This window comes from Patagioenas fasciata, chromosome 2, assembly GCF_037038585.1.
Source record: "Patagioenas fasciata isolate bPatFas1 chromosome 2, bPatFas1.hap1, whole genome shotgun sequence".
In the NCBI taxonomy this organism is placed as follows: domain Eukaryota; kingdom Metazoa; phylum Chordata; class Aves; order Columbiformes; family Columbidae; genus Patagioenas; species Patagioenas fasciata.
The window spans coordinates 137,662,638-137,806,816 of NC_092521.1; the positions used below are offsets into that span (position 1 = coordinate 137,662,638).

General features: G+C 38.1%; 1 protein-coding gene across 2 annotated transcripts; it reads right to left on the reverse strand.

The window, feature by feature from the left end:
• Positions 1–34,069: 34,069 nt before the first annotated feature.
• AHR (aryl hydrocarbon receptor) lies at positions 34,070–98,538 on the reverse strand. 2 transcript variants are annotated; one of them, XM_065830778.2, is made up of 11 exons: positions 98,051–98,538; positions 90,193–90,380; positions 58,056–58,171; positions 56,360–56,449; positions 52,771–52,894; positions 47,555–47,685; positions 46,464–46,666; positions 44,663–44,772; positions 43,028–43,169; positions 40,949–42,218; positions 34,070–36,950 (listed from the first exon to the last, which is right to left on the reverse strand). In XM_065830778.2, the coding sequence occupies exons 1-11, from the start codon at positions 98,104–98,106 to the stop codon at positions 36,795–36,797; spliced, it is 2,586 nt and encodes an 861-aa protein (XP_065686850.1). In that variant the 5' UTR covers positions 98,107–98,538; the 3' UTR covers positions 34,070–36,794. The 2 variants fall into 2 exon arrangements, with proteins under 2 accessions (XP_065686850.1, XP_071661180.1); XM_071805079.1 differs by lacking the exons at positions 58,056–58,171; positions 98,051–98,538 and having other exon boundaries at positions 90,193–90,327.
• Positions 98,539–144,179: the final 45,641 nt, after the last annotated feature.

Sequence of the window (144,179 nt, forward strand, 5' to 3'; positions counted from 1 at the left end):
AAACCCAGGTCCTCTAACCACCGCAAAGGTAGAGATGCTCAGTTCTGATATCCTCTCAGTCTCTCTTGTCCCACTGTGTAAAAAATGTTTAAATATTCATTCAGCTTTGACAGAGTGTGAATATGACTATATTTAGATCCCAGCCTCTGCTCATACCACTACTTATGTGTGTAAAGTGGATAATCTTCAGACTAAGGCTGCTCGGCTGATTCTATGGTCTAAGTGTAAGGGAGCTCTCTTGGGAGGAAAGCAATTTTATTTCAAAGCTTTGCTCTAAGTCAGATGTAAGGAGGACTTGAACATAAGGATTTGATGCTTTTATTTCAGCTATAATGACAGTCTTCCTCTCATGTGTTTTTTTAACAACACTTTTGCATCTACTCCTGAAAATTTTTCGTTGCTGTGAAGCATATGTTAAAGAAACTCTCTGTGCCTCTACTCAATTTTGCAGATGAACCACTTTTTAGAAAAGAGCTAAATCCTGCCAATGCCAGGGCATTTCCTGGTGGATGGCTTAACTTGCCACACCTGCATCTGGCTGTCTTTTCTGAGCCTCTCAGGCTTCAGATATTTAAATCCACTCAATCAGTTGCCTGGCAGTAATTTGGCTGTTGAAGATTGCTCATTTGTGTAACTGTGACTCAGTTCCCCCACACATACTCAGGCCAGGCAGGAGGCAGGGTGATGGCTCTAGTGGCTCTTTGGAGGCTGCAGGGACAACAAGGGTGACACTGTCTCCTTGGTGAGGCAGAGCAACCAGGGAGGGGAAGTGCTGGGAGCCCCAGGGTCAGAGAGGCACCAAGTCTAAGAGCACCTGGGGCAGAACACAGCCTCACATCAGGCGATTATGCAAAAGCCAAGTAGAAAACATATGGAAAGAATGAAATCATAGGGCCTTATAAAAAGACTGCATTTAGAAAAATGGAAAACATGGAAAACAACCTGAGAGGCTTAGCCTGAAGCAAAAGCTATGGGTACTGTCAACCTTTTTCTGTGCAAGTATAAACCCTTGGCCATGATTTGAGGTATGAGGTGATTGTTAGCAATACTATGGCTAACCCATATCGGATTCGTACATTTGCAATATTTCCATTTTAGAATGCCTGACTTTAAGAGATGGAGTGAAGTTAGACTTCCAGAACTTCTTGCGTTTGACAAATAAGAAAACAGTTTGCATTCCTCAAAATTGTTATCTACATTTTTCTCTCCTGTTCCCATCCCTTCACATTCCGATGAGAAAGTGTGTTGTCCTAGGTCATGTACTAAGGTGGAAGCTTCAGATCACCCCAGGTAAACTTTGCCAGGGCATTACTATCCTGCTCCATTTGCTGTATTTACTGTACTCATGCCCTGTACTTGAAGGGAGAGGAATATGTCTTGCCCAGTGAATCTGCTCATAACCGTGCAGCAGAGAGCCACCAGTACACTTGTTGAACCAGCTAAGTTATTCTCAAAATACTTTGCTGACCCATCAGTTATGGCAGCATGTCTTACATGTTTTAGGGTGATCACAAGCAAAACAAGACTTGGCAAAGGTAGTGCACTTGAAGTTCATGGTGCAGCTGCAAGCACAGTCACCATTTGTGTCCATGAATATTTTGCTTTGCGTGCATACTGCAAATATGAGTGAAGATGTTTCTTTCTTTGAATACAATTGTCAGTCATCCTTCAAAGCATAAAGATATTTTGGGATGGAGTAAATTGTAGGCATGCAATTATTTGAATTATTTTTTTGCAGCTGAGCTGTTTATTTGATTACATCTGTGCTTATGTTGCACAGGCTTTTTTATTTCGCTTTCTGTTCTATGTTTGCTTTATGATGCATAAGTATATTACAGGAAGGCTATTTTCAAGGGATAGATGAAATTAATGTTTTCTAATAAATTAAGGCTTAATAGTGTCTTACACCTAATCTTTCTGATAATCCAACTTGGAACTTAAAACGTTGATAACTGTACATCATCAGTGAATAAACCTAACCATGATTAATTCTCCTTAAATAAATTGTGTTTCTCTTCTATAGACAAATTTAACAATTTTGTTCATATAATAAAAAAACTAAGAGGGATTATTTTTGCAAAAAAAAAAAGTAGCATTTCATAAATTACCATACACATATTAAACTAATGAACGTATAGAACATGTGAAGAAAAAAAACCCCACCACAACACAAAAAAAACCAAACCAAAATACAATAAACAAAACAAAGTAAACCCCACACAAACCAAACAACTAAAAAAAACAACCAAACAAAAAAAAACAGATAGAACCTCAAAATCTATTAAAATTTAAATACCTTGTTCAAGCCAAAATATATTTCCCACCCTATTCTGTAACAGGCTTGGAAAGGTATTGTCAACATTAAGCTTTCAGCTAGTGCACCTGAAACACAGTAAATACATAGTGCTATTATCTGTACCTGTCTAAACTTGCTGTACTACTCCAGGGCTGCTCTGCACAGTAGCATGCCTGATGTCTTTGCTTTGAAACAACTGGCCTGTATTGTGGGAAATAAACAGGTCTCTGGCACACCTATTTAATATTTTTAGTTATGCTTGTGTTATCGGAGAAGGAATGTACACATTGCAATCTCTCCTGTTTTCTGTTAATGTAGGGTGACTATACAATTCTTACTGGATTACTCTGCAATCTGCAAGAGCAAGTGACTACAGTAGGTACAAGGTATTACCTATCAAACTCAGTGTACTTACCATGTAAGCAGTGAGTGCTTACATGATAGCCATGCTCTGCAACTTAGTTATCTAAAACCCTGCTAAATGTTTTAAAGAGTCTCACAGTGTTCCCCACCAGTATAAAACAAAACAAAAGAAAACAAAACAAAAACAAAAACACAAACAGAAGCAAACAAATAAACAAAACCAAAACCAAACTACTAAAAACCAAACTAAATCAAACCAAAAGAAGATCAGCAGATGATATGTAGCAGCTGTGTTCTTAGGTTCTTAGCAGGTCTGGGCACTGAAAAGCAACAAACACAAAGGTTTATGAGACCAAACCTAATTCTTTACTTAAAAGCAGAGTGGGCATTCTATTACACAGTGCAATTAAAATGAAAAATCTTGCTTCAATAACATAATCGAAAACATCAGAAAAAATGAACAAGTTAGTCATCTAAAATCAGTGTAAGTAATTTTTCATCCTCAGTTTGACAGTTCCAGGAGCACGTTTCATTCTGGTCTAAATTACACTGAGCCATTTACTCTTTAACACTGTAGTGTTTTCTTCATCTCATTAAAAATGGACATTAATAACCACTTCCCATGTTGAAAGCTGAAGCTATTTCTCCTTGCTTTCTAGCCAAATACTTACCCAGGGTAGAACATTACCATATATGTTGTTGCTCCTTTGTTGAATTATTATTACCTCATCACCTCAATAATAGGTATGTTTCTTAAAGGGCATTTAATTCATTGTAGGCTGTTCAAGGATTTCTATCAGCCACTTATTCAGCCATTACATTTTTGCACATACACTGAGATAATTCTGATAAATTTAGCTTAATTTTCCATGTGTGAAGATAGAAAAGAGTGGTTTAACCACAGTGGACAGATACCAGGTGTGCATGAGGGTTTGAGCTCTTGTAAAATTACTTTTCAGGTCTCCTAGGAGTTGTCAGAGCCTCTTCCACTCACATTTGTAACCCTTTAGAGCCAGGACTAAATTCCTTTAGTCATACTCAATTTCTCTACATAAGCCAGCCTACAATTCCCCTGGTAATGGTGTGCAATGAGTGCCCCACAGGCCACCCTTTGCCCACAGAGTGCCCTGAAACATCGTTTCTTACCCCCTGTCAACCAGATAAAAAGACTTTCTCTTCTCTCTCGTAACTCCTACAGATGTGCTCTGGGACTGGCAGAAGGTTGTGTACAGGGAGCTGAAAGAAGTTCAGAGAGAGAAAAAAAGAGAAAGGTCAGTTTATCATGTTGCCAGAAGCTGAAGGAGAGCTTGCTCTTTCCCAAGAAATTCTTTTTTCCCTGTAAAGTACAGGCATATTGCTGAAATAACAAAAACATACATGTGTATCTTTGCAATGGCATATGATGCATAAAACACCTACTATTGAGCCTCCATTGCAAAGAATCTTAAGCTCAGCATCTTCCCTGAGATAACATTTGTCCTTCATTATCTTTACATTCAGGCTTCTTTCTGATGTGTTTGTGGATAGTTCTTTTTTTCTGCGATAAACCTAACATTACAGGACTCTCACTTACATTAGAAAACAAGGGTTCTTTTTGTTGAAGTACTAGGACTGAGTCTTTCAGAGTTATGTTTTTAATGAAAGTTTCCATAGATGGTGGAATTTATTTGGATGGAATTATACTTCCATAAAAAACAGTGGGTCTTTATTGTTTCCATAAATACTTCTTACAGTTGTTTTTTGAGCTGGTCACAGGAAAGCTGATGTCATGTAAAACTTCTATGAAGGGACCATTCCAGATTTTTTTGGATCATTATCACAGAAACAGAAGAAAGAAAAGTGTCTGAAAGACCAGAGAAATTTTTACTAACACACTTTTCTCATAGTGAGGTACAAGGCCTAGATTAGCTGTTCCTGGCCATGCTTAGACTCAAATGAGCCATGAGAAAAAAAGTGAGCGTGGAGCTGTCTCTAACCATGCTTAATTTTAGTGCTAGATATTAATTTCACCTGTAATCTCTGTAGATGCCTACACTTAAAACTTCCAGACACCTACACACAGTGAGTTCTAGGTCAGTGTATAGCACTAGCAAAACAGTTACAAGTCCTATCAGCTTCCTACTCCCTTGATTAAACCAAGGATGAATTGTACCTGTAGTTACAGTTTAGCAGTGTCAGGTACGTAGGAACATAAACTCCATGTATCTGGAGAAGATGTGAAGCTGTTAGTGTTTCCTAATTTTCTGATGATACGAAAATAGCCACATGAAATAATTTTGATACTATTAAGCAAGAGTAAGAATTATCCATAGTAACTTAGGGAGAGGGGCTGGATTAATCTCATATGACTTTAGGCATGTAATAGTTGCTGTGCATAAGCTGGTTGCCTAGGCTTCTACGTAAGTGCCACACTTCTGGGAATATTGTCACAGGCACTCTTAAAAATGTACCCATACCAACTATGTTGTCACAAAGTAAGGGAGTCTGTGCTTAGGTATATTTGAAAATCCATCCTTCTTATTGGCATCAGCGGATAGATAGCATGATTCAGAACATGATGGAATAAGTGACATGAATAAGGCAAGAAGTGGAAGAAATTTTAAGCATCTCTTCCTCCCTATCCTTGAAACTATGTTACATATACTTCAGCAGGAGTGTGCATGGTACTTTAAAGGTGTAAGAGAGCTCCCAGGGAATTTACCATCTAAGGTTATTTGTCAGTGCTGTACATGAAACCACTAAACTTGGCAGGATCCATATTCTTTTCTAATATCACGAGGGATAAAATAAGCAGCCAGGGATCCCACAGAGTGAGTAATGCTAAAGGAAGGTGTTTTATACTGTAAATCTGGCACCCTCCACTTCTGTATCTTGAAAGTCGAGATGCATCTGGGCTCAAGATGGCCTGGAGTGGAAGTGGACATCATGGTCATGTATAAAATTCCTCTATCTCAGCTTGAGAACTTGGCTGCTCCTGAGCCACAGGTGGTCCTCTGCTGGGGACACCCCCTCTTGCCAGGAGCCCTCAGCCGAGATGGGAGAAAGGAAAGCTCCAGAGTTTCCTGCTTTTTGAACCGAAGTGTCTATGACCATTATTTATTAACTGACAAGGGGGCCTTTGTTCCCTCCTCTCTTTTAATTAGAAACTACAACAACTTGCTTTTCAAAGCTGAAAATACTTGAAATGATCCCAAGTAATATTCCAAAACCACTAGCCTAAAGCTGGCAGTTAGAAACCTAATGAAATCTGATCGACTGGTTTAGCCCTCCTTTCCCAACACACATACTCACATGCACACACACTCTCCCTTTGCCCCAGCACCACAAAAGAAAAGACCCAGGCAAGGCGACCACATTCCTTTTGAACAGCCATCTACATTTGTTATGCAGCAGACAACCTGGGATCCATCCATGAGAGATTACACATACTGCTTTGAGAAGCAAAACCTTCTTCATGAAACCTCCCAAAACAGACTAAGAAGAGCACATTCATTTCCCTGGCTATTTTTAGTTTCATTCCAGGCTCATCACAGGGCTTTATAATCCTCTTCTGTGGGGAATATCTTTATGGTTTGAACTCCTCTTTAGCAGGGTAGATTTGCTGTGGGAGGGGGGAAAAGCTAAATGAAGCTGTGCTGAGTTGCAGCAGCTGCTCCATCACAGGCTCCCTCCTTCCCCATTTAGCATGATTGCTATTCTAGCACAGGCCTCTGCAGCACACACACACCAGCTCACAAGATGTGAGGGCTTTTTTTATAATGGTAGAGTTTGACAGACAGCTTGCTCCTGAGGTTCAGCCAGATACAGCTGGTCAAAGCAAAGCTGTTCATTTACATCTGCCTCCCATGCACTGAATTCTGTCAGGTTTTATTTGTCATGGACAGAGTTAATTGTGAAATGCTTGATACTGAGAGAATATGGAAGATACAACATAAAACAAGCATCTGTTCTATGAGAAAAATGAAATGCTGACACAAAGCTGGCCTAAAGTTCAAGCAGTTTAAATGGCTGCACGAGCCCCATGTGTTTGAGCGCTCCAGGATTATTTAGTCTATCTGATCCAGTTGTCCTCCTAGCAAGTTCCTCTGCCATAGTCTGCCTATAGAAACAGCTTCTGAGCCTGTTCTTGCACTGTGGTTTTGCAAGAGATGCTTGAAGATTGTGGTAGGACACAGATAAGTAAGACTATGCCAGAAGGGCATAAACAGTGACAAGGTTAGAGCTCATGTATGGCTGAAAGGGTTTGAGGAATAGGGACTGCTGTGTCTGGGGAGTGGGCAAAAGCTGGGGATGCTGGAAATTAATCAGTCACAAGACAACATAGAAAAATACTTTCTAAATGTGAAGCAGAGATTTCCTGAATCTTGCTTAAGGCACACCCCGATCATCTCAAGCCTATCTGGTATGGATGGCTTATGCTCATTTTGCACAGGGATGTCTGTCTGCAACGTGCTTCCTTAAACCAGGATCTGTATGTTTTCCAGTTGTTCTTCTTCAGCAGCAGCAGAATCACTGTCAGCTGGTCACAGAGCCTTCATGATATATTTGCCACCAAGTGGAATATATATATTTTAAGAGACTTTTCTGAAAGCCTTTAAGGTGCTCAGAAGCCTCCACAAGGAAAATATTTCATCTCCGAAAGCATGGAAAAAAATCTCTATAGACCTTCAGCCAATGACTGCCCACAGGAAATGATGATTTGTAGGAATATATAAAACTGGCACATGGCACTTCTCACACAGTATAAAGGCCTTTTCCAAAAGTACAGTATTTATTAGAAATCATGTTTCATTTCCATTTGCACAGTGTTGTTATACATACGCTTTATTATATTATGTTTGATGTCTCTGTCCATGGAAGAGAATCTCAAATGAGAAAGTTTCAAGGATACCCGTACTCTGTACAGTTGAAGTATAGTTTTTCCCATACTAGCCTTTCTATAGGCACAGAACCTTCAACATTTGCAAAATATTCACAAGATACCACACAAGACCTATGCCAAAACATACATACACTCAAATTCTGTTGATTCAAGTAAGACTTCAGCACTGCAAGTTAAACACACCCTTAAACTCTTTGCAAAATGATGCCTCGAATACTTGTTAAAGCCTACCTCTTTTGTACTGAAGGGCCATAGCAATTTGGAGTTAGTGACGACACATCTGAGTACTTTGATATATGTAGCAAACTCCTCCTTGTTGTCTGTTGCACATCTGTTTATCTCCTCACCCCAGTTGCACACCACGAGAGGCTGTGGGCTCTCTGAAGTCCTACTCATGTAGGTGGGATGCAGCAGAAAAGCAGTTCTGACACATCAGAAAGGCTAAAATCGTTGACGTTCTTGAGTTGGGAATTAGAAACTGTACCAGATGTGAAGAGGAAAAAAATCACAGCTAATTGCAGAAAACTGCCAGCAATCCACAGCAAGATGCAGAACCATTACAGGAAATCCCACAAATGTCAGGAACAGACAAAATTCCTCTAGCCCATGGTGTCTTTACAGTATTTCTCTAAACTCAGCCTCTAGTCCTTTTAATGTCAAGTTAGCTACCCCTTAGCTTCTTTTCTGTATAACCTTCTTTGCTACTTTTTTCTTTTTTTCCACAATCCTTTTCCCATCATCCCCCTTACCACCAAAAATATACAAGTAAATAAATAAGCAGTGACTGTGACCTCTCTCTGACTTTATTCTGCTTTCAATAGAAACACGGTGCAGGTTGGTGCTCGACGAGAATTCATAATAATTTTAATCCTCTTGAAAAAATAGTTTCCCTGGCTTTGTCACCTGGAGCCTTAGGATAAATTTAGGAACAAGAATATGCTGTCTATATTTGTTTATACCGTTTTCAAGATCTTTATGTCTCTCTGGTATTGTCTGTATATAGTATACTGTCCACTTCTAAAAAGAGTAGATGGAGTATCTATGGAGTTGTAGCTATCTCTGGTAAGTCATTAATTGTTTTGCACTTCAGAAATTTGGAATTCTCTTCCACGTTCACGGAGCAAAAGTTCTTCAGCAGATCAGCTTCACTATCTTCTCAAAGTCTCCTTCCCTGGAGACATTCAAAGCCCGCCTGGACACATTCCTGTGCGACCTCACCTAGGCGTTCCTGCTCCAGCAGGGGGATTGGACTAGATGATCTTTTGAGGTCCCTTCCAATCCCAAACATACTGTGATACTGTGATACTGTGAACAGAAAAGACAATATTAAACCTGACCAAAACACTAACTGGTTTTGCCTTTGTGTTTGAAGTGTCATCATATGGAAGCCTGTACAAACAATAAATTTCCCCATCTTTTAATGTCAGCAATTCTCCGTCCTTTCTGTTCATATCAGTTCTCTCACATCAGCAGTTCCAGAATAAGAAAATCTGCTTACTCTGCCAAAAGTATGTGAAACTCTGTCACATCCACAGAAGGGCAGCTTTTTCACATCAGTAAAGCACTTGACACATAGGAGGTAGACCATGTGAAAGGTGTCACACACCAAAGTTGTGTGACTGAGAACAGGGCTATGAATATTTCTATTCCATGGCATTCAGAACTCCATTCTAAATGCAGCAGGTAACTAGTTTTCAACGTTTTGTCAGCTGTGTTCGCAAAGAACTTATGGATTTGTCTGGAAGAAGTGAACTGGATTGCCAGACTACATCAATTAGCACTTTTTGGAATCCTGTGTTGGGCTCCACTTTGTGAGTATATGCTTGTGAGTTCCTCTGAAAGATAATGGAAAGCTGGGTCTCCACTTGTCCATCCGGAAAATGTCAATATTTACACTTCCTTGTCTACACTAGAAAATCATAGCACATTAATTTAGAGCACGTTAATGTAGGTATGCAATGTATACTGATTTCTTTGGACCCATAAATACAATTTCTTTTCTTTTTTTTTTTTTGAAGAAATCAGAAGAAGAATTAAATAAATAAAAACAAATTAGTGTACTTTGAATTTTACCATGCTTTAATAGTGGAAGAAAGAGCTTTAAATATGTAGTTATTTATAGGACTCGAAATACCAAGTCTGAGATAGCAATTTAAAAGAACATAAAATTTATTGGAACCATGTTTAGCTTGTTCTTAAAACCCAAGATTTTGGCTTACAAGCTCAGATCATTTTCATGGGAAATTAATGCCTACTGCTAATAGCTGGATCCAATTTCTAAGAAATTACTCCAGAAGCAATCTTCTGATAAACAGTTAAAGATCACTCGTGAATTTGGCACATGGTTAAGATTTAAATTTGATGGGGTTCCCTAGCGTCTTCATTTGCATTAGTGAGAGCTAATTCCGGAATTAAGGGGCTTTGTTAGTTGCAAATTTTTGTAGGACACAGATGAAGATGATTGCTGCATGAACAAAGCCTAGGCTTTTTGAAGAACTTAGGGGAATTAAAGACCCAGCTTGAGGTGGAATATAGACAGTTAAATCTCACAAAGCTTCTTTTTGTTATAGCTAAAAGATTTCTTGTTACAGAGTTATGTCCTTCCAAAAATGTCATGCTATTACTCAAGTTTTGACCAGAGACCTCTGCTGTAGGCAGAAACATGAGAAGTGTATGACCCATAAGTAGCACTGTCCTTCCGGGATGTCCAGCTTCAAACCTTTAAGAAAAATGCCAGAGTGGCAATATGAAGCATTAACCTTCACCGGGGAAAAGCTCCTTGTTTCACAATATGCTGTCTTCGTAGATCATGGATATGAGCAAAACAGGGACAGCTGAGAAGATGCAAACTCAAGGTAATGGTCAGTGGGTGCACATGTCAGCTTCTGTCACCCTAGTAACGGTGTAATTGTCTCAAACCTCGAAACATGTTACTGATGTTCCCATCCACCAAGAAGTGCCTCAACAAAACATTAGAAAGAGAAAAATAGTAGTTTAGACATGAGGGGGAGTATAATAGCATGACCTTCAATTTTCCTTTTTCATTTGACATGGCCTTGCTGAATCCTCAAACTTTCAGTTAAAAGCATGGCACTGTGCAATCCTATATTTTGGGTATAGAGAAAAAAAAACACAGGTGTTCCTCAGTGCTAATTTTAGCCAGTTTTTAAAAATCAAGCTGTGGTGTTTCTATCTTACATGTTACTCTCTGCAACAGAGTTCTGCAGGCTACTTTGTGATAGCGTTCACAGCTCTAAAACACCATTCTCCAGCTGTGCTGCCGAGGGCTCTGGGACCTGTAAAGTCAATTAGGTATCAGCAGCCGGACTTGGTGATGGCTAGCAGTGCTCATGGATGAACAAGATTAAAAGTACACCCTGGGTACCCAAGAAGAGCAACTGCCTGAAGTTCAAGGTCAGGCAACATTTCAATCAAACATGGTGATCTAAAGTAAAGAGGAAAAATGTCTGCAGTGGGAGAGTAAGTTTGGGGATGGGAGGCAAGAGTGTGAGATGAGTCTTCCTACTGCTGTATAGTAAACCAATAATTTTTGAGGTGGACAAGCTGTGTAATGCATTGCTTATTGCATTAATTTTATTAATGAGGTTTAATAGGATGTTATATGCAACCTTAGCGGATTATTCAGCACACACTCCCACACGAAAAGGGAACTTTTTTAGCTGTAGCTGACAATTACAGAGCATTAACTAGGTGTTCTGGTCCAGGTCACAAAGAAATTATTAATATGACATCCACCAGATGAGGGCAAGCTGAGTGCCCATCTCCACTCAGCCACAGGAGATGGTCAGAAATCCTCTGACACATCAGTGTCATTATGTCCAAGGTGCAAATGTAGAACTGGGAATAAATGTCACTATCAAGTTGATTCTGGTTACTTTATGTTGGCTCAGCCCAGGTTGCTGTACCAACCATCACAGTGTATTTTCTCTCTATGGGGATTGCTAGCAGCAGCATCTTACAAACTGGTCTGTTCTGTGTTACTGATTGAAAGAACTAATAGGCACCACTAATGTTTTAGACACATTCTTAGATCATGCCTGGCAAATATGAAAATGCTTAACATACACAGTCTCACTTCAGATTATGTTTCAAATTGAATTGACACCATTCTCTTTCCATTTATTTTAAAAACGAGTAATAAATCATTGACATGCCTCAAATGAGCAGCTGGCTAGTCCTGTTATTTTTCTTGAGATGAAAAAAACCCACAAAACAAAACCTAAGAGCCAAAACAGAACTAGTTTAGTTGCAATACAATAGACTAAGACTTTGGCTGTAAACCCTAATTGTGGTGTACTATAGTGTTAGTAATTCTTCTACCCTGTGGATAACAAAAATGAATATGGTTGTTATAAAGCATATACACACACACACAAAAAAAAAAAGCCCCAAACTTTATTCATTTTGGAAATGTTTGTGCTTATCTAACCATAATGGTTAAAACTATTTTGGCAGTGTAACAATGCATTATATAGTTTATTGCTTTTTGTTTTGGAAAATGAAAGCTGCTAAGATATTGTGGTTTGGAAGCCGTCTGCAGAGTGTGTACAGTGTTTCTCACGGGCATACACTTTCACTGTATTTTTGTTTTGTCAATGCATAACAGATATCTCATGTAGTTAGACTCTTAAGTACCTTTTTAAAGCCCCTTAAAAAGTGTAGATAGACTCTCGGCTGGTTTAATTGACTCACTCCTATGATAACAGGAGAGTTTGTATTATGCCATAGTAAACTATAAGAATGCTTTACGCTGCCCCAGGAGCTGCTGTTTTTTATGCGTTATTATTATTATTGCAGTTTTTGATTCCATACTTAATAGCTAAATCTGTATTCCTCTTTCCTTAAAGAGGGTTTCCTTATCTATAAAAGGATATCCCTTTCTGAGATTTACTGAATAAATAATAATGAAATTCCACAATCTTTCATTAGTGTGTGTGGTCTTTGTTGCAAAGACATATACAAAAGCAGTACATGTGGAGAGGTGAATAAAGCAAAGGAATTCATGGGGAAATGATGCAGGGGGTGTGGGGTGGGGAGTGATTCGATGGGACTGCAACAACAACAAAACAAGATTTTATAGTAATGAAGGATCACAACATCCATGATGCATGGGCTAGATTATTTTTTCGGAACACTGAATACACAGAGAGATATGATGAGGGATAGTGTCAGGATGGAGCTGGACCTTAACATTTACTTGGGTTGGGAAGGCTTTTGAGTAATTTTACACATATGGACACTGAGGCCTTCAGAGTTGTACCACAGTCCTGCTCTTCCTGGAGACCTGGAAGGCAGCCTGGGATTACCAACGGGGTGTTGACAGATCATATATATTGTTCTCACTGCTACTTTCAGCTTACAGTTTACTTACAGCTGTGTTCTAATTAGCTCTCATGTCTTTAAATCAAGACTTGCACTCAGTGTGCTGGGTGGTGATAGGGAGACTCTTTGCCTATTTTGCTCAAAATGAATTCAAGTGTGGTAAGATTTCAGGGATTACTAGGAGGAAAATAGGGTGTTTCAATCCAAAGGTTATAGCGGAGGTGTGCACACTGTCAGGTCTTCATGACCCAGACCTCTTAATTTCCCAGCTTAGTCCCAGTGATAATCCCTAACTTGGGATACATGAACTTAGCTTGAGGAAAGTTTCACAGATTCCTGTGTTCTCCCCTTTACAAATACAATGGTGAGCTGTCATTTAAGCCCATCTCAGTGGTTTTTTTCATTTTATCTTCTTCCAGCTTGTTTATCACTATCAGCGGAAAACTAGCTTGAGCAATAAATAACTGACAACTTTTAAATGGGATAAAAGAGGTCTTTGTTCACTTTTATCTCAGAAAAGAGACTGGTGAAAGTACAAGGAAATAAATTGCTAACTTATTAAAACACTTGTCAAAGAGAATGGGCTCCCATTCTGCATAGTCCTATGTGTGAGTTGTGAGGAAGTGAGGAAATATTGTTCTAGTGGAAAAATACTATCTCTAAGATAGTAATGAGACTGAGCAGAGGCTGAGCGGTGCCCAGGTGCCAGTCTCCTCCCGCCACAGCCCTGTCTCGCAGGCAGCTTGCCTGGCAGAGTCTGGCAGCGCGCTTACTCCCAAACATGCATGGGCAGGCACCCCAGATTATGTGCTGCAGGTATGTCTGGGTCATGTCTACAAGCACACAGTGCGTGGTGAAGAGACCGGTCATGAAGAAAGCCTGGTCCAAGTGCAGCAGAGACACGGCCAGAAATTCAGAGCTGGAGGTATTGACATTTTGAGTGAGGATACAGGTTTTAAAGACTATGACACATGGGGAATGCAGACAGAATTCAATATGTGGTTAAGCATGTACTTAACATAATCAAGCAGCTACCACAATGACTGTACACACAGTGGTTGTTATAACACTATTCCTTTGTTATTGTCTTCTGTTACTGTAGCCATGCACTGACGTATGATAAAGATATGTGGGTGTAATAAATATTAGGGTGTTTTCATCTATGGTATGCCTCTGAGGGGAGTAAAACAAATAAAGAAGAGATAAAAAAGGAAATGAGTCTTAGAGGGTGAAGCTATAAATCATCATCGTGTAAAATGCCAGTCAGGTTTATTTGGCGCTTTTACTGCAAAAATAAATAGCAATAGGAATTCGCTTGCATGGAACACGATAGCAGGTAGGGATTACAATCGCACCTTTGCCTTCACTGCCACGTCTGCTCTTACCAACACAGCTGTGCTTTGACACTTACTATGGGTCTCCTTTTTTATGTTAATATAACTCCCAGCACCCCAGCATCTGCACTGGGACTCCCTGGCAGCGCAAGAGTGCCAGCAGATACTTGGTGATGGGACCCAGCATGGCCAGCAGCCTGGAGAGATGCTGACCTTGAAGCTGCACTTTCAGGCTGGTTCAGCCCCTCTTTCACAAGAATGTCCTCCTCCCTGTCTTCATCATGGTGCAGCCATGTGATTCCCCCAGATTTATACCAGATGCTAGTCTGGTATGGGGCCCACATACTCCTATGAATGGGGGACCACAGCCTGCCATTCTGACTAGGAATGGGGGACCACAGCCTGCCCTTCTGACTAGGAAAGATAAGTGTAGGTCTAGGCTTGGTTCCCAGATCCCAGAGATAGCCCTGGGGAAACAAAGGTGCTGCTCTTCTGCAACCCAGGCAAGCACTTTAGCCCTGTGAGTCTTGCAAGGGGCCCCCCTGCTCATGGTAGTGTTCTAGAAGAAAGTGGAAGCCATGAGTGTGTTCAGCATGCTTTGCAAATGCCTCTCTGATCATTCTCCTTCAGGGATTTAGGAAAGGAATGCCTGGTTCCCCAGCTCCCAGCTGCTCAGCCCTGTGGACTGTTCTGGGAACATGTTTGAGATGTGAACCCCACCACTGGGGAAACATTGCAGCGAAAGAGGAAAGCCTCTCTGGTGTTTAGGTGCCCTGCAGGCTTATGTGGAAACTGTGTGGTGGTATTTGGTGTTCCAGTTTTGCATTCACCACCCAAATTCTGCTCAAGACCCCTATCTTGGCTCCAGGGTTTGGTTGCATCTGACTCAGAGTGCATCAACTGTTGGACAGAATCATCGCTTCCCTTTCCAAAATGGTCTTCACCTCTCCATTGGCTTATATTCCTTTATTTCACCTGCTGCTGACTCCATTTCTTTATCTAACCCCTAAACCTCTTCTGACTTGCAGGCCTGGTCCCACCATGGCAGGTACCAGTGCTCCCCAGCAGAACCTTGTCCAAATCTCCCTTTCCTCCCCATCTCTCTCCCCAGGGCCTTTCCTAGCTCAAGCCACACATCACACCTGTGGTTGATTTGCTTCAAATTATTGCCCAAATATTTCCCAATTTTCTCTAAGGTTGCAATCAAGATCCCTCTGTGATCTCCCATTCCTGGTGACAATTGCTGCTCTTTCTCAGAGCTGTGGGGCAAGCACTAGTTTCCTGAGGAAAGGGTTGTTTTTATGTGGCAACTGCAATTTTTTTTTTAATTTTTTTTCTTTTAATTTATTTATCAAGTGGTTCTTGCCTGAAAGTCTTCTCTGTGAAGGGACCGCAGGTAATGTGCAACAGTGTATTGCTTAACCTGGTGCAATTACATGTTTGCTCTGGTAAACAAACAGTGTGCAGAACCCAGCCAGTTCCCAGATTTCATGTTTTCTCCAAATGTTTTTACAGGAAAGAATTCACATTTCACTTCCTCTGTTGTTGCAAAGGTTCAAAGCATTCATACTTGGGATATGGTTTTATTTTATTTTGAGTTTTATTTATTCTTGTTTTTCCTGAATATAGAAGCCACCATAACTAAGCTGTACCATAGTCTGAATACATGTTTAACTACACAGTAAAACAATGAAAAGCAAATTTAAAGAAAAAGTAAATGAACTCAGCACTAAACCGCAGCATATTTCCAAATGAAACCATTATTTCTCCACAGAATTATTACATTGCCTGCTTGGTGGGATAAAATGAAAATTACCTCTGTGAATATTTTCCAGTAAAATGACAATGAAGACTATATAAATATATTCATATACGTATATATGCATAACATAACATTGGCTAATATAACTTGAACTTTATTCCTCTCAATAATGTCCTTGATTATACAGCTGTTACCTTTGATTTATGTCAGTAAAAGTGAGAGAAGGACCATGCCCTAGCACTTACAGGCAATCGTTATTGAACGTAATCTCTGTAACAAGCATGTTTACCGTTACTTCTTTTTCTTGTAATATTGAGAGCTGTTCTTCACATTTATCTCTGCTGTGATTTTTTTTCTTCTTAAAAAATGATCTCGTTGTGGGAAAGCAGATTGAACTGATTTAAACAGCTGTTGAAATTGTCAAAAGTAGAAAAAAACATTTATTTTCTATCATTTGTAATATATGCTTATACTAAACAGATAATTTTGTCCAAAAGTCATATTTCCAAATTGTTTGGAAAAAAATTGTAAGTGGCACAAAAAAAAAACCAAACACAATTGGAATACATTTTTGGAATGCATTTTATTGCATCTGAGATTCTAAGAAAAAGGGCTATTTTCCTTCTGCGAAGAAGGGAATTCCATATATTAGTAAGACAATACTTTTCTGGCTAGAATAGCTTTAGACATGGGATTTATTAGTGCAGACAGATGTCAGTCATTCATCCTATCTGTTATTACTATTTTGAAACCAAATGCTCAATATAGGTTAATAGAATTCCCACAAGTCACCAAAACAAACAAACAAACAAACAAAAAACAAACCAAACCAAACCAACAAAAAAAAAAAATTGTTCCAACCGGAAAATAAAATGTTGGCAAAATATGGGAGAGCTGTAGTTAACCTCACGAAGAACAATGAGTTCTTCAATAAAAAAGGGAGTTTCAGCACTGCAGTAATTTGATATCCTCATTTAAAATGAAATAATGATCAAATAATTTGCTGTGCAGATGCATTCTCATCACACTAATTGTGGCAGAGTGAACAAGTTCTAACAATAGAAAGATTAAAAATGATCATATTTCAAGCCACAGCTAAAAAAGACTGGAAGGTTTCAGTAGATAAGTGCTACAAGACAGTGTCTTTCATCTTTTCTATAGCTGGCTCGAAGAAGGCAGGTCAGTAGTAACCAAAAGTTTTTATTGTCCTCGATAAAGATCTTCTGAAGTCTGTTTTTTATGTGAAAAGAAGAAGCAATTTCAGTTCCACAAAGCAGTAAATCTCTCACTGTCATCATGAGCTTTGCAGGCTGTTTCAGCACACTGAGAGGGAGTTTAGCATTTGGGACTGTGCATTTACTTCTCACCCATAGAAATATTCCTCTGGAGGACAGGTTTGGGAAAGCTTCCTCTGGGAACATCTGAAGGACAGACACGAATGTCACCCATGATAAAGTAACACGTAAAATGGACAAATCGTTTCTCATAATAATTATTTTTTATTTGACCTGTTGAGACCTGCTACAGAACTGTTGAACATCTTTAGAGGCTGCAAGAAAACTACTGTAAGTCACGTGCTGAATGATCTTAACATGAAACTAGATAGTGTAGGAAGACTCTGCTTTATCTTTACCGTCTGCACTATTTCGGTTGGTTGGCCTTCAATAACACTTGGTGAGAACATTATAATACTTCTTTCTGAATTTGAACCAGTCAGGAAAAAGTTTGCATTAAATTTAGAAAGAAAGCTTTGCCTTCTTTCTTTTTTAGTGTAAATTATTTTACTCTGAGTCAATATAAACCTCAGAACTGCAGGACTTATGGGAAATAATAGTTATGTTTCTGCTTCGCTTGTAGGAAAAAAAGGCAGAAGGGAAACCCCCTCTGAGTTATTTGTATGAATGATAGTATTTCTATCTTACCACATTGTGCAATGCTTGAGGCAGTCATGTTGAGGAGCTGATGTTCTAGTTGTAGAAGTGACACCCTGTACAGAATCTAAGCAGACCTACAGAAATGGTGAGAAAGAGAGGAGTGGCTGGTGGCACTGCACATCCCCATGTGCATAACCACAGGACTCTTGCCTGAGTAAAATGTAGCCTTCAACATGGTAGACTGGCTGTCTCAAACAATTTTTTTAACCTTTCCTTGAATCACTCAGCCCTTTCAAGATATTGTTCCTCCTACTGAGAGCTTCTCTGTGAGACCAGTCAGACAATAACTGAGTTATGAGCTAAGTTTGTAAAACTGGAGCATATCGCTAATGTTGCAGAGATATCTCAGGTCAGGCTCCTCCTGCCTCTTTGAGTAGTCTAGACAAATATGTAAAAGAACTTGGGGTAAGAGAGCATTATTTTCTAATTGTCATGGAACTAATCAGTTAAATTTTTGGATGGCAGAATGGACTCAATGTCTGATATTCATTTATTCACTTCTAGGTTCAGATTTTGTAAATATCTTCCCAGTCAAAACCAGCTCATATTCCCTGAGATGTCAGGATGCTTTCGAAGAACCACTGAAAACCCCACTGGTGGCAAGGATTGTTTATGACCCTCTGCCCTCCAATTACAGTTTGAATACGATCCTGCAGGAATCTTCCATGTACTGAGAAAATCAAAATGTTCTAGAGCAGACTGGCAACTTGCATTCTTGCTTTTACGTCCCTGTCACATCCTGTGCATTGAGGATCAAAACGAGGTAAGCAAATGAAGCGAACTCTGTAACTGATACATCTCTTGCAGGAGCCTTAGAGACAGATTTTTCCTTCTGCTCATGAACAGGAGGAAAAGAGTATATCAGGCAAGAGAATATGCTTGGTTATTTTCAAAGTACGTAAGATATTTTTGGAGAGTTGGAAAAAGAATACTACTACTAATAATAATAATTTCAGATTCAGGAAATTTAATTTTTTAGAGTATAAGCAAAGCCCTAAAAGTCTTGAAAAACAAAGAGTTTTAAGAAAATAGGCCAAATGGATATATAAACATTTTTTGAAAGTTGCTGCTCGTGCTACCAACAAAGACGAGAAAATCAGAGTCACTTCGCACACATGACAATGTTACTTTCTAGTGAGAAACTGCAACTCTATGAAGACTTTTCACTCTCAGGACAGGAGCCTGAAGATGTGTCTCTATAGTGCCCAAAACAAGCTTAAGCTTGAGCAAGAATGAATAGATTATAACAAAGCTGACTAGAAGGTAATCAGAGAAATTAAAAGGACACACATTAGAAGCGTTCATTCTGCAAATGAGCATTTTGAACTTTAATGGATTCTATTTTGGCTATAGTGTTGTGTGCAAGCTTGATTTGTAATGTTTTATGTACATGTAATGGTAGGTTAAAGTTACATGTTTATTAAAAGAAAAGCTACAGGGCTTAGCCAATATATGATCATCCTAGATAAAAGCTGATTCATTTTGGCCCAAGGGCAGAATCACTGGAATAAATCCTACTAAGCACTAAAATCAGAGAGAATCAAAGCTACAAATCTGGCATGCAAGAGCTTTAATCTAGAAGCATTATATACATTGTATTATAGTTTGGATTTTAATGTACTCATTGCTTGAGGAAAAACCATCTGCTTTATATTATGCCTGCAGTGCAGAGTACATTGATTTCATCGCATCTCTGTAAAGAATAACAAAAAATCGACTGTGAACCATTCTTCAAATAACTTGTTAAGAATATAACAACTAGTGTAATGTTTCAAGGTACGAAAACTTAAAGAAAATGAAATAGAATAACTCTAAAAATGCCTTTTTAGAGCATGTTTCAGAACTGTCTCAGTCATCTTCCATTTATTTTATTCTCCCTCTTGACAGCTGGCTATCTTTGGCAGTCACCAAATAAATTGATTCAAAACTTTCAATTTGTTCCTATTTTAGAGATATTGTATTATATTCAGAAGAGATATTTATCTTCTGCAACATGAAAGTTGCAAGCCATGTCCTGCATGTTTGGTTTTTTGGTTTGGTTTGGGTTTTTTTTGGTGTGTGCGTGGTTTTTTTGTTTGTTTGTTGGGTTTTTGTTGTTGGTATTTTTAAAATTATTATTTTGTTGCTGTTGTTGTGTTTGTTTTTTGTTGTAGTTTGTTTTTTTTTTTTTTTACAATAAAGTTATTACTTAGAACATAAAGTAAAAATGTAGCAGAACTTTGGATTTTCGAGAGTAGATTAAGCCACAAAATATTTACTAGGCTTTACAAACAGCTGGATACATAAAATGTGGATGTTAGGTTCCTTTCTGGAACTTCCAGAGCAAAATAAAAAACCAAAAGCACAGTACTTGCACGTGTTTTGCAAAAAAAAAAAAAAAAAAAAGAAGATAACATGTCTTGACACAGAAGCAAATCTATTTATCTAGAACTTTCAGAAAAGACAGACTAGATGTGATGATGGGCACAATGCTACAAAAGTTACATCACTGGGCAAACATGATCTACAGCATAGAGTGACATATGTGGTTATTATGGTCACTGGCCAGCATAAAGAAATCTCAAAGGATGAGGTAAAGCAGCGAAAGTAAATACAGTCAACTGCACAATTTTCCACTACTTCGATGAAGAATGTGTGGTTGCCCCATGCAGTGCAAGGCAATGATGGTATTACAGCAGGCAACTCATCCAGAAAAAAGCCTGAACTCATTCAGATTAAAGCCTGAAACTACTCTAGTAGTCAAAACAGTACTGAGCTGGGCCTAAGTGACCAGATTGCTGCATGACATGAAGGAAAAGCCTTGAAATCCTGTTGTCCTGTCACTGGGTGGTCTGGATGATAAATACACATTGACTGATCACAATTTGGCCAGTAATTAGAAAATTTTCCCTAGCCATCAGACAAATTTGATGGTGCTTGATAACTCTGTGTGTGAGATGATATGATCCCTTTAACACTGAAGGACAAACTCGGGTAATCCAGAAGTCCTCCTTGAGTGATATTGGAAAGCCATTCTGTTTACAGTAGACCAGACTGCAACATCTGGATCACTCTCCAGACTTCACTGACTGTAGATCAAGACCTTTGCTGATTATAACAATTGCAGTACTGACACCAAGTTCACTTATAGATTTCTAAACTAGGCATCTTCAACTGCTGCTGACTCCTTACCCTTTCACTCTGCTGTTGTTTCTGTTGCACCTTTTCAGTTGTATGAGTCAAGACAGCACTATGTTATGACCATGCAGACTAGTTGTCACGGATCATACTGATTCATTCATGAATCTGTAAATTAAAAGAAGTTTCAAACGGTCAGGAAAATGGTCTCAGATGCTGAGGTCAGCATACAAGGAATATGAAAACGTGTTTTTTTTTACTCAACCTTAATTAAAAAAAAGGGCCTCATATTTCAGTGGGGAACTAGAGAGTAGTTACATTTTATCATAGTTTAATCTCCTGTGCTTAAATGACTCAGTGTTTCACAGGAGAGCAACCAGGACTGCAGGTTCCTCATTTCCATCAAGATTTAGGCATCATTATGGGGAGAGGTCAATGGCTCACTTCAGAATGAAACCTTCTCCTGCAACAGCAGTAAAACAAGCAACCGTTTCTGTGGGAGCCTGCTCATTGCCCCTGCTCTCACCAGAAAGATCCACATCTAGCAGTTGTGTGGGGTTGTTCAGCGCTCAGTTCAGGGGCCATTTTTAGGTTGGTAATACCTGTCCCTTCATTTGCTAGATTTCATGAGGTGGCAGCAATAACATCTGCTTATACAGACTTGAAACCCAGAAATTTTAGATATAAACTTGAGTGGTTATGACTTCAGAGCTGCTCTATGCTTACTTCTCTGCAAGAGGAAAAAGAAGACAGGGGTAAACAGCAATGAGATGACACCAGCAAACCTGAACACAGATAGGGTTTTGTTTTTTTTTCCTTATTTCCTAGTCCCTCTCACCACAACTGCTCAAAATCTCTTCTTGCTCAAGTACCACCACACTCCTGACCCAGTCCTGCTGTGCAAGTCTTCACAACCACCATCTCAGCTGCCTGGTAACTCTATTTGCACCTGGTTTTGGAAGTCCTGCTGCTGCTCTCTGTGCCCTGACATTATATGTGCTGGCCCATGACTGACTGACTCTGGCTGAGCCTGGTTCTGTCAGAGCCTCCTTTGTCAGGAGGACCAGAGTACTTCTTGTGATACAACAGAATGAGCTGCATTTCTCTGAATCTTACTTTGGCATATTTGCAAAGAGATAAAAAGCAGGAACTATAGGGAACAGAACCCCAAACTAGTCTACATGTACTTTTGCTACTTTACAATTCATTTTTAGCCTGTGACTGAAAATGAGGTTGATGCAGGAGATGTTACACCCTAGTCCTTCATTTTTTCATTTTGTGGCCAATGCACGCTTCTTCCCCTGCAGTAGGCAGAGGAAACGACCATACATTTCCAGTTCCCTTTTTGGTACCTAGAAGAAGACTGTGAAACTAATTGAAACTATGCTAACACTTTGCCTCGTGTGACATTCTATAGATCATTTTCTTCCTCTGCATAAGTCAGCGGCACTCAGCAGACAGAAGAATAAAAAAAAAATAAATAAATCAATAAATCATAATGAACATAGATCTAAATAGGACAGGGGGCTTTTGCAGAACTAATACCTGTGATGAGGAAAGGCTGCTATGGTGAGTTGAGGGAATGAAAGCAAAATATTCTGCTATCATTACGCTAAATACAAAGGAGGAGTCTGAAGACCTGAACCTATCTGGCATGTGTTGGGACCCAGAGGTCAGAACACATTTGCGATGCTGAGAGTCTGGCCATGTGGTCAATGGCTGCATGTCTTCAAAGGACAATCGTTCTGTGTGTAGGACCCCAAAGGATAATTATTGTACAAAAAACCCCTAAGTAAATGACTTTTCTGGAAAAAATTATGTTGGTATTTCAGGTAAATCAGACTGTTTAAAAACAAAACAAAACAAAACAGTAAAACCTTAATGAATGCCTCTGCATCTGGCATAAATCCAAAGAATAATGTTAAACCACTGCTTTTCAGAGAAAGTCAAGGTATTATTGATGGGTGTGGAATAATTATTATGTACTTCTTTCAGGCAAAATTTTTCAAAGGCAATTTAAAGCATCAGGTAAATTGCATGTATTTTAAAAATAAAATACCTCTTTTATTGACAATACACACTTTTGGCCAGGAGGAAATCTTTAAAAGGACCAGGTTTATTGGAAGATGTGACAGGAAGTTTTCTAAAAATCAGGACTCTATAATACAACCTTTTTTCTTACTGACTTTTACTGCATCTATTCCAGCAAGCTGATTTCAGTGGGTATTTGGTTTCTGTGTTTGTGTGTGTATTTATTTGTCTACCTAAATATATAGAGAGATGTAAGTCCAGATGTTGGCAAGGGGTGGATCTTCTAATCCTCATTCACTTCATGGGGGACATGCAGATTCTTGGTCCACCTTCTGGAACCTCTCTGTTCATATTTTAATTTTATTTAGAGTAAAGTCTTCTCTTGGATAGATAGTCTGAATGATTTAATCATTTACAACAGCTAATATGGGGCTTATATTGTGCATGTGTCCCAGGCGAGCCTTTCTACATGGTTCTCTGAGTCTTTGAGTCAGATCAGCCAGTTTGTAAAACAGTGCAGAACTGTCCACAGAATTTTTGGCCTGATCAGCAAGCTTGTCTTTAGCTCATTACCTCATCTGCAAGCAGAAAGACTCTTCAGAATGAGAAACAGGAGATAAGAGGGGAGCAGTTGTGGCAGAGCTTCTATTGGAGAATTGGATGCATCATCTATGAAAAATATCTAGCACTGTTCCAACTAGCTGATGCTACCCAGATACATGCAAAGCACATGCTTGAGGGATCACAATCAGCTTTTAAAGTCTCTGCTTCAAAAATATCTCTCCAGAAATGTTCTTCCTCCCTCACCAGGCCAGAGACCTGGAGGAAGAAGAATTAGCAGAGAAAACTGAGCTGAGTGCCAGCAGTTCCAGCAGGGGTGAAGTGCTGTGCTCACTGTAGCTGGCTTTCGTGTCTGCCTACAGCAGCCTGGACTGATCACTGCAATGCCCAGTGGTACTGGCAAACAGCCTGCACCATGTCCCTGTAAAAGCTTTGTGGTCAAATTTCTTATCCCCTGTCACAGAGAGGGGAACAGGCAAGACGCCACCAGCAAATAATTCCAGAGGTCTTTTGCTCACAGAACACTAACAAGCAGAATGAAGCCTAGCTGAGTGTGTTGGATAATTTTATGTTGAAGTCGAGACACCAGAGGCCAGAATTGGTGTGCCATCATGCAGCCACATTCAGACAGAAGCACTGAATTTTCTTTAGTGAGGTAAGATTGGCAGGTTTTTGCACACAAAAATGTAAGTTGCTTCTGCATTCCAGATGCTTTGGTGATATAATTAACTTTTTGAAATTACAATGTTAACCATCTATGAGCACAAAAGGACTATGACCTGGTGATGGATTAGAAAAACAAGATGTTAATATATTCAGTTTTGCCCTCCTAATTTCCAGGTCTGTGAGATGGTAGGTAATTCAAACTGTTATTGATATGCTAAACAAATTCACATGTTGATCATGTCAAAATGTAAAAGGGATGTAATTATTAATTATTTTTCCTCCTAGGTGTTCCTCAACAATGTGAGGATTCCCCAGTGTGGCAGTGATTCATATGTCTGGCGTAGGCACCAATCTGTTCTGGTCTACCAGCTGCTGCTCTGAAAGAATGTGGGATTGTATATGTAGATGCTTAGGATAGCCTATAGCTAAAATGGCATTAGATGCCTGTGTTTAGGTCCCTGGATATCTTCCAGTGTGTCAATCATTGATGTAGGTAGGAAATTGAATTTATGAGTTCAGAATTTCGAGATTTATTTGCATAACCAATAACTATGAATACCATGAATAATTAAATGGCTGATCTTGATCTTATACCTTAGTCATGTTTTTGATATTCTGTAAAATACAGAAGAAAGCTACATCTAGCATTACATCTGGTAACAGATCCTTTCCCTTTGCAACAGGGAAGTATTTAAAATAGTCACTCTTCATTCCTCAGAGTTAAGAGTAAAATGGATGATGACATTATCGCTGAGCGAGAAGGAAAAGATGCATACCAGTAAGACTGTGTCAGATTGCTAATACAGCAAAGGTTTCAATTTCTCAGTGAAGGGCAGGGATTCCATTCTTCGAAACTACACAGATGCTGAGGAGAGGCTGAGTGGCTGAGGAAAAGAAAATAGAAGAAAGGAAAATCACAAAGGCTGATTTCTCCTCTTGTAGAAAAGCTAATCTTCCAAAGGTTTTCAGAAGATAAAGTACAAAATTCTTTCTTGTACTTCAACCTCTTCATATAGTATTTCATCATTTACAAAAATATATGCCTAATGGGTCAAGTAGTGGCAGGAATGAAATGTGGAAAGAGCCCTGATTACATTCTGATGTCATATTTTCTGTCTTCTCTGCTTTGGTGCCAAAAGGGTTGTAGTACAGATCAGAAAAGTATGGTTAAAAAAACCTTAACAGTCAGTGTTTTCCAAGCTTGATCCATATTCATTTTTAAAATGAACATAAGAGCTTTTTTGTGTTTTATATGAACAACAATTGTCTCCAGCTTCAGAGGCAGTAACCGTTACTGCCAGAATAGGAGAAAAATTAGGAGACCCAGCAGCAAAATGCAGCATCAGAGACAGGCAGAGCTGATTTAGGTGTATGAAGAAAATACAGTTATTTTCACAAATATGGTCTGTGTTTTTCTGCATGGATAGGCAGAAGTTATCTCTTTCCTGAGGCATATAGTTACTAAGTATGGTAGGACACTTCTAAACTCAACTGTCAGCTTTAAACAAGCTAGTTTTCTTACTATGTGGACTGAACTAAATCCACTGTGACTGGGCCTCCAGGTGAGGAAGAACAGTCAGGGCAAGGACACAGGCAGGAATGGAGGGGAAGACAGAAATTCAGTGGGTAAATCTATACTGCATGTTGGTTTGTTTTTCCCACGGGCCAAAAGGATTCCACAAAAAATTGCAGAAATATTTAGCAGCAACAAAAGTAAGATTTACATGCATTTTTTTAAAGAATCTCAGGTAACTTATACTGCAGTTTGTCAAGTTCCATGAGATAAAACAATACCATGAGCAAAGGAAGAGGTATGTTCAGTTGCTATGAGAACATCTTGATGACGGCTGTGAACACCCACTGCACGTGGAGATATGACACAAAGAGTCTGTCAGCTAGGGAGCAAACACCTTCCCTTTCCAATTCTTCTGGATGGAGTCACTTCCAAAGGTTTTGTATGATTTTCAAAAATACATGAAACCAAAACCAAAAAGCAATTAGGCAGGCAAGTTTAAAAACACACAGGCAAGCATGCACTCTTCGGCTGTGCACATATGTTTTTCCCATAGAATGAAAGGCCCCAGTCATGGACTAGGCAGAGTCATGAATAAAAGATGGAAGAAATCCATTAATTCATATAGATTGTTCCCAGAGTATAAGCTAGCTCAGTGTAGGTCTGACTGCCCTACACAATGGCACTTTTAACTAACCCCCAAGGGACCATCACTGCATCTCCTATTATTACCCCAACCTTCCTTAATATGTTGGTCTATCTTTCTTTTACTATTTTATCTAACAGCTCCCTGCTGCATTCTCTTCTGTCAGAACAGTCCTCCCTTTTGTTTTTGTCTTTATTGTTTGGGAAATGCAGACTGTCACCTCTTTCAAAGTATGAAGAAAACAAATAATTCTTAGTGATGGAGAAAGAGACATTGGATAGGACATTTGACATGAGTTTGCAACATAATGTTCAGCAAAAAGCAAACCAATTTAAATCTGGCATGCGTAAGGAATTTCCTCATATAAAGAAGGAGGCAAGAGATTTTCCCATGTATGTATGTATGTCTCTAATACAATGAACAATTAATTCAACTAATGTATCTTTGTCCAGCACCAACATAATGGACTCTATTCAGTTTCAGAAAAAAAAAAAAAATAAAAAACAAACCCCCAAAAAGACCCCAGCTTGCTAAAAGGAAAGGATTTTGGAAACACAATAATACAAATGGGCTTGTGTTACCAGAGAAAAGATAGAGGATTTTTATTGAAGAACTTGCTTTCTTTTGAAGAAAAACTAGTAGCTGCTCACCTGTGACTTTTGCTGGATCGGTCTATTTCTTTTAACTTGTTTCTTCACACCAATTGTTTCATTGCATGTTGTGTGGAAATACCAGTCCCTGAATACATAGTGTTCAACTACAAAATTATTAACAGTAACAGTCAAGAAATATTTTGTTGTCTGTCTGGGTGGCCGTATCTTGAGATAACTACATAAAGAGACTCGTAGGAAGAAATGAAGAGCAGGAAAAGGTTGGATGAATGAAAGGAAATCTTTCTTCCCGGGAGAGCTTGTACAGTCTGACCGCCTTCTTGAGTGAACAGGATTCACCACAGTTCCCCTAGTCAGGCAAACAAAGCTTTTATATAACAAGGAATCTTGTTCTGTCAGTGAGAGGAAAGAGATGATGTAAGAAGTCTTTGCATCATTCTGTGATCCACTAGTAATACTTCTGTTTACTGATGCAGCTGATTAAAGTTAATCAGGTGATGCACTTCCACTAAAGGCTTCGCTGTGAAATAGCAATTTTGAAGGTTCCTGACTGATAAGCAGAGATTAAACAATCTGATCACAAGCTACAGAAAGCCACAGATCACAGCTTGTTTATGCAGCTCCTCAGAACGCTCCAGCAGAATGATGACAAGAGCTTACATGAGCAGGATAATGAGCACAATATAGCTGCAATTCACAGCGCTTGACTATTTTTAGTTTCTACTGTGCCTAAAAAGCAAGCTTTGAGACATGAAAAATCAGAAAAATCAGAACAGGATGCAAGGCTAAAAATGTTAGCCTAAAGATCTCTTTAATGTGATCTTAACAGCACTATACTGACATTCATCTGATATGAATGATTTTATTTAGGTAGACTAACAAAAAAAACCATGAAAGCCACAGAGCCTGCACTGTGGTTACAAATGAGCATGATCCAAAAAGCAGATAAGTAGCTGATTTGCTCCCAAACGTGCAGGATCTCAAAATACCTTCATGGTGTGTGAGACTTTTTTAATCTCCAGCCAAGAGTTACTATTTTTTCTCCTTCTGCTACTAGGCAAAATGTGCTTGGATATTTTACCGTGAGTCGTAAATTAAATAACACCAAAGGGACCTTTTCTCTTTATTATAACAATCTACACCAAACCCACAGTCTGATTTTATATTGTAAATAAAACAACATATCTGGTTTCTAATTCCAGCAAGCTGAGCAGCTAGTTGTTAATGTGGCTCTGAAAAAGCATTTCATGCATGATTTAAGAAGCTGAGTGTAGGTAATTGTAGCTGAAATTATACTACTAAAAATATAGTATGGTAAATGAAAGGTCAAATACTGGTTCTTGAGGGATGGAAGGAGGTCCTTCACCATTTGTTGCATGCTATTTTTAAAGTTGTGTTTCTCAAATTTTGGGTTACATCTAGAAAGTTATAAAAGGCTTCAAAGAGGTAATGGGTGGAAGAAGTATGTAGAACTTCTCTTCCTTTAACGTGGGGAGTGATGAGGGAACATGAGTGGGCTGTAATACCTGGCTGCGTATGTTTATCTTAGCCACGGAATTGCTACCTACGTCTCGCTGCTGTCAGCAGCTGTGTTCCTCCCAGGCAGAAGAACTGACTCGGGGCTCCACGAAGACTGACAGGCCAAAAAGTTGAGAAATACTGCTTTGAGGATAGGCATGAGTCAGAAGCGACCAGCAATGAGAGCACTGAACTATCGCTTTGAGTCTGGCACTGGGGCGAAGTCCCTGTTCCCAGCACACAGGGGGCAGAGAAGCAACGGTGGTGACAAGTGGTGGCAGGGTGAGGCATGGAGAACAGAGATAATTTGCAAAGAACAGTAGCAAAGAAGTGCGGCAAAGCTACTAAGAGGGGGTAACACAAGCAGCTTAGCAGACTTTCAAACTGGGTTGTGTTTCTCAACAGGTTTTATCAACTGAGGGCTGCTACTTAAGCGATACTGGAAAGTGGACAAGTCTTGACCCAACAGTTGCCACATCAGAGAAGAACAAACTCTAAAATAGTTTGGTATTTGCTTTAGGCATTAGGTGTCATAAATCATCTTGTTTACCCAACTTCTTGGAGTTTTCTCCCCTCCCCCGCCAAATAACAACTGTTAAGCCATCTGTGTTTGCAAGCAGAGGAGTCAGCTCATTTTGAGAATCAAGTAATTCAGATTAGTCGTTCCAAGTTCCTGGGTGGGAGCTCGACTGGTATGCTTGTTGCGATGCTCAACATTTGAATGCAGTCCTTCCTGCTGCCAGTCAAGCCCTGGCAGAAGGGTTGTACTAGAACCATGGGGTTCTAGTGGCAAACAAGGGAGTCAGCCATTTCTCCACAATTGTTTCAGACAAGTTTGGTCTGATAGCTCACAGTCAGCTCTGGGCCCCGCAGCGTGAGCAGCACACAGCAATACAGCTTTCCCCGCAGTACTTATGAAGAGGTTAAGAGTCTTGGCAGTAATTTTTCCTCTGCATGTCCTTATAGCAACTTCAGCTGCTCTTCACTGTTGCAGCAGGAGTCTGGCTACTTGGTTTCCTGAAGAAACAAGTAACTTGTCCAGTCATGGAGTGACCATTCTTGCTATGTAGACTCCCACAGGCTATCTGAACTTGTCTGCCTTTGCTGTGTGGGAGCAACCTGCCCAAGTGATCCGAACAGACATTCACACTATACTTTGGCCCTTTCTGGAGAAGATACGCAGCTGTCATTTTTGGAAAGCAGCAGAGGCTACAAACAACATTGATAGCATCTAAATGAGAAGCTTAAATTGGCCTTATTCTGTTAGTATCTATTGGAGCAGATTCTATACAAGGTTTACATGACTCCTGAGAGTAGGTATGGAAGTATGCCCAATAATATACAAATACCCTACTTTTAAGAGTAAAAGCACTGAAAAATGTTCCAGTGGCTCATTCACTCAGATTTGAATCTTTTTGCCACATATTTCACTTTTGTTCAAATTGTATCATTAGAGAGCAACTGTCCTGCTGACTTAAAAGCACTTTGAACTTCCACAAGTTTGAGGTCACAGCTGAACACAAATACCTGTCTCATTCTCATCTTATAGCAAGAAACATTTTAAATGCTCATTTCAGATGTTTGCAAAACAAAGAGGGAATGAAACCAACCTGATGAATGTGACTTCACACAGCTATATATGAGGCAAAAAGCATGACTTTAGAAGCACGATAGTGAGGTTTATCTACAATCTTCTAACTGATCATTTCCAAAATTCTGCCAATTAACAATAATATTCTTCTTCTGAAGTTCCTGTAATTGTTGTTTTACCTAGCAATATTAAAATTGCATTATTAAGTTAGCAGAACTTTTATTTGCCTGAGAATTTCCTTTTATTTATTTTATTAAGTCCTATTGACAGACTGAAAATAGACTTAGGCCATAAAACTAAATATACAGAAGTTTCTGTGCTCATTGTAAGACTAGGCCTGAAGTTTAACGCAGATTCTTCTTTATATTGAATGAGGTGTCACAGGCTCTTATTAGCTTTCAAAGGTTTGATTAGATGCCAGTGTAATTAAACCATCATTTGGCACACGATCATGTGCTTTCATGGTCACAGGCTGCTCTGCGTGCATGCATGTGCATGTTACATAGCAACGCTACCACCACCCACCATGGGCTCACAAATGCTACACCGCTTTGTGCAGTGACTTTAGGGACTTCTGCAAGCAAAAGCCGGTTCTATTTTTCATAATGATTGGCACTACTATGAAGACCTGACCAGCTCTTAGAGTTGTATTTAAAACTCTACTGGTAGAAAGTAATTCTCCTCTTCACTACAGTTCCATTTATAACTTGAGAAAACAACTTGCAGCTTTTGTAAAGATGGGTCTCAGAGAAGCTGATGATCGTAATGATTATGAAAACTTGGAAAACATGTGCTTTAAAAACCATATATGGTAGCATGGACAGCTAAAATCAAAGGGAATAACCTCTCTGATAAGACCATCTGTAGCATATTTCAGAGATCCTCCATCTACTGCAGATGTAAAATCCAGTAGGAAGGTCAGACCAGATTTGACTTTTGATTTTCACCTTTAAACCTCATCCAGAACTGATGACTCTTCTCCCCTCAGGAGAATGAAACAGATGCTGGTGAAGAACAGTGTAAGTGCCCTAACTGGTGGGTCACAGACTACCCTGTGCACCCAGTACCTCCTACTGAAGAGTCCAGTTGTCTTAAGTGTGTGTCCTAGCTCTCAGACTAAAGGATACATCCCTTGCAGCCTCTGTTATTCATGAACTGTTTGTTCCAAGTGGAACAGTTTAAGAGGAGAGTTTGTTTAATCTCAGGATATCCAGTGAACGGCTTGAGACACTTGATTTTATTCACATCCCAACTCCAAAGAAGGTAGAACATGGAGCTAACTTGCTTAGTTTTGCTTGCCCATTAGTTCATTTGGACAGAAGACTTTGTCTGTTCTCTGTTGGACAAATTTGTTCTGTGTGTTCTGAAACCACTTACTGGTTTGGGTCTCACAGCAACACAGGAAACACCTGGTGTGCAACTTCTGGAGAGCTTGGTAGTCAAGTAGCTCAGCATTTCCAGGATCTGAGTGGTTATGGGAGAATGAAGATGCTTGGTAGTTGAGTAGAGACGCTGAAGATTTAAATTTAGTTTAAAAAACTATGGATGATGATTCAGAACTATAAAAGAACACAAATACCCTCAGACATCTTCTAAGTTTATTAATGATGAGACCATCCTTTCTGCAGTTCCCTCTCAAAACTTCACTGATTAGTGTCACAAAGTTTACTCAATAGTTTCTAATTCAGTTCTTACTTTTATTAGGAAGGAGTAAAGCTCCTCTGGCTCATACCACCTACCAACAGATACCCCCTATTCCATGCTGAGGAAAGTCTTCATATCCAGTCAGTAAAATGCAGAAAATTTGATCAAAATTTTTTCTCTTTTCCGTTGTCATTTTGTAAATAGAGGAGGAAGTGTTACATTGAATATTATTATGTAGTATGGAGGATCAGAATCTCCTGAAGTGATTAATTTCTGAATACTGCTTATACTATTATATGCAGCCAGGCTGGATTCAAGAGAAGAGCCTGTTGGCTTCAGCATAAATTATAAAAACCACTGTAACTTTAGTGTTGAGGAACCTCTCCCTTTTCCAAAGCCTGGCTACTTCGGAAGCAAAACTGTATATAGCTTTGTCTAATGCTGGACCTTGACTAGAAAGGTTGGGTTTTAAAGAAGAAGCCTCATTATCCCATGGACTGAACACATCTTCAATTTCACATCTTTGGTTGAATCTTTTAAAATTATGCACGTAGCTGCTGATGCCTTACTGTTATGGTCCTTTTTGTCAGGAAGATCAGCTTCAAGAGGTAAGAGGATTTATGAAATGTAGGTTCACCACAAAAATCAATGCACCAGCACTTGTTTGAGAGGAATAATGGATGTTTTTCTGGACACCTGGGTCAGATCCCCTGGTAAGCAAAGAATATTGTTCACTGAAGGTAACAGAAATGAAAGGGGGAAAACTGAACAGTGGCCCAACGCTGGAAATCATTAAATGTTCAGATCATGCAGAGCATACAATAGATGGAATTTAATTCTTAGTTTTAAATGTCAGCTTGTATTCTAGACGTCTAAAGCTGTTTGGGTCTAGTGTTGACTTATTTAGCACTAGAAGTGTCAGCTGGCAGGGAAAGATGCATAGGCAGAGGGGGAATGCAGGAAGCTAATTTTTCGACTTAATCAATGGAAAGAATAAAAATATTCAAAGTGGAATCAGGCTCTTATTCTCAATAGTAACTTTACTCTAACTTAATAAACCAGTTCTCAGGTGAACAAAATCACCTGAAAATAAAACAGTTCTCAGTTTCAGTGCATGAGTGGGAAATGTGGTTCCTCACTAGCAAAATGCATCTCCAAAAGAGCTATTTGGGAAAGCCCCCTTCTGACAGTGTTAGGTACCACCATGGCTGTTAACTGTTATGTTGAATTAGAAGTGGAATTCCATAAATCAAAGAAAATGGCTTAGTCTAAAAGAAAGTATCTCCCTCCTTCAAACAAAACTGGACAGTGAGGTCTTACTTTTCTGGGTACAGGTCGATACATGGCTTGAAGGTATTCTTTTAACAAATGCAACAGACCATAAATAGGATGCCCTATGTTGTTTGTATTATTGCCTGAATATTTCCAGATGTTACTTAATAGATTTGCAGCCTGTTGAATTACTCTTGTACCTTAGCTTGTCTTTTTCTGCTATGCAAGAAAAGTAAACAAGAGGATCTATTATACATACAGAGTTCACAACCTAGTGCTGAGTCTGGATAAGACGTGTGTCTTAATACATTACAAGACAATAGTGTAGTTGAAACCAATTAATTTCTTGTCCATCAATGTCACTAAACCAAAAAACTACTGTAAATTTGGTAAACTGCACAGGGGATTACAGTGAAACATTTGATGTAGCAGTACAACTGATTTTAAAAGATTATCATGCAAAACCAATACAGCACACAGGAACCAGTAATTAGAAATAAACTAACTGTTTTCTTAACATAAAATCACTACTTATGAAATAGCAACAAACAGTAAATAGGTTACCAATGGCCAGCTACAAATCTCAAAACAGAAAATGCTTATTTTTAGCAGCATCTATGCAGAAATCTATTCCTGCCTCAGTATTGTTGAACTGTGAATTTACTGTCACTAAGCAATGAATACAGAAGCCTTCCAACTGCTAATTGGGGCTTACTATTTACAAGGTTTATAAATAAACGTGGTTTCATGCCAGTATAAAATACTAATTCTGCGGACCAACACAAACAATTCTTCACCGTTCTACATTATATACATTGTATTTGCATCTAATATTTAGATAAGTGCAAAGTCCACAGTGACGTAAATAACAATAGTTTTGTAAACTATCAGATGACGAGCTCTCAAAAGATATTAATAACTATATGATAATGTATCTTTTTGTATACTGCTGAAATCAAACATTTTTGCAGTAAAAGAATATACATTTTAGCTACATTCAAGTGATTATTTTATTACCATATATTATGTCTTACAAACTTTACTGGAGATGAGCAAGAGCGCTACAAAACCATACCTGAACACAAGAGGTGTATTGCATGGTATGTACAGGCATAGCAAAGGAGACATAAGAACTGGAAAGAAAAACAAGCTAAGAAAACTTGTACAAAAATGGATAGTAATACTGACTAACACTGGATTATAATCTTACTTATAACAGACCTGAAGGGCTAAGAGCGATCCAATTTAGAAACATCTGTGCACTGTAGGTACAGTTTGGTGCAGATCAAGAATGCACTAATACAGTCAATGTTGTACACGTAAGATAATGCACAAAATACGCTGATATGCATATAAACAACTAACTTGTTTACAGTAAGTAGGGCAGTACAACTGTAGTACTGCATCCTTGGCACTTAGTGATAGGACAACACGTATTTGGTTTAACTAAATTCATAAACAGGATATATACTGGATTGTAAGATGTAAAACATACATTATCCCTTTGAACCTTCTAGTTTTACAGCATTTTTCTGTTTTTTCAAGTTCAAATGCAAATATGATACACTAGTTGGATATGGAAGACGTTTCAGATATTGGCTTAAAACAAGACTTCAATTAAAAAAACAAAACAGAATCACAAATTAATTCAAATGAAACTAATTAAACCTGTTACTGATGCCTTGTGGTGAAAACAAAATCTGAAACGTTAACAAAAAAAAAAAAAAAAGGGTAACATTTTAATACAACCCACAATGTCTTTATGGGCTTTTCCTGAATTGTAATTTATTCCTTAATGTCCCTTTCATAACTGGTGATTTCACTTAAAACAACTGTCGAAGTTATTAATCTGAAAAGCTGTAACTGAATTAGAAGTTTGGCCTAGCATATCATATCACACAGGATAGAAGAAAATACTATCTTCTTGAAAGAAAGGATGTTTCAGCAATGAAAGGATTTCAGTTTTAAGTGATTGTCCTTGTTTTAAACAATATTAACAACCATCTGGAGGGAGCCAATTTACTTTTGCCTGTTTTAAACAAACTGGCTAAATTGCCATTTTATATTATGTATAACAAATGTAATAAAATTGTTCTGAACATATAACGATGTAACACTTTAAAATTAACTTGTTTAAAATATTTTACAAAGACATTTTATTATATATGAACTATACAACACACAAGAGTATGAAATATTTTGAACATATACACATTTCTGTATTTTTCACGTAGATTATTATTTTGCACCAAACATTGGTGTCTGCAATTCTAACAATTCTCTCAGATAAAAACAAAACCAAACCGCAGACCGTTTTTGTGGATGTGGTGGGTTTTTTGTTTGTTTGTTTCTTTGCTTTTGTTTCATTTCCTCTTCCTGAAAATAAAACCTATTACAAGGAGAATTCCTCTAATGACTGTTTTCTTTCCCCAATTTCATATTTTGCACAAGGCTTTTCAAATGGATCAACATACATAAAAAGAATAACCTCTCTGTATTTTGCAGTGCAATTTGCTAGGGATAAAGTTTAAACCACAACTGACCCTTTCCCCACTACGAACATTGAAAACTGCAGTCAAAGTAAATGCTAATACCAACTGCTATTGAGACTCCTTTCCCCCTTATTTAAAATGTAATCCTTTTCAATATTCATTTTAATGAAAGTACTTGCATAGAGCAGCCTTGTATTATTTCTAAAGAACATTATGACCATTTTAACACAAGATAAGGCACAGGTTTTTTAACATTAATAATCAAAAACAAATCCTGAGGATCTGCTCCTTTCCCTCAGCAAAATCTGCTTTTTTAAGATACCCTGTATTACCTGAAGAAAGCAGAAAACCAGCGTAGCATAAACCAAAACTCTAAAACTGAACTAGATTCAGAACATTAATAACTCCTGATAATAGTGTAACAAATCCACAGATATACTTTAAACAAATTATCTTCAGGGGAACAAAAAAGATACAGCCAGTAGCACTGTAGATGTTACATAAAAGTTCGCATAATATGGATGACATTTATATAGTGAGTTTTGCTAAAACAAGCTCCCGTCAGAAACAAGGTAGCTAAATTGTGAGGCACTTAAGGCTGACAAGAAAAGGAGGAATGCAAAGGGTCTGTTTCATAGAAAACCTGAAGTTGCATATCATATCCTTGTATTAAGCTTTCTATTAAAGTGCTAGAAATGGAGACTTAAAACAAAAGGATTTAAATATAAAATAAGTGATTAAAGAGCTTAGTATGCATTAAAATTAAGTGCTTTTGATTCTCATGAATTCAGAGCTTTTTACTAGATTTTTAAAAAATAAAGCCTGGAAATAATCCACGTGTGAAATCATCTTCCTTGTGCCATTGATGCTATTTGTAAAGTGCCCAATTATTTTCTAAATAACAAAACCATTTGCCTTATCTTATGTTGTATAGCATGACATAGTCTGTAGTACATATGTAATCCATACTGCAATGACAGAGTCAATCTGATGGAAAACAGCACATGCACACAAGTTTAGTCAGAAGTTTCAGTTCCACCTGTCACTCTAAAAAGCCAGGTCTTGGATTACATATCCACCAGTATATAGTGCAACCAACCTCATTCTCAAAACGTAATTTAGCTGTTAAAGTCTGATGCTCAAAGATAGTCTTAGCAAGCTTTTCCTCAGAGCAGCCTGACGCCCAGACAAAATCACAGATGGAGCTCTAGATCTGAATCACATAAATCCACTAGATGCCAAATCTGAGAAGGATCTGGGTTCTGTCGGATGATGAAGAGGCTGAAGATGTGTAGCAGTCTGTGCATTACTGATCACATCTAACTGAGAGGGATATGTTTCACTTACGTTTCCTCCATTGAAACCATTTTGGAACTGGGAGGAAAAAAGATAATATAAATGGTTAGTATGTGAAAACAATTTATTTATAAGTTTAAAAAAATCCTCCTAAAGACACAGATTGGAAGAAATTGTCTTAAAATATAATTAATAGCTTTAAAACTTTTTTTTTTTTTAAATGATGAATGATGAGAAGTTAATTTGCATTAAAGCAGGGTCTGAATCAATGTTGAAACTTCCCCATGTTGAAGCCAGTGGGAGTGCTAGTTCTGGCTAAGTAAAGAAACATTGCTATTATCTGAGGCGTAATATAGTTTCCATTTGTAGAAAGCACAGTCTGACTGAGCACTCCTGATTTCCACATCCAGATGTTAGATTTTAAAATCAACCTATTTACATATTTTCATGTCTGCAATGCAATCCAGAATCTACAGCTCTTCCAGGAATGCACGTGCAGTTCTACTCGTAAGCTGAAGAATCCTGCAATCAGTCCATAGGCCAAGCTGTCGCAGGGTGGGCTTTTTTAACAAACGGTCTTCATATTGACAATGCCAAGTAAGAGCAATGAATGGCTTTCATCAGTCTCGACATAACTGTTCATAGGATTATTTTAACCATCTGATGTAATGCTTCCTGTCATGCTATGGAAAAGTCACTTTATCTACAAAATACTCCATTCGGTCATGCAAAGAAAATAAAACAAAATAATTTTAAACATTTCCATCATCTCTTTGGGAGTAGCTTATGTCATAAATACTCACTCATTCAAAGTTTGTCCTAGAAAATATGTATTATACATTCATTCATCTATCAAAATACACTGGGTTTTGGAAAGTTTTTTTTCCTTCTATGCAAACATTGAAACTTGACTAATTGTGCACGGTTCTTCTAAGTTTTTAGCAAGACTTCAGCCATGTGAGTCATGCTTTTAATCAAAGTTGCCATACTTTCAAAGACAGCTATAACATAAGCTAGGATTACTTCTGACAGAAGCAGATAATTTCAGTATTCTCCCTGAACATGAAGAGCAAGCTCATTAAAATTTCTAAGAAAGTTTCCAACACAGAATCCAGTAAGTAACAAGGTGTCTCCTTATTGACTTTAAACAAGCAATCAAATTACTTGAGGCCTTTCTGCCCTTCTCCATCACTGAAAGTGTTTTTAGACTGCATTGGTTATGGTCCTACCGCAATTACAAGTTAGGCAGAAGATCAAGGCAGATGACCACAACAGACCCTTCTGGCTTTCTAATCCCCATGTCTATTCACACAAAAATCAATGGGAGTTAGAAGGCCGAGGAAAGGATAGCAATCACGGCTTGTGTAGTAACATCTGCCCTCTCTCCAGCCTCCAGCCCCAGACAGGGATGTCCTTGTGCTAAATCCAGCCACAAAGACTGCCCTGCTTTGGTTTGGCTGCATGAACATAGGCTCAGACAGTAGTATCCTATCTAATTAGTTACATCCTTACTAAAGTTAGCAATTAGCAATAAAATCCAACCTTGAGTTTATTATCATAAGCAGTGATACATTCTCTCTATTTATAATAAGGAAATGCCTATTATTGCCATCATGGCTTTGGTACAGGTAATATGTTACAAGATTACTTCAAGTGCAGCAGATATATTGCTGACTTACTAGTTCCAATGGGTTCACATATTTTAAAATTCTTATTTCCTCTGATACAAGACCAAATATAATCTCTGTAATACAAACATATATAAATATTGGGTTATCTTTCTCTGGAGCAATGACATTTCTAGGTAAAAAAGTTTCTACATCAAAACATTTCTCAACATAACAACTTTGGTTTATAAAGCCTCACTTTGCCGTCAATCTATGAAAATGTTAATTGGTAGATGTGACCAGAGGTCAAAACTGAGTACAGTCTGACAAAAGAGATGTTGGTTTGTCTCATGTGAACACTATATAGCAATATGGGCTGCAAAAGTCAATGCTATTTGGCTCACAGACAAGCAGTCTCTTCCCACCCCCACTGCAGCCAGTTGGCATACATAGTTCTGGATCTGCAAGGACTTGGAAACAGCTACTGGCTATCTATGATCACTCTTTTACAAAAGGCGTTGGGGGGAATTATCCTTCCTTATCTCATCAAGAAGCGTGCTCCTCTTTTAAGCTCATTTGGACAAATGTTCAGCAGATCTCTCCAGAGGTAAGCAGGAGCCAACATGCATAAGGGTAACATCAGTTTCAGACCAAGCTTCCGTTTAACCAAATGCAGTCCAGATCCACACAGCATCAGTACACCACGGCAAGAAGGGCTGAATTTGTCTCTCGATGACTTAAGTAAGGATAACTTTTCACAAAGTGGCCTTTGTTCATTTCTTATGACAAACCAGCTAAAGGCAATATTTTTATTGCAGCACAGTGTTCTAGTAAATATCAAGCAACAGACTTATTAATTTATTGCATTCAGAGATGCTTAGTCATTAGAATTTCACAAGTAGATAAGAAGTGACCAAGAAAATAACAGAAAAGGGGCATAACAAAAATCACTAACGCAGCATAACAACAAAATCTACAAAATAAATGTATTTTAAACCAATAAGTAAAAAGAAAGCAGAGAACTGCTTATGTGCTAGCTTTTCAAAACTGATGTACCGCACCAGTATAGCTTTTGTGAGAAGAACAATTTTATACTGCTATAGGGACAAACTCGGATGACCCAGGAACTGTTTTGCAAACCTGTTATCAAGTACTACAAAGGACCCGTAACATTGACCATAGCCAGGCAACTTGCAGCCAAGCACTGTGCAAACTTCCACACTGCAGTTTGCCAAAGTCACTTCGTGCTACTTCAGCCTGTGGGCACTCAGGCAGAAGCTATTTATCTTGCTGAACTGGGCTATATATATTTTAGCTAAGTTTCTGTAATTCTGCAATTATATTTTTTCCATTAGTGAAATAGTTTTTAAAATTATATGTTTTGTGCTTGTATTAAGCATACTGCAAAATGGGGTATGTTCTACTTGCATTCCTCACCTCTGTCTTGTGTAGTTTAAATGCCAATTAATACTTTAATTCTGCAAATGCTTATGCATGTGCATAAGCATTTGTAGGATCAGTACTTTAGAGCACTGAGGTAAAAGAAAAATAAAAAAGAATTGCGGCTCTGTACTCCATCAGCATTAGCAGAAATAAATGTTACAATTTAAAGTATTTCAACAGAGGTTATTCAGAATCAGTAACTGCTGTAGCACTTGAATTGTTTTATTTCTAAGTTAATTCCACCTATGAGGAACTGCGCTTAAAACTGTTGTCTGTGCTAGAGCCAGGCTCCTCTCTCTTCTATGGTTTTTGTTGTGCCTTTTCCTTAGCACAATGTGAGAAAGGTTCACCTTATCTACTATTAATAATTTTTCCTGCTCTTTTGTCTTCAGCAGACAATTTAGACACCAGCTTGAAGAGTAAGCTGTCTTTCTCTTATGGTAATATATAAAAATGCTTTTGAAAGTATCATCATGTGTAAAAATACAATAGTTCATAAGATTTCATGCTATTTATGTGATATTATAATGTGACACTTTAAGTAATCCTAAAATCATTGACAAATCTGAGTAGCCAGAGAACACTAACATTTTAAAAAGAAAATATTTTTCTGGATCCTTAGAACATATTCCATGAAAGTGAACATGCTAGATGATACTACTGACATCATTCCACACCTCTAAAAAAGGTATATAAGCAAATTTCAAGCTTCTGACCGATCTCCTCCTCCTTTGCTCCTATCGGGAAAATTACCGTTAGGTACAGCAGACCAGTTTCAGTCACTCATTCTTGCTTTATTCCTACCAAAGAGAGCTATGAGGATGTGGATACGTTTACATAAAAACTCAACCAAATGCAACTCTCTTTATTCTAACGAACAAAGAAAACAAGGACATGCACACACTGCCAACGCATCAGTTCCAAACTTAGTGATTCAATTATGATAAACTCTGCATCCCCGTAGCCATGCAAAACAATAAAAACATGGTTTAAAATGCAACAATACAACAATGGTGTTTACCTTACCTTGTTCAACAACGTTTGTTGACTTGCCATCATAGGATCATACTGCATTTGATCCACACAGCTGGGCTGTGCTTCTTGCATGCACTGATACATAGAAACAGCACCCGCGTAGCATGTTTGAGGAGTTAACATAACCGACTCGGAGTTCATCTCACAGTCATGATTTTCAGGGACTTGGTGCAAAGAACTGAGAAAATCCTCCAGGTTGGAAGGAGCAGAATAGGTTGATCTGTCAAAACCTGCTACAGGGAAATCCATTTGAGCAAAATTAGAAAGCTGGGGCACCATCGCTGTGGGTTGCTTGTAAGGAAGAAACTCTTGCCTACATGCATAAGGGGAAGTGTTTACTTCTGATTTGTAGGAGAAGTCGGAGGTAGTGCCATGCACGACAGGGAATACATATTGCTGGGGTTGCTGCTGCGAGCAGCTAAGAGGCATGCTGGTGCCAGAGCTCCAGTTTGTGAACATCCCATTGACTTGCATGTGTTTCATCTTTTGACAGAGCTGCTGCTGCTGCTGCTGCTGTTGCTGCTCCATGAGGTGTTTCTGGTGCTGCTGAAGTTGATGTGGATCCAACTCCTGCTGTACCAAGCAACCTTCATTCTGGACCAGGGGCGGCTGCTGGTTACAGCCTGAATATAAGAAGTCAGATTTATTTAAGGAATCCTGAACATAAGTCAGGATTTCATCAGTTATGTCAATGTCTCCAATATCATCCATACCAGACAATTCAGTTTTAAAAAACTCCTCATCCTGTTGAATACACTTTAGATCTTCAAAGTCAATGCCCAGATTTTTCATGATGCTGTACAAATCACTGGTTTTGTTATCTTGAAAGAGTGCTGCACTGTCTTCAGGAAGTGGAATAGTACTGTCCTGAGAACACTGCACCAGCTCCTGTTTGAGAATGCTGTGATTTCCAGCAGGCAGGAGATTACCCGTCCAGCCGCTGCTACCACCACCACCCAGTTCATCCCTGCTGTCTGCAAAGAAATTCCGCTCAAAGGAAAGTTTCTGTGATGCCGGAGGGCAGAGGTATACAGACTCATCTTGCCTTAACATGACACCCAGGAGGGAGTTTGGATCCACAGAATCATTGTGTAGCGCTGCTTTGGTTCCTTTACCCGTCGTGCTTTTATTCTTCATCTGAGAGGGATCCATAAGGCTCGACACAGGAAAAGACACCTCATACAACACAGCCTCGCCAGTGGCAAACATGAAGGGCAACTTCATGTTACGCTTCCGTAGATGTTCTGCCCCTTCTTCATCTCTGAAAATAAACCAGATACATAGCATAATACTAAAGGATGAAACAGTTTCTATAATATTTTGTTTCCCTGGAATTAATATGAAAAAAACGCACAACTATTCCATTTGTAGGCATTTTTCAAATTCCTAGCTATTCCAGCTCAACTTGGCTGAGTTAAACCAAGAGGCAGATTATGAAATAAGGAGCTTATGACCATAATACCACCTTACATATTATATTTGTAATTAAATCTAGATAGCATACACCATTTTCTGTGCATTAAGAGCTAAAATGAGAATAAGTGGGCTTTGTTCCATGCATTATGTTTTTCTTGCCACAGCAAATGAATGACTACTTCAATAATGAAGTATCTCTTTTTCCCCATTTTACAGACTCTTTAGCAGAAATTATTTAATCTGTATAATAATGCTGAATTCCATATTATGTAGCATTTGGTTCAGCACAATAAAGGACTTAATTTCTTTATGTTATCTGTTGTTTCTTCTGCACAACTGCAGTTGGGTTTCTTATTTTTTGCTAACACGAATAATGAATTAAAAAGAGGTTGAGTGGAATAACTTGGTGCTTATACCACTGCTCTTAATTTTATAGGAAATCAAAATGTCTACAGTTTTACACACAAAAGACTATGCCACATAAATACTGAAATATCAAAATTCTTTTCAATGTTTGTTAGCAAATTGAAATAGGTTTTCTTTTTGGAGTTCAGGATTTAAAGGGGATTTATTTAAAGAATACCTTTCTGACTACAGACAAGGTCAAAAGTTTTTGGTTTTTGAAGTATACTGCTTTATGCAATGATGACTTACGTAAGAGGTCTTTGTGTGGCAATGATGTAATCTGGTCTTCCATTTTTGTAGACAAGACGTGCATTTGCCTGCACCCAGGCCCATCGATTTTCTTTGGTTAGAAGCCTAAATACAGTCATTCCACTCTCACCTGTCTTCATCACTAGAGTAAAAGAATAACCATCCCGTTTACTTTCCAGTGAGTAAAAAATAGGAAAAATCTTGCATGTCATAAAAATAATCCCATTTGTAAAGCAATTTTATAAATCTCACGTCCTCAGCCACTCATTTCCTTGTGGCACTAATGTATTCCTAGTGAAACAGGATGATCAATCACTTTAAGATGTCTGCTTTCATTTACTGGCAAAATAAAAGCCAAAGCTCCAAGCAATTGTAAGAGATCCACTACAGATTTGTAACATTCTATATGGATCTTCAACCATTATTTCTGCAACAATGGAAATTAATAAATACTAGAACATGCAAATGACAAAAGCCTAAGTCTCTTTTACATCTGAAAAGTGACTGTTACTTGAAAAATTAGAAAGCACATTAGCTCTGAATCGAATTCTTTCACAGTTTGACTGGCTAATGCAGAGGTACTCCAAAATCAACTAGTTTTCTCCCCCACTATCACTTCACTAGCAATGCTTGTCAAACAAAATGCATTTTTGTTGTACATTACTGAAAATACTGCATTACTAGACAGAAAAATTAAATTAAAAAAAATTAGGAAAGCTTAAGAAATCTAACAAAAAATAATCGTTGCTAAAAGACTTGGTTTTTTATCTTGACATCAGAAATGGGACAAAACCAGTTTTAAAACTAAGTTCCAACCCAAATTTCATCCATTCTATTCTGGAAGTATTTTCTTTTTTATTCCTTACCAAAACAAACAAAACCACTGATAAGCAACAGTGATTGAGCTATACCTGAAACAGAATATTTCTTTAGTATAGGTTGAGAACTAACCTACCACCTGGGGTTATTTAACTGTATATAAGGGGACAAAAGAAAACACAGTTTTTCAAAAGAAGTCAGCAGAAAATAAGTGCCAAAATATCATGAAGATGTTCTTCTAACTTCCAAAGACAAACACTACAGCTAACAAAAAAATTAAAATCGTCCACTAAGTAGTTACATATCAGATAGCTGATACTTATTTCTGTAGCTTTAAGTGTTACGCTTCTCTCCTGAAGTTGTTACTTAAACCAAATCAAGCTGCCAAGAGTTAAAACCAGAAATATGTAGGATACTAACATGCTATATCAGAGCTTAATTTCTGTTAAATATCTTACACTGATATCAAAAGAAATTGTTTTATTTCATTTCCTATCTTTGAAATAGTCCCTTCACTCAAAGGAAGTTGTTGAAATAGCAGAAGTTGGCTTGAGTAGAGAAGGAACTGAGAAGAGTAAGATTTGACAGAAATTGGAATATATAACCTAGAAGGGTCTAGATAGGAATATTAAATTTTCTTCATCCAGTATAAGTTCCTCTATGGAGGGAAAGATCACATGAAATGGTGTTCTTTATGTTAATGACGACCTTTTTTTATTTAAAAATAAAAACCAAGTACTTCACAGTATTTTTTTTTTCAGTGTTCTTATAATCCATGCTTTCATTTTACAGCCTTTCTCAGGGAAAAAAGCTTACTTCGGACATGATTTTCAGCACAATAAAGCATATCAGCTGCATGAATGAACTGGTATCCTGTTCCTCTCATACACAGCTCTGCTTCAGTGTATCCCAGGACAATCTTTCCTCTGGAAGGTAAAAACAAAGAATTGCAACACTGCTGATGAATCAACTCACAGAACAAATGCCAAGCAAGTTAATTATGGCTAGAACATTTCAGACGTCAATGCTAACTATATTTTGTTGCAATATCAATTGTATGCGATAGCCTGACACATGGTTAAGAAATCAAAGTTTTTACTAGTCCCCCAAGTTGCCTTCAGTGACTAGGAACAGGTTCACAAAATTATTAGATGGTTAAAACAAGAGTATGTCTACAGTTCAGCTGGACTCTTAATTCCATACTTTTGAACATACCCACTTATAGCAGGCAGCTCCCATTTGTTGCAATGAAAGACACTGTTTGCTTAGCCCTGTTTCACAGCATTTACCTATAGCAGCTCACATGTAAAATTCAGTAGGGTTGTAACTTTAGTTATCTAGAACTTCTTCCCCAAAATAGTATTTTCAGTAGCTTAAACTTGAAAGCAGTGCATATCTCAGAACTATATCACTTTTGCTGTTGAGTCGTTTGGGACGCCTGTGTTTACATTTAAGCTTTCTAAGAAACACCTCAGAGGAGTACAGGCAATAGAGTCATGTTTGATCCTGGAAGCTAACATTAGAGTACTTTACTAGAGGTCAGGTAGATTAAGAACTTAATGCATTTGTGTAAGCACTATGAGATACATGGCAGAATAAAGCAGTCAAAAAAGAGACTGAAAAAATATCTGGACCAAATAAATGGAGATCCAAAGATGAGGGTTGGAGGGTGGAGGAAAAAGTAGAGATGGCGAACAATATACACAAAAGTGTAAAATGTGACAAACACTGAAGGCTTCAAGTGAAGCACAATGAAAAAAATCACAGTGAGGAAAAAAAGCCTGCATTAACATTCTGTTAACTTTTACTCCCATCAGTTCATAGCAAAATATTTTGATTTATCAGTAGGTAGAGCACTAAGTAATTTGACTCTACATTATTCTGTAATCAGACATGGAAATCCATATGAGAGATCCTACTGAAAATTAGTCTGAAAGCACTATCAGTCAAAAATAGGATAGGGTAGAGAAGGAAACAAGTAGGCCAAAAGCTTTTAATTTAATAAAGAAGCATCTTTATGGGCTTCTTGCCATGTTGATCCATAGTTATGTTATGTTGATATAGGAATGCAAGAGTGTTTCCAGTTTATATAGGAAAAATAATAGTTTGGAAATGGGTAAAAGTTATACTATAAAAAAGGACCTCATTTGTTTATTTTCAAGCAAAAAACATTTCGATTACATTTTATATCTACTTGAACTGAAGAAGAAAATAAGCACGTAGAACAAAATGAAACACTTGTTCTATCAGTTCAGAAACCAAACTCCAAGCAGATTTAAACACTAAACTTTTCTTCTTCCCTAATTCATTAGTATTCCGTCTTCTGGAACTTCTGTTTTCTGTGATTCTGGTGGTTTTTGGTTGGTTGGTTTTGTTTCTAATGACTGAGAGTCAGAAAGCAATATGCTCTGTCAAGGAAGTATTAATAATAAATACATTAATAATTATGACAATTCCATTTCTCTTTCCTTACTAGCAGGGCTGAAGAGAAAAATCCTAACAGTTTCTACATGATCATCAGTATTGATTGAAACAGTAACCAGTTTTATATTTCAAAGTCATACTTGAAACCTATCTCAACAGTAAATGAGTATTATGTGAAAGAATTTACACCTACTTTGCATCACAGCCAGTAGGTGTGAAATCCAGTTTGTGTTTAGTTCTGAAGATGAAGTTTTTGGTTCGTATCTCAAGGATAGATGGTGGCTGCAAGGGAGTTGCTACGGCAAACAGAGCGAGCTGAGGAGACAAAGTAGCACCATCCTTCCCTTTCTTGTTTTGTCCATGGAGAAACTTTAATCGTCCTTGAAAATTCATAGCCTTAGGATGCAGAAAAAAGTAACTGGTTTATGTTGGAAGTATTTAAGAGTCAGATACTTCTGTTAGGATGTAAAACATTTTTTAAACTTTAAGACCCATCAGACTCAAGTTTTGTACCATGGCATACACAAAAGTTAGCTAATAAGTACAAAACACTGTTGTTGTACCCCTGAGCACAACACTTAGAGCTCTACTAATAAACTCCCTAGAAAAAGAACTGGAAAGCTGTTTTGTCAAAAAAACCCCAAACATACAATAGCAAATGCCAACTGGATGTTCTAGTATTCCAATGAATACAGTATTCTACATACAAGTAAAATAACATTATTTCTCTCGCATTTCTGTCAGTTATTTGTATAAAGTATGTAACTGTGTACAACTGCAAAATCTCCTATAAACAATTATATTTGTAAGAAGTCACCTAGACAGCGATACACCCATATTATTTCTTTTAAAATTACAGTGTTGACAAACAAAACGTTTATTAAAAAGAACAAGCACAGACTTTCCTAAGTAAGGGAAAACCATAGTTCTGTTAGTTATTATAACTTATTGCATTTCAAGATATCCAAGAGAAAATAATATTCGTATAGCTTTTTTATCTACAAATCACACAGTACTTTGCAAAAGCAGATGCTTATTCATATTTCACAGAGGAAACTGAGCCATGCAAAATGAGGGAACTTGCACCTGGATGTAACACCATGTTGAAGGGGAACTCAGCAATACAATCTTTACTTGTCATTTAGCATCACTAACTGAAACACGCTGGTTAAAGCAGCTCAAGTATCTACAGAGACTTGACAAATAAAATAAACTGCTGTACGGATAATACAGATTTCCAGCTTGCAAGCATGTGCGGAAGTTTTCACACGACTCCATACTCACCAGGAACCCAGAGGAATTATCCAGGAGGCATCGCAACCTGCAGATGAAATTCCTTTCCATAAAGGAAGAATTCTCTGGAGGAAGTTGGTCTGGGTTATAATAGGTATCTGGCTGTGAAAAGCCATTATCTCCTACAGGAAAAGATTATTTATAAGGATTATTTTTAGAAGAACACCTATTTGAAGGCTATCTATAACAAATCACCTTCCGTCTCAAAAACAAAGCATTGGGTCATGACCTGAGCAAGATCCATGTAAACTGGAAACATCCTCAGAACCTATACTGATTACAATGTGAGGTTAAGTATCAGTTCTTCTCATAGAATTTTGTCTTACAGGCTCTGGCACTTGAAAACTGCATGCATCTTTTTTTTTTTTTCTAAATTCATTAATTATGTTTGTCACCAACCTAAATTTTGAATCAGTTGCAGAGAACAGAGCTCTCAGCAGAGAGCACATCCACGTTTCAGCAAAGGCAGGATCTGCAAAAGTCAAGTAGGCACCCAGGCACAGTAACTATATACACAGTAACTATAGGAGCTGAATATACAGAAGATCAGTTGATGGTCTTAATCTGTGAAATTTTTACTTTCCAGACAGCCAGGTGAAAGGTGTTGGTAACAATAAAGAAAAATAAGCATCTTTAGAGAACCACCACAATGTGAGCACTTTCTCTAACATACAAAAAAAAAGCTACTCAACAGCAAAAATACGCCTGTGCTGATCAAGAAAACACTATAGTTACCTCTTCAAAGAACACAAAGCACTTACTTAAAATTTTAAAAAGACTCAAAAACATGGCTGACAACTAAGATAACAACATGATACTCTTCTGCCACTTCAGGACAAGCATTTGCTGCTAAGTGGCATTTAGAAAATAGACTTAGTAGACTTAAACATTTGGAATATAAAGTAAAAAAAGAAGACAAATCAATAAACTTCAAATAGAATACATATGTTTTGCATGAGGCCACATATACAGACATACCAGAGCATGTCTACTCACAACAAATTTAGCAAAGTGATCTTGTTTGTAGTACATATAAAAAAAACCACAAACTGGTCATTCCCTAGGAATTCATCCATGCAGAAAATTAAGGAAAACAGTGAAAAATGCTATTTTGGAGTGCTAAATACTCTGTAATTTAAAAAACAGTCCGTGTACTCCAAGAGAACCAATTGCCATGTATGGACAAAAGAAGAATACAGATTTTAAGAAAGAACCCATATTGACCTTCCAGGTTTGGAGATGAAGTCAGGGAGAGCGTGTCACTTAATCACATACCACATTACATTCTCTGGAACACAATTCTGCCTCTTGGACAGCTGGAAAATCTTACAGATAGGCTAGGTGGTTTGTACAATGGCAAATCAAACCAAAGGAAAACAAATCATGACCAAACACCAGCTCTGTTAATTCAAGGGACTGAACTGGAATCAAATAAGATTGCTGATGGCTCACCAAGAGACCTTGCGACCTAAGGCCATACAAATGCAACAAGAATGCAGAATTATCCAGCTTTTCAGTTTTTTTCTTAAAACAACTACTATGCAAGGTTAAATTTTGCTGAACAAACTTAAAGGTATAGAGAAAAAGCTGACAGTATGTAATAAAAGGGATAATCTGAAATTACAGCTCTCTGCAGAACTGTGTATCGGCCAAACTCATCATTACAAGCTGATCTCACAGGTACAGACACTCAGACGCTTGTAGTCTGAGACAGCTACCACCTAACACCGATATTAGAAAATAACAAATTCCCACACTTGTCATGTGGATGGTTTTCAGACAAAAGCAGATTTACTCCCTTACTTCCTACTGCTGCAGATTATTGGTTTTCAATTGCCTAGTTGCTGGTGAGAATTTTCAGTACTTCTGAGGCAGTGCTTCTCCAAGAGGTGCTGAAACAGATTAGACGCTCTCTGAAGAAGCAAAGACTATGAAGAAAGAGCATCAAAGAAACAGCTTACAAATCCCAACTCATCTTTCAAAAATGCCAACTCTGACACCCTTGAGAATCCCTGCAAATTACTCAAGGGCTCCTCAAAATGGTTAATACACTGCATATATCAATATTCAGGTTTCACAAGCATCAGCACCAAGGAAGCCACTAAAACACTGGGGTTTTTTTTCTCTCCAAGCAATTGCAATATTTATGTTCCTCTTCTATTGCCACAACTTCATTCCTGCAAGATCAACTACTACTGAGAAAGGTGCCAGCTAGTGAGGCTGAAAGAAAGTTGGTATCAACAGTCAGCTACTGTTACAAAAGCTGACTGGAAGAGCTGCTGGCCAGGCAGGAGTGTACTGAGAGCACTGAGTAGTTTAGGGTATCTCGAAGGCCCTGTGTATGTTCAGCTAATTCTTTCATGGAGATAAATGAGATTATGGGCAACCTTCTTGGATGGGATGTAGGGAAAGACTTTAGTCATCAGTAGCAGGCTCCTCGAAGGGCTCTGATTAAGTCCTCCAATTCAGATAAATAATCTGGCCGAGGAGTGTCTACAGAGTGTATCTCTAGTATCCACTGAGCCAGGGGTGTCAAACTCATTTTCATCGGGAGGCCACATCAGCCTCGTGGTTGCCTTCAAAGGGCCAAAAGTAATTTTAGGCCTGTCTAAAAGTAGTAGTTACATTTATACAGTCCTAAAACTACATTTGATGGCAACCACGAGGCTGACGTGGTCCCCAGTGAAAATGAGTTTGAGACCCTTGCACTAAGCAGTGCAAGACTTTCTGCTGGTATCCTTGTCACTGGCGGGCGCATCCTTCAAAATTTCACCACAGGAGCAGCTCAGTGTTATTCCTTTGGTAAATACAGAGCTGTAATCTGAACACAGGTATCTTACCTGGGTTCTCTCAAGTGTCTGACAACTCCCCTAGCAAAATGAGCAGTTCTCAAGAGTGAACAAGGCTGTGATGGAAGAAGCAACCCAGTCTGTAGCTCATGAGAGGGGCAGAACAGAACTCAAAACAAGAGGGAATAGGCTTCAAGCCCAAGCCTTCTACATTTAGAAAAGGAATACTGTTGTACTTTCCCAGGCAGACAGGAGGCAGAGAGGTTTTAGCACCAGGATCTTGGAGAAGTGACTCACTGTGAGAAGGCAGAGTCTTACAGAGCATCTGCAATCCCTGGAGTAAAATCACCAGTTAACACCACAGGGGGTATAACCCAAATCCCTGATGAAGTTCACACTGGAGCTCATCGACATCACGCAGTAACGTGCAGAACATGCTGTGCATTAAGTGCTTTTTTTCCTCTTTAAGCTCAAGACCATATATGGCTGCGTAGCAAGCAAACTTTAAAAGACAACCCAAAGCTGAGGGTGCAAAACAGACTGAAAAATCAGAATTTTGCAGACTTCTCTGGGAACATGACAGGGTTGGGAGGAGTGTTGGGGATGCACAGGAAACAGCTGAGGAGACCACTGGTCCAGAGGCATACCAGAGTATTGAGTTAGAAACAACTAGTCCAGGCAGAGGCAGAATTAGTTCTCAGATCAGGTTGGAATCTGTGCTTAAGCCTGAGAACAATTATATTATATCTATAAATATCTACATAATGCTAGCCAAATGTATTAAAAAGGAAATGGATTAAATTAGCAAAAATGTGGAGAATCCTTATGATCATATCATTATCCTTTGTTACAAAGCTGAATTCAGTTTAAAAAGCCTCAACATCCAAACATTTTATACTACTTGAGGCCCTCAAATAATTAGCAGTTTCTAGTAAGCTAGGAACACAAGGTACAAAAAACCCCAAGCACTTCCATTATTTGGTTAAACCTGATGGCAAGTCAACCTGGCATCATACTTTTCAAACACAACCTTTTGTAAATTCAGGTGCACTTCCTTGAGCGCTATGGAATGCCATTTCACTCTGAAGCAAACACTAAGCCATCACATAAAAACCTTCTTTCTGAGTGCCAGCAGCTGTTTGCTATAGCAAATTGTAATATTAACTAGTTCTGTAGCATGTTTTCAACTGGATTGTGTGGATCAGAGGTGTCAAATTCATTTTCACTGGGGGCCACATCAGCCTCACAGTTGCTTTCAAAGGGCTGAATGTAATTTTAGGACTGCATAAATGTCAGAGTAGTTACAATTTGAGTTTTAAACCAAATTGCTTTAGGAATGATAATTAAACATAATATGGACTTTTTCTGGATTAAAAAAATTATCTATAATCAAGTAACTTAGAGTAACATAGAGCTTCACCTACATATTTAAATTACTGTTGTGCAAAACAGAGCACTACAGTTGTCTCAACAGGTTTGTCATTATTATCAGGCAAGCATTCACTTCCCATATTACACGTAACTATCTGTACCAACACATCTCTCTTCCGATAAGTAAGCAGTGTGTATAGCAGGTCACTTGAATATAAGTCAATAACATGTGACAATCTGACGCTCTAACAAGCATACCATTTGGTCTTAAAGGGTCATCTATTTAATCTTTTATTCCTCTTCTATTCCCAAGAGAAGTACTGGTCTATGTGGAAGCCTTAATACAACAGGAACAGACGTGGAAGACATCATGATGCCCAACAGCCATAACATTTTCTACAACCAGGAATGCAATATTCCATATATTAACACTGTAACTAACACATTCTTAATCATGGAATGGATCTACCAGCCTGAAGAGCTTAGAGAAGCTGTCATACCCAATCACCTGCTGGCCTTCCTAAGCTAATAAATTTGGTGTCATGATCTGTAACCAGGAGTAGCAGATGTAAAAGTGATCATTACTTCAGCAGAGAAATCACTTTCTCACTCAAACACTGATCAAAGACAAGCTGTATAACTGAGGGCAAACACAGAAAAACAAAACTTTCTTGTTTCTTATGTCCCCAAAAGCAACTGCCCACTTCTCACTGCTGTGTTCAGAAAACAAACATGCAGGATTACCTGCTTTGCTACTTGCCACAGGACTAGTTATCAGACGTGCAAGACTACAAATTAAAATCTCACAAATTAAAACAAAATTGGTATTTTAATGGGGCTGTGATATGAATATCAGTGCTTATTTAAAGTGAAAAAAAATGTAATTCCCACTTTTAGCCAAACATATCCATAAATTCAAATAAGTTTAAGAAATATTATTCCTTGCTTTTTTCACACAAAATAATCTAAACTTTTTTACATACACAAATTTTAAAAAAACCCTTAACTAATCAGACAGGCAAACACATAAACTGGCTGCATTCTTACCCTGTATGCTTGGTCCAGAATCTGCAGACTGGGCAGGATTTAATGCCCAGTGTAGCTGTCGTTGGAACTCAGGTCTGTCTTCTGTGTGAATCAATTCAAATACACTCTGGTGTATAATATCAGACTACGTACAAAAAGGAAAAAAACAGGAAAGAAAGAGAATAAGAAACTTATATGATAATGTAAGTTATCTGGTTGACAACACTGCTATAGACATAGCAAAATTCATTTTGCTCGAGGATAAAAACATACATTTGCATGCACACAGGAAACCTTCATGAAACAATTTTTAGTAACACAGAGCAGAATTCAGAAACACCCATGACTGCAAACATGAGAAATAATAATAAAAAAATATTACCTTAGAAAAATAAATAACATTATGTCAAGTATTTCTTTACCTGCTTTTATCTAAGCCACCTTTAAACTGTTATGCTTAGGCTTTGTTTAAATAATTTGATTTTACATACTGGTAAATCAAGTATTAACTAGCTGGTACTTGGGCCTGACCCATTCTAGGTCTAGAGGTGAGCCTGGCTAGTGTTGTAAAAGGAAACAAAAAATGTTTCTATAAATGAACCAGTGACAAAAGGAGGGCTAAGGAGAATCTCCACCCTCTGGTGGATGTTGGGGGAAACATAGTGACAAAGGATGAGAAAAAGCCTGAGGTACTAAATGCCTCTTTGCCCCAGTCTTTGACAGTAAGACCAATTTTGCTTCAGGTACCCAGATCCCTGAGCTGGAAGACAGGGATGTGGAGCAGAATGAAGCCCAAATAATCCAAGGGGAAATGGTCAGCAACTTGCTACACCACTTAGACACACACAGGTCTATAGGGCCAGATGGGATCCACCCAACGGTACTGACGGAGCTGGCGGAGGTGATCACCAAGCCACTTTCAATTATTTATCAGCAATCATAGCTAACTAGGGAGATCCCAGTTGACTGATAGATGGGCATTACATTTGCCAACTACAACAAGGGTTGGAAGGAGGATCCAGGGAATTACAGGCCTGTCAGTCTGACCTTGGTGCCAGGGGAGGTCATGGAACATAACACCCTGAATGCCATCATGCGGCATATACGAGACAACCAAGTGATCAGTCCCAGTCAGCATGGGTTTATGAAAGGTAGATCCTACTTGACCAACCTGATGATCTTCTATGACAAGGTGACCCAGTTAGTGGACAAGGGAAAGGCTGTAGATGTTATGTAATTAGACTTTAGTAAAGCCTTTGACACTGTTTTCCATAGCATTCTCCTGGAGAGGCTGGCAGCTCATGGCCTGAATGGGGGTACTCTCTGATGGATAAAAAACTGGCTGGATGGCTGAGCCCAAAGAGTTGTCGTGAATGCAGAGAAACTCAGTTGGTGGCCAGTCATGAACGGTTTTCCCCAGGGCTCAGTATAGGGGCCAGTTCCGTTTAATCTCTTTATCAATGATCTGGACAACAGGATCAAGTGCACCCTCAGTAGGTTTGCAGACGACATCAAGTCTAGTGGGAGTGTTGATCTGTTGGAGGGTAGGACGGCTCTACAGAAGAATCTGGACTGGCTGAAGCCAATTGTAGGAGGTTCAACAAGGCCAAGTGACAGGTCCTGCACTTGGGTCAAAACAACCCCAGGCAGTGTTACAGGTTTGGGGAAGAGTGACTGGAAAGCTGCCTGTCGGAAAAGGACCTGGGAGTGTTGGTCAACAGCTGACTGGACATGAGCCAGCAGTGTGCCCAGGTAGCCAAAAAAGCCAACAGCATACTAGCATGCATCAATGATAGTGTGGCCAGCAGGAGCAGGGAAGTGATTGTCCCCCTTGGCGCTGGTGAGGCCCCACCTTGAAACCTGAGTTCAGTTATGGGCACCTCACTATAAGACAGACATTGAGGTACCAGATGGAGTCCAGAGAAGGCCAATGAAGCTGGTGAATGGTCTGGAGCACAAGTCTGATGAGGAGCAGCTGAGGGAACTGGGGCTGTTGAGCCTGGAGAAAAGGAGACTGAGGGGAGACCTTATCACTGTCTACAGCTACCTGAAAGGAGGTTGTAGCATAGAGGGTATTGGCTGCTTCTCCCAAGTAGCAAACGATAGGACAAGGGGAAATGGCCTCAAATTGTGGAAGGTTTACATTGGATATTAGGAAATATTCCTTCACAGAAGGGTTGTGAAGCACTGGAACAGGCTGCCCAGGGAAGAGGTTGAGTCAGCATCCCTGGAGGTGTCTAAAAGATGTATAAATGAGGTTCTTAGGGACATGGTTTAGTGCTAGATTTAAGCTACAGCTGGACTTGATGATCTTGAGGGTCTCTTTCAACCTAAATGATTCCGTGATGATTCTCTCATATCACCACCAATTGCATGGCTAGGAATGCGATCTAAATGGCAAAGCTACAACAGCCAGTATCAGTGGTTGAAAGAAATTAAGGGGAAAAAGCCCACCAAAGATATTCAAGAAAAGCCTCAGTCAATGGAGAGGAGTTAAATTGTGTAGTTCCTGCATGGATTGAAAACTCAGTAATTATAGAAACTGAAAATATTTGAAATAAAATACAGAACTACAGTAATTAGGAGATGGCAAGAGCAGAAGCCTAGCTCAGATTTTATTTTGGTGAATTTCATAAAAGAATTAGTATTTTCCAAAATAAATTGTAGAAATGCTAATTTTTGGAACTTTTAGGACTTTAAGTCGCTATCATGCACTTGATTTATTGGTATTACTATATAAATTTTATGCTAAATTTGTTTTACAATCTTTTTTTTCCCAACACTGAAAGAATCTGTGACCCCAGGAATAATTACATTTTGTTTGGAACATTTTCTTTTATGCAAACATTCCCAATCTCTTATCAGTTAGCAAAAATTGCAGACCAAGCAGAGTTTCTCCCTGGTTTTAGACAGCAACTGAATCTACCATCATCTAGTACACAAACATACAAACTGATAACAATAACTCAGCTTCTATCATCTTAACATTAACTAATCCCAGGAGTTCTCTAAGGGAGGGCAACGTGCTCACTGGGTCTTGGTCTTTACTACGTTGGTACCTGGTTTGCAAGCCCAAGGAAATTAGCCATATTTGATCTGCTCCATAAATTGTAAATAGCAAATGCTGGTTTTGAAATAAGTAAGTAAATAAAGTAAATACAAGCAAGAGAACACTAAAATTCTAAAAATATTAAAATCACCCAGTTGATACTTAAAACCTCAAGGCATATGGAGTTAGTTTTGTACGAAAGGTTTCTATTAAAAGAATTACCTTCCCCTTGAATTATGTCTCACTCAGCATCATAAACTGGGTAACACCACAGTATAAATTTCAAACAGTTGTTCCAGTAAAGACTAATTAAGTGTGAAAATTTCCTATCTTGCCTAACTCAACCTTGGAAATTATATTCCTGTTGTGCTTGGCCTGAGGACCCATTTCATCCATATAAGCTGACAGAAAAAGTAACATGGTTTCAAAATAATCCAACCCAAAGTACCCAACTGAGATTTTTATTTCACAAACTATCAGATCCTAAATACGCAAACGGATGCCCTCCAAAATTAAGTAAAACCACTGAAAACAAAATAGAAGAAAAATACACATACTTACTTGTTGGAACCCCAAGTAGTCTTGGATAGTGGAAGAGACGTAAAAAACCAGAGCATCGGCCGTAACAACTAACACAAAACCATTTAATGCCTGGGGAGAAAATACACCAATCTATCAGCTTCAGAGACAAAATTCCAGAAAATTATTGTGGCTGTAAGTCTACCTATATCCTATTCTCCCAATAAAATGTGAAGTATGCAAAAACATATCATTATCTAACAGCACAACAAACACAACGATTCTTCACTGCCTCTTTCTACAGTATACATGACACAGCAGAAAAAACTGCATGTAATGAAAAAAAAAGTTATTTTTGAAAATTCAGGGGAGAAGACAAAGCCTACTGATGACTTCTAATTACTCTTGATAGTAGGAGATGAGGGACGGCACTATGAACAACTACAGTTTCATCTAACATCAACCATAGTTCACAATGCTCAGGCGGCTCAAGCCTTCGGTCCAGCCAGGTGCCCACAGCACGAATGGGAGTCATGTCACAAACCCATTCCCAAAATCTGTTCTATTCATAGTGCAGATGGTCCAAGTGGACAGGAAATCAAGCGATCAAGATCCCCCGCATAGTCCAAGAAAACATTTTATAGCTTACTTAAAATAGAAAATCTCTGCACAAGCAGACTGTTGCAAGTAAACAATGTTTTTGAAGAGATTTCCCCCTTCGTGAAGCAGCAGACTAAGCGGCTCCTTACTCAAAGTCACGCAAAGGGCATTTATCTGAACTCCAAATCAATACGGTTCACGGCAATTGTTGTGATAGCAAACAGTACATTTGTGACTTGGCAGCTCATCTGAAAGGTGCTGATTTACTTCTATGGATATCAGTCAAGATTTAACAAAAGGATGTCTCAAGGGACTGGATTAAGTATATTGTGCCACTTAATTTCCTCAGCTGCATTCAAAGTCAAATTTGGCCGGCACACTCAAAACATGTTTTTTAAAAACTCTTTATTATGCAAAATTATTGTAACACAGAAAATGTAAAGTAAGTGAAGGATATCCTACATCTTACTGTAACAACATACGAATATTTTTTTATTATAAACCACCATAATTCTTTCACAAACATTAACTCCCATACCCCCACGCTATGGTAACCGCCATAACTGCTTTTTTGTATTTAGCAGAGAAATGGTTTTACTATTTCTTGGTTTTTTTACATGGTCTAATTAAATATCTGATTAAATGGCTGGTCTTTAAATGGTGTGAACCACTCCTTTTGAATGCATAGACATTTAATCTATTCTCACAAACAGTTGTGAAATCTGTAAAAATTCCTTATATAAGCTTAATTACCTGAATAGAGCATGAGCTAAAAAAACATGTAATAATAATATGAAATTAAATAGCTCAGGCTATCCAAGAGAGTAGTTGCACAGAATCGTTGGTTTTGATGAAGTTCAAAGTAATTCCAAGGGAGTAGAACGCCACAAGGGCAGGTGCTTGTGTCCTCTGCTGACCTGTTCTGGAGGGCACTTCACCTCAAGTGGTTGACATAAAAAAACCTGCAAGCTGCATCTAATTCTGGCCTACACATTAAAATTGGTTATTCTGCTCTGTTTCATACAAAGCTCCTGTACCTGGAGTTGAGTCACATTTTACAGTGTCTCCAATATGCAGTTCATCTTGAAACAGGATTGTTACTGCTGAAATCAGATGCCTTCTGTAAGCCAAAATATACCTGCAGTAAGAGTTCTCCTTCCAGTATCTGCATCCCTTCTCCACATTTTGCTGTTCTACAGTTTTCCTGAATGCCATTTCTTTCTGGTCTTGTTGAGTTAGATGATTTTAATGCAACTAGAGGGAAAAAAAAAAAAAAAAAAAAGTGATTTTTGAAAGGATCGCTAGAAATTTATGTGATGCATTATTTTGTGTGAGAAAAAAAAAAATATATTTTAAAAATGTTTATAAAGTCAATCTAACAAAAGATTTCTGTTTCAGTGTCAGGTTTTTTCCTTACCTTTCCAGATAACCCCCCAAATTTGTCATTCATCTCCTTTCTAAACTATAGTACCTCAACAACAGAATCAGTATTATTGAAATTAATCAAAATCTCACTAGTTTATTGGGGTTTTTTTCCCTTATCTGTGTCTTTATTATAAGGCTCACTTTTAGTTCGTCACTCTTGCTAATAAAGGACTTTTTCTTTTCTTTCATTCAATTACCTCCTTAACCTGATAACAACTCTGCTTTAAGGTATGACAACACTTGTACTTACTGTTATCCTATCTTATTTCAGGTATCAAACTATGGTACTTCAGATATAAGACTGCTCTAGACCTGAAGTGCCCTTCAGAGAAAGGAAGGAAAGAAACAGGAACCCTAAATGCATATTACACATTAAAGAAAACAAACGAAAAAAGTATTTCAAACAAAAAAGCTTTTTTTTTCCTGACATAGTTGAATTTTAACCATTTCAACAATTAAGCAAACTTGCCAAATTCAGATAAAATACTATAACAATGAATAATCATCAATCAGTTCAAAAATACATCCAATTGAAAGAAAAAAATGCTCAGTGAAAAAAGGATGAAGAATCAGACCAAATTGCTACAAAGTACCTGAAAGATGTACACCCTCCCATCTCTGCACCGTGTCTTCCTATGAGTAGGATGCTGTCAAATAAAACTAGATACTCAAAGATTGTCCATAAATCAGAATTTATCTATTTTCCACATAGTTCTAAAAAGAAAAAAAAAGGCTCCAAATCTGAAATTATTCTGAAGGTATCGGTAATGTCTAAATAGTTTAAAATTACTTAATTATAGCTTAAACCTTTCCGATATAGCTAAACAACACCCCCACCCAACCCCAAACTTTCTAAACCGCAAATCAAGGGAAATTTATAAAAGCAACTGCACTTCTGTAAAATCCAAACAACAAACGTTTATCTCATAAGAATGAGATATTCACCCTAAATTCCCAAGGATTTTTCAACCTGCTGAAAACCTTCATTTCTCAGCTGTTCAGAACTTTAGTCAAGAGTCCTGAAGAACTCCTGTTCACTCACTTTTCAACTACGTTAAATGATATTTTACACTAAGTGTATTAACTGAAAGATAAATCAGGCTTTTCAGGTTTTTTAAGCTATCACTGCAGCTAACAACTTTCAACCCAGACAGTTTTCATTAAAATATCCCTCAAAGGCACCGCAGAGGAAAAACATGTTCTAAAAAGACACAAACTGATTAATCAGTCAGGAATTTATCCAAGGGTTTGCTTTGAAATTAAAACCTTAATGCTCTTCTTCCTACCAGATAGTCAAAAAGTCCTGTTGTATTCCACAAATTAATTTTAAATTCAAGGGAGTGGAAGACATAGCAATATTTTTTTTTCCTAAGCATTATTTTAAAAGGATAACTAGAACACTCACTAAAACCCTCTGAAGTCCACTGTCAGTAGAAGAAAACTTCTTACTCTTTTAAATTATATTGTATGATTATTGAGAAAGTCCATAGTCAGCTTTGGAAGTTGCAAGTGAGGATACCTAATGACACTTGTTTTCTGTCTGGTTTTTTTGTTGTTGTTGTTTGTTTGTGGGGGTTTTTTGTTGTTTGGTTGGTTTGGGGTTTTTTGTGTGTTTTTTTTGTTGTTGTTTGTTTTTGGTTTTTTTTATTATTTTCTTTTACAATGTGCAAATAATACACGAGGGGGAGGAATCACAGGAATTACTAGTGAAAGATGTTCTGCTCTACACATGTTAATGTGTAGATCTCAAGAGCTCAAGCACAGCCTACACACTGATATGGCTATATTCCTCCTAACTTTCAAAGCGTGCGTATAGGTATGCATGAAGTTACATGTTTTGCTGAATTAGAGCCTACTCTTTTTGCAGAAATCAGAACAGATGAAATCAAGTTGTTGTAACCTGAGACAGATGGAAAACTGCAGACAATCTGGGCTAAAAAAATGGAAGATACAGTGGAAATTACTGGGCGTGTACAACTCCGAAGGGGTGTGTGTGGGGAACCACAACACACCACAAACACAAAAAATAGATTTACCTTGTTCTGACAGATAAATTCGAGACCTTCTACAAGCCAGTCAGTCACTGGACTTTCTCCCTCACCACCCACAGGCAAGGCAAAGAGGTTACGCTACAGGAGACTTCACATTCTGAGACTTTGGAGATGCATCACTAAGTGACAGCTCTAAAACACCCACACACTTTTAAAGACTAAGTCAGAGAAAGGTTAACTGTTCCACCTGCAGAAAGGACTTTTTTTAATCATCCCTCTTTTCAGTTAATAAAGTGGCATCAAATCTGAAGTGCAGGATGTTGCTTAGGTAGGTGTGGTCTTCCCCTGACTTCATAAAATCTAAATTCCACGCATTAAATAAAAATTAGATTCTATTTAGCTGGTACTAGAAAAAGACAATTTCACAAAAATCAAAAGTCAAATAAATTAGAAGAACATAAACGCAAGAGCAAAACAGGCTTCTTCTTAGGTGGAAGTGATAAAAATATAAATGATATTGTGAAAAAACAACAGGAAAGATGACCAAATATTTCTATTTAATACTTTTGAGAATAACAAGTGAAATATCCAAATTTGACAATGAAGGTCTTTTCAGTACAACAGAGCTAAGCAGAAGTAACTGAATACGGATTGTTTAGATGAACAAGACTTGATAAATTTAGGTCAAGATTTTAAAAACACCTTGTTGAATTCCCTACTGGGGAAACAACACAATTGATGAAAAAGAACTTTGAATAGTAAATATTTAAAAGGAGGCAGTATTAAAATATAAAAATAAAATTCAGTATTCAAACTAGGTATAAACCTCTATTTAAAAAATTATAAATGCAACTTGTAAAGTTTACAATGCTAATATAATTAAGATATGGTAATTACCAACCCTGTGTGATTAAACTTCTTCATCAATACTCTTCAATCAAACATTGATAAAAATCGCTAGTAAGATTTTAGGTTGACACAAACACAATGAGAGTAACAAACAGAGACAACACGGGTCCTTGACACTGAGCAACCCCAGCTAGCCGGATGCAAACTTGCAACGTGCGGCTCAGCACAGTCGAATTGAAAGGTATCAGATCCCAGAAAATGCTGGCCTTCCATTATGGGAGGGCCTTCTTGTAAAGCAGTAATTCTGAAGAGACTTAGTCACAGTGCACAATGCCATAGCTCCAGAAATACCAGCTAGAGATATAGTAACAGATGATGATAAAGAGAACTAAAGCTCATAAGGGTAACTCATCCAAAGGTAATATTATAGCCAACATAAAATCACAGAATCATTTTGGTTGAAAAGACCTTTAGGATCATAGAGTCCAACCATTAACCTAGCATTGCCAAATCCATCTCTAAAACAGGCACCTAAGCACTGCATCTACACATCTTCTAAACAACTCCAGGGATGATGACTCAATACTTTCCTGGGCAGCTTGTTCCAATGCTTGACAACCACTTTGGTGAAGAGGTTTTTCCTAATATCCAATCTAAACCTTCCCGGCACAATTTGAGGCCATTTCCTTTTGTCCTATCACTTGCTACTTGGGAGAAGAGACCAACACCCTCCATACAACAACCTCTTTTTAGGTAGTTGTCAAGAGCAACAAGGTCTCCCCTCAGTCTCCTTTTCTCCAGGCTAAACGGCCTCAGCTGCTCCTCATCAGACTTGTGCTTCAGGCCCCCCATCATCTTCACCTAGTTTAAAATCAGCCATGTATTCTGCTACATCTCATAGTCTGTGTTACGTATGTAGTCAGATCAAATATTCCCAATAGTCCATTGCTTTACAATTTTTGAATCTCTGAATTAAGAACAACATGTTTCAACCTATCCCCTCTTAATTTTCAGCCGCAGGAAACTAAAACATGAACACTACCGTAAACAGAAAATAAATCTCTATATTTACTCTAAAAGGCATGAAAGATACAATCAAAGTACTTCACAGAGTTTTCCATAATGTTAACACGATAAAAAATAAAGCACAATTGTTTATACCTGTAATAATAACAATAATAATAATCTGCTACATTATTTTAGCAAGAGGGTTAAATTGTAAGCACATACTTTCTAAGTAGGTTAATGATTGTCACTTAATCCTGTGTTCATTAACAAGCATCATTTCCATTTCCAAGACTTTGCTGATTTGAAGTAAAAGCTAAATCCCAAAGACAACAAAACTAGATAGTGATCTTTAATAGGCTGTCTAAACACAGAACAACATTGTATTTTCTGGTACATTTGTTTTACAGTTGTGAAATGCTTTAGCACCCAAACCAGGAAATGTAAAAGATAATCAGTTTTACATTACATTTTAAAAGACAAATTAAATAACAATGGTAACATTAGAGTTTACCAACTCTTTATCTCGGCTTCCAGCTGTTACAGTCAGGTGATGAGACATTTGCACAGAGATGCAGTGTACTTTATTAGACGAACAACACATCTGAGAAACAAAAAATGTTTGACAAAACTACTTCTTCAGGTCTGGAACAGAATTCAAACAACTGAGTTCTGAGTACTGCCAAAAGCCATCTTTTACTTCAAAACCACTTAAGTATTCCTTGAAAAAATTGTTTTCAATACCTAAGGAGAGCAGGTACTAAGCAGTCCTCCTTCTTTCCAGGGCATAACATTCAGTCTGAAAAAGTACTTTGGAATATATCCTAAACTGCATGAGCTATAAGCAGCATGCTGAATCAACTGACAACACGACAGATGAATTTCATAAACTATTTGTTGAAATATTCAGAAATCATTCTCTTCATTATGATGCAGAAAATGAGTATGCTTTGCAGTTGCTGGAGTTGTAGGAATAACAGCTGGCCTCAATATTATACCTATCACTTTCACATTTAATGGGAGAAAATCCTCAGATTCTTCCTTTCTTCAAACCAGGTCCCTGAACTAAGACACATTCAACATCAACTATGATTACTCAGCGGATCCAGTCAGAAACAAAACCCTCAAGTCTTTCCCTCAGTACCTGTAAGCTTACGTAATGCAATAGTAACTCTTAACACTAAGATCATAGCAAAGAATACGAGGAAAATATTTTTTTAAAACTTGAAGATTCTATCCACCATCTCATTTAATCTCTGTGCTGTCCTCCAAGAGAGGCCCTAGACCTGGGTGGAAAAGGCCTCACCCTCAAACACTTTCTATTTGCTCCCCCAAACTGCAACCCACAACAACTGGTGTCCCCTTTCCTTCCAGGCTGTCACTCCTGTTCTCAGCAAGAACCTTTGCCATCGCTTCCTCACTTGAGAGCCAGCACCTTTGAAGTCCACCCCTACTATTTCGTTCAGTTCAGATTGCAAAATCAATGACCTGTAGCTACCAGAGGACCTTCAGCAGAAGTCCTGTAAACAGTGATTCCTTACTCCGTTTACCAGAAGTTACAACATGAGAGAACAACAAAAATGTCACAGAGCAAGTGAAAATACCCTCTCTAGTGACATGCTTGAGAGGGCACTACCTGTACTACATGTTGCAAAGTTAATAAAGTAACTGGAGACACTGAGAATTCAGCATAAGGTGAATGTCAGCAAATGTTTAGCCAGCTTTCTGGTGGGCATTCACATAGAACCCTGATTTAATACACAAATACTTGTTTGCTATTACTTTAAGAAAATAATATTGGCAATTAAACTTCTTAAAGTAATATAAAGAGGCATTCAAAAACCATTCCAGTTCTCCGTTCCATGAAAGAAGTAACACACCTACAATATTTGGATGAATATTCAAAAGGAATATCAGTAAAAATGAAATATAATAAAACTGCCTTTAGTCTCTACTTGACTACTGTCTTATGGAATATTTGGTTGTCTGGCCATAGAACAAGAGATGAATATCACTAACACTGTATATTAGGACATTGACAATACTAGTATTTTCTGCAAATCCAGGAACTACTTAATTTGAAAAAAGTGCATTTTTTCAAAGCATCAGAATGAACAATACAAAGAAGAAGAAGAAAAAAAAGGGTAGTATTTTCTGCGTTGAGGGAACAAAGAACTCTTTCCTAACATAAATGAAGAAAATATATCATATTTGCTGATGCTCCACTGTGGAGGCTAGAGAGACTATTCTCAACTGAAACCTGAGCATTTCCACACCAAATATCTCTTATTATTACTAAATGAGTGAAGAAATGTATGATTAAACAGACTTTCCATCTCAAAATTCACCTAAATCAGCCATGCGTTATAAGAGTGCCGAACACAAACCGATGCAGTGATTGCTGGCTGAAAAGCTTCATGGAAACCACACCAAGACACTCTGCAGTTAAAACCTTTTCTCCTCCTTACCTTTTCTTCCCCAGATAAAAAGCAAAGCAAAAAGTTTCTGAGAAGCCAGGATAGCTCATCACAGGGAGGTGCAGAGAAAGGAATATCAAGATGCTAAATTTTAACTGAGCCTTTAAAAATCATTGAGATGCAACACAGTACTTAAAACAAGCTGGAGATAAATTCTACTTTTAGGTGAATGATCTGTTCAAGCCTAAAACTGTATTGAAGTAACACTTGTCTAATATCACAAGTATATCGTTAGCACATCAGTCATGCAGCCCTGGAATTTAATCTCAAAGAGCTTCCCAGAACTGCTTTATATCAAATTTTGGCACAGTTCCCACAATTCAGCAAAACAGGTCAAAGTTTGCAGTCAGAGTCAATTTAGACTGTTTCATAACCTCTTCAGTAGAACTGTAAATTCAACTAGTCTGTTCTAGATTACTTTAAAAAACAACTGTTCTCATGAGGGGGGTGGTCTTACTCGCTTCAGCAACAAATGCCAGCCTCAAACACGAGATTTACCAGGCAAAACAAGACAAAAAGGGCATTATTGAAAAAAACAAGCGTTTAATACTAAACTCTTGCCTAAATCATTAACATACAATAAACTGTTTACACTGGTAAAAGATCCGTTTTAAGTGGGAGAAAATACTATAGGTATCCATGCACCTACATGCAACTGTAGCTATCTCAATTACCTAAGAGCATACGGAAAACTTTTTATCCACTATCTCTGAGACTGTAAAGGGAAAAGTGTTTATGAAAGCTGTTAATTAACACGAAGAAAAAAATGCAATTTTTTTTTTAGAAAGAAAAACATTCATTGATTGAATATTTTGTACATAGCCACACTTCTACTAGATAGTAGAAACTGTACATTTCATCAATGAAACTAATCTAAGGATTGCTCTGTACTTAGAGCCACAGGAGAAAACAAATTGAGACTTCTGATATTTATGTCGCTAACGTTTTAATTATGTTACACAAAGATATAAGATAGACTTCCATATATGCTGCATGTACAAGTAAAACATGTTATATGTAGGGGAAAAGAGAGCTGTCACTATATCTTGCATACTTAAGTTTTGCATTTCCTATCCCTTCATTTATGAATTCTGAATATTTTTGAGATAGCTTAATATTGTTTATTTATATCCTATAAACAGCTGAGAAGATATTTACAGCCAAGTACTAAAAGAAAGAAAAGGCAATGTAGCGTAACAATTTATCTTTGTTTACAGAAATTCTTATAACAGACAAATTCATAATTATTCCACTTATTCAGCAAAATTTCATCATTTATTTGGTTAGCTGGCTCTTGCTCTCATGCACTGTTTTCCACATTATCAGATTTTTGACACATACTTGGTTTTTAATATTCAAGAGTTACGTATTTTCTTTTCTAATGCCAGTATCCTGGCCTCCAATTTTTCTGCCACCTAGTAAAAATTAAATCTGAAAGTTGTGATATGCATCAGCATTTTTATTTCTTACACATCAGAAGAGGAAACACTCTAAGGGTAGTCTTCCTTGTAAGCTGTATCACAATTCACAACACAGCCTGTAAATTACAGTAAACTTTGGATGGATGGATGGATGCATAACAACATGCATTTTCCATTAGTATAAAAACACCAATGCAAAAAATATATCACTATTCTGATACAGTCCAGAGTAATATACGCAGAAAACAATTTACAAAGCTGGTCTTGGAAGCTGAATAACTGGATTTTCTTATTTTAAGCAGAGAGAGAGCACAAGATTGCCCAGCTGTGACGACGTTTGAGGCAACAAGATATTTTCTTTATGATAGGAAGAAACGTACGATTTGCCCTCCAGTGCTTGGGCTAGAGAGTAAAATGAAAAAGGAAATTTTCATCTCTAAAAGTGGATGATTCTGAGGATTAAAAGTGTCTGAACACAAAATGTTTTAACAGAAACCTGTCTGGAACCTGTAGGGTCTGCCACCAATGCAACTGCTAAAATAAAGCCATAGTCATTTGCTAGACTACAGAGAACCATTTGTACTTTTGGTATAATAAAGCCAGAGAACTTCTAACGTTAAGAACCATCCTTGAATGTTTTACAGACCATGGATGAAAACAGACTTACAAAACAAAAATAAACCAGTAAATATTTTGTCAGCATTGGACTGAAATTACTCAAGGTACAGCTCCAGAACCTCCCAAGGGCCCACTGTACTTACACTTCAGACATGTCTTCATACATATTTTACACTCAACAACAGAAAAGCGCAGAAGCAGTAGACATTACTTGAACTGCTGCAGGAGACTAAAATATTCTCTTCGTTACAATCAATATATAACCAACACACATGAAGAATAAAAACAGTTCACAACATTTTTCTCAGTGCCAAGTACCACAGTTTTTGAATGTGTGATATTTCAGATTCACCTAACAAAACCCATCTAATTTTAAAATGACCCTGGGTTTCCCCTACTATACAAAAAAGGTCGAAAGTGCAAAATATTATTTTCCATTTATCTATAATCAAATACCAAGCTTAAATAATTTAGCACAAAAGCTATTTTTGGCATAAGGAAGTCTGTTGCTTGCCCTTTCAAAACTGACATCTGTGAGCTCAGACCAGTGCTACTTGGTTTCCAGCTCTACAGCAAGGATACATTTCCAATGTTCAGAGTTATAAATCATAAGATGGACAAAAATTTGGCAGGAGTATCACCTTTTCTTTCTCCTATCTAAACTCCAATCAAATTTCACTGTCCAAGGCTCAAAGGTAGCCATGAATTTTCCAGAAATTACGTTTCTGGATCACAAGATTATTTACAAGACAATAAATGAGCTTAGTGTTCTACTGTTAAAAACAAACAAACATCTAATATTGCTGCCTGGTAAAATTTATCAACACCAACACCAAACAAAAAATCAGAAAAACCTTTCAAAATGTTTCAAAACCCTTCTGTACACCTTTTGTTTGCAAACCACTTTAGCCTGGAATATTGTAACATATTTTCATTTCCCTTTCTTCAGTCTGGTTGTGATGTGATATACTTTAACCCAGTATGCATTTGAATATGTATCTTCCATATAAGAAGATTTTTATTTAAATATGTCATTTTTTTCATTTAAGTATTTTTATTAAATGATATATCTGCAAAAATTCACACAAATGCATATCAGGAACTTTTAAAAGTGTGTTAAAGTTACACAAAGGTGAACCAACAAGTCAGTAATTGACTTATTGTTCTACTGCATGTGAAGTTATAGGTTTACTGAACTGCAATTTCAATAAAAAAACTAGGAGATGTACTTTAATAGTTTGTCCTACTAACAAGCCATTGTTCTGCTAAGCGCATAGCTATGTGGGTAGCTACTAAACAGGATGAACGAAACCATAAACCCTTACTCCTTCTAGAACCTGAAATATGGAAAAGCTTCTATGAAAAAGCTCCAGCTCTCTCGGGAATTATTTTTATACCAGCAGAAAGCCTCTTAGAAGAAATGAACCTTAACCCCACTCTCCTACGGAAAGCTGAATAGGTAATGGCAGGTAACCAGGACAGGAATTAGATCTTACCTAATGAGTTTATTTGTGGGGGGCTAAACTTCCTGAGCCAGAATTTGGAGAAGACACTGGGTTTCCAATGTTACTTTGGAAAAATGTCATAACCGTCAGAGTTAAATATCCTGAAAGAGTGATGGTTTAACTGCAACAGTCTCCAAAACTGACAGTTGTCTTTCTCCAGGGCTTCACTCATGGCAGTGTTTTAAGACAGCAGAACTACATGTGCAAAAATAAGAAAGGCAATAAACAGTACAGCACCTGTGGCTTAGGTGTATTTTTCACATGGTAACAGACATTAATATTTTTTAAATTAATATAGGATTATAAACTGCACTATAGCATATACTAGGGCAGGGTGTGGGGAGGGAAGAAAGAGGCTGAAGACAAGCAGGAAATTATCAAAAATATGCATAAAAGTTGAGAGGATGGATGGTTTTGTGGTTCTGACACAGTCTTCCTGTGAGATGTCGTGGAAATCAGAGGCATCAAATGCTTCATTTCCTTAACTGTGAAACCGGAATAGGAACCTTTAACTCCAGTAGCATGGCAAGAATAAATCCAGTAAAGGTTTTAAAAGGTCACATACTCTAATTGGGAGATATTTTAGTGCTTTGTATGAAAATCATATTAGATAACACACAGTTTGAAGCTTTGCATGGTATTTCAATATCATCTTTCCTGACAATTTTGGTTTGTTACACTGAATTAGTATAGTTTGCAAATTAAAGATCTACAAATTGTTGTAGCCTAAATACAATAAAGTAAAAACGTCAATATAGAAATAGGAGGAAAAAGGTCAGACTGGACTTCAGCCACATTGCGGTCAGGGGTTCGCACTGGACAGAAGTCTGTATTTTTCATCAAGCACCAGAAAGTAGAAGCATTAGATACCTTAGGTGGTATGGGGTTAGACCATGACACAGTGGAAAACTATTTTATTCATTACAATCCTATGGAGAAGGAAAGGAGAAAGAGGTGGGGAAGGCTGTGAAGAAGAGGAACTGCAACAAACAGGCTAAACTCTGGAGAGCTCCTGTCATCCGCTCCCTCCTATTTTCATACAAGGCCTGTCCATCCATGAGTTCTCATAGCAGCTTTTTGCCATAAAAATATTTAAACACATTTTATGTTTTCAAGAGTCAAAATTTAATCTAGAATTTTACATATCATTTAAATAATCAGTCTAGTTAAGGCTTTACTCCCAACAATTCTAAACACAGAAATGACACATCCCTTTCACAGCATAAGTTTTTCAGTAAACAAAAATGACACAAATTCTCTCAGTATTTTCAATATTTCCACTCCAAATGTAAACAATACTTAACTTTGTAACAACAAATTATTACCAATAAATTGCTTCATGAATCAAAATAGAAATTACTGCTAATAAAATGCCTCAGAAATCAAGATAAATAGTCAAACAGTATTCATTAAGCATCACCACTTAATTCACTCACTGATACACATAAACAAAGCAAGGTCCTGCCTTGAGCAGATTGCCCTGGAGGGCAACCACAACAAAACAAAAGATGAGCAAGAGTATCTCAGACTCCTAATACAAGACTTCAGCTTCTTGTTGTAGTTTCACTCTTTATAAGAACTATGTGACTTACGTGGACATCTGAGGTTTTGGGTTTTTTTGGTTGGGGAGGGGAGAGGATTGAGTGTTTTGAGCATTTGTTTGTTGTTTTGTTTTTATTGTGGGGTGTTTGTTTGTTTGTTTTCAAACTATTTAGAAATACAAGTTTTTGTGAGAATCTCACAAAGGGACCTCTTGAGTTGTGACACTGTCTGGTCATGGACCTGATAGGGTACCTAATGATGTATAGTTACCGCATTTTTATCTCCAGAGCTGAGAGTTCTATGTCGCAACATATAATAAAAAGGATTTGCATCCATTTCCACACAACTTTGTTCCACAGTTTTACAGAAAATACGAGACTTGGTTAGATGCACAGAAAGAACACACAATTTCTCTGACTCTTCATTTCACACATATCCCTTTTTTGTTCGGGAATTCCATATATTTTTATTTCTAAACAAACTTCGACATTTCAAGGTCTGTACATAAGTAATTACCATTTTCTCTCAAAATGCTTTTTGAAGCATATCCAACCTTCACTGCCACTGAAATGCCATTAGAAAGTTAAGGTGGAAGGTGCAATGTCTTAAAGGAGACAAAGCAGCATTGTCAGCCAGTAACTGCTGTAGGAATTCCAAATCACAAAGGATCTCCTAGCAACCATGTCTCCACAGTAAATATCAAGCTGCATCTTAAGAACACTTAGCCTCTCCGTATGAGATTCTAATAGGGCTTCTTTTGCTATTAGAAACCTTCAAATCTCCCATGCACAATTTTTCATGTCCGTTCCTATGTGTTCCTGTGATAACACTGCCCATTGACTTCAGCAGCTCTTCTCCCTACCCAGTGTTATCCTGCCTGGTACATTCATAGTCAGCAATCCTAACTCCTAGCCTTCATTTTTGCCACACTAAACATGACAAACACAGAGTAATCTCCTGTAATATAGACCATCCAGGCCTTCTCTGTGCTCATTCCAATTATATCCCTAAGACCTTAACGTGATTTTACAAACTGAATGATGTCACTCCTTCTCAGATATTCTAGAGAATCTCAGTTGTTTTAAACTGATTTTGATAAATGGAGTAACCATATGGTATGGGAAAAGCCCATCCAGTACTGTCTCCAAGACTGCTTCAGGAGAGTCCACCAAAATCTTCAGAAGGAAGAAACAAAAGACTAGTCCAACTTGATGAGCAATCCTCTCCCATCACTGTATTGAAGTCCCCCTCAGAAAAGCTGAAACAAGAACAACTACAAGTTATAAAGCTACTTTTCGTTGCTATTTATTAACTGCAACTACTGAAGTGAGAAAACATCTTAACATTTTAGTAGGCAGTTTGAAAACGCTTATGTCTGGCTCCCAGACTCCTGAAAACAGCTACACACTAGGAGATACTGTTTTAACATGAACAATAGTAATAGAGGTTGATGTGACTATAGGTCAGAGTACTGTACAACTCCAGAGGACCAGATCCATATAAAGAAGCTGATACCTGAAATCTGAATTTCTATACCCAATACACTATTTAGAAACTTCACAATCTAAGTAACAGACAGTTACTTCAGTTTCCTGAGTTTCGCTGTAAGCGTCATCACGTATAGCCAACATACTTCTCTTGGGATGGGAAAGAATGGCTTGGTACCCATTTTTACAGCAACAGGATATGATAAACCCAGGTGGTTCCCATCCATTCCTTTCACTGCAGGAGAAGTCAGTTATAAAGCTCGAGTACAGTAATACCTATTCTTCCGCTTGAAAAGTTTCTATCACATAGAAAATAATTTAAAAGTTCCCCAAACCTTGAAGTTAAAATCAGAAACCAGTTTCCCAGCTGGGGCACTGACCACAGAGAACAAGATAGCAGTTCCTGATCCACTCCCCACTAAAAGGGCCATTCAGCTCTTCTGTGGGATGGCTGCTTGATGGTAGATGCACAACCTAGTCCAGAAAACTCAGTTTTGAAAGGACTTCGGATCAAGTAGGTTAATTAAGAGAAATCAGAAGTAATTTAACAGGGAGCATACTGAATTAATCTTGACAGTACATCTAATGCAATGTAAAAAGTTTAGATAACACTACAACATCAGTAAGGATATCTGCCCACAGAGTGGACATTGTAATGGAGAATTGGCATTCACTGATTTTGGCTGCCACATAGAAAAGAAAAACAGAAACATAGAGCCAACATTTGATAGCAGCTTTATTTATAATGAACGTAAAAACATGCATACATTTGCTTGCGAACACCTGCATGATATTAAACTTGTTTTTACAGTTACATAGATTGTTCAGGATCTTACCAAGATAAATGTGCTTGGTTTCTTTGCTTCAAAATTTCAGTTAGAAGTTTGTGCCATGCCTTTATCGAGTATATTCAGATTCATATTAGAGTAAGCACAAATCAACTCATATTTTAATGGTGCCATCTGTCATACACTTTTTGTACTCTTCTGCCAATATAGCAGAAGATCAAATGAAATAAAAATCTAAACATGAGGTTTCACTTACCCTGCCACAAGAAATAATGTTCAAGGTGGCAAAGACAGATCTGTTTGATAATTACGTATTTTCTGCTAAATTGTTCCATATGCTTAGAATATTTGGGATTTAGTCAGGAAGACAAGTAAAAGCACTTCTGGTAGTTGCGTAGCTCCTTCCCAAAATGTGCGTCAAGTCATCTTTGCACAACTAATTCTTATGTAAAAAGATTTATATTAACTATTTCTGTTCACTACGTTCAACAACAAAAAAAAATCCAGAAATATAATTCCAGAAATACATGCACTTAGCTTAACTTAAAATATGAGAGAAACTTGTGCAAGAATGCTTTGCAGTACTCTATTGACAATTTCACAGATATGACTCCACCTGCATTGCTAAGCCTTTGCATTAGTAATATTTACAATATATTCCTTTGTCAACAATGACAAGATACATTTACATAGAAAACAAACCAGCACAGTCGCAACTATTCACCATCTCCATTTAATCTTTTAATAGAAACTAGGTTTTGCTCCCATAGGCATAATTTAAGACATTTACTTGAGTGCTAAAATTAATCCATCTAATTAAAGATTAGCTTTGATAAAATAGAGTAACTATGATTAGTTTTAATATGTTAGCGAGAGAAACACGTAGGGGACAGACGATGAGACAACACTGAGTTCCCCTCAGGATTCAGACAGTGACTTGTTGGTAGGAACCCCCCTTCCTTCCTGCAACCCAGGCCCTTGTGCGGAACAATTCCAAACTCATCAAGGCTGTTTTAATCAGCAGTTGTAAACTACATCATACTCTGTTTGTTTGTTTTTTCAAATATACTGTTGCTGTAAGTGTTTTGTAGAAACAAGTTCCAATTGATTACAAGCACAGCTTCATACTATTGCCCTGATGCTCGAATATAAGAGAAGGAACAGCAACATGAGAATTTTTGCCAAAAGCTACATGTGCATCTCCTTACTGTGTCACACGTTACCATTTCTGTAACAAAACTACCAACCATAATTTGATTAATTTTACTTTGAGATTTCATACACCACATAAGTTTGCAAAAGGAAATAGAAGAATGTCTACTTCTCCAGAGAGGTAAACTTATTAGAAGCGTTTGATAGCACTTACATACAAACAAATTCTGCATATAGTTTATTAATTCTGCAATTCAGCTTCAGATATCTGCATTCCAAATCAGTATTAAGTTAAATGATTTTCATTCTTGCAGAAAAACACAAGTAGTAACATAGAAACAAATGTGAGGGCTCAAAGAATGGAAGGGTTTGATTTGTGAAGGTAAAACAGTCGAACAGCCCCCAGCTTGCTTTCCCACCTGAAAGTGGCCATTACTAGCTCTACAACTTGGGTAATTTTAGCAGGGGGACATATTTGCCTTTAAGCTTCACAGCGTATGGTGCTCATGTAAAACAAAACCAAGTGCACTTCCTCAAGACAGTGAGTAGCAGACTGCTATGACTCAACACTCACAGCCATCCTGCTTCAGCCATTGCTGCAGAGCTCAACTGCTAATGCAAGCCAGAAGCCTCAATATAGTTTAATAGAACATATTTAGTAACATCAGCTGCAGCTTCCCAATTTTGTAAGCCCCCTTCACATGTATTTAATAATAGTTGCAAACGTGATGGCAAAATATTAAATGTCACTGAATCTAACATTACATTTATCAAAGAGGACTGAAGACAACCACCACTACCTTTCCCCTACAAATGTTAATATTCAATAAACAGTTCTTTTAACTATCTCCAACTGAAACATACTCAATTAAAATTTATGTTATTTTACCAATTTAGGAAAAGGGAAATGAGCCTTTACTGTCCCCACCTTCATGGCACGTACATGTATCAACTACTCAGAAAAAAACCCAAAACACTCTGCTAAAAGCATAACTTCTGACTGGCCTCACAGGTAAGTTTATGCACAAAAGTTCACGTGCCAAAGGGAACTAAAAAAGCATGTTATTGGTGACGACTACACTAATGCGTGAGCAATTTGTATAAAGCTAAAGCAGCAGGTGGGATAGTCATGGTCTGTCTTGCACAAAGCATCTCCAGAACCCCCAAGATGGAACCAATCTTGGTCAGTCTCATAGAAGGCAGACGTGAAACTGCCAGGCATTCCTTCTTCAGGACAGCCTGGCTTTCTAGGACAAGTAAAAAGTTATCATATTGCTATGAACTTTCCTAGCCTACTTCTAGCTTCAGCAACAAAAGAAGTTATTAAAAAAGCAGTGCCTATAGTATCAGATTTGTTTTCCTGCTCTTCATGCATAGAAGGTTGTGAAAACAACCAATACGGCTCTCCTCAAACATGACTAGCATAATTTAAGGGTGAATTATAAATAAACTATATGGAGCTCAGTTAAGTATTTCTTAAGAAAGGAACTATGGGTGTTTAGTCTAGTTACTACTGTAGTAATTTACAACTTTCTACTTTTATATACCAAATGGCATTTCCATTCTTAGATCCTAGTGCCAAAAAAATCTACTATTTCATTCAAAACATTTAGCAGTATTACACTGACTATACATAAATATATAGCTGCCAGCTTTGCAGAATAAATTCAAGTGACAAAATACTTGACATCCAAAGTGTTCCATGGAAGCAACTTACCCTGCAAGCAAGACAGCAAAAGATTCCACTATAAACAGTTAATCGTGCTTAGAAAACTAAAAAACGAATTTGGGTATCACAGCTCATCACAACATCCACTGCTGCATGACATAAAAATACAAAAATAATCAGCTTTTATAAAATTATTTATTATTTGCATCTCTTGTCTCATTTTATCTTATGTATGAAACTTCCCTATACAGAGCCTTTAAGTGGGGTGACAATTCATCTTTAAATTCAATCTGAGGAACACACAATCCATTATCACATTCAGAAATCAGACAGCAACATTTATTTTCAGAGAAGTACATGAAAAAGATGAAGCTGCAGCAATGTTATATTCGAACTTACTGCATTTGCTAACAATTTACCAGGTTGAGATTAGTTTTTGAGTTACCAGAAATTACACAAACGTAAATCTGTTAAGGCTATTATCAATGTCTTGAGAGGAAAAGAGTTCTGTTCGTGGTCTTTATATCTATCTATAATTAGTAAATAACCCATAATAGCAGTTGACTATTTCCCAGGTTGATTTTTGACAAAAGTAGCATTTACTGGTTATTTTTAGTGCTTTGGTTCCTACTGTTTGTAATGGTGAAATCACAAATAAAAATATAAAGATATTAAAATACAGAACTGATTCCTTACATTTCTCAGAGATGCTGCCAAATGAGCTACACCCTCTGTTAAGCATTAAGTTTCTAACTAAGGGAGATTTAATCCTCAGAAGTATGCCTATGAGCATTTAGTGGTATGATTTGTATTTTAAAATTCCCTTGAATGTGGAGTTCAAATTCTTGATGCTAAAAAGGGTCCTAATAGCACCTACCATTTCTTCCCTCAGAAAAGGTGTACAGTCACTAAATGCCTATATAAAGGCAGGAATTCCCTCCAGGGAAAGATCATGAAGCCCTGGGAAGATGCCTGTAAGCATTATGTAGCTGTACAGACAGTGCCAACACGAAACCCGGAGTCAGAAAATCTGAAAGTCTCCGAAATATAGCTCTGCTGTCTGTGTTGTACCTTGCTAAAAGAAAAAAAATAAATAAAGGCAATTCCTCCAAAAGTCTCTTGTACCTTCCATTTAATGTAATATGTCTCTAATATGGCTGTGGGTATGGGGTTGGCTAATGCAGCCAAAGAATCTTCAGAATACTTGGAAGATACATTAAGTATGGAAATATTTATATACAGAGTAAATTCCTGTGTTTTATTTTCATCCTGAAAGGAATGCAAACCACTCTACAAAAGAGAGCAACTGTAGGCTTGGGGGCCACTACCAAGGGAGACACATTTTCCCATCCAATTTCATACAGATAAGATCCCACAAAGTTTCAAGCAGCACATTACTTCAAACAGCACTGAAAGACTCTGCAAAGGTCATTTTCTCTGACACAGGTTTGAATCTGAAGCGTTTTCTCAAAAGTTACAGCCATCTGATAACGTATTATTTGAATCAGCCCCCCTTCTCAGTGAGGGTAACAGAGCACTGGAACAGGCTGCCCAGGGAGGTTGTGGAGTCTCCTACTCTGGAGACATTCAAGACCCGCCTGGACACATTCCTGTGTAACCTCATCTAGGTGTTCCTGCTCCAGTAGAGGGATTGGACTAGATGATCTTTTGAGGTCCCTTCCAATCCCTGACATTCTATGATTCTGTGATAATGCCTCTCCCTCCTTGTTCATTTCCATTTATGGGTCTTAATCAGACAAGTCTTCTCCAAGACATTATAAAGTAACTTACATACTGGTTTCCTGGAAGAGAAGAGGCAAAAATGAACATGGCTATATTCCTTCCTAGGACAATTAAGAGCTTAACCTGGGAAAATCAGGTAAAGGGCTAAAAATGAGGGAGAGTCTTAGCTGCGTAGCACCACATTAGTCACTCACAGTCAGGTATGAGATCTCAGTCAGAGGTAAGCACAAGAAGTCATTGGATCACCCCTCCCCACTCCGGCACTTCAGATAGAGTCTCTCTCCATTAAATGACAGAATCAAAACTATATGTAAAATGGAATAGTCCTCCCAAAAATGTCTTTGTATATAGAGGTAGCAACTCGTTTGAGCCATGCTGTTCCAGAGGTGAGAGGCATCTCACAACGCGAGCTGCTCCTCCGCACAGCTACTGGAACTGACGAACAGAAACATAAGTAAATAGTAGGACCAGAAACACATCTCCTTTGCACTAGACAAACAAACTACAACAGATGTTGCAGGTGACATAAAATGACAGCAAAGTAATTTGAAGTTAGGAAGTGTGGAATAGAAACACTTGCTAAGGTTCCCCTCACACACATGTTTCCCCATTTTGAGCAAGTTTTTTGTCACATCCCTGTTAAGGTCCAGTTCAGACAGAGTCAAACTCTGCAAGAAAAAAAAGCTTATAATATTCATCCAGTGTTCATGCACACACAGCGGTAGAGCCTGATGTCATATTAAACATTTGCCTGCTCAGGCACATCCACTTCTGTCATTAGTATCTTCCAATACTTTCTTATGTTAGAGGGGGCAGTGTAAGGCTCACTACATTTGTTATATTATTAGTAATCCAACTTTTTGCTCGAATTATCTTTTCCTATACAGTCTATAATAGTTATTACAATATTCCACCATTATGTCTTTTTCCAGGCTTCCTTATTACTTAGTGTAAAATAATGTTCTTTATTAGTCCAACTATGGTTTTAAACTTCTCATTCATATACACAGATTTTATAGCTTTCTCTCTTTCACCAGGTGTCTGTTTTATTTAATTCTTTAGTCAAGCATCCTAATGATTTTGTAGAAGTGTCTTCTGCCTTTATCCAGTCTTGGCTTCAATTTTTTATTTTTTTCCGTATACATTTTACTAGAAAAGCATTTGCTGAAGAGGTAAGAAATTCAATAACTGATTAATTTCATGTATTCACACTTCTTGAAATTTTGCCCCAACTTTTGATTCAGAGCATACCCTAAATCACATTCTATCAGCAGGCAGCTCAAATCCATTTGGTGAAGGGTGATCTGCTTGCACACAAAGGCCCACTCTCACAAATATTGTTGTTTGTTTTTTCTTTACAATCAAGGTTTTTACAACAGTTAACCTGTACAGCAAAACAAGATCAGGGAGTCTTTTTAAGCCTGTTTCCCACTACTGTGACCACTTTCAATTAAGCAAGCAAAAGTTATGCCTGAGCAGGAAGCCACCTTGCACAACCTAGTACTCAGAAATCCCAGCAATTAGCTACATTTTTAAAAAATCATTTTCTCAGTGTTTCTTTCTGCATCACTAATGCAAAAACAGCAGCAACAGAAACACCATAACTTATAATGAACTGAAACTGCATAGTAACCTTTTCTTCTGGTATGGTTTGATAGAAGCAAATGCCTATTTTGCTCTTGGATTCTGAAGTGAGTTAAATATTTAAGTGCTGGTTTAAAAACATTTTCAGAATATACAAATGCAGTTGGAAAGTCTGTTGATAGTGTTCTGCTGAACTTTATCTAATTCAGCTCAAATATACAAATCACATAACGTCAGAGGCTTATGTTACAGGTCTGAAAAGAAACCAAAACATTCTAGTGCTAGATTCATTACAATGGATAGCTAGCATAAACATCAACAGTTTAATACATGAGCTCTTACTGCCTATTTTCTCCTCCCTCACCAACAAATCTACAAACTGTTGGCTAAATCCCGCTCCTGAAGTCACAGCTGCTACCATCTATAAAATTTACTGCTACCAAACAGTAAAGTTGTATTAGCAACTAAAAAAAATCATAGCCAGAAGTTATTAATTTTTTTCCACATCTGTATGACTAATTCCATCTTCAATACCTTGCATAATATTCTAGTCCTCCATGCAAGACACCAGAAGAGGGACAGTTTATCAAGTTCATTACACAGCAGATGATGATAATCAACCCTGCTGGGTTATATCAAAAATGTCTGCTGCATGCTTAGAGCAAAATGCTTTGTGGAATGTAAGTTGCAGGGTAATTGAATTTTCTCTACAATATCAGACCCATGTAGAGCTATGACCTGCTTAAACATGGCTTAAGTTATGACATTGGAGAAACACACTTCCTGGTTTTAAAAGCAACTTAAAGAATAAATACATTATATTTTACAAGATTTACCTAATGTATATGAGATAAAGGTATAAAAACCGGTTTTAAAACATTCACATAACGCAAGAACTTGAAATTTAATCAGACTATATATGAAATTTTCCTCAACTTTCATAGGATACATTCTTTTTACCCATTGCCAAAATGCATCTCAGCAAACCCTGAACTGTTTGTTGAAGCAGACTGGTGTTTCTCTTAAGACCACTAAAAGATTTTAAAAAAATAAAATTTAAAAATCTCCTCTTAAATATCTGGAAAAACATTATACACCATTGAATTGTTCACAACATGGATTAAAAACAACTTAACTTCTACAAATGACAGCTGAACTCTGTTTTTTTATATGTTCTTATCCTTTTTAATGTTGCTTTTTAAATAAAAAAAGAGTAACAGTATTATCAAGTGTTAAATGTTAAGTGTTTATGCAGTAGTCTCCCTTAAATAGGGGACATATCTTCAGTTGCCACAAAGTGGTACTTAACACAGTGCTATGTTTTCTTAAGTAGAAGGAAAAACCAACAAGCAAGTTGTATATTTTTTTCTTAAGTGACTGAGTGATGCTGAACTTGGTTCGCAGCATGCTAATAAATCACTCCAGAAACACCATACTAAGTAAATATGTGCCTACCTTCAAAAATGAGACTGCAGTCATTGTACTTGGAAGACTTAAATCTTTGAGTGAATGAAGACTTGCACTACCTAATGTAGATATTCCCAAGTTGTGCTATGTAGGACACTTTGAAGCTACTTCATGTGTAGGCTTCAGGAGCCACTGCTCCTGAGTTGAGGGGAAAAAGCAAAGGAGAAAGAGAGGAAGAAGACAAAATTAAAAAAAAAAAAAAAAATTAAAAAAAATCAGAAACTGTTGCAACCACCGGGCAATAAAAGCTCATTCCCTTAAAGCCTACAAGCATCTCTGTGCTTCTTGCTCCGAACATCTCCATCAGCCTCTCAGACTGGAGGAAATTAAAAGGGAGACAAAATGAGAGTTATACGGGAGCTGAACGGCAAGCAGCCATTTTTGAGGAGCAGGAAGAATACAGAAGTTTACGGTACCATGAAGTGCAGGATCAGGAAGAGCTTGTCATTCCTGGTCTGAGAAGGGTCAATAGTATCTATTAATATATGTTTTTTGGGAATTTCTGAGCTTCTAATACATCAGTGGTAATTCTCCTCAACTTAAAATTAGAGAATCACAGAATTGTTGGGGTTGGAAGGGACCTCTGGAGATCATCTAGTCCAACTCCCCTGATAGAGCACATTCACCTAGAACAGGTTGCACATGATCACAGCCTGGCAGGTTTTGAATGCCTGCAGAGAAGAAGATTCCACAATCTCTCTGTGCAGCCTGTTCCAGTGCTCTGGCACCCTCAAAGCAAAGAAGTTTCTTCTCATATTCAGATGGAACTTTGTTTCAGTCTGTGCCCATCATCCCTTAACCTTCTGTTGGGCACCACTGAAAAGGGTATGGCCCCATCCTCTTGACAGCTGCCCTTAAGACTTCTATAAGGATTGATAAGATCCCCTCTTAATCTTCTCTTCTCCAGGTCCCCCTGTCATCTTTGTAGCTCTCCACTGGACTCTCTCCAATTGTTCTTTGTCTTTATTGAACTGGGGAGCCCAGAACTGGATGCAGTATTCCAGATGTGGCCTCACCAAGGCAGTGCAGAAGGGGAAGATAACCTCCTGGCTGGCCACACCCTTTCTAATGCACCCCAGGGTACCACTGACCTTCTTCACCACAAGGGCACATTGCTGACTCATGGTTAACTCATCCATCAGGACTCCCAGGTCCTTCTCTGCAATGCTGCTTTCCAGCAGGTCTGCCCCCAACTTGTACTGGTGCCTGGGGTTATTCCTCCCCAGGTGCATGACCCTACACTTGCCCTTGTTGCACTTCATTAGGTTTCCCTCCACGAACCCTCCAGCCTGTCGAGGTCTCACTGAATGGCAGCACAGCCTTCTGGCTTATCAGCCACTCCTCCCAGTTTTGTATCATCAGCAAACTTGCTGGAGCTCAGAAAAAAACAACCCTGAAGAATGACTGTACATGACATAACTATAACCCAGCAGAACAGGAATTAGTGTACAGTGCTTTTATAGCTAGCCAGTTGTACCTAGTCACCTGATGCCAGAAGGATCAGGATTTTTTTTTTTTTTTTTTCCAAAACACACATAGGGAATATAACTTCACATTTGCTTTTATTATTTACTTTAAAACAGAAAAGTAAATATCAGCAAACATGCATTTGTTCAAATTTGCCAACTCTCACTTGGGTTTTAAAGCTTAACAACCACATACCGAACCATATACTGCTTGCGGTTTCATCTCAAGGCTTAGAGGCAATGAACTCTTGTTCTATAACTACCACAGAGATGACAGTCACCTGCTGAATCATCAAAACCATACCCTGGCACACCCGCTTCTCTTCCGAGGCATTTCCCATTCAGTTGCTTGTCTGAGTACCTCTTACTTGCTTCTACAGAAAAAGTCAGCAAGAGGTACATGCTTGTAACTTACCAGCAGACCTACGTCATACCGCTTTAGGCACAAAAAGAGGAGAAAAAAGCTTGCTACTTTTTTTTGAGGTGAGAGATGAAAAGTCAAAAGAGAACATGAAGAGATTGACCTTCTTGTGGAATGAGACCTATGGGAAGCTGAGTCTAGATGCACAGAGGCACCCACATATCATATTTTTGTTTTTTTGAACCTTTGGTTCCTAAAACAGTTTTCTTCTATTTTTTTCCATACATTAGAACAATGCATAAAGTTTATATGCATAAAGCTAATCAGAAATTACATATTATTTAAAAATCATCATCCATTTGTTATGCTTTCAATTTGTAGAAATGATAAGTTAATACCAAGTACCAAAGGAACTGAACCACTGAATAAGTGACAATGAAGCCTGATAGAAGAGTCAGAATATTTGACCAGCCAGGCCACGGACTTGCTCCAGTAAATTCAGACTTTATGTAATCAGTTAGTATTTGTCTTGAGGGGCCAAATATATCTGTCTTTTGGTGCATTAGAACATTATATGATGCCATGCATAAAGTGTGCAGTACTAAGCAATTCAAAAGGCACATGAGTTGAATTTCAAGAAGCACTTATTCAGTGGAAAAAAAATGAGCATCTCTTTGTTCAATTAAAAACAGAGTTTACTATGCATCACTGAAGGCAACTAATTCCTATTTCTGTTTCCCCTTTAATGTTAACAGCTGGCAAACAGCAAGCCTACATTTTCTTAAGGCAGTTTCAGATCACTCTGTTCTGGTTCTTACAATTCACTTCATTCAAGTTTCTAACCATGGTAAGTTTTAACATTAACGTAACACCTTGATAGAACATAGAGTTTGGACAGTCCATCACTGCACTGAGGTGAAGGAACACCTGGGAGGCTTTTCCCAGGAAGCATCAATACATAGAATCACAGAATCATTTAGGGTGGAAAAGACCTTTAAGATCATCAAGTCCAACTGTTAACCTAGCACTGCCAAGTCCACCACTAAATCATGTCCCCAAGCCCCACATCTACACATCTTTTAAATACCTCCACTTCCCTGGGCAGCCTGTTCCAATGCCTGACAACCCTTTCAGTGAATAAATTTTTTCCTAGTATCCAATCTAAACCTCCCCTGGCACAACTTGAGGCCATTTCCTCTTGTCCTATCACTTGTTACTTCAGAGAAGAGACCAACACCCTCCATGCTGCAACATCCTTTCAGCTAGTTGTAGACAGCAATAAGGTCTCCCCCTCAGCCTCCTTTTCTCCAGTTCCCTCAACTGCTCCTCATAGAACTTGTCCTTTTTGCCATGTAGTTTTCCCAATCACTCTTTCCGAAGTCTGACGTGTTGCATGGGGTTGTCATGACTCAAGTGCAGGACCCAGCACTTGGCCTTGTAGAACCTTGTACAATTGGCCTCAGCCCATCAATCCAGCTGGTCCAGATGCTTCTGTATGGCCTTCTTATCCTCCAGCAGATCAACACTCCCACCCAGCTTGGTGTCATCTGCAAACCTGCAGAGGATGCATTCAATCCTCTCATCTACATCATTGATAAAGGTATTAAACATCATGTGAAACTCCGAAGAGCACTTCCGGAATGTTTTTTTTCTTTTACTTTTTTTTTTTTCAGATTATCTTAAAAAGAAATTATAAATTAATCCATTCCAGCAACCAAGCTCTGGTAACTGGAATTAACTTCTGGCTATCTAGCCAGGTTGCCAAAATGATTCACAAAGGAATAATTCTTTAACTACTTAGTGCTCTATCAAAGCATGTATGGAGCAGAAACTGTTTTAACAGAGCTAAAAGTTTGTGTTTACTCAGGAAAAATAAACAGTGTTATAACCTAGAACTGTAAACATCTACAGAGCTTAGTCATACAGGCAAGTCTTATTTCCTTATCAAAAAACAGGTAAAGTCAAACAGGAAAAGTCAAGGTATTTCTCCCATCACCTAGCACACACAGGAGGAAAACTGCTGAGTCATAAAGGCAGACACAGCATTAAAAGCTACTCCAGTATTAACAGATTATTTGTACACATTTTTAAACTGTATTCATGCTGAAGTTTTAAATTACCAGGACATTTTTAAGGTCATAGTCAAGCAAACTATGCTTGCACAAATTCAAATGGATGAATCACAGAGCCCATGGAAGACAGATGTTGAGATCCTGGTGATACCTCTAATTATATTTCTCCAGTCAAACTGTCTTTGGAGGAGGAATCAACAGTTGATGTTTGTACAACAAAAAGTCCCAAATCTCATTATCTTTAGATGCGACACTATAGTAAGAAAAATGTAAACAAAGACTACAAGATTTGGAACACACAGTGTCACAGAACCAGCAGTACCTCCCAAAGCCAGGCTTTTTATTTTGCTGCCTGTTGTGGGTTTGAATTTCATACTAATCCTAACAATGTAAAACTCCAGCACACTTAGATGGTTAGCATACAATAAATTATATTTTAGGCTATCTTTCTGCAAACAAGAGACTATTCACTGCAACAGGTATGCAGAGCAAAGCCCAGAACAGTATGCTTAAAGCTAATCTCACTAGTAACAAGGGCTATAGAGCAAATACAAATGCTCTGCATAGAGAGACAGGGCTTTCAAGAAATGTTACAACAGCTTTGTGGAACATAAGAGGCTCCTACATTGACATTCTATATACCTTTGATAAAATGATACATATAGGGCAGACAAGAGATAACCTTTTATTTCTCTTCCTTGCAAAGGTAATTCTAACAATGATTAACATTAATCACTGAAATATTAAAACTAGTACAACAGGAACATATAAATGATACAGTAACTATTTGTATTTGTACCTGGCTTCTCCTCTTTATCTTGCAAATATATTGCCATATTAAGTTTTTACTTTGTGATATAAACAGAATATTCAATTCTAGAATGTTCAGTTTGGGATATATTAAACGTCAATTATATCAGTCCATAGGGGTACAGACCTGCCTAGCTGCACAATGTACATAGAAACACAGCACTCCTAAAGATAAAATGTTTCTGAGCAAGCTAAGAATGAACATCTAACAATGAAAACATACACATTTTGTAATTTAGGATGATGTCACGGCTACATGGCTCCAATTATCTTCTTTGAGAATCAGAATTTAGGACTTCAAAGCCTAAATCCCTACTTACGTTCTGTAATGTAAAAATATAGGCTAAAATAGCCTGTAGCAGAACAGCCACAAATGCTCAGTATGAATCTCAGGGGATTGGGGGTGGAGGGGAAAATGTTTAGGGAAAAAAAAAATAAAGACAAGTACAGCAGTGTGGAAGAACAAGCATGGATCAGGAAATAACTTGATCAGTACAACAGTTTGATACTGAAATAGAATGCAATTCCAAGGTTCATATTTTGTAATTATTTTGGATTGGGGCCAGTGGGGAAGACAGTACAAAAGGAGACAGTTTGTTTCAGTTTTTCATTTTTTTTCCATTCCCGTTCTCAGACAAGATTCAAAGCAGTTCATTCAAAAATGTGAAAAAGAGAGATGTGGTGTATGCTACATTTAACTTATTTCCATGCAATTCAGACGTTGTTCTACAAAAGCCACAAACAATCTCCTTCAAACTATGGGGTTTTTTCCACCTTGGGAATACAAAAATGGCTCAGGACAGAGTAATGAACCAAGCAAGGTCAGTCAAGCCTACCAGAAGCTGCTGGCAACAGTAAACTCCTGTATGGCATCAACAGAAACACCTGAAAGCAGTAAGCACAGCCCAACTCCACAGCTCTACCCTGGAGGGCTTTGACTTTTCCTGAGGCTGCAGCAAGAGCAGCAGCAAAAGAGGGTGACATGAAAGGGAAGTCCCACTTCCAAAAAATACATGAGGAGAGCTGCATGAGATAAGCAAGGCAGATAAATATAGCAACAGTCTGAAATAAAAGCAAGTCAGGCCAGATCTGCAGTATTATCCTGGCCTTAATGAGTTTTGTACTTTCAAACAAGCACCCAGCACTCAGCAGAAAGGCTACCTATGTCCACTGAACCATAGGTACGTTGCAGCCCTTTTCAATTGGACAGAATAAATACATTGTCTCCCACTTTGCTTGTCTTTCCCATCTGTACATCTTAAGCAGTACTTCCCAGAACAGGAACCATGTGCAGCCTGTTCTCTGTAATACACAGTACGATAGAACATCAGGCATCACAAGAAAAATACATTATATCAAAGAACATATTTTATGTGATGACAATGGGTGCATTGCAAATTTAAGCTATGTTATGCCAAAGAATGTGTGTTAATTATATTACAAAGCAAAATTAGGCAATACAAACTCACTGGAAAAAATTCTTAATTATTTTGTTATTGCTGTGTTTGCCAGAATCACTTGCATACAACATAAGAAACTAATTCTAAACTAATTTTGAGCAGAAACTTTCCTCTGTAACTGCAAATACTGTCCAATAAGCAAGAGGGAAAAAAACCACATGCTTTAAACCACAGGAATTCTTAGTGAAATGGATGAAAGGATAATTAATAAGCAACATGCTAAATTTTGTTTCTAATGTATTGATACACACACAGCACAGCTACTTCATTCTTGATTCTGCAAACCTCTCCTTAATTCTCATTATACCTTGAAAAAGAAAAATCATACCCCAACATTAAAAAAGTGATAAATCACATGAACTCTACTTTTATCCCTTTTAATCAAAGCCCAGAGAAGACTCATTATAAATATTCTTCCTTACAGCAAAGTATTTAAATTACTATCAATCCATCATATAAAGACCAAACCTAGAGGCAAAAGGGCTTTTTCTTTTTAGCAGGCACAAGGAGCACAGAATATGCCTATATGATTGTCCAGTTGTGCTCCAGATGCTGCACTCACACTAACCTGCACCCACACAAAGAGCTGTTGTCCCATATTCCACTTCACATTTTTCACCGCTGAACGCACACATCCATGGGCACTCAGCATCAAAACGGAGTAAAAAAATACTAGGACAACATGTAAAGTCTTTCTTTACTGACTGTCAGAAGACAGTTGTCTGATTTATTCTAGTCTCTCAAAAACACAAAGTTTGCCTTAAGCCACCTTCAGAAAGTATCTTACACCCACAAAATAAATATTCCAGCAGTGATTTATAATTTAACCTGTTTGACTTTGAGGACTGCTAAGCCACTTCAGTGCAAGCAGATAGCACTGCACAGCTGAGAAGCGACTTCACCTTAAATCACTTCTTAGCTTTGAGTCATCATGCAAGAACTTTGACTTTTATAAAGAAACAGACTTGAGAGACGTTATTTTAAGCCACTACTGAAATTTCTTGATTACAGAACTATACGGCCAAATTCATACACACAAGAACATGCTGGTATGCTTGACATGGGGATACAGAAAGCCTTTTAACACTACGTAGACTTGAGACTAACCTGACCACAGAGACAGCATCATTGAACTGGTTTGTCTAAAGGGGTGAAAATACAGAAGGATCACTTAGTGAAGTTATTTGATGGCTACTGCTAACAACAGACTACAACAACTGCTTAACAAAATACAATCAGCTACCAACAGAGGAAATGAAGATGGTTAAATGTTGTGGAAGAAAAAAAAAATTATATTCTGTATTCCTATGTATGCATATTTCCTACAACCTGAAATATGGTAAGCGTGCAGAAGTCTACTGCATTTTAGCCAACACGATGGAAAAACTCATCTGGCTTTAGCTCTGAAGAGAATTCTGTACCATTTTAATGACTGGGAGCAGGAGAGATGCCTTTTATTTATATACACTTTGCTTTTAAACCTTGTAGACATTTAAGTGAGGTATGCTTATTCAAATTGATGCAACTTCTTGAGATGTCTTTCATAAAACAGTTCCTTTTTTCTCCAGACTTCCCACCTTCAAAAACCAGACATCCACTCTAGATTATTTAAACTTGGAAAAATGCAAGTGTTTTCTTTGAAAAAATATCCATTGTTACAGCAAAAACTTGGGTTTCCTTTCAAGCAAGATCATTTGATTACACGTTTATATTTTACTTTCCGCAGGAATTTACACACCCCCCCATTTGCATCCTGTTATTCATTTAGCGTTTCCCTTTACTTCAGCATGCTGCGTTAATAAAGTGGACCTGTTGGCTCAGTCCAGGCACTCAAGGTGACAATCAGTGCTCACTCTTGCATTTGTCAGATTTATTCTATAGGGCTTTCCTCATCTATTTAACCACATAAAACACTCCTTCAAAATGGCATTTATGTGAGGAGCACTGTACAGACAGACCATGAAACTCTAACCTAGTGGGGGGGATTTTTTGTTTGTTTTGTTGTTGTTAATTCTGTACTTTAAAACAGTTATTTCTCTTTTGGAAGCTAATTTTTAACTGAAATATACCATGTTATTTAAGAACATTAAAAGAGTATAAAAGATCTTATTTTCAATAGTGGATCTCTCACAGTCATAGCCTCGTTATTCTTGTTTACCTTCACTTTAGTCACTGATGTTAGCCTTTAAAGACCTTCAGAACGATACTGATCACTAACCTGATTTGTAATCCTACAGTTCAAAGGCCTGTATAGAAGTAGCAAGAAGCCTTTTTTTCTGCTAATAAAGGTTGAGATGGCCTATATTTGCATGGTTCAAAATGTCTCCAGTTAATTATCTTTTAACATTTACCAGGCTTTTAAATTTTACTTTATGGAGACCACAGGAAAAATATTCTGCTGTAACACACCTAGTATATGCACTTGTTGTTTTGGAAGTTCTTTGTTACTAATCAAATAAAAATTCTGCTACTTAATTCATTATAACACAATTAAATACTCTGTATTTTACAGCTGTGGTCCAGTACAGTAGCATTAGCTGCATACATCTGGCTGATGTGGATACCATCCTAATTGTATGTTACTGATTTGAGAAAACAGGTTAAGTTTGCTTCAACTCTGCATCCACAATAGTTGAATTGCAGCCTAAAATGCACATATAACTTCTCTGACACTAACACACATCTAATTCATCACTGCTGTAAATGGCTGAAAGCTACCTTCATGTTCAAATTAGAAACAAGCTATTCTGGCTGTTGCATGGTCTTTATAGGAAAAAAAATCACGGCTTTAGCTATAGAGAAATCATAGGCTTAAACTCCTTCATTACAGGACCTTTGAGTGCAAATTGATGGGGGGGGTGGGGAGAAGAATAAATAAATAAATCACAACGCACCCCACAACAAAAATCAAGTATGTCCATTGCATAAGAAACCAAGATTTGATATTACTACTCAATACATCATTTATTTTAAAAAAGAAAAAAAAATCATTGAGACTGGAACTTCCTTTTCGATTCACAAAAACAGCACAGACAAGTCAAATAATTTGTTTTACAGTAGTCAACCTGAGATAACGTGTCACAAAGACTCTGATGAAACTGATATGCCAAGAGAACACTTTCATTTCATGGGAGCGAATATTTTCATTTGAAAAAAATTATGCTAGAAATATTTGACCAAACTCTAGCCTTGAGTAGGTCCCATGCTAAGAATGGTCCTGAATAAGCACAGAAATCAAGACACTTGCATATATTCTGCAAGCAACAAAACACTGGATATAAATATATGATCATTACTAAATTGAAGCCACTAGACACAATAAATGAGAAGAAATATTCTGTATTCCCGCAGGAAAATGCAATACTTTCTTAGGCAGTTAGGTTTCTTCAGTCCTTTCATACATGGCATGGAGCCACCATCAAGAGGCTGAAACACTAAATCTTAAATTAATGAGGACAGAGGTTATTTTTATGCCCAAAAAACTTAGTAAAAATAACTAAACTTGCACTTTAATATCAACTCCATTGTAAGCAACATTCCTTATCTGCAGCTAATCAATGTAATTCCACCTTTAGCATAATATTGTAAAACAAGCTCCCTGCTTTATTCTAGCAATTAAGACAACTAGACAATTTCTGCCTTTGAAGGCATCAAGCCAGTCATGGAACCTCACCCTACAGAACAGCTCAGGTAGTGAAGGAGAAGAGTAAGACTCCTTGGCCAGCTCCGAGGTGGTGTAAGAGAACACGTGCTGCTGGCCCGATGCTGAGCACTGCTGTATCACCGTTGCCAGGGCTGCAGCCAGTGAAAACCTGCCCATGCAACTGGAGAACCTTAGCTGTCATCTTAATGCCTCATGCCCTGCATTAATCAGGGCTTGAACACAGGAAAGACTTTGCCTCTTTTTTCATGTCACCTTTGCAATAAACCACAGAAAGGGGCACAAGCAATTACTTCATATCAAAGTCAAGTCAGTTTTTGATGCATCATTAAGCAAAACATACAGCTGATGGGAACTCATCTTACATGATTCGAACGATAATGGTTTTACAAAGGCAATTTTCAGAGGGGGAAAAAAAAATCTCCAATAGCTCTGAAAGTCTAAGCAAAAGGCCTGGAAGACTCATTAAGGGTAATACTACTTACAAATGCGAAATTTTGAAAGGCTGGTGATTTAAGTGAAATATAAGTAGTTGTATGTGGTTTTCAAGAAAGAGGAAAGCTTACTTTATACAGTTACATTGTATATACCCACACAACTGGATGTTCCATTAAAATACAGATAAATTTAACAGTTCTAAGTACTTAAACAGCTGAAATGAACATACAGCATGAACAGAATTTTACAAGAAGCCTAAAAACAAATAAATTCTCATCCCTTACCATCAAAAAAACTTTTGGCTCTCAGGTAACTGACGCTCAGCCTAAGCACTGACAGCTTATCCAGTTTGGCGATAACATCTTGAGGGAAGGGCAGAAGGCTCGCCAAGCGGTCCAACTCCGCATTTAAGCGATCCCTGTGTCTCTTGGATGGATTGGACTTGACTCCTTCAGCTGTGGATGGCTTTACTCTGTGGAAAAAACAAATGAACAACAGAAATGTAAGTTCCTGCTCAAAATGAAAGTCAATATTTGCCAAACCTAATGTTACAAATTGTCTTTTAAACTTTAACAAGCAAAACGTTTTTTCCCAAGTGACTTTTGTTTCCCATTGGAAAAAAAATTAATCTAAAATAGTTTACATCTCCCCAACCCTAACACACACACACACACACACTGTTAAATGAAGCAGTTAGAGCCACAATGGTTACTTGAACAAGTAATGAACATTTGAAATCTTTGAGATTTAGCACTTTTTATAAAAAGCTTCCCACACTGTCACTCAAATGTCACTTGAATTCTCCCAAACATTCATATTACAAAAAATTCAACAGCTTTTAGTAATATTTGCATTTGACAGTACACTTCTCCAGTTCAATTTTTCACAGGTATCATTTTTTGTCAATGTTTGGAACAGGTTACTGTCAACTGAATACAACAAAAGTTTCAGCAACATGCTAGACAACGAGGCATTCAAAACTGCCCAGGAAACCAAGAGATACAGCTCCATCAGTCAGTAAAGTCTTTGTAGCAAACACTATTGAGCTCGTCCTCTAAGTCACCTCTCAGCTGAAGGCATTCAATTGGAGTATGGCATGATGAAGGCATGCCTCTGTACCTTACAAAGTACCATTTCAAAACCTTTCTGTTATGAACTACTTAATAAAATTTTTATAAACTTGCTATTTTCCACTCACATTCACCCTAAGGTCCAATCCCTGATACTTGGATACTCACACCTTCCCACATACGCAGAAGTCTAGGAACAGGTTTAAGTCCTTACTCATTCGAATTACAATTAGTCATCACCAGCCAATACTGAAACCAAATAATTTATCTGTGCAAGCCATAGTAGATTTTATGATATTAAACAGTTTTGTAATTAGAGTGATTCATTATCACTTTTCCAGTATTGCAGTTCTACTTGAGATCTGCCACAGTTATCAATTTGTGTTGCTCTCACAGGAATGTTGACTCCACAAGATGTATCAGTCGCAAAAACACTGAGCATAAAGACTTCAGCAGTTAACTTTTTCAATGCTTCATTTAGTCTGCTCCCAAGCTTCATCCTGAGATCAATTTTACAATGATAAACTGCAAAAGCTCCAATAGTTATTTTTGCTACTGCTAAGCAAAAACTATACTGGAAAATAATTTCACCTTGTATTTCCAGTCAAATAAGTAGTGATAGAATGGACATTTTTACTCTCATTTTTCCTTTGTTTCAATTACACTTCTTGCTAGTTCAAATTCAAGATGACCTTTTTTACAGGTATTATTTATTGAAGTGCCACTCGTCAAAAACTTGCACTTAAGTCTTGTTGCCTGTTTCCTGGCACTAAAGCTCCTTACACAGAGCCTGGAAACTTGAAAGTGCTATCATGCCAAATGTTGTTAACACATAGAAATACAACACACCAGCAGTAACCACTTAACTCCCAGATGGATAAAGTTAAGCTTGCTGCAGGGTAAAGATTGTCTAGGATACACTTCTAGCAGCATTCTGAAAACATTGGAAAAGTGGGGAAAACCAATGAGTTAAGAAAAAAGAAAATTTTCTCTCTTGAAAAAAACATAGTTCATCATCAACTGCAATAGATGACAAACTATTTGTTTAGATATGTGCTTCAGTCACAAGTCCTGCAGGTCACCATATCTCCAAGTGAATATTAAAGTAACTTAGTAAAGCTTCCTTCACATTCTCTTATCCTGGCAGAATATTTCCCTGTATAAGCCCTATGATTAACACAGCTGAAATACAACCATAACTTACTTTGTTAAGTTCAGAAGTCAGCAAACATTACCAGTAACAATACAATTTACTTCATAAGTATTTACTATCTATTAAATTGCCATAAATGCAAAGACAGAATAATAAATTCCAAATTTTAATTTATAACAATCAGTGAATAGCTCACTACTATCAAATCAAAGAGGTCTGCTTCTGAAAAGTGGAGGTCCCCATGAAAACCATTCGAAAACATACTCATTTTTTCCAACTAAATCAGCAGTAAATACCAGACTTTTCAATTTTCTCAAATGCCCTCTGCTTTAAAACTTCTGTAGTCAATTTGACAAGTTAGTTGAAATAATATACAACTGTGCAGTTAGCATGTTGTTAGTCAGATCTCACTGGATTTGCTGTACTTTCTAATGATTTCTCTTTCTTACTTCTAACTAATTTGAAGCATAAGGATTTTCTAAATGTAGCAAACAACATTTCTGAATAGTAAGACAGTGGTGTTTGCAGCAAAAAAATCTTACCATGTTCTCTCCCTCCAAACCAAACATTGATTTTCCCTGATTTCCCCCTTTGTCACCCAACTAAAGTCTGTTACATAAGAATGGATCCTTTAGTGATGAAGGGAATAAGGGCGGAAATGCCAGGGGCATAAGTAGCAAGCTAAACCATTTTCCATCCACTTACATAAACCCTTGATGCTAAAGACAGCCCTAGCTGCGTTGCAGAAAATTATCTTCAAGGAAAGTTCCAAGCTATGTCAAGATTAAAACCATGCTTGCATTTTATTTAAAAGAAAAAAAAAATACTAAGGGTGGGACTGGATTTTAAGCTGATCTTTCTATTCTTGATCTTTTACCTTTCACAGGAAATTTGAATTCCCTAATCAAAGGCCAGAGGTCTCTGCACACACAGTGACTCTGAACTGAGCTACAGTCCTTATCATCCAACAGCTGCAAGACAAGCAAGCACTCTTAATTCTTGTTTTAACAGTTCTAAAGGATTTGCCATAATAACATACCTGACTACTATTTTTACAGGTCTGCTACAACAGACTACTTCATCAGAAGTTTTCATTACACATGCTTCCCATGTATGCCTTCACAGACATTAACAACACTGAACTATTATAAGGGAAGTGGACAAGTACCTGAGTCTTAATTATGATCAAAAGGCCAAAACAAGTTTCAATATTTGCACATCATTTATATTTTTAAAGGTAAATCAAGCAATTGAGAAAATAAAAATAAGCGCAAATTTATTTTGTTCATAATATGAAAACAAAAACTCTGAAAAGAAAAAAACCAACAAGCACTGAAAGGTATGATACCTATTAACAAGACCAAAGTGTGAAATGACGTCAGGAAATGTGCAAAAAGAACACTAAAGATACAGTGACATGTTAAAAAATGAATTTTGTAGAAAAACAAACCACTAAATAGAAGTTCATCAGAACTGTTTTATTGCTTAGAAAAAAGGACACAAGGAAGAACATACATTTCACCTAGCTAATGGATTTAATCTTTTCAGCTACCTATATTTTTAATTGCATATTTAATAGTCCATGCAATAACATATGTTATCCTTATGGATATTATTTAATTCAATGTAGATCAGGTATATTAAATGTATCCGTTACCACTAAGCAAGTATCACAATAGGTGACATCCTCCAAAATTCTGTATTTATGTTAGTAACCAAACAATACTCGTAAGCACTTACTCTTATTTCTGACACCAAATTTACAACTACTGAAAATTCAGCCAGTGATTTCTTTAGAAGCAACAGACATGACACAGCCTATTGACCTCTTGGATCAAACGTTCTTGCCAACGTATCTTGAAGGAGCAAGAGATCCTTTCCAGTGGCTCCTTCAGCAGGCAATAAAATCAGCAAAGACTTAGGCTGCTGAAGGCACGAAGTTGTTTTTACTAAAAAACCTCAATCGGCAGCATGCTGCTGATCTGATGCCGGGCAACTGTTTGGTCCCCAGTAGTAAAGAGAGATTGAGTTTGCTCAGGTTGTTTTGGTGTATGAAGGAGAACAAAGTGACAGAGAGAGCCAGAATACCAACCAAGAATTAAAGTTTCACATTCGGTTTTAACATATTTCATTACTGTTTAAGATGAAAAGTCAAGGTTATTTGGGCAGAGGAAAAAAAAAAGTTCCTATCTACTGACAATGTTATCTACATTTGCCTATCTGCATTTGCTGCTGATTCTTTTTCTAAAAAAAGATACTTTTGCAAGAAGCGTTAACCAAAAGCCAACCAAAAAAGGCAAGAAACCTAAACAGTGAATTTTAAGTAGCAGCCTACAAGTAACATACAGGTACCCCAAGACTAGCAAGTTTATCATTTATACATAATACTTTATTCCATGTATGATAACAACTGTGTCTTGATTTCAAACAAGAGGTGCAAACTGCTGTTTGTAGCAGATACTGCTTTACACAAAGGAATCTTTTAATGATTATTTTTCTTTTCTGATGAACTTCCATTCTGAAAGCTTGTTCTGGCACTTCTTGTTTGTTTGCCTTGAAAGACTATGTAAATAGTTTCATTTTTTAACTTAAAATATCTCTGCACTGCTTTCTGAAATTATTCTGTCTACTTATAATTAAGTATCAGCAGTCAAACATTTTTCTCTGGATTACTTAATATGATAAACACACTTAAGCTAACACAGACCAAAACCGTATCATAATTTCTTATTTACTCTGCTAAAGAAACATGCCATTACATTCTTTGTACCTGCATAGCATGAAACATTTAGACCTCACCACCCCATTCCTTGTCTATTACAATTACCCAGTTATGCAAAACAATTCCTATCCCATCACCTAAAAAAAAAAGCAAAACAAAGCAAATCAGAGCTAGTAGGCAAAAAAACATAGAACCTACAAGGCAGATCTACATTCACAAAATAACCTTCACCTGACATTAGTCTATCTACAGTAAACATCACTTCCATGTAACTTGCATTTTATCCTTCCTACCACAATACCAGTATTCAGCAGGTCAGTTAATAATCACTAGAAAAAAGGAATTCAAAACTTTAAAAGAAAAAGAAGAGATGCAGGGGCCACTCTTTGCTTCCCCAGTTTCGGTGCACGGACGTGCAGCCACCAGGGGGACTCGCAGCGCTCAAACGCTCAATGGGGAGGAAATTTAAAGACTCCAAGGTTTTAAGAAAATGATTTCTGTAGTATATTACATGCAATTGGAGTGCACATGGTTTAGCGGGCTTTTTTTTTTTTTTTCTGGCAGATGACAAGATAACAAGATTAACTGCAGGAACAGTTGCCTATTAAGTTTCCCCATGATTGCTTTTCTTTTTCAGCTGTGATACTGTAATTCCTTATTGAATCAAAAAAGAAAAAAAGAAAAAAAAAACAAACAAAAAAACACACATTTCAACACTCAGCACTGTCAGGCAATAACCTGAGATTCCCTCTCAAGTTCAGCCTTTTACATAGCACATAACAAGACCAGGGAGTTGCAGGGGGGAGTTTCCTACACTGTTTTTGAGTTACCACCATGGCTTTAATGAGTTGTTTGGTTTGCACCTGAAGCAAGAAGTATTTTTTTTATACTTCATTTTATTCCATGCCAACTACGGCAGTATATTAATAGCTTATTCCATGTCTATAAACCAGCTGCCTGTTGCCACAGGTTACCAATTATCATGTTCCATTCAGAGTTACATACCTAGCAAATAAAATATCAGAAGACCAGTCTACAGAAACATTCTATAGAATTCTATTGGGGGGGAGGAAATTCCAAAATCACTTTTGTGTCAAACCACAAGACAAAAAACGGCACACTGGAATTTTTTATAAAGTTTAAAATCTTTATTAATGAACAGCAAGAACATCTTCCCTCCCCCTATCAGTTACAAAAGCTTCTTGCTTCTCTCACTTTTTTTTGGCCTAAAGGTATGGTCTGTAATTAGTTATGTGAGAGATCAGAGCCCTCTGACCCAGTAACAATGTTCTGTAGGGTGGGTCTAACAGAAGAAACAACCAAAGAGTGCAACCAGTATGAGCAGAAAATAAACAAATACATTCTACATGAAAGATAAACTATTCTTAGATTAAAATAATTTCTAGTAACCCAAGCAAGGCTGGTTAATAATCAGAATCTACTTCCATTGGGTGAGCAAACTATTTTAATATGAGTATTTTTATTTTAAGAAGAAACATTTACTTCTCCCTTTGATCCGAAAGGACAAGGTCCCTCAATAAATAAATGACTTCTATTAGTAATACAAAAAGCTTCAAGTTCCACTAATCAGAGAAGCTCAGCCAACTTAGATAAAAAAGGAGATACATGGAGGATTACTTACGTAGATACTAGAGTAACATAAGAGAGAAAGTTTCACATCCTCTAACCAAGACTAACCAGAATTTAATAAGCCAGACACTAAGCGAACTTACCAGCATGACAGACCACCTCACCCTTTCACAGTCAGAACTTAAGATTTGCCTTTAGCAACTAATAGTCTACAAATAGCACCAACACATTTTTGTTTCTTCACAAAAAAAATCCAACTCATTTCATTCTTAAAAACAGATTGTATAGTGTGAATTAATTTGGTACCTGAACATTTTTGTTTGGAAATGAATGGTCAAAAAAGCAAACACTGCTATTTTCATAGTGAATGTATCTCCTAGCAAGGGATTTTTTTAAAAAACACATTTCTAGACTTTCTGTGTAAGTTTGCAGGGTAAAAACCCAGCTACATACATGCACTCATTCTAACAACTCCAACCATAAAGAAACAAGCAGTCATGCTAATTTCCTTGCCACCAAGACAGTTGACTGCTATAAGTCTGAAGCCATAACATTCACAATAGAATTTCATTAAGTATTTGTCATTCTCTCCTTTAATGCTTTTACAGTCTTGGTAGTTATTTTACATTAACAGAAATACCCCACAGAAATACATGGGGATTTTTTGAGATTTGCATCGTGGTTAGCTTATTTTTCTTGCGACTCAATAGTTTAGCTTTGTTGCTTTTCATGACCTACAGATTCTTGCCTTTCAGTTGAAAGTGCAAGTTAAGCATCTCCTCTAGCCTGAAAAAAAATCACTTTCGTAAGAGCACTCTTTCAGCAAAACATGCTAAGCCTAGGAGTCAAACCTATAGCAGGTGCATAATGTGAAATTACTCAGGTACTAAGCTGTTCCCAGAGTTCCACAAAGATAAATTAATAAAGAAAAAGCCACTCCACGGCCAGACACCCCCGACCCCCCATCCCCCAAGCCTTTTGACCCCCCCTGCAGCACTTCGGTTTGTTTGGAGTTGAACAAATAAAAACATCCAATGTAATACCGGAGGGTTAAAGCTGGTTCACCCCTCCCAGACAGGCTAAAAATAGCCCTAAACGGTGGGAATCGGACGAGCCTTTCCCGGCTCCGGTCCCCGGCAGAGACACCTGAGCGCCCAGCGGCCGCGCGGAGGGGTGCGGAGCGCCCTGCGCGCAAGCGGGAGCGCGGCGACCACCACGGGGGGCCCGCCCGGGACGGCGCTGCACCCACCCGCGGGACTCGCTCCAGTGGGGTGAGCGCAGCCACCGCTCAGGAGCCGTCACCTCAGATGCCTCCCAATCTAGGTCAGCCGGCTGCGCCGCGCTGCCGGCACCGCTCCGTCCTTCCACCGCCACGACCCTCCGAGCCTCGATACTCTTTTTTTTTCTTTTAAAAAAAGAAAAAAAAAAAAAGGGAAAAAAGCTAACGCAAATAAAAATCCCGCCGGCACCTCAAGGCACTACCTCTCCCGGCCACCCCCGCCGGGCCTCCGCGGCGCGGTGCGCGCAGGACGGCGAGCCGCCGGGAGCCGGTCCGCTCCCGCAGTCCCTGCTAGCCTCTCTCCCTCCCGCCCCGCAGGGCCGCTTACATTTTCTGCACAGGTTTCCGCCGCTTGCGACTGGCGTAGGTGACACTGGGGTTCATCCTGCCGCGGCTTCAGCTCCCCGCACCGCAGGCTCCGCCGGCCGGCGGCCGCCGCCCTCCTGCCCACCTCACCCCAGCTGCCGAGAGGGGTCGAGCCCCAAGCGGCGCCGCACCGCTCGCCTCGCTTCGCCCGCGGGCCCCGGCCCTGCTGCCTGCGGCCGCCCGGAGCGCGCTCCCTCGTCCGCTCGCAGCAGCGGCGCCTTCCCCAGCCGGGCGAGAACGGGAGGCGGAGGCGCTACGGGGCGGGGATCCCAGGTGATCGGCGGCGGGTACACCCACTCACCGCCCCCGGAGGGCACAGGTGTGGGGGCGGCCGGGGCTTTCCACAGCGCCGCTCGCCCAGCGTCTCCCCGCCGAGGCGACGCCGTCTCCCGGCCGGCTCCCTTTGCGGCGGCGGGCGGGTGCGCGGCGGCCTCTGCACCCCGGCGCGGCCGCCGTCTGCTGGCCGAGCGCCTGTCACTGTGCGCGGCGCCGGGCCGCGCCGGGCCGCCCCGCCCCGCCCCGGCCCAGCCCCGCGCCCGCTCCTCCCGCCGCCGCGCTCCCCCAGCCGCGTCCCGCCCCGCCCGGCTGACAGCCGCCGCCGCCCCATCGCCGAGGAGGCCCCTCGCGGCGGCGGGGCGGAGGGAGGAGGGGGCGGCCGTGCCGCCATGTTGAGAAGGTCACGCGAGGAGAGGGAGGACCGGCGCGGCAGCGTGGGGGGGGCGCCCGCCCAGCGTCTCCGGGGGCCGGCGACAGAGCGGCTCGGGATGGGGATGGGGGAAAAGCCCGAGCCTGGGGTGGCCGGGGAGCGGTGCGCAGGGGGCTCCCGCAGCAAAGTGAGAAGGAAGGTCAGCTTCAAGCGCCCATGTAGCCCTAGTAACAAAAAAATAAACGGGGGAAAAAAAAGGTCACAGCGTTCAGTTTGCAAAGAAAAAGAACACTACCTCAGTGGCACGATGACACACTACCTCTGTGTCTGTCACCCCTCCACCCCAGCGCTGCCACCTCCTCTGTTTCCTGCGCCCCCCGGGCTGAAGCCGTCACGACCGGAGATCGCCCAGCAGAGAAACCAGAAATAATACGCGATCGACAAAAGTAGGGGTGGGAGGGAGCCCAGGGTAGGAGTGCCCGCGGCGGGAGAGGTGGACAGGCACCACCAAGGACAAGAACAGCAGGACACCTGGGAAAGTAAAGAACTCCTCGGGGCAAGGTTGCACTCGCTGAGCACTGAGAGGACCGGCGGGGCTTACTGGACGCGGATGTGCTTCATATCTCATTGGGGTTTAAATCCCTGAGTTATTACACTGACATTTTAAGCTAAACACTTATTTTAAAGAAAAGGAGCAGCCTCGCAAAAAGTAAGAGGTGCTGCCAAACAGCTGACAAATAAAACCATCCAAGAAGAGCCCCGGTGCCTTTCTGACCCGCCGCCACTTCTCCCGCCCATTTTCTTCCTCTGTTTCCCTTCTCAGCAGCAGAGCTCTTCCCCCGGAATAACCGCAATAAATTTTGTCTCAACACTCAGCTTGGGAGCCTGGGAGTCGCCCTGTGTAAACACAAGTTGTACGCGGTCAGGGCCGAGACGAGAGCCGGAAAGAGCTCTCTTCTTTCCCCTTCAAACGCACCCGCGTCCCGGGGGATGGCCGAGCCCAGCCGCCCGAGAGCGGCCCCAGCTGCGAGCTCAGCCCCGGCCTCCGCGGGTCTGTCCCCCCGCAGCCGCCCGTTCTCGGCTGCCGGGAGGCTGAGCAGTGTCCGTGGTGCTGGTGTCCGACTGTCAGCGCTGCGCCACCTCGCACCTTCCCTCGCTGCTTGCTGGAGCCCCGGTTATGCAAGCCCTGCTGTCCCGCTCTGCTGACGGAGGCGATAACTGTGGCCCAGGTATCACCGTGCGGTAAAAACGCGGGATTGCGCAAAGCCCGGCCACCGCCAACCGCAGCACAGCAGCTTCTCCCAGAGCCGGCAGCTGCGGCGTCTGCGGTACCGGGCGTCCCGCCGCACGGGCCCCCTCCGCGGGCGCTCGGAGCTGGGATTAGGCAGCATAACGCGCGCTTGTTTACCAGCTTAATTGCTCGGCTTTAATTGTGTGCCAGGCTATCCCAGATGCAAAGTACACTGAAGCCACAACATGCAGATAAAATTAATTTGCCTAAACCTTAATGATGCTAGTATTCCAGGAGCTGATCAAATGATATTTTGAAAAATATGTCTTCAGCAAACAAAATTTTTGAGAAAATACAGTAAAAGAACCATATGGCTCAGGAGGTCAGTGCCTTGCAGTCACACGCCTGCCACACTCCTGGACAAACACCTTTGCAGAGGATGTCAACTGTTCGCTAGCATCTGTCTCTCCTCAGTCGCTTTCCCTTTCACTCTCTCTTCTCCCTTTACAAGATCTTGCCAGCACCCTGGAAAAAAGGTGGGCAGTACTGTACACTATGTCTTACTACCTTCCCTTCTCCACCCCCTTTCTTCTTTTGATTTTATGATTGAAACTAGAAATCATAGAATCCGAGGATATCAAGTTTGAAGGAACCACAAGGATCGTCTGGTCCAACCTTTCTTGGCACAGCGCAGTCTAGACAAGATGGTCCAGCACAAGCTTAAAAGTATCCAATGTTGGTGAATCCACCACTTTCCTGGGGAGATTGTTCCATTGACTGATTAAATGCATTTTCTTCACTCCAAACCCATCCACCTGTCCAAGCACGCACTTTCTTCTAGCCTAAACTTCCCAGTCCCTTTCTGTACTCTCCTCACCGCCAGACTCTTCCTGCTCACTGGTTTCTTTTTCTGTCAACATGTGTGCTGTGATCACTCCATACACAACATAAATGGCTGCTCTTTTTCATTCTTCTCTTTACCTACACTATCTTTTAGTTGAAAACTTATATGCGTTGTTAAAGGCTCCTTTTATTCTAATTTTTAGTTTGCTTCCAAGTCTGTCTCATATTTCCTCACTAAGATTGAACAAAGTCTTTGGCAACCTCTTATGCTTCACTGGACCTCAGCATCTCAACTTTTTCTCGAGCTTTTGTGTTACTTGAATCCAGCCAGAGACACCGATACCTATGCTGTCTCATCTGCCAGCTCCCAATCTACTGGCAACTACATGAAGAAGGAAGTAGACTTTAGCCTCCCGTGATGGACTTAATCTCCCAGCTCCCTTCTGGGACCATGGCAATGTGCATGGCACCAGTGAGGTAACTATTCAACTCCCTAATTTGGAAAACAGAGTAAGGAAAACTCATGTTGCTGGACAGAAACTGCATCTGTACGGTTGCCTCCGCTGTCTGCCATTGGAAATTCACTCCTATGGGTCAGGCACCTATTTAAGAACAAATATGAGATTTCAGATCTTCAGCACAGTTACCTAAAAATTTCTATATCGCATTATCCACACCTTTTGCAAATCTGTCCTCTCCTGATGTTCTCGCAGTCTCTTTGCCTAATCCATTGGCTCAGTATTTTCTTTTTTATTTGATAATTTGGGTACAGTAGAGATCTTGCTCATATTCAGTGTAAAACAAGCAAAAACTATACAACCATGATTCAGCAATCTTAGAGCCTTCTTTACAGCATAAGTTTTTTGTTGAGCTTTTCTTTTTATTATTATTTTTCAAAGTAATATTTTGTCAGGTTTAACAACATGTTTGGTCTTGCAAAAAATGACTGTGGCTGATGTCATGTGGAAAATCAAAAGGATTTAATTCCTGTGCAGATCACTTTCTAGTGTATTGTACAGCTCTAACTAGTCTCTTCTCGTTCATGTCTAGGCTACTACCCAAGTGACTTACTAGGTCTACACTAAAGTTCACTTCTTCCCTTAATAAATACTTCTGAACCATTAGTGATCATTTTTTTTCCTCCTTGCTCAAATCCAGCATTTTTGCCTTTAGAGTCATGAATCATGATGCCATCCAATGATGAGATTTTAAGAAAAATGTGTTTGTGCAAATAGTGAACTGTGCCTTTCCCTGTCCCTGACGTGCTGAGGTGCCATATTAAAGAACATGTTCTGTTCTATCCAGTATCCTTTGTGGTTATCATCCTCTAAAGCTTCCAGAGCTCTCACTTGTCATCAGTCACATCTGCTGCCCTGACTCCAAAATGAACAATATTATTTTGCTCCACATATCCATTCTGTCTCATTTCTTCTTCTCCTGCCCTGGACAGTCCCCTCCTCAGCTCTGTCTCCTGGCCCCTTACTCATTTCACAAGGTGGGGGCTGTTTGGAAGAGAGGACTTTTACTAAATAGACAAATTCCTGAGCAGGCTGGAGTTTCACAGGATCACAACAAGTCCAACGAAGTCTTGTCATTTGGGAGGAATTTATAAGAATTATAAACACCGCTTGTTATCTTAGGGTCATCTCTGACTCATTTCTAGCCTTTATCCTACTATTTCTGTCCATGACCAAAATTTTACTTCCCTCAGCTTAATTCTGTGTGCTGACTTGTTCTAGCTGCCTCCAGTGCAAACAACGCAGAAGAAATCTGGTTTGGTTATCTGTGATCTCCTTTCTGCCTCTCTGGAGATGAGGGAAGAGGATTGTTATTTAAAATTGTGACTTATGCAGCTCAGATTTGGGGGATATACAGAACTATCACTGACGTGGGTGTTTCTGCAAAGCATTTGTTCTGCTAAGAAAGAATATCTACAGTAACTCAGACGATTTTCTTTGTACTCAATTCAGGAAATTAATCATTTAGGGAAGCTGAATTAGAGTCAGTGAATAGCGTATACACTGATTCTGTAGTGACTGGGAAGGTCACACAATCATTTTACTGTGAGGAACCAGGAATATGGAGGGAAATTCTGTATCACATTTTTAAAACTTAAGCAGAAATAATTGTATCGAGAAAAAAAAATAAATTCAGTAAAGGGTCTAATAATATGCTGCTTTATGATGACCTTTCTTACAGAAGCTTCATTTGCAGGTACCAGTTGAACTATGTATGGTTTTAACAAGAATTATATTGACAAGAAACTTCTTTTATCTTTCTTTTCTCTTTTCTTTTCTTCTCTTTTCTTTTCTTTTCTTTTCTTTTCTTTTCTTTTCTTTTCTTTTCTTTTCTTCTCTTCTCTTCTCTTCTCTTTTCTTCTCTTTTCTTCTCTTTTCTTCTCTTTTCTTCTCTTTTCTTTTCTTTCCTTCTCTTTTCCTTCTTTTTTTTTTTTTTCTTCTGCTTTTTGTGTTTTTGTCAATATAGGACAGAACCTGCACACTCCTTTTTTCTTCTTCTGTCTCCATACCTGGCTCCCCACTCCCACTACCCTTGCAGGAGCTTCTGATACGCCAGTGTTCAAAAATGCACCCATTTTTTATTGAGTATTTAACTGGGGAGCATTTCCAGAAGTTGAAGCATCATACAAAGGATGAAAAATATGAAACATAATTAATATTTGGACAAGTAGACTATGATTCTCACACAATGATTAGTGCTGAAAGGCCTTTGTTAATAATGGTGTTTAAAATATTTTAAATTAATTGAATTGCACTAATCCAATGAAATCTACAGTCTTCATTGTTCCAATGGGGCCAGAAAAAAAAAAAAAAAAAAGCTTGATTAGGCAAAAAACACATTTAGAGTCAGTATTCAAGATTTTTCCATTTTGAGAAAATTTGAGAAATTAATAACAATCGTTTGTGAGGCAGAATCATGATTCTGCTCAGATCCTATGATATGTGAAATGAAAAGCATGTTTCACCTGTAAGCACAGGAATAAAGGAACAATATCATTATAGAGTAAGTATAAAAATCACTACATTGCTTACTATACCAAGGTTTTCTCTCATGTACAGAAATGAGCAGAAGATAAGTTCATACAGAAACTGCCTCTGAGTTCAAGAGAACTCTCTTTTTTAATCTAAAACAAAAAAATTCTGAAGAGTTATACAGATATAGCAAGCAACTTAATTAACCTTACCTGCTCCAAACATTCAGCAGCCCTCCCTCCACAAACGTTATAAGTAAATTTTATTGAATGGCTGAAACAGTCTTTACATTATCATTCGCAGTGAGCTTCATGTTTTTGTCATGAAAAGAGCCACTCATTATTTTAATCCAACATAATCCACTCCCAATCAAGTACTGAGAGCCATAAAGTAATCAGGAGTAATGAATCGTCTTTTCCCCAGGGCAAGTCAGGAGGACCTGGTAGAGTCTCTTAACCAGGGCACTACCCAACCACCACTTCTTCCTTCTCCTCTCCCTCCTTGTTGAGGCAGTAAGTTTATGTTTGTTACACCAATATGCAAAGAGTCTGCAGCTACAAATTCATTTAAATAAAAATACTGTTTCTGCATACATTATGTGATGTTTGTTTTCCTGACAGTCAAACTATTGGGCTCAACAAATACCTTCTGTTCCCAGGATCCTCCCCTGCCACCAAAGCTCAATGGCACACAACAAATCAGATCCATACTATTATATTTTTTAGTTTCCAAGCTAAGTAGACTGCATGCAAACTGCAAATTGCAAATGGCCACTGGCCTGAGCTAACCCCTGAACTGCACCCGGGAATGATGGGGGAACGTGCCAAAAATGTGTAAAGGATGGTTCTAACCATTTAAAACTACCAATGATTGAGTTTTAATGTCCAAGAAGTTCCATGGCACTCATTCAATTTACTAGTACACATGTAACCTTAGAGTATAGTTCCAATGCTTTTGGCTATAAATAAAACAAATTGCCTACAATTATTAGTATGCAGAAGCAGGAAAGTTTTGGTCACAACAGTAAATCATCATGACAATGAGCAAATGTGGGAAGCATATGATCCAGCTGTACCAACATATGATCTTGCTGCACCAAGACATTCTGTGCTGCTCTACACAGAACAAATACAAAAAACAAGCTGATCATTTTACTTCTGCTTTAAAACATTACCAAGCTGTATGTATTAACAGGTCGTTGTTGCTATTGGCTTATGATTAACTTATAATATTAACAAAATCTGTGGTTTGAGAGGGCCTGAAACAAGCTTACAGGTCTGATGGCTAAGCCAGTAGGTTGCAAATTCTCTTTCTGCTCACATTAACAAGAAATAGTATACAAAAAGTAAGACTAATGAGCAAAAAAATTATCTAAATTAGAGGTGACAATGCAGTTGCTGTGCCAGAGTTTAAGTTCTGTACCAACAAACCTGAGCTGATTTTAATAAATATAGCTAGTTTAATTTAGCCTTATAAAACCTTGCCATGATTAAGATAAGCTACAGGTATTGTATTAATGGCAATAGTGTTTTCTTTTTAATGAGACTTCCTATCAAATCCAGTAGTTATATACAGAGAATATGAAAAAATAGCAAACAGATACACAGATGTCTGAATGCCAAAGGCCAAGGCTAAAATACAAGATCAGTATAATTACACAGAGAGATTTCCATGACCGTGTGTAATTCATTATAAGCAAGAACAAACAAACAAGAACACCCAAACACAGTTATTTTAATACCTTCTCAGGAAATAGCCTGCTTGAGAACAAAAATATGGCATGTGTTAGTTCCATTCAAACTATTTTCATTGACATGATAGAAAATGCAGTCATTCATTGAGTCCAGAGTTCTCGAAAGCAGAGTGAGCTGTACCTGTGTCACCTGTAACAGATAATTGCCCTGCCCATGGTTTATGGCCTCTGTCACAAGGTAACCTGTGTAGGACTTACTCCTAGAGACTGTTTCTCAATGAGCAACTGTAATTTTTGTAGGTTTTATGATTTAAACCTGTAACAAACCTTTCCCAACCAGAGTGACTACAACTTTCTGTCATTCCCACAACAAATTTTCTTTGATTGCAGCTGTGGCTGAGAGACCTGAGGAAGTGAAGAGAGGAGAGGACAGTGAGCCTGGTAGGGCAGGAGAGCGGGGAAACAACTGTCTCTGGAGAATTGAAGCCAGCAGGAATCCAGAGCGCTACCACATTGCATAGAACAAACAATAACACTGGATAAACGGTAACAGGAGCAGATATCTTTGCTATGAGAAACACTTGAACACTTATTCTTCTCAACATTCCGGGAGAACATGCGTGTACTGAAAACTGTCTACAAGCCTTTTGATATATTGTTTGCTTTATCCTTTCTTTTTTTCCACATTTATCCTGTTAAGTGTCCTAACCAGAGTGTGTTTACATGTATTCCTAAGCAAGCCACAACTGTTGCTAGCTACATATCATCTTTATAGTCCCATTATCTCCGGTTCTCTGAATTCAGTCTGGCCCACAGAGTTACTTGTAGTATTTAACACTTGCTGGTAATGAGTCTTCTGAAAACCTTCTAATCAATGTGCCCTGCATGCAAGATAAATGCTTAGCTCCTCAGTTATAGTGACTTACCTGTTAGTTTTTACAACTAGTGATGTAGTGTCAGCTCCAATGTAGAGCCTCCAATGCTGTCTGAAAAGCAAAGCTTTAACAATCTCAGCTATACAGCAGCTGTCTCTTAAATGCTTGTATATTTTTGATGTACACAAAAAAAAACCAGACCAGTGTCTAGTGTGTTCTTTTGCAGTTCAGAATGTTCTTTAAATATTTTTCGGTTTACATGAATACTATTGATGATACTGAATTAAAAACCTATCTGTCTGTGAAAAAAAAAAAAAATGTTCTTCTGTTTCTTCTAAAGGAATTTGCCTTATTTATAATTTGTGATCTATATTATATATGTAACTTTGTAATGCCCATGACAAATAAAATATTGAAGTGGAAAAACAGATATAATGGACATTCTTTGTAACAAAAGAGCTTTTAAAAATAAGTGTTAATTTTTAGTGTATGTCTTTAATCTTCTAGAAAACAGTAGATAAAAGCAGCTTCAAAACCTGCACAGAACCAGTTTCTATGACCTATCAATTCTCTTAGCAATCCCAGTGAACTCAGCACAATACTGTTCGGAACAGTTTTTTTCAGTGTTTTACACAAGTATTCTCACGGCATCCCTATAGCTACAATAGATTGCATCACCAAGATACCATGAAACTTTAGAAGTTTATCATTTCCCCTAAATGGTCAATGGAGCTGCTATCTAATCTACCTGCCATAAATTAAAAGCAGCTCATTTCAGAGGTATAAAATATTGCTGGGTTATTTCTGAGGGTGTATATCTGGAGCCAGTTTGCAGTTTCTTTGGTAAGCAAGGCTTACTAAAAGAGTTATCCTAGAAGCAGTAAGACTTCAAGACAGCAAGCATGATTTTTTTCATCCAGGATTTCTCTTGTAAGAATTCCCTGACTCTGCACTTGGTAAGTTTGGATCTGGGCTCTTTCAGGCTGTGAAATTAAGAGTGAAGTTTCTCCAGTAATGAACAGCATGACAGATGGTCCTTCAAAAGTAGATGATAATCCTTTCAAGCAACATATGACAATATTTTGAAGTAGAGAGGGATTTGAAAAGAAACTAAACAATAAGCACAGAAGTCGGGTGAGGTGGTCTCATCCATGTTGAGAAAGAAACAAAGAGCTGCAACTTGGTCTGTCTGAGCCTTTCAGCAGACCTTCAGGCTTGGCTTAAGGTGGCCTGTGGTCTACCTAATGGCCCAAGACCAGTATGATTTGTTTTAAACATATTTCCAATTACAGAAGAAATAATACCTGATCTCATTGCTACCTTGACCCTGACAGAATCAGGAGTTACAGCTAAAGGTTACTTCAGTTATTGAAGTGTCTTACTGAATGAAATGCAACTCTGTTACATTTTTAATTTTTTTTTTTCTAGTAAACATTCCTATTGTCCTTACTGAAAATATAAATAGTTACAACAATATACAGTGAATTGAGTCTGTGTTTCATCCAGTTCCCTAATTCCATCATATCAGAAAATCTGGCAAATGGTCTTGTGCATGACAAGCAATAAGATAACATCATGTTGTTCTTGGTGTAATTATGCATTTGTTATCCGCTGAAAGTAATTAAGCATCTCTATACAATCTCGAGATGTTTAATAGCAAAAAAGTCTTGTGGTATTTTATTGGAGTCACAGACCTTTTAAAGTTTAACTCTCTAAAAGTGGGATTCATACAGCACATTCCTAGAAATGCAGCTAGAATTGAACAGGAGATAAAACTGAGAAAAAATAACAAACACAGTAGACAAGGAAATTTGGAAATAACAATAAGCCAATATTTAAAAGAGGTGGTTATTGAAAAGAAAACTGGCAATGGCTAAGGAGAAACTTGTGACCAAAAAGAAGACATTTTAAAAAAAATCTGAAGAGACAAAGGAGAAAATCAGAATTCCACTAGTAGTTCACAGAAGCATGGAAACTATAATTTCCTAATATTTCATTTAGGAAAGTCACTGTAGGATGTAGTGATCAATATGTTGTTACACTGAAAAGACCTTTCTTAGCATTTTTCAAGGCAGTAGTTATGGTGGCAGAGAGCCATACAAAGAATTCTACAAATTTAATATTGTATGTATGTCTGAGCTGCAGCGTCTGTGTCATTGCAAACATCTAGGCTCTTGTAATTTCCTAGATGTTGCCTTTTATGCCCATGTTCTAGAATTAGCCAGACCAAAAAATGGGTAAAGAAAGGGAAAGATACAGGAATAATCTTCAGCTTGCTCCCATGGGGTTTTCTGGTGGTCTTTTTGTTCTGCGGAATGTCTTGTGAATGTACAATAATTCTTCCTCAGTGAAGCCCTCAGGGAAGGGCATAAGCAGGGAAACCTCCGCCTCCCCCACTACATAGTCCTTCTGCATTAAACTGGAAAAGGAAAGCCTTTCTAAAAATGGAGACCTGAAAACAAATTTAGTTTGAGATATTAGTCTTCCTGTAAGAACTTCTCCCCAGCCACAATTGTTTCAGCAGTCCATGTTCCAGAATGTTATGGCTAGATAATGTTTGTTCAAGATATATTGCTACCCTTGTATAAAATATTTAGGTCATTCCCATAACATTCTCAATATGTAGCAAATATGCATTTAATGGTCTCCATTGTTTAAGGCCAAAATTTGAACGACAGTCATGACTACATTTATAATGGACACAATGAGGCAGTTATCTTGATCAGGGCAGAATCTGGTAGTTACCTTGTATGTGTTTCCCCCTTGTTTTCCTTCCCTTTGTGGCTACACAGATGAAAGAAACATAACTCAGTGGGTTTTTAGCCCTTCATCTCAAAATTTTCTATTATAGGTAGAGCAGAATAAGGAAAACTGCCAGTTTAGGATTTTTGGCCTAAAATGTTACCATTCCTGATGGTTGAAAATGTGGTTATCTTAAAATCATGACTGCAGGTCACTTGAACTACTTTTATTAGTTGAAAATAACGTGAAGTACAAGAATTTGTGGTATGCTTGTACCATTCTATTCCTGCTATGGTTATTGATGCTCTGAGTTTGCTGAGTTTGTTCCTTCCTGCATCTGTGTGCAGCCTACTCATAAGCAGCTCAATAGTTACTACCATAACATAATTTCACACAGATATGATTAGCAACATTAAACTTGATGATGACGCTGTAGATATCTTAGGCTTGTGGTGACTAGAACAGCCTACTGTGATCCTCTCCTAGTTTATTAAAACTGCAGTCCGTGAACAGCGCAAGCTGCGTGGTGTATATATATATATGTGTGTGTGTGTGCGCATAAGTGAATGCATCAAGCTACACTACAAAGATTTATATGTTCCTAGCATGCAGTCAGAAAAACAATAATTTCTAACATTAAACTATATGCAGACTTAGAGCAGAATTTTCTAGAAACGAACAAGCAATTCTAGTTTAAGTGAAAATGTATTGTGAGGAAGGGAAAAGAAAGAATACAATATCTATTTTTTTGCTATTGAATTACTATTATTAACACTGGACATTTCATGAAGTTTCTTGGTATTCATATGATGCAAGAACAGTCAATATTAGTAATATTAGATATATTGTACTCATTTAGTTGAGCCTTTTTCACACTGCTAATATATTTGCAGATGTCCAAACAGTAGAGACACTATGTTTTCAGAAATACTTGATGAGAATGACATAATTTACATAATAAGCTTTGAACAGTATTCTAACTCACCTGTGTCTTCTTTATTAAATAAAACATTATTTTTGAGTAGCTAGGTCATTTCCATCTATAAAAAGCATAGAAATCACAGTGTTTAGTCTGATAGTATTTCCCAATCCCTTCAATCTGTTTAGCTTAACAGATGTACAGAAGCACGCAGATGGAAACAAATCAGTCCTTTTCAGGCTTGTTGTTTAACAAAATAATCAGGACAGCAAGCCGGTGACACTATTCCTGTCTTCTCTTGTAACTTAAACTATTGCAATGGTGATACAGGGAAAACAAACAAACAAACAAAAACAAACAGCAACAAAAAACCCCATCACAACCCCCCACATATTAATTTCTAGAACGCTGTGGCTTCCATGTGGATTATATAATATACTGCCTAACTTATCCCCAGAAATCACTTCAATTTAAGGGAAGAAGTGGGTCTCCTTATAAGCTCTGACCACCATGCTGGTGGAAGCATGAGCTTCTGTTGAAATTAATGGTTCATTCAAACTGCAGGTGCTGTTAGTCCCTGAACCTTGGTACAGGTGCTGACTACATCCTATGGCAGGATAAGGTGAGCTGCAATTTAATATAATTTTCTCTCTTCCTCTTCCCTCATTTCCAGTTTCCACTGGAAGAAGAAACACCAGTAGGAAGGAAAGTCACTGCACGCTGTGTATCAGGGTAGCTGAACTGCTGGATCAATTACAGACTGCTCCAGCCCAATAGTCTAGATGCAATCCAGGAAAAAGTGTTACTGAATATCAGGTTAATAGAAGTGAACCAATGCTGCGTACTTTCACAATTTCATCATACTTTTCTAAGGAGTGATAGGATTAAAAAAAAACAAAAAACAAAACAAAACAAAACACCAAAAACCAACAAACAACCCAGTGGTGCTCTTTGGTTTGCTGAGCAGCCACCTGTACTGCCAGATGTACAGAACCTCAGGCTTTTGTCCCTTTCAAGTTGATATTCTGCAATGCAGTCACTCCAACCAGCCATCAGGTAACAGTCTCAAGCATTCTGCGTGTCTCACTGAGGAATTTCAGCTGTGATTTGGACCTGCAGGACTTTCCTTGAGGGAATTTGTCATGGCATGTTTGCACTGGCAGAGGGCTTTAGAAACAGAGTAATTTACATTACTTTTTGCAAGGAAAAAAGCCTTTAGGAAAAGTAATAAATAAATAAACCCTCTTTGTGACAAACGGCAGCACTGAAAATAAAACAAACAAAAAAAAATCACCTTATCGTTTTGAACAGATAGATATCAATGGCACATTTTTGATAGCTTCTCATTTCTTTTCAAATTTCCTCCTATTTGAATGATTATTGAGATTTTTGTCTTCCTTGATCCCAGGATTACTGACTTATCTGTGTTGTATTCCTCCCAAACACTCTTATCCCAATATATATGATGCACAATCACTTTTTCTTGTACCTTGAAGAGGTATGGGGAGGTTGTATCAGTACCATTATTTTACCTTTCTTTCTCATTTTTTTGCCTCTTCCTTTATTACTTTTTCTGATTCTTAGCTGTTGAATGGGCAGGCAACAACACAAAGCTGAACATATCAGTCATAGAAAGTACCTCCATCACCCTTAATCAGAATGTGTTTTGTTTTTTCTGCAGCTGTGCATTGCACAAAGACACATTCATGAAACCACACACAACTTTGGTTATTTTGAAGGCATGGGAAAAATAAGCAACAAGAGCAAAACAAGCAAAAAATCCAGGAGTAGAAATATCCTCTTTAATTGCTTTCTTACTGAAACTAAACTGTGTTCTTCAAGAATGAATGCTCAAGGTGTCAATTAAATACATGGAAAGTGATATTAGATATAATTAAAATGAATACTTTTGTTTTTAAATTTGTTATGGCAGTTCTTACATGCAGTTTTACCTACTGTGACTCTTTTTGTGTTAGTAAACAAATACAGTGACCGAAATTAGAAGATATAAAAAATACTGACTAGTAAATATGATGGAAAATTACAGGTGTGGTGTGTAAGTTAAGACCTAGTCTTATAATGTAGACTCATTTTTTATTCTAGAGGGGAAAAGTAAAGTGGGAGAGAATCAGAAAGTTATTTATTGGGGTTGAACTGTAACAGCAATAATTCAGACTTGTTGGAAAAATGAAGGCTTCCTTGTCTCCAAGTTTATTTTCCAAAAGAAAATTCCTTCATTTAGGCATGGGTTAAATTTTCCAAGTTTTGGAGTAAACACTTTAAAAAACACTGCAATCTTTATTTTTTTTTTCAATGTCATAGACTCATAGAATAGTTTGGGTTGGAAGGGGCCTTCAAAGGTCATCTGGTCCAAACCCCCTGCAACGAGCAGGGACATCTTCAACTAGGTCAGTTTAAATAAAGTCAGGATTAGTGCTCACTGGATTTGCTGAAGTAAGTGTATCTCATACACATAGTAAATAAACTGCTTGGTTCCACCTCTACTCAAAATGGATGCAAATTTGCTTTTTACCATGAGTTTATACAGTACCATTCAATGGATCCAGCACAATTCAGGCGCAGATTTTGAAAGGACTCTCAGGCACACTTTCCATTTGTCACCTGTATCATTTGAAGCTATCAAGCTGAAATAAATCGACATCAGTTTATATTCTGCATAATAATTAATAAATAGTTTTGAATTAACCTGAGAAATTGAGTTTTGAAAAGTCAGAATTAAACTGAACATCCTGTCTGAAATCTAGAAAATATTGAATATCTTACATTCCTTAACATAACATATTACAAATAAAAATAACACAACACACAATACTGGTAATAACAAAACGAAAACCAAAACCCAGTAGCAATATATTGATGTCAAATTGCCAAATTGCTCCTGAGGAGCTATTGTTACTGGGTAGAAAACAGTGAAAAGCAGGAGAAGAGTTCCCAGGTAAACGTCGCTTTTAAGGAATTATTGTTCTTAAGGGGTTATGCCACAAGCAAGTGTATGGATAATACTATCAACACTAATTTAAATAACTGATAAATAGTTCCTGAACTATAAACATACTGCACAAACTCTGTCTAGACAAAGCACTAAGTCATGCCTGTTTGCTTTCACTCCATATTTTCACCTTGAAGGGAGAAAAAAAGTCAGCCTTCTTTCTCAATTCTCGAGGAATCAGGTGGCAGTGAGAAAGCATGGGATTTTAGGGGATGTTGCAAGGAACTTCATGGGGCAACCGCAGTATGAAATCCACATCTAACCTATCAACCACCGTAGCAAGCATTAAAAAACTTCTATAAGAGTGAGCTAAAATTTATAAATCCATATAGCCTTAATCTTCAGGTGAAGTTCTGATGGCTCTGAGATTTCCTCATAAATACTGCAAACAGCTCTATTATTAACAGGTGTTCGCTCACCTCAGTTTGTGAAGAAGCTGATTATTATTAATATCAGTGTGAATCTGTGTTACACATATAGTACAACTAGCTAGTGACAAAAAAAGTTACAAAAACGGAGAGAGAAGTTCCTAAAATATAGTGCTGGTATGTAATCCTCATGGAATCACAGGATGGTAGGAATGGGACAATAACAATTAATGTATAATAAATAAAGTAATATATATCAATAAATAAATATAGTATCATGGCAATAAAATGGAAAGAGTAGCCTAGAAACAGCACACAAACTGTTGTCAAAATCAAGCAGAACTGATCTAAAGCTTGGAGGCAATGAAGTAGAAGAGAGGTTAATCTGATCATGCAGCAATCCTTATGACCCCTTTATGTTGATAGGATCATTCCTCTTAAGAGGAATTAAAACTTATGAAGGAATAAATACTCTAAATTGTGCCGAGATGAAAATGCTTATCAAATTATATTTTGCTGAAAATAGCTGTGCTGGGAAGACTGCCCATGAAACATCACCTACCATCAGTGCATCACTACCTGCTTCTGAAGCCAAGGTGCTGATTTTGAATAACCTGCCTCTGGAAGTGTCTATTGATTAGGCCAGTGTGTTGCCTCACAGCTTCAGTAGTCCTCTCTTCTTTGGCATTTAGCAGGCCACCGGGAGGAATTTAGGTTTTCCATTGACTTCAAGTAAAAATATTAACCAGCTTCCATTCATGACTGGTCTAAGTTTGCCAAAACAAAATGAGTAGGTGTTATTTAATTTCATATCACAATTCATACAGAGACCTAGACGTTCTAAGAAAATTTGAATTAAGATGCCTATAATTTAACATTTTGAAAGAAATCCGACAAATTCAGAATTTCTGATGCAGATAATGAACACAAGATTGTGTGTCGTGTGTATAAACACTGAAACAAGGTTGGAAAGCTCTATCCATGCTTTGAATCATCTGGAAGTCAAACGACATTTTTACAATAACAACAAATTGTCTAAACAAGAGGGAAAATAGATATAAGGAAAATAGTTAAGCAAATATTTTTTCTTTAATTACAATGTATTACAGCTAGCAATGTTCACTTCAAGCTTCTAGCTCATTACAATTGTGTCTTCCTTTGGACACAACTAATCAAATTGCCTCAGCATAATTTAATTCTTTTGGGCGTAATAAGCTTAATGCTTTATATAGCAGTGCTAAACCTTACAACTGTACATAGTCCTGCACATGTGAAGAGTAATTTGTCATCGTATAAACCATCGTGTGTAAGTACCACAATTTAGACAAATCTATAAACAACTTCAAGCAAGATTTCGAAGGTGTCAGCACATGGCATAATGCAGAACTATTTGTGCAAGAGAACTTTCCAGGCGCTAAAAATCTGTTTACAAAGCATAGATGCATTTTCTGTCCTGTTGCAAGACTCCATACTATAGCACAGTATGTACTGCACTCTAAACACACAAAATGCTCAGATGCTGTTTCAGAAATGTTTTAGTTATATTAAGTTATCAATGACTTGAAAATAAACCCCCTCAAAGCATTCCTTACTCTCTTTCCACCTGTGAAAATTTCTCAGTAACCTTACTTTCCAAGGGAGAGATGGGAGGGGAAAGACAGCTCATAGATGCTTTTTATCGTAGTACTAAAGGCTATGTAGCTGCTATGCAGTATACAAAAAGACAAAGTATCAGTAGATCTGTTTATCTTGTTTTATACCGAAGATGACTTCTAAGTATATTGATAAATCTCCTGTGAAAAATCAGCCAGCCTTTTATTTAAAAGCTAGAAATATCTTACACATATAAATATCTTTTTAAAAGCAAGTTTAACCATAAGGATCAATATTTGCATTAATATTGTATGGTTAAATTATCCTTTTAATTTTGGAGTATAACTATTATTTTTAAGACACATTCAGAATATCTTTCGAATCTGGATTTTTTTTCCTGAAATATTTTCTTAAATTTCCTTAAATTGAGAGTCCCATCTCCTAGTATAAAAGTTCAGTTCCAGTAAGACTATTAAAATTATTAATTACAAAATTTGCTGTCTATGTTATGTTAGGTAGCCATAGTACTTCAAATTATTAGAAATGAAGGTATATTTTGTATTCCAGTGGACCTCCTGCAGTATTTGCTTTTAAAACAAACAAACAAACAAAACAACCCTACTTTCTGTGTCTTATACAATAGAAAATACCAGAGTTGTGAACAGACCTGAAAACCTTCTGTCATTATGTAATTGTATAGTTGCATGTGTGTGTGAATTATTCTACAGAAAAACGAAACGCATTTGTATGGTTTTCATGGTCGTGCAACGTGCTGAACTGACATTTAAGAATACATTTGACTCATACTGCCTCTTATTTTGGGAAAAACTTCTGGAGGCTCACAGTTCACAAGGGAAGAAACCTTTGCAGACCTTTTGAGTTGACTAGACAGTGTGACCACATTCAACCACTTCCCATCCCCAATCAAGACATGTTATCTCTCCTTTTACCGGCTTTATGGCAACTTGACACTAAATCTAACATACATGGGAAACATTGAGCTTAAAGGTTGTTCCAGACAGAGCAGCAGAGAAATGGATCCCTCTTTGCATAAGACAGCTGGGAAGGTGTTGTGTGAAAGCATGAAGCAGAATCTAGTCCTAAGACCAGTGAGAATGTGTGAGTATAATGTCATGCGTAAGGGTGTCAGCTCTCTTGAGGATTAAAGAAAAGAAGTGAAGGCTTCTACCTCTTCTTCAAAGGGAAAATTTTGCCTGTCTCACTTTAGCATCCATCATAATACTGTTGTATTTCATCTAAAGAGACTGTAATGTCAAGCAAACGCTGCTCATGGTTGCAAGACTTCAGTTCTCTCAACTGTTTTACTTAGTAAGGGAGAGGTGGAAAAGGAAAAAAGAGTGGGACTATAAATAGTCATTCCTTCAAGTTGATGTTTTTGCTCGTTTTATTGTTTTTACCAAAACAAGGGAAACTGAGCAAAGATAAATAAATAAATAAATAAATAAATAAATAAATAAATAAATAAATAAATAAATAGACAAACAAACAAACAAATAAATAAATAAGAGGGGAAGACTAGTGAGGTAAAGTGTTTCCTGGACTTAGTCAGATTTCTTTATTCTCAGGATTTCTTTCTCTTATTTTCACACAGAATCCACACACTGGCAGTGCTGACGAGTCCACTCAGTTCAGGTTTACCTCTCTTTCCCTTTAATACAATATAAATGGTAAGAACAATAACAAAGATGTTCCAGTCCATTAATTTCACAATAAATTTAACAAATATCTATGACTGGTGTGTACAAAATAAAAAGTGAGCAATGCACTTTTACGTTATAGTCACTTTTACATTATAGTCCTAACTTTGAAAATATTTCTACTATAGCTAAAGTGGTTCAAGAAGGCTTTTTTTTTTTTCTTGGTACAACAATATGAAACACCTATTTAGAAAGATGGGAAAAGCTGGAAGACTGAGATCCAAACACTCTCAGGATCTACACACATTTAAATCCAGATATGAAAATTGCTGTATGTCTACTGGCCCTAACCTAAACACTTGCACTGAAGAAAATGGTATGGAAAAGGAAAATTGATGACTAAGGGCTATCTGTATTTAATAATCTTTATTGCAGTTTTGAGCATCTAAAATATTAACTTTTTTGCTTTTCAGGACACCCTTCTAAAGCTCTGAATGAGGAGAATGCCTCCACTCAGGAATACTGGTCATGTGTGCATTTACCTTTGGGAAAAAAATAAAGTATAAAAAAACCCAAACACCCACATTTGGACCGATACTTACTGAAACAGGGGTGGATTTCAGAAGACTCTTAGGAGTTTCTCCAGTCGATGTAATGTCTTTATTAATGTGTCATTTAACTTGTCTGTCATGTCATGGAATGTGTAAAACCAACAACATAATTTCTTTAACCACCACCCAAGAACATTCTCTCTTTTGATAAGAAACAATACAAAGAGGAAGTTGAATTCTACTTTTCCTCATTTGTGTCCAAAACAATTGTATGTCATTAATCTCACAGGAGTGGCAGTGGGAAGACTGAACAGCTGTTACTACTTCCCTAGCATGGAGGAAGCCAGGCTCTAAAGCAGAATAGCTTTATTTGATCATGGTAGTTCGAAACAGGAAGGATTCATTATAGATTAGAGAATCCAACCCTATGCTAATGTATGGTATAGTCACCAGACAGAGGTCGTAGCAGATTAAAAAAAAAGATATCTAAGATGTTCTAAAATATATTCAGTACAGAAGAGTATCTCCTGTAAAATTAATTAAAATGTAGAAAGGAAAATGAATAATGTTTGTATTTGACAACCTGTACTTTGATTCCTTATTTTAGGGATTATTCAATGATTTACCCAACACAGGTGTGTATATAAATCACCTATGGGGCTTTTGTGTGTGCTTTTCACTACATAATAATTCTGGCCTTTATTTTGTGTTTCTTTGTTGTTCCTGGAACAGCGGGAGGGACAACAGGCTCCTCAGTGTCTCACTGTAATCATCACTTCTCCAGAGAAAGCATCTCCTTGTAAATCAGAACTATTCACTCCACTCAGGTGCTTTCCCATAAAATCCTTCAGATGGGAGGCTTAAAGTAAGCCCTTAAAGGGATCAGATTGTGCTCCTGGGGAGTAGTTGCTTTTATGTTGTCTTCTTTCTCTGAGAAAAGGATCAGCAAAACATCTGCTATAGGGTATGAGGTAGTTAGAAAAAGAGGCTTTTGATAGGCCTAAAGAAGAATGAGGGAGAAGAAGAATCTTAGAAAATGGATAATCAGTATTAACATGCTGTTTGAATGTAGTTTTGTAAACTACCAAAGATACTTCTGTTGTGCCTACCATTACTTCATACAAAAATATAATAAAATTTGGCTTACAATAAAGCAAGAAAGGCAAAATTCTAGGATTTACAGTAGTCTGAGAGTCCTTAAATATTCCTCTTATGTAATTCTTGAGAGGTCAGAATAAAAATAGAATGCTATATGACAGCATATGGTCATCTACTTGAAGGCAGTATTGTAATAAATATATATAAATGTGGCATAGCATTACTGGTGTCTCCTCCTGCACTATAACGCTTGTCTTCTAAACTCAATAGTGTGTAGCATTTTACAGTGAACCATCCTATCTTTATGCATTTATGCTCTACAAGTCATAAAACTTGGGGCAGCTGTCAAACTGTCAGCCTTAAGACACCTCAGCTATGGAGACTGCAACTGTGATGTAGTTTTATGCATGTTTTCATCTTCTGAGAAAAAAAAATGACAAGAGGTCTAATAGGGTAGGCAAGCAAAATTAATTCCTAAGGAATTTACCACCATAGTCATGTATGTTTAAATAATGTCTGAAAAAACGCAAAAAGAACGTTACTTAGGATGCAAAGGCAGCTGTTGAAAGGTAGCTCTCATAGAACATGAAAGTGATGCTTCAGCTCTGCAGTAAGTTCTGGCTTCCACAATGACTTACGTCTACTCAGGTTTGGTTGGTCACCCTGGGATGTTTCACGAAAAATACACGAGAAAGACAATATACTGAGACTTTTTCAAAAACTTTGTGACAGTAGTAACTGACATCTGGGACTGTTTCCAGTAAAAACTGCCCTGAGGAAACAGCACAATCAGCTGCTATGAAGTCCAAAAATTAGAAATTAGTTTGGCACAAAAGTCAGTAATTTTGAGGAAAGGCGCCAACTGAAGAGCACTTTATGCATCTGGCATCTGGTGAATAGATGCTCTGTATGGCATGGAATGATATTGTGGGCAAAGATTTGAAACAAACTGGAAACAAGTGTCTTAAAACCAAGCTTTCTGGGGACTGAGAAAGATTCTGAGTTGATAACAAAAAGGAAAATTGAAAATACAAGGCTCTTGGGGAAAGGGTGAACGACAAAAGAGGCATTGCTGGGAATGTGACTGAACACAACTAAGTATAATTTTTCAAAGCCTTAATGTGGAGATAAGCTAAAACATATCTTTCTCAATAAAGACAACAACTGATATTAATACAGTATTAATTATATAATACATAGAAAAAAGTATATTTAATTTGCTAGAAACATGAATCTTAATTTTACAGTACTTAAAATGAACCATTTTTAGTGCAAGTAAGAAACATGGAACTGAGGTCTACAATATTAAAGAAGCTATACATAATGATTTAATATAGGGATTTGTATAGTGTTAGATGAAGGCTGTGAATAAATTAATGTTCTTAAAGTCCTAATGGTATTAAGGCAGCAACACGATGCAATTTGATCAATCATTCTAATAAGAAGTTGAACATATTTTATTTTCACTGCCATAAAAGAATCACTCTTTTCTAAGTGTTTTTTATTTTGATGGAGTATCTAGTGTAACATGATATGTATCAGCTTAAAGGCAGTTGTGTTCGATTATTTTCCTTTCTTTGTTTATTATGTTCCTACTGTTATTTTAAATATAAGGATTCCTGTGATGCTAAGGAGAACAGATTCAAAAGCTGTAATTAACAAACTCTCGACATGGGCGACTCTAAATGTATACAAATACAAAAGAAGTCTTGTGCCAAATCTGAGCATGATGAGTAAATTATTCTAAGAACCACTACTTAAGTATCATCAGCAATGCCAGACTGCAAGGAACAAATTGTAAATTGAAAACATGACCTTATGTTTTCCCTAATTGCAGGCACTGAAAATGTACAGAGCCTGACCTGAATCTCTGTTAGAAAACCTCTGACGTGGGACAACAGACAAGGTCCATGATTCCCTTTTGTAAATCCTGTGGTCACATTGGTCTTGGGTTTCTTCCCCCACCACACAGTACAGGGTGATGCACGTGCAACTATGGCGCACCCAAGAAGTCTGCAAAGCTCTTTTGGCCTTTAGCAAGGTCAAGTTCTCAACTATCTTGCCTTCTAGTTCTTTCTTTTAGCCTCTGATTTTAGTATTAGCCTTTTAACCAAATGATTGCTCATGCTTTCTTTGTCTGGCCAGCTTCTCATGGAAAAGTCTACTACATTCGTCAGCAGGCACTGAACACTGGCACATCAACACTAACCTGCATTTTTGTACTGAATAGGCATTAATATTAATCTCAAAAGTCCACCTATCTGACAAAAAGAGATGGTGGTATTTCTATTTCGTTGGACTACAAGTCAGTGGCTTCACATATACAAGAAACATAAAAATCAAAACAAAAAGTAAGTGTGGAGAGGCAGTCTTCTTCAGCCATTCTCCAAATCCATAACTTCTGTACGGGTTGAAGGGCCTCCAAGCTACCTTTGAAATGTGAACATTTACTAGAGGCAGAGAAATAAGGAATTTTGTCTCAAGACATAACAGTGTAAAAGACGGGTCAAAGGAATCCGAGGGCAGAGCTTTTCACTCCTTTCCATTTGTCAGATTTAGCTGGCGTCAAAAGCCACTGTGGTCCCTGGTGAAAGTTAAGAGGCTGTTTACAGCTCACAGAGAGGAGAAACTACCCTTAGCTGATGCTTTTGAGATGTTTTCTGCAGCCACAATCCTTCACAGCCCAGAAATCTGGTTTATGTCCCCCCAGCACCCAGGCAAGCTCCCTCTGCTGGGGGCTTCATCAGCGTCTGGAGCAAGGGGTTTAGACCTCATAGATCAGAAGGTTACCTAAGTATTGAGGGAATTCTTCTCTTGTCTCTTGACAGAACCAAGGAGCAGAAAGAGCTCCCATTACTCCCAGTTTAGCCAGAAAGAGCAGCAGAGCTCTACAATTTCCTTCTTTAAAGCTGTGTTTAAAAAAAACCCAAACATGTGCTGCCAGTGTTCATAGGAAGGACAGGGTGGTTATAATTGTTAATTTAGAATTTACGCTTGAGTGGATGTATAGTGAGCAGAAAACTTTAATCTTTTATGGCAGATTTGCATTTGGTGCTGCCGTGTTGACACTGGGGTCTGCTATACTGCAGCAAACCGTTTTTGTTTTGGTGTTGGTATTTCAATTTGGCATTCTAGGTAGGCTCTAAAAAGTCTCTAAAAGCGTGGCTGACACCCCTCCCACACCTTTTCCTTTTATACAACCCCTGCCATTGCGTGGTGTGTATTTGCCTGGATATATTTCAAACCAAAGCAGCCTAGTAATGCTTTTAAGGGTTACTCTGCTGATCCAGTCATCCATCTAATTTAGGCAGGGGTTGTACCCTTACTGTTTTGGGCAGAGTTAAATTCTTGGGCATATGAGCTCAGGAGTGAAAATTTGTGCCATTTCTTGACATTTATATCACAGAGTTGTTAAACCACTTGACAGACAAGACATTATTACGTTTGTTTATCAGATAAAATGACGGAAATCCAACCACGACTGAAAAATTGTATTTTCATTCTAATACCAAGTTCTCACTGATACAACCACATAGAGAAACTACATCTGTTGCTTCTGAATCTGACAAAATCTTCAGTGCAATTTCTCCTCCCACCATATCTTTCTGTATTCCTGTGGTTTTAAATCCATAGGCTCACACACCCACACAGAGCAACTAAATGAATCATTTTCTTCCACAACTTCCCCCACATCTACCAAAAAAAAAAAAAAAAAAAAATAGAATAGTCAGACTGTTAGCAGTCATGTTTATAAGAATGAGAGACAATCAAGGAAATACGAATTCTCAAAATGTCACCAATGCCGTAAGTTCCACAACGGGCTTTGAATGAGGTCACAGTTGCATATAGGCACAGTGTAAGTTCTGCTGATCAGACTGTCAGTTCCCAGTCTGAGGGAGGCTCCCAGTTAAGAGCATCTGATCACTTCCATTGAGGTAACAGGCACATAAGATTGTAAAGTTGAGCTCAGCCTATTAAAATGTCAAAGAGCAGGGGAAACACCCACTTCACTCCATGACTGCTTTCTTCAAGCATCTCAAACCAAAAGCATTTTTCAGTGCTGGCTAATATCAAGAAAACTATATGCTACTCCTGAAAACTGTGAAAGTGTGTTCCATTTCGAGCTGTGAAAAAGAAAGAAATCAGAAGAAAAATAATTAGAGAAAATCATGGCACAACACCACTGGGGAAAGTTGTAACCAATGATGAAATAATGTCTCTTATGCTCATAGCTGAATACATCAGTCTTTGAATACCACACTGCTTACCAAACATAATACACATTTCTGCTTTTCAGTAGTAGGAAGCAGCCAAAGAAAAAGTCAGTCTAGGAGGAGATAAGACATCTGTTATATTAACTAACTAGCTCTGGGAATACTTTTTCACATCAGCGTTTTAAACAATGAGCAAGGATATATGAACATTTATTTTATTTCCTGTATTGTCTAAAATCTAGAATGCAGTCTGCAGTTTAATTTTAATAATTAAGAAATGAAGTTGAGCTTTCTTGTGTGACAACAAGCATACAGTTTCTAACCAGTATGTGTAACATTCATTTTAAAAAACTTATTTAAATATGAGTAAAATGCTATTTTCAGGCGCTCTATTTTCCTTTATTCTTGTGAAAGAAGTGTGGTTTTTTCCTGTCTTGCAAACCATTAACAAGACATTGGGGAAAAAATGTATTTTATATGGCATGTGGAGCACATACATCTGAGGTTTTGGGGGGGTGGTGTGAAGAGGAGTTGTGAAGTTTCTGTTAAATGAGTGAGGCTGCAGAAACAGGAAAAAGAGACAGCTAAGTATGAAATTATCTAGAGTGAAATCTTCCACAAACATTGCAGTATTATCCCTCTTCTCTTAACAGTTGCAGTGGAGTTGCTTGGGATATCTAACAAAGTAGATGAAACACCAGCCTTAGTTACTACTGAGGAATACTTATAAACAGTGAAATATGTATCTGTGCTAGGAGCTAGCACACTATTTTCTTCTAAGAATTCACTCGGACTAGATCATGTGAAGAATTTGAAGGGGGCCATTTAAATACAAAGAGGGATTTCACAGAGATCTGCCTTTGTCTTTTTTAATCCTAGAAAATGCATATACACTGCAGAAAGGATTGATTTATACAGTACTTGCTGTTACTGACTGGAACTAACACAATCTCCTGTAAATAACTCATCTTGTTATTGCCTGTGTTCAAGGCTGCAGAGAGGTATTTTACATTTAGAGATGGTGAGGAAATGGCTAAGCATTTGTTAGCCCCTTTTCTAATGAAGAATTTGTGGCAGAAAGATATTTGTCTTTAAATACAAGTTTTCACTTCTCTGTCTTTCTTTTCACTTTCACTATGCAAGAAGCACATTTCTTCCTTGTTATATGCCATTTGATTAAATAAGTAAACTAAATAACTATTTAACAGCTTAAATAAATACAGCCAGTAAAGGTATATAATACCAGAGAACTCTGACAGATTTTTGTGAACTGTAACCACTTCAGAGAAGCATACCTCCCCCTCCCTTTACTATGAGTCTACGTATCTTGTGCTTTCCCTAATGCAGTTGAACATATCAACAAACCCACAACACTCAGGTTTCATTGGAACAAATGATAACTTTAAAGTGATTCATTATGCTTTCTACCCTCCAATGTAATAGCTGGGTGATCCATTTATATCTGTGCCATTAAAATAAAATACCAATAATTTAGAGGAAGCCATGTGCATCCTCAAAGACTGTATATGTATGTGGAAGAGGAAATCTATTGGTAAGAAGTATTATAGTCACACTGGTAATCTGTAACAAGTTTCTAGTTTTCTCTTTGCCCAAGTAACAACCCTCTTCAGCACCACCGCAAACATGTTTCTAGCAGGATGGGTGCACTCCAGCAGTACATCTTGACCATGGTGAAAGCTGGAGGCTCATATCTCTGTGTAAAACAGATGTTACACAAAAGGCAGAGGTACAAGCTCCTACATGGTGCTGGAACATTTTGTGGGTGAAAAGATAACTCATTCTTCCCTGTTCACCCACATTTGCCTGCAGACATGGCAGCTAAAAAAAAAAGCATTGGAGGGCTAGTTTTATCTGTAGGTATGTCAGTGGTATACTGCACCGTTTACGCAATGAAAGTAGGAATGAAATGTAGCCTCTTTTTTTGTGTGATAGCAATTGCTGGGCAAAATTTTTCTGATAACTCAAAATTAGGACTGAAGTAGAGAATAAAAACATTTCAAAGCTACTTCTGATTTATTCAAAAGTCTTGCAAAACCCTTAACTGAGAAAGTAATAGAAGCTGTTTGAGCAGCTGATGATATCAAACACCTTGACACACAAAAAAACCCACAAGTTTTTTAAAATTCATCCTCACACGACTGCTAAACAATGCTAGACAACAGTGTATTGATGATTTCACTACTTGTGTTTGCACTAAACACAAACATTTTGAAGTTGCTGTGCTGCCATCCAGGGGGACCTGGACAGGCTGGAGAGTTGGGTAGGGAATAACCTGATGAAATTTAACAAGGGAAAGCGTAGAGTCCTGCATCTGGGCAGGAACAACCCCAGGTTCCAGTATAGGTTGGGAAATTACATATTAGAGAGCAGTGTAGGGGAAAGGGGCCTGGGGGTCCTGGTGGACAACAGGATGACCATGAGCCAGCACTGTGCTCTTGTGGCCAGGAAGGCCAATGGCATCCTCGGGTGTATTACAAGGGGGTGGTTAGTAGATCAAGAGAGGTCCTCCTTCCTCTCTACTCCGCTCTGGTGAGGGGTGACCTTATATATGTTTATAAATATATAAAGGGTGAGTGCCATGAGAATGGAGCCAGGCTCTTCTCAGTGACAAACAATGATAGGACAAGGAGTAATGGGATCAAGCTGGAACACAAGAGGTTCCACTTAAATTTGAGAAAAAACTTCTTCTCAGTGAGGGTGACAGAGCATTGGAACAGGCTGCCCAGGGAGGTTGTGGAGTCTCCTACTCTGGAGATATTCAAAGCCCGCCTGGACACATTCCTGTGCGACCTCACCTAGGCGTTCGTACTCCAGCAGGGGGATTGGACTAGATGATCTTTCGAGGTCCCTTCCAATCCCAAACATACTGTGATACTGTGATACTGTGATATGTAAATATACATTGATCCAATTAAGGCAGCCTGAATTTCAAAATCCTCACAAGTTGCCTCAAAAAATACTCATTCTTTTCAGAAACATGATTCACTGGTGTACTTGGCAGTGTTAGGTTTACAGTTGGATTTGGTGATCTTGAAGGTCTTTTCCAACCTACGTGATTCTGTGAATATTCTCACACCAAAACTTTGCAGCCTTCCAGTTCCCTTCCACATTATGATACACAATGACAGAGTTGTCTTGGCCACAGAGGGATTTGAGGAAAACCATCTGCATTCACCACAGTAGTGTAAAAAGTAATACCATTTCTCCAGGAAGAGAGTGTTGAACTGTGGTGCTAATTCTACTGGTTGCAAATGAAACAATTCATGTTTATGTATGTATGGAGCAAGAAAAGCCTGTTTCTGTCTCTCTCTGGGTGGCATGTGTGCACTTCTAGGCATTCTGCAAGTGGTGCAAGCCTGGCCTGCTTTGAGATGGAAATATGAGGTGGGGCTTCAATTTGGTGAGAAAGAGGCTGCATTTATTTTCTAAGAGAGCTGCCTGAGCCATCCAGTATTGAGGAGAGTAAGACTGGTAGACATCATGGACCATATAACAGAAAGGCTGGGCATCTTCTGCTTCTGGAAGTTGTCATCTGTTGAGAAAGGGTGTAGAGAAACATAGGGACACAGAAACATGCATTTCTGGTATAGACATACGAATTCTATTTGGAAGCCTGAGAGGTGCCACCAGCAACAGGTGGCTCCGGTCAATGAATACTCATGTTGTAACATGTTAGACAGTTCCCAGTACAGCCCAATAAGCTGCAAGTGAATAAGAAAAATTCTTTGTTCTTGGGACTTCAATCCAGTTGAACAAGTGTTTCTTGGTGCTTAAGGAGCCTTTACTCCCTGTAATGGATTATATTTTACAGTAGGATAATTTTGATTATATCATTTTAAGTGATAGAAATAGTCTGTCCTACAACAAGAGTAATGTATACATCTACAACCTGGAAATTATGCAAATCACATGTGCAAATGTAACATGAATTTTTTCTTTCTAAATAGAAAAATGGTTTGATCATACAAATAGTGGGTGATGTGCCAACTCAACTGCAGCAGTATGGGTAGTGTTGTCATATGTCTTGTGATGAGTCTGTTCTAACTGGAGGAGGTTATAAAGAATACATACTTCATCCACAGACCACAAACTATCTACACTTCAGCAGACGTTTTCTCACAGCAGAAATTTTGGAAACAAAAGCCAGTCTTTTTAACCACAAGATATGAATCACACTGCAGTAGCATAGAAACCAAGGTTTTAATATGATGCACATTCAGAAATAACAAATAAAGAACAAAGATAGCCATGTATCATGATAACTATAATTCTTTAGAATTTCTACAGGAAATCTTGTTTGCTCTATGAACAAATTAAACTTTGCTGTTTACTTATGAATGAGACTGACTAAATTCTCCCACTTCTGAGTAATAGGGTTTTGAATCATTAATTACCCTTCTTCTTGCAGGTAGTTCTAGTTTATATTTAGTCTCGTATTTTAAATATCTCACTGAGTTTTATGGAAGAGAGGTGATACTTGCACTTAAATTTTAAAATTGAATACTTTGGATTTTACAAGATTTTAAAATAAAGTTGATTTTCATTTCTTGAATGTTCCATCACTTTTTGCCATACTTTTTTAAAGATTCTTGTTCTTTTCTTCTTGTAGCACTACAGTTTCATCATTCCAGGACTGGGAAGTCACAACCAGCTTCTATTCTGACCATCTGGTATCTGTGGATTGAAAAATAATTATTAAAAAATCTGAGTTTCTGGGTGTCTTTCCTTTCAAATAAGGTTTGTTACATCCAAGCCACTAATTCTGCAAATGAATGTAACCTTGCAGGGAGGTCTCTAACCCAGACCAGCTGCATCTGCTCTGCAATACAATACAGAGAGTGACAGCAGCACCAGAATCATCCCAGCATGGTGTGCTGGAGGGATGCTGGATGAGCCAGCACTGTGCTGGGACTTGTTGCTTTCCCAGTGTGTCCTGAGCTGGCTCCAGAGCTGTGCTATGCTGGGGATACGGCACCTCACTCCAACATTTCTCCTCTTTCTTTGCACTTACATTGTGTTCAACAGTTACCTTTCTTTGCCTTCGCTGAAATGCTCATCCTGCTGTCCTCCAATACACAATATTTTTCTCAGTGCTAGCAGTAGTTACTTAGTATTATCATTTTTCATTTAATCATACAGTCTGTGCTGTAATTGTAGTGTAGACGGGTGATAAGAAAGAGGAGAGAGATGCAGCACTCAAGGGAGAAGGTGCACACCCCATAGCTACAAAAGTTCACTGTGCCTTGCCTTCATGAAGGAGCTGTAACCCTGACCCACCTGTGGGTTATCATTTTACCTCCCACGGGCAGCTAAAGCCTAGCACATCTGAACATCCTACGGACCTTGGTTTAAGGTCTGAAAAGACAAATCAGCATGTTGCAGAAAAAAAAAAAAAAAAAAAAAGGTAGAAAAAAATCAAAGTGCTGACAAATACATATTTTTGTTAACAATCAGGAGAGATACATGCAAATAGTATTAATCCACCCTATCAGAATTATTAGAATGAGCTCTTTTCTGGATCTAGAGTTTAGTGTTATCACAAGCTTTGAGATTTTGGCTTGTGGAATAGAGAGTGGTTTGACAGGATGAATATTATGTTTACCCTCCTTTCCCCAGTTCTTGTTAAGTAAATTTGAATCACCCTGCATGTAACAATTAGGAATGACAAAATAAACGTGTATGTATTTAACAAAATCCTAATTAATATTAAAAACATTAAGTAAATACTTATATCCTTTATTGTTCTTATATCCTTCAGCACAGAAACCAAGCACATAAACAAAACTGAATACAACAGACCTCTGCCTTCAGCTGAAGTTGGGATTATAAATGTATGCAGACAGGTCAAATACTGTTGTGTTTTCACATCAGTTTCTTCTGTTTTACTTCCATATTTTTGAGAGCTTCCCTTAGGTAAGGAACACATCTGTTTATGTCTGAAAACAAAAGATATGCTTAAACTGGAATGTGGAGGAGGTTACTTTTCACAAAACAAGCACAGCACTCTGCTGGTAGGCTTGCCAGAGGGCACAACATAGCTAAGAATATGAACTGCTCCACTTACCATCTCTATACAAACAGAACATTTTTCTCCAGACATACCCTTGATGATACCAGGAGAATATAGCTGAAGCTAACACTGGAATATTCCCATTTACTTCCTGGCACTGGGATACCCTATCCATCAAATTTACAAAAGCAGGTTACTTCTGGTGTAGTGCTATTCAGATTATTACAGTGCAAACAACAACAATGATGAAAAACCCAGTGTGCCATATCAGCAATAAATTTCTGCATGAACAGAGCAAAATGCTGACCACCCTACAGTCAGAGAGTTTTTGTCCTCATTTTTTAACGAAATTAATATTTAACTTTAAATGTCTAAAGTTGTTCATACAATTAAAGATGTAGTCTATTGAAATGGAATCAGGTCTGCATTAACATAAAAAAAACCACCATTTGGCTAGGCTTTAAAGAATTGATTATGAAAAGGTTACATGTACACTACTAGTATGAGATCAGTGTTAGAGATAGTACCTTGGCAATGATATTTCCTTCAAGCTATGGTGAGAAGAGAAAAACACATTTTTAGTGCAGTCATTAAGTTAACATCCTTCATAATTAATAAAGAATCATGAGTCACTTTCTGGGAACGGCATGAAAGGAACCTCAGGACACAGTATTTAAAGAAAGAGAATTTGGGAAGTCGTGTGATATTGTGGAACTGCATTTCTTAATAATTCAGGCAAGAGATTTCAAGCAGCTTTGGAGGGGGGATGATGATTTATTTTAGTAAAAATGAGTCACAGAAATAAGGGATGCTGGAATCTGACAGTCAAAATGAGACATCATCAAATAACACAAATAACTAGCAATGTAGTTCTGAGAGAGAAGCAAACCACAGGTTTCCGGCAAGTGTTTTATCAAGAAAACTTGGAGTAGTTACAGCACTGTAAAGCACTGAGCATTTTGTATTGTCTCCTGTTTTAACCAATGAAGACTCAGTGGTTTAGCCGGTGACACTGGTTAGAAAATTACTATTTAATATTCATGGATGTTTAGATGTATATTTACATATGTTTACAGTGTTTGTTTAAGATTCCAAATAACACAGTTGTTAAGAAACCAACAGTGATGGAAATCATTCTGTTTAATTCATATGCTGATTTCAGCTGTAGCTTCAGCAAAAGGTTGGGGTTGTAGACCCTACTACCAGGATTAGTTTTGATTTTATTCAATGATGATCTAATATAAATGCATTCATAATTCTGGCCATGGCATTTTAGCTGTGTCCCTTCGCAGGATATTGCACCTGCTAGACTAGGTTCTGTTTTATCTGCTTTCCTTTTTGCCCCATGACACCTCCATTCTTGGAAGCACAGATGAATCAACTTCAAGCACCAGAGAGGCATCTCACTCAGGCAACTGCTCAGCCTTGTGATTAGGACCCAGATATGGGACCTCAGGTTCAATTCTCTCCAGTTGGAAGCATCCAGTACTACCCACTTCCTACACCAGCGTCAATCTTCATCAGACATAACTGTGCACTTGAGCATATCAAACTTCTCAGATTTTCCTGCAAGACTTCGACAGCAGCTTTCCACCCACAGGAACATGAAAGAGAACAATCTCTCTGTATCTCCAGGACAGTCACTGTGAGCAAATGTTCTGAAATAGAGCAAGTTTGCTGACGACACCAAGCTGGGAGGAGTGGCTGACATGCCAGAAGGCTGTGCTGCCATCCAGCGAGACCTGGACAGGCTGGAGAGTTGGGCGGGGAAAAATTTAATGAAATCTAACAAGGGCAAGTGTAGAGTCTTGCATCTGGGTAGGAACAACCCCAGGTTCCAGTATAAGTTGGGGAATGACCTATTAGAGAGCAGTGTAGGGGAAAGGGACCTGGCGGTCTTGGTGGACAGCAGGATGACCATGAGCCAGCACTGTGCCCTTGTGGCCAGGAAGGCCAATGGCATCCTGGGGTGTATCACAAGGGGGTGGTTAGTAGGTCCAGAGAGGTTCTCCTTCCCCTCTACTCTGCCCTGGTGAGACCACACCTGGAATATTGTGTCCAGTTCTGAGCCCCTCAGTTCAAGAAGGACAGGGAACTGCTGGAGGGAGTCCAGCGCAAGGCAACGAAGATGATTAAGGGAGCGGAGCATCTCCCTTATGAGGAAAGGCTGAGAGAGCTGGGTCTCTTTAACTTGGAGAAGAGGAGACTGAGGTGTGACCTTATTAATGTTTACAGATATATAAAGGGTGAGTGTCACGAGGATGGAGCCAGGCTTTTCTTGGTGACAACCAATAATAGGACAAGGGGTAATGGATACAAACTGGAACACAAAAGGTTCCACTTAAATTTGAGACGAAACTTCGTCTCGGTGAGGGTGACAGAGCCCTGGAACAGGCTGCCCAGGGAGGTTGTGGAGTCTCCTACTCTGGAGACATTCAAGACCTGCCTGGACACATTCCTGTGTAACCTCATCTAGGTGTTCCTGGTCTGGCAGGGGGATTGGACTAGATGATTTTCCAAGGTCCCTTCCAATCCCTAACATTCTGTGATTCTGTGATTCTGTGAAATGCTGAAAATGTTGGGGGTGGGGAGGGGGAGAAAACCTGAAAATTCTGAAATGTTCTGCAACTTTTAGTTTAAGTATGTCATATTCAAGGTCCGGTGGTCCCTGAAATGGATGAAACAAAATGAAAATTCCCAGCTCTTCTTTTGGCATCATTCAGGCAGGTTCTGCTCTGCTTTATTTTGAAATTCCTTATATAATCATGTCTGATAAGAAGACTAGTCCTATTTGTAGCAAGGAAGAGGAACTAAATCCTATGCCATATTTTCATGCTTCTCTAATTTACTTGAGCATTACTTCCTAACATTGCTTCAAAAGAACATTGCTTCTTCTCTGGCCAAATTAGAATTCTTCCCTAAGATTTTTCAGCCATCAGAAGATTAATAGTAATAACAATGCATTTAATAAATGGTACATTTTATCAAATAAAAACTAAGTAATTTTATAAAATAGGGGAGAAAGTTAAAGGTAAATGTAAAAAAAGGCATAATTTATCATCTCATCTTCCTTTCCCATTCAGCTCCTTTAAATGTCTTCCTGAAATTGTTATCTTTGTCTCACATTCCAACTCTGTTACACAAACACTCTTACTAAGCCTTTTTTTTTCCTCTAGTAATCTTTTTCTACCCCTCTAGCAGAAAGATGAAAGGCAGGTAACTTCTCTTCAGAGTCTCCAGAATGATGAGAAGCCAGAGATTCTGAGCACAGAGGAAGTTCTGTGCACACATGACTGAAGAAAATATCACAGAAATGTGTCTCCATGACACAAATACTACTTGAAACGAGTCATTGATTAGGTCATACATTTAAGGTACTATGATGAGAAAGCAATAGTCTGTATTTTATGTTAAATAGAATGCTTGCATTGAAGGCAAAGAAATAGTAAAATGCTTTATTTTACTTGGGAATAAGAACCCCAAAACAATGATCACATTATTGCAATCTTCTGTAATAAAAATAATCAATCCTCATCCTTAAGAGGAAGGTTTATGAGTTATTTTGTTTGAGTTACCTATTTTGTAAATATAATATTCCTAATTTAGGAAGAAAATTAGAGACATTTGTCCTCAAAGAGATAATAATTTCCTTTTGAAAGGTGAGCACACTGCTTTATTGAGCCTGTTAAAAAGTTTGAGGTGCAAGTTGTAGTAGACACACCTGTGCTTTTGTCTTTTGATGGAATTTCAGACCGAAGTGTGGGAATAACTGGTCAGATTACTCCTGCAGGTGAAGTAAATAGGTCCTGACATGAGCAACAGAGACAGACAAACCAAATTACTTTCAATAGATATATCCTTTTATCTAAAATAAGTAGTCCACTTGCTTTATGTTGCTGTTGTTTTAAGACTGACTTTTCACTTGAAGAGAAGTTTTCTTCCCTGAAGGGGAAATATAAAGAATGGGAACTGATAACAAAAGACAACAAGCCTTACAAAAGTATCCAAGGGACAAAAGTGCACACTGCCTCAGGGAGGAAATGCAAAAAAGGATAAATTATTTCCAGATATTTCTTAATTGTCATCAATGACAGTGTCTCAGTAAGAGGTGACATTGTTTAAACCTAATTGCCCCCCCAACAAACCCTCAAATGCCTCTGACTTAAGAAAAATGTTTCCAGTTCCCCTGTTGCCTTTCACATCTCAGAAGGGAACCTGAGGTATAACTCAACAGGTAGTTAAAGAGAAAATTAGCAGAAGCTAAAATTTACCATTTCACATTCAGCCAAGCTCCTGATGAAGCCCAGGATGTTCCCTCTGACAGCTCAGCGCAGGCACCAGCCAGGCCTGGCGGCTACCCACCTTTTTTTTTGTCTCTGTGCTGTTTCGCTGCAGAGACAACCAGTCAATGTGGGTAATCCTGTTTGCATTGAAATAACTCAGATTAAAGCATAGTCTCAATAACTGTGCTTATTCTGTTTCACAGGACTGAAGGAAGTGCCATTCCTTCTCTGTTTCTTTCTTTCCTTTTTTTTTTTTTTTTAATTTTAGCGTGCCAGGCAACATAACATCTGCACAGTATAATTAACACGCAACTTCTCAGAGATCATCTCCACCCCTTTCCACAGCTCTTCGTCCAGCCACATCTCCTTTTCCAGTCTCTCTTCTTACACCTTACTACTCCCACTGCTGCCAGCATGCCATACAGTTCAGTGGAGTATTGCAGTGTTGTTCAAGGGCTATATTTACTATATAAAACTAACCCTTATTAGCTATTTCCCTGATAAATCCTGTGGCAGGTATGTGAAATATAGTTGTCTCAGGCGTCAGGGTTGATTTACTACAGTCGCAACTTTGCAAAAAAAAGCACACTTCAAAAAGTGTTGGCTAAACATATTTATCTTCTTTCTTCAGTGAATAATGTTAAAAAATGAAGATAAGGCAGATGACCCCTGCTTTAGTTTATTACACAAGTCATCTCAAACAGCCTTCGCCTTCCAAAAAATCAGAATCTGCTGTCATCAAACATTCAAAAGATGAGAGAAAATACTCACAAGTACAATATAATACTGACAGAATTACACCAGATTGTTTTCTTTTATGCATGTCACAGGCTAAATGCTTTCCTACAAAGACCAGATTTGCTTCTGCTGCTGTGCTTTATTGGCATGCTGGTATAATTACACCATGTGCCTGACTCTCATCTGGTCATTAACTGGACAAAGTAAAACAGCTTCAAAATGAGGGTTTAAGGATCAACCTGTGAAACATGTAGCTCCATGGTTTCAGATGAAGAATCTTAGTTTAAAAGTTAACATGTTGATCTGCAAGGAAAGCAAAAAGCCAAAAGAAGAAAGAAACTCTCCTGCAGGTGAGTTTCTCTGTCTTACAATAATTTAAGAACATATATTATGATACTATTCAGTAGTGCCTGAGGGCCAATAAAGAATGAAGCCGTGCATCATTCTGTCGAGCATCTATACAAATAGAGACATAGGTTCCTGTAAAGCTTATCAAGCAAATAGAAAGGGGAGACCCAAGGCAGAGGAAGTGGTAAACTAATTATATATTTTGAGCTGTGTGAAGGCAGCACTTTCATGTTAGTTTCTTTACTGACTAGAAAGAACTAAAGTAAATAGACAAAAAGAGCATGAAAGGATGTTGAAGGAAAGAGGGTAAGAATCAGTGTAAAATAAAGCTGAGGAAAAACCAGGATGGTAAAGATCCAGCCATCATGGGACAGAAGAAGGGTAGCCAAATCCAGGAATATTATATCTGAATGGTAAAGTACCTGATTTGATTTTCTTGGATATGTCTGCAATTTGGGAACTCTGCTACACATTCCTCTGTGATTTTCGCTAAAATTTCAAGTGTGGAGAGAAAGGGCACCTCATAGATCTCAATGGCTCCTGAGCTGAAGCCTTTTCTGTACTGAATTGCTCAGTGCTGAAGCTGGGCATGGGGAATGTGCTTGTCTCTGTGGGATTCTTCTGAGTACAGGTGGTTCCACATATCAAAAATATTTTTTTAAGTGATGGAGATATCAAGAACATTAAAACCAAACCAAAAAACAACCAACAAACAAACAAATGCAAACACAGCGGGCATGCTTGCTATGTCTACAAACAAATTCAGAAGGTGAAGATATGACAGAACCTCAGTAAAATGAATTGCACTATTTCCTGCTGTACATAAAAGCTGTTATTTTTTTTTCAAAGAATATTTTGTTTATGTCGTTGTTTCAACCCAGAAGGATTCTCTGAATAAAATACTTCAATAAGGAATAGATAATGCATTACAAACAGGCTAACACCCTGTGTATGGTTGCCTGAAAATTCATGTAGTGAGATGATCCCATACATCATAACATGCTGCTGACTCATTTCTAGTACAAGAGAAAATAATTTCCCCCCAGGGACAATAAAAGATTATCTGTTATCTCTCATCTGCAAAGAGAAAGAATAATAACCTTGAAGTTTTAGCATATGATCTCCACCTGTGGCACTGATGAAATATTGAGGTGAAGCTGGCCAGGTGAAACCGTAGAGGTTGCAACTGTAAAATAAAAGCATCTGTCTGGAAAAGGCTGTATATTCAGAATTAGGTCTTTGTTTGAAGAAGATAAACAAAAGGACAATGTTCAATTATGATTTCTGTAGTGGAATATAGTGAGTCAAATAACCAGACTGTATGTTGTAGTTGAAAAAAAAAAAAAAGAAAAGAAAAAAAGAGAGACATCTTCTGTCTGAGACAGCATCGATGAGAAACAAGAAGTTCCTTTTCTGAATAAGTTTCTCTTCTTAATAGTTTCCTAAACTCCCAAGGTATACTTTTTATTTTGCTCCTTAACTAAGGAAGTAGAAGCCAAAAAATAAGAAAAAATATTGCACAATATTACAAAGGAAAGACTATGTCTGTTTCAGACATGGATCAGACTAGTCTGTAAAAGCAGAAACTGTGTACTTGTAAAATGTAAATGTCACTATAAGCACTTACAATATTTGAAAACATATAAATGTTGAATATATATGTTTGGGTTTGTTCATCAGAACTTACAGAATTTTTCTGACCAGTGATCCAGAGTCAGTAACTTTAGTTTGGTACAGACTGGGGCAACTATGTGCTCCCCAACTTTGTTCAGATGGGCTACCAGCATGCTGAGGTAGATGGTGCTAATCATTTCCACTAACTGGGTGCAATTTCCACAAAAATCTTTATGGTAAATCCTAGCTCAGAGTCTCATTTTGGTGCTCCTTTGCCGTAGTTTTATTTACCTTCTCCCAGGAAAGGGGAGTCTGCCACCAACGGCCATTAATTTCCTGTACAATCAATAAACAGAGGGAGACATTTTTGGAAACCAGGAGAGAAAAAATAATCTCTTTGGATGCACAGGCTATTTACAAAATCATCTTCAGTTAATCTTAGATAGGTATCTAGCTCTTCTAGTGAGGATATAAGGAATTAATGAAAAGCACCTGATGAAGCTCCAGGGCAGCTGAAGCTCATGATGTACGTAGTGCCATGCTGAGTAGCTGGTGGTGTATATCAGGAACCAGTAAAAACATAGCCAGCTGGATATAGCCACCCTTTCCTTGCTCAACCTTTGAGTCAACACAACTGCACTGATGTCCAGTCATTTCAAACACAGAGATATCTGAATCTTAATCAATAGGAGATTATGGACTTCAGTTTTCGTTGCGGTTATGGAGGCTTTATTCTGAAGTCTGATGCTACAAAAACCAGAGTGGACAAGAACTTTGTATCAAGTCAAGGTCAGAATCAATCTTTGTCTAATTGGACCACTAATTTCTTATGTTGTCATGTTAAGATTCAATAACTGCTACTGACAACAGGATGAACTGATGTGATGTGGATTAAACTGTGCTTTTGATTGTTCTGCCTCAACATTCAAGTACTCATTTACAGGTAGGAGAAATTTTTGAAAGCTTTTGGCTTCAATTTTCAACTCTGGATCTAAAGAGAGATTTATTCACCATTCAATGTAATAGGTATGGAAGAAAGTACTTAGTTTCAGTAAAGACATCAAAAACCTTAAAAACATTGATTTCCAAGTTGGCAGGACGTATGTATGATTTCATAAGACACAAAGAGAGTAATAGTTAAGAACACTGTGTCCTTGCTTTGAAAGATTTTGCTGGAAACAAACTTTTATGATTGAATTCAACTTAGAAAAAGAAAAAGGAATGACCCAACAAGATCTTTCACAGTTTAATGTGCTTCTATAATTTAAAACATGCATCAGAAAAGTCAAAAGTCAAGAAAAGTAGTGGTGGTGTTGTTCCCAAGACAATAGCCTATACACTAATCTAAACCTACTATTTATTGTGCCCCGGAATGGTAGCCAGAACCAGTTTCGAATTCGTTAATTTTCTTTTAACCAAAGTTAAACATTTCACAAAGGGGTTATTTGAGCTTCAATGATAAAAAAGTTAATGAGTCTGACATGTAGCATGGTGCTTCTCTTCTAAGGAAATTTCTCTCAGTAGAAAAGCAAGCTTTAATACAGAACATATAATGTTGTGAGTCTATAAGGCACACTTTATTTTCATCTTAGTCATTACACTGTCACTACGCCATAGCCCTATATAGTCCTAAAGTATTTTTCTATCAGCATCACTTGCTTATTTTAACTCAACTATTCTACAAGCTCAGAAGTGCTGGAACATACATGAAACCCATCACAGGGGCCTGAATAGGTTATATTACTGCAATCACTTTAAATGCAATCACTTTAAAACAGAAAATAAAACTGGAGTCAACACAGTTGGCAATAAATATCTAAATGCTGCTGTAAATATTCACAACTAGAAATGTTCAGATGGAAAACATGCAGAATAGCTTTCTTCATTTGCTGTACTAAAACTTTCCCAGGCTCTTTCTGGTCCTACCTACTCAGTGAGTGTAGTTTATCATATAGTACTGAATGGACAAAACCAGTGGAAGGTAAAGCTTCTGACAGGGTGGATGTGGTTGCTGCCCAGTTCCTGCTGGTTTGTCAAGGCACCAGAGCCTAGACCTTCAGCTGGTCCAGGTCCTATTGAATGAACTCCTATAGGAATTAAGAATCAATTCAGAATAAAATTTATGTGTATCTTTATAGTAAATATTTTAATTTATGTAATTAAACCCATCCAAAAGTGACAGTCTGAGCTCTGGTATTGATATTGCAACTTCTGTTTAAAACAATTTCAATGCTAATACTGATGATAATGACTATACATGCACATCACTAACTTAAACATGTGCATGTATATGCACAAACACATACACATACATACTCTAAGTAGATAATCTTCTTGTTCACTTTAACAGCCTGCTATTTCTTAGTTTCACTTGTGGCATCATGTCTTAAGTTTAAGGGAAGTCCCAGTTGCTCAAATTAGCATATGTTATCACTTTAATTTGATTGGTTATCAAAATCCATGTATCTATTCACAGTAAGAGATACTGCAGTTCAGTTTCTAGCTCAGTGTGTCATACAGCATGTGCTTACAGGGTTGAGTTCTTGTAAACTTTGTTAGTGAAATACAAACCTCACTCAACTGTGCTGAGCTTAGTGGTTCTGTTGCTGGCCACTGAACATTCGTACTTCTACCTTTATCCTCTCTGTTGTTCTGCAAATAACCTGGATACCTTTCAACTCTAAATTACATTAGCTGGAAGAAACAGTAAATACTAGTTCTTAAAGCTTCCTGTTTTCACAGTGTTAGGAGGTCTAATAACAGTCTAACCCTTACCACACATTTGTGGATAATGTGAAGTGTTCACCTTTAGCCATGGTCTTAAAACTGTCGTAATTTTAGAGCATGGAAATAGAAGCCAAAAATCAGAAGCAGAACTCTGTTAATGATTCATTGGTGATTCAGAGTGTGTCGTTTATCCTCTATTTGTTACCAAGGGAACTTGACACCCACTTCCTACCACATCATTGCTACAATCAAAACAGTGTTGAGCCACAATATTGCTTTCCTGCTGTTCATGACTGCTAAATGCTAACTTCTTGTAAAAAAATAACTGTGTAAAATAGGTTTTCTTAAAATCATTATAAAGTTCTATGGCTTAGAGCTACCAGTGGCCAGCTAGAAATCACACCAGAAAAGAACGATATGGTCTGCAGCTTTCAATCTGTCTTCTGCAAAAATTCTTAAACTCGTTCTGCTAAGTCATTTGAACTATAGTACACCCTGAATCTTGAATTGTGTAAAGAGGTTGATGGGTTTTTACTGAAATATTTTCTTGACTTCTGAAACTGTTTCAACCAGAAATAAGCTAAAATTGGAGGTACTTGCAAGTGATTTTCTGGTTTGTGAAAAATGTTCTGTGTCTTTCGGTTTTGTATTTTTAATGTGGGTTACTTCCAAAATAGATTCAATAATATTTTTCAACATCTTCAATTAACTTTGAACTTCCCTTACCTTATTCACTGCCAGTAAGACTGGCATTTTTGTCACCAGCTGTGTCTGCTCTGAGGATAGGGAGCCGCAGTAGTACCTAATACACTTTAACTGAAATTTTTTAGTTTCAAACAGGTGATGTCCAAAGAAAACATCTTGCTGAAGATTTTGTGGCCTGATATGATAAAGGTATTTCAGGCTGGCCCTATACTTTTTGAGTTCAAAATCAGCTTAGCTGAAATTATTTCAACATTCTTTAGAAAGTCTGACATATACTTTAGGTTGACTTGTGGAATCACTCAGTGATTTCTTTTGTCTTCTTTAGACAGGTCTCTGTCTATCCCTCCAGAAGAAAAAGGTTGAAGAAAAGTAGTTTATTAATAAACAATAAAGTTTATGTACTGTAGTAACAACTTTATCATAGTTATTGCAAGGTTTCTTGTATGGTGTGCCTATTAGAGATCCTGTTTTCACTTAGGGCTGAGCTTTGCAAATTGTTGGATAGATCTGGATTGGGAGCATTTCCTTGTCACACACAGAAAATTGGTCTTAAAATCTCTTTTTTGTATCAGCACAGAATGAATTTGAGAAAAGCACAGGAGGGGGAGAAAGCACTATACACCCTACTGGGAAGGACACATATCCCAAACATGGAACTCAGAAATTCTATACTGAAAATCCATAGGTTTTTTCAATTCAGGGTGATCCAGGACATCTTTGCTTCAAGCCAATCAGAAAAGTAATTTAAATGTGTATCTTCTACCAACAGAGTAAAACCTGCTCTGTGGCATACTTTCCCTAGAAATTATTCTTCTTCTCGGCCATTTTTTAATTTCTCTTTGCCAAACCAAAGTGGTTTGGTTTTTACTAAACTGTGTTTTGGCAGAAAGAAGTCTTGGCAAACCTGATTCAGTGTTAAACATGATGGCTTTGGTCCAGCAAAACACTTACATTCTTAACTCCAAGCAGAGACTTAGCTCTCATTGTTCCGGCTACTTGAAATTATGTGGGGTGATCCTTTAACATCAGGGCTGTAATAAAATAGGAACTTAATAGGAATATATTCTGAGGCAAACACTCTGCTATGGTTCAAAATACCCATGAGTAACATGTTCTAGAAATTCATTAAGGTTACAGTGTTTTGGTTTAATTTGTCAAAAACAATTAGAATATAGCTGGAATAAGATTTTTTGAACTTTCTGTTTGTAGCTTGTCTTATTCCTCAAGAATGAAAGATTAAAAGTTTCCTAAGTTACTATCAGAGCATAGTACCTCTGGAAAGAATAATTCAGTAGAACAAGAAATATGGAGATGGAGTATAATCCCATTTTATGTATGTTTTCCTTTTAATACCACATTGTACAATACCTTTTTGCAATATGGAAAGTAAATATATCTAAACATACAGGTATTTAGAAAAGGTAATTGCATTTTAATAAACATTTGTAACTGCTAAATATATGAAAATACAAACATGAGGACCCTGTGAAAGCTAGGGATATTTATTTCTGTTTTCCCATAACTATGTGAATGGAACTTGCTTTTAATCATATCTATATTTATACGTATGTATACACATAAATTACTAGAAAGGGATTTCAACAAATGGTTTAAATGCCTAGTTTTTATTCAGTTTTTCGTCTGAGAAAATATGAATATCCTCTCTTTTTAGGAATTTAAATACCCTGGAGATAAAGATAATAATAAACAAGAATAATAAATAATAATAGGTATATAGATGAGATAATAAGGAAGATTAGATAGATAATAAACAAAAAAATATTTAAACTTAACATTCATTGTTAGACTCTCTGCAGTGCGAGAAAGAGTTTCAAGAAGATCAGGTTATAGTCTTCAGAGCACAATACAGTCTCTTTCTGGGGCCAGAAAATACTTTTTTACCGGCTTTTTCACTTCAATGCACAGTTGGCTAGGTAAGGGCCAATGACGGAAGCTGGAGTCCACTTCCAAAATGCTGATGCAGAACATCACCCCCCAAAAAACTCATCTTTCCACAGTCTTCTGCACACACCAGTATAACCCTTTAACTTGTCAGGAAAATGAGGCAAAGAGAGGTTATTTGCCCAGCCTCAGAGTAGATTAAAATAACCTGTCAGAAGAATGGAGAGCCAGTGGCTCTCAGTCAGCTTTTGGCTGCCACATTGAGGACCCTGGGCCCTCTGCTGGGTGGGTGCTGATAACCAGAGGAGAGCGTGTGGCACAACAGCAATGGTCTTATGTGAAAGACCTGGAGGCAAGGCTGGAGCAGAGCCCTGTGTCTTTAATGACTTGAAGAGAAATGCAGGGAGGAAATATAGACTTCAAAGAAGCATTACATTGCCTAATAAGCAAAAAGAAACCTAATTATAATTGTGAATGTGGCCAGCAGGGTCAGTGGTCCAGCTGGAAGCAAAGCCCTGCTTGCTTCATGTTCAAGTTCCCTTGAAGATCCCCTGTGTCAAATGTTAAGCATATTTTATACTGTAATGGTTTTTTAACACAATTTTAAGTTTGAACTAGTTGACTTGAAATAAACAATAAAACTTCTATTGACTTAGTGAGAACAGGACTTGACCGTAATCCAGGACCTGAGAACATTTCTTATATTAGATAAGGACTCCATTTGATCTCAGGTTACTTGTAAGTTTTTCTCATTGATTTCTTCTGAATGGATTTGCACCCATAAAAAAAAAATACTGGGCCCAGTACTTCTGGAGGAATAAACCACACTCTTCTGAGTTGTCTCAATAATATTTTCATGCCCAGAAGGGAGGCTGAATAGCACACTGCAATTGTGAAACTTTCCTTCTGTTACCACTTGAAAGAAAGCCTTGTTGGTTTTGTTTTTGTTTTTTTTTCTTCCAATTTCCAAACATAAAATATTGTAAACTCAACTTAAAAATGCAAAAGAATGTATGTCTTGTAGTATGAGCTAAGGAAAATTTTCTGAGTTAGGAACAATTTATAGATACAACATTAATGATGTGACATTTGTCTCAATGCTGTGAGCTGCTCATAAGTTTTAAAGATTTTAAGCACATGAATGCTAATAAGGTGTTATCATTATCGTGTAATACCCTCCTCTACACCTAACTTTTTTGGTGGTCAGGCTGAGTAAAGAATATTAAAATTTTGGAACATATTATTTTATTTTCTGTAGAAATACCTGGTGCCTGCCGCCAGACGTAGCAGCCCTTCATCTGACTTTTTTTCTTGAAAGAAGGGGTCTATCCTGGGGCTCTTGGCATCTTCTCAAATCTTCATTGCCAGGAACAGTTATTTATAGGTTCTACTTATGCAGCCTGGTGAGCTCAACGACCATCTGCACCACCACTGAAGAGGGCTGAGGCCCTTCTCCATGCCAGCTCAAGTCTTCAGGTGTTTGCTCCGGGAACTAGGTCAGGGATTCTGTCTGCCTGAAAAATGGTCCAGTGAAAGCAAAGGCAAAACAAATCCAGCAACCTACACTGTCGTTGGGTGAAAGTAGCTGTACAGCTGCCATCATATCAGGGATGGTGTTGACTGAAACCTAGGCCAGGCTTGACTTTCTTAAAATATTCTGGGGTCTAACCTGCCACCCAGCCAGAAAACATCTCTGGCTTCAGCCTTGCACAGAGCACTGCTACAGGGACCCAAATGAAATGGATGGCTATTTGTCTGGACTGCTGGGTGGATAGCCATCTATCTCAGCATGGAAACTTGTAATATTGTTGTTGAAGGCATGCATGTTTCTACCTGCTGCAGATCTCCTATTTACAAATACCGGAAATGTTTGTTAACTTTGAAATGTTTCAGATGATTTTGAATAACACCCTTCCCCCACCCTGCTCCATTTTCGGCCCAAGAGAAAAACAAAACAACAACCAGGCATTTTCAAGGTTTCCCAAGCAAAAGTTAAGTTGTATTGTGCATTGTTACATAATCACAGTTGAAATTAATGTTTTTTTTTTCCTTGGATTACTAAATCCATGCTTTGAACTCCAAGTGTTGGTATGCATTAAAGTCAGAAAAATATCAAAAGTTCAATGCTTGAAGGCATGTCTCCCTTTTTAGGTAGTGTTCGGGTCATGAACTTTGGAAGAAAAAAATCTCTATTTTTTTAATACTGCTTTGATGACATGTGCAGCTGTCAGGAGATCTACATACAATAGCCCAAAAGGCATTTTGAGATGAGTTAGATTCAATTTTTAATGTGAAAGAAATAGCGTAGTCCATTTTATTAATTCCATTCAACCTTCATACACATTCACCTCTTATGTTACCAAAAGGACTGTCAGCACTATCTCCACCGTCATTTCTGACACAGCATATGGAATCTCATTATAGAACTGTATGGCCAGTTTGGATGTGGCTTTGAGCAGCCTGGTCTAGTGGCAGGGGCATTGGGACAAGATGATTCTTTAAGGTCCCTTCCAACCCAAATCCCAAACCATTCTATGATTCTGTGATTCTATATATTTATGGGCTGCTTTACTCAATGTTAGATGATAGAAAAATGTAAAAAAAAATCAGTAGCTATAAAACACTTAATGTTTTGATCCAATTTTATTTTTTTTTAATTCTAGATGTGGTTGAAATCACTGCTTTTACAAAATGTACCATACATTGCATACATAACCATGTATACTTTTTTCTGTATTCTGCACCTAGTCATTCTAGAAGACAGCTATATGTAGCTACTGTTTTGTTTTCAAATCATATTTTCCAAGGAAACTTTTTTTTTAATGTATTAGCCTATTTCAGGTAGAAATCTGTCAGGATTTTCTCTATTTTTTTTTCTGCCTTTTTAATTTAAAAAAAAAAAATCAGTGAATTTTCAGTTAGCACGAGTGATGGGTACATGTATTTTATACCTTATCTGAAAAAGCAGTCCTCTGAGAATGTAAAGATTCTCAGCACTGTAATACTGAGGGAGGGGGTTAGGTCGTTCTTGAAGCAAAGTGCTGTTCACAGAGGGTCACTGATGAATATTTTGCAACAGATGATTTTTTCCTGATATCACCCTTCTTTCCATTAAACTAATAAAATGTTTATTTGGTGATGATACATGATCTTCAGCATAACATAGCTGGATACCGATCAGCTGCTTTGATTGTTAACAAATTGTCATGTGAACGTGGCTTGGCCACATGCAGTCTTTGATTGAATGGTTGGATAATCTGATCATGTGGCCACTAGATCTGATCAATTCTTCCTGACTGAAACCTTTAGTTG

What these genes read in the sequence shown, in the direction of transcription:
- AHR (XM_065830778.2), bottom strand. Translation starts at nt 98,106, where the DNA reads ATGAACCCCAGTGTCACCTACGCCAGTCGCAAGCGGCGGAAACCTGTG. An exon ending in ATAATTCCTCTGGGTTCCTG is followed by an intron (nt 46,667 to 47,554) that starts GTGAGTATGGAG and finishes CTGCATCCTAAG; the next exon opens with GCTATGAATTTTCAAGGACG. An exon ending in AACAAACGTTGTTGAACAAG is followed by an intron (nt 36,951 to 40,948) that starts GTAAGGTAAACA and finishes TTTTCCTCCCAG; the next exon opens with TTCCAAAATGGTTTCAATGG.